At 41.0% G+C, this 144,179-nt stretch overlaps 1 protein-coding gene across 1 annotated transcript; it reads left to right on the forward strand.

The window, feature by feature from the left end:
* Nucleotides 1-20,409: 20,409 nt before the first annotated feature.
* On the forward strand, nt 20,410-103,343 carry LOC121314021 (vasoactive intestinal polypeptide receptor-like). Its single transcript, XM_041246781.1, has 13 exons — nt 20,410-20,932; nt 26,841-26,943; nt 29,658-29,765; nt 52,245-52,348; nt 54,808-54,905; nt 56,445-56,577; nt 73,396-73,549; nt 73,831-73,891; nt 82,703-82,769; nt 92,164-92,255; nt 93,756-93,885; nt 97,499-97,540; nt 102,720-103,343. Exons 1-13 carry the CDS (start codon nt 20,876-20,878, stop codon nt 102,906-102,908), a joined length of 1,338 nt encoding a protein of 445 aa, XP_041102715.1. The 5' UTR covers nt 20,410-20,875; the 3' UTR covers nt 102,909-103,343.
* Nucleotides 103,344-144,179: the final 40,836 nt, after the last annotated feature.

Here is a 144,179-nt window from a genome sequence, read left to right on the forward strand (position 1 = left end):
CCTTCAAGAAGCTGCTTGATGAGATTTTGGGATCAATAAGCTACTAACAACCAAACGAGCAAGATGGGCCGAATGGCCTCCTCTCGTTTGTAAACTTTCTTATGTTCTTATGTTCTTATGTAAGTAAATCTAAACCAAACACCCTGCTTTACTATTTACAGTATTTCTGCCAGTCAAGCAGTGGGCGTGCTCTTCATTTCCTGTTCATGTTAACAAGCATCTGATTTGCTGGTCCCATCCTACCAGCGAGTCAGTTTTGAAAATGCTTTGTAAGTACGCCCCTCTGTGTATTTTTTTTTTTTGAAAGACGCTATTAAAAATAAATATAATTATTATTATTATTATTATTATTATTATTATTATTATTATTATTATTATTAATTATTATTCGTGTATCGATGTAAACAAAAAAAGCGTGATGTCTTGAATCCAGAGCAGGGCGACAGGCCTGTAAATATACATTGAAGAAAACTGACTGTATATAGTTTGTGCTTCTTTGGAGTTTCAAAATGAACTGTTATATAATGAATATTTAACAATATTTAATAACATTAAAATAAAAACACATAAACGATCAGTGATGTTAAAGTCAATTCTGGAGAAACAATCAGCTCGACCTGTAGTGGGTCTGCATGCTGTGGAAAGAAAATCAATTTTATTATTTATATTATTATTATTATTATTATTATTATTATTATTATTATTATTATTATTATTATTATGTTTTAGGCAGTGATTTCCACATTGTGTGTTTCAGATATAGTGAAGTTTGGTACAGTAATAACAAGATGCAATGCGTGATGCTCAGCTATTACTGAATAAAAAAAGGTTTTTCATAAACGCATGTCAAGTTTATCTAGATTACATTCCACAGTACTGTAATGCGTTTGGAATAAGTATTTTAGTAACACTCCTGTAGTATGTTCAGCTTGCTTTAGGCTTGTTGCAAATGTTGTTGTTTTTTTTTGTCCTCTACAATCATCGATATTTATCTGAACAATTTTATTTTGTGTGCCCAATTAATTGATTGCTATTTTGAGGCTTGACTGATAGCCCTAATATAGATATATATATATACACACACACACACACACACACACACACACACACACACACACACACACACACACACACACATGCACAGCAGACGCTCGTTAGTAGCAAAGTAACGCTGCCCTTTGCTATGTTGCTGTTAAGCGACGGTTGCTGTTATGGGGAGAGACGCCTGAACAAAGGCAGTCTGCTTTTTCTGATACTTAAAACAGTACAGGCTACATTCTATACAAATATATCTGTAACTAAGTCACTTTCAAAAACATAAAAAATAAAAAATCAAACTCGTCCCCTACCAGTACATTTATTTTATTTTACTTTTTTAAATGTTACATGTTTACAGATAAAATATTATTGTCATTATGAAGGAAACAATGTCATGTGATTAGTCATGGCTGATGTCATTACCAATTTCATGTATGACGTCATACCTGATGTGATGCATAGGCATAAAGGGGTGAGTTAAGATTATATACAGATACAGGGTTTACAAAAAGAATAACGTTTCACCGCTGCAGCCAGCCACTCATGTCTGCCCCACCCCCCCAACATGTCCCAGGTTTAGGCGTCAGAAAGTTGGTAGCTTTATGCAGTGGGGAATTTAACACCAGCACTACTTCCCATCAGCCTGGATCCAGGCTGTGTTTTCAGGACTGTGTCAGATCTTTGGCTTCTGGCACCACCCAGCCTTGGATGCCCCCTGAAGCTGTCAGAGGCTCACCTCAAAAGAGGGCGGCTGCCACTGACCATAATGTTGTGATAAGTCAGTACATCTAATACAATCCTTATCTGAGCTGTTTCCCCGTTCATTGAAATCAGCTAATGAATGGCTTCAGTTGTTGGCTTTAAGTGTAAAATCGTTTTGATTACTCTACACAAACCAAACATTGGAGAAAAAATCCTCGAGCAGGTTCAGAAGCATTTAAACTAGAAAAGAAGGGGGGAGAAATCAACAAAAAAACAGAATGGAGACCGCACCAAAACAAGAACAACAACTCAGGTAAGACAACCATTAAATGTATTTATCGAAATGCTAGAAGTATCAGAAACAAAATTCTAGAACTTGAAGCTACTGCACTAACAGGTAATTATGATGTGATAGGTGTTACAGAAACTTGGTTGTCTGAGAGTGATGGGGACGAATATAATATTTGTGGGTATACACTGTATAGGAAAGACAGGCAGAACAGAAGAGGAGGAGGGGTGGTGCTATACATAAGAAACAGTCTTGAAGCCCAGGTGTTAAACCTGGAAAAGGAAAATAAAGCCGAATCAATATGGGTCAGAATAATGGACAAACATTCAAAGGCCATAATAATAGGAGCATGCTATAGACCGCCAGATTCAGACAGTGAGCAAAATAATCTGTTATACAATGACATTAGAAATGCTTGTAGCAAAGGAGAAGCCATACTAATGGGGGATTTCAACTTCCCCCATATAAAATGGGAAAACACAGTGGATAGCACGAAGAATGAAATTGAAATGGTGGAAATGACAAATGACTGCTTCCTAACACAATTTGTCAAGGCACCGACTAGAGGGGAGGCATGCCTTGATTAACGAAGACAGAATAACTAAAACAGAGGTCAGAGAACCACTGGAAAACTCAGACCACAACATGGTCTCATTTGAAGTGTTTTTTAAAACCCCAAAAGAAATGACTAAAGCTAAGGTTTACAATTTTAGAAAAGCAAACTATGAAGGTATGAAACAGAGACTAACAGAAGTAGACTGGAGTAAAATAGAGAAAACACCCACAGAAGAAGGATGGTTGTTCTTCAAAAATGTAGTACTAGAGGCGCAAAACAATTACATCCCTAAAGCAGACAAATCTAAATGTAAAACTAAATTGCCAAAATGGTTTAATAGATCAATTAAAAAAATATTCAGCGAAAAAAGGCACTTTATAGAGCATTAAAAAAGGACCAAAAAGAAAGTACGCAGAAAGAGTACACAGAACTGCAAACGCAAGTCAAAAAGGAAGTTAGAAAGGCCAAGAGAGAAATAGAAATGAACATTGCTAAGGGAGCTAAAACCAATTCCAAAATGTTTTTCCAATATTACAACAGCAAGCAAACACTCAAAGAGGAGATTAAATGTTTAAGAGATACAAATGGCAAAATGGTAGATGAAGAAAAAAAAATAGCAAATATATTAAATGATTACTTTTCACAAGTTTTTACAAAGGAAGATACTGACAACATGCTCCACATGTCATCCAGTTCCTATCCAGTTTTAAATAACTTTAGCATAACTGAGGCAGAAGTGTTAAAGGGACTAGGAGCTCTTAAAATAAACAAATCCCCTGGGCCGGATGAGATCCTCCCAGTAGTACTCAAAGAAATGAAAGAAGTAATTTACAAACCGCTAACCAAGATCATGCAGCAGTCTCTTGACACAGGGGTGGTACCGACAGACTGGAAAATTGCAAACGTAATACCGATCCACAAAAAGGGAAACAAAACTGAACCAGGTAACTACAGACCAGTAAGCCTGACTTCTATTATATGCAAACTTATGGAAACTATAATAAGATCCAAAATGGAAAATTACCTATATGGTAACAGGGTACTGGGAGACAGTCAACATGGTTTTAGGAAAGGGAGATCGTGCCTAACTAACTTGCTTGATTTTTTTGAGGATGCAACATCGATAATGGATAATTGCAAAGCATATGACATGGTTTATTTAGATTTCCAGAAAGCTTTTGACAAAGTCCCGCACAAAAGATTAATTCTCAAACTGAACGCAGTTGGAATTCAAGGAAACACATGTACATGGATTAGGGAGTGGTTAACATGTAGAAAACAGAAAGTACTGATTAGAGGAAAAACCTCAGAATGGAGTGTGGTAACCAGTGGTGTACCACAGGGATCAGTATTAGGTCCTCTGCCATTCCTAATCTACATTAATGATTTCGATTCTGGTATAGTAAGCAAACTTGTTAAATTTGCAGACAACACAAAAGTAGGAGGAGTGGCAAACACTGTTGTAGCAGCAAAGGTCATTCAAAATGATCTAGACAAGATTCAGAACTGGGCAGACACATGGCAAATGACATTTAATAAAGAAAAGTGTAAGGTACTGCACGCAGGAAATAAAAATGTACATTATAAATATCATATGGGAGATACTGAAATTGGAGAAGGAATCTATGAAAAAGACCTAGGAGTTTTTGTTGACTCAGAAATGTCTTCATCTAGACAATGTGGGGAAGCTATAAAAAAGGCTAACAAGATGCTCGGATACATTGTGAAAAGTGTTGAATTTAAATCAAGGGAAGTAATGTTAAAACTGTACAATGCACTAGTAAGACCTCATCTTTAATATTGTGTGCAGTTCTGGTCACCCCGCTATAAAAAAGATATTGCTGCTCTAGAGCGACCAGAATTATTCCGGGCTTAAAAGGCATGTCATATGCAGACAGGCTAAAAGAATTGAATCTGTTCAGTCTTGAACAAAGAAGACTATGTGGCGACCTAATTCAAGCATTCAAAATTCTAAAAGGTATTGACAGTGTTGACCCAAGGGACTTTTTCAGCCTGAAAAAAGAAACAAGGACCAGGGGTCACAAATGGATATTAGACGAAGGGGCATTCAGAACAGAAAATAGGAGGCACTTTTTTACACAGAGAATTGTGAGGGTCTGGAATCAACTCCCCAGTAATGTTGTTGAAGCTGACACCCTGGGATCCTTCAAGAAGCTGCTTGATGAGATTCTGGAATCAATAAGCTACTAACAACCAAACGAGCAAGATGGGCCGAATGGCCTCCTCTCGTTTGTAAACTTTCTTATGTTCTTATGTTCTTATGCAGGATCAATGATTCTGTAGCTGTCCAGTTAACACTAGAACCACCATTGTTATACTCATACCCAGAACCACCATGGTTATACTCATACCCAGAACCACCATGGTTACACTCATACCATGAACCGCCATGGTTATCCTCATACCTAGAACCACCATTGTTATACTCATACCCAGAACCTCTGGGGTTATACTTATACCTAGAACCGCCATGGTTATACTCATACCCAGAACCTCCACGGTTATACTCATACCCAGAACTGCCATGGTTATGCTCATACCCAGAACCGCCATGGTTATATTCATACCTAGAACCACCATGGTTATATTCATACCTAGAACCTCCGGGGTTATACTCATACCTACCTAACTTACCACTATAAGGCACTAAATGAAATACTATAATAAAATAAACATTTCAAAAGAAACTAGTGTGTAAACAGGTGCAGGTACAAAACTGTCAAAATGAAATTTGTTTTTTTTTTAAGTAACATAAAAAAAGAAAATAACTCAATTCCCATTATGTAATGTGAATGCATTTTTAGGGAAACAGACTTCAAAGTATCACCTAAGTATAATAATCTACACATATGTAATGCTTCTCAACTTTTCCTGTGCATTTATCACATTCTGCTCTTTCACATTGGGAACAGATATCAAAAGTTGTATTTTTTTAAATTTCCCAAATAGTGCCATCCTTCCCAGTGTCCTGAATGCCTGTTCATGCTGGTGATGTAGCTGGAGTCGCTGTCCTTGGTACTGCTGTGGGTGAAGCGGTTGGCATGGCTAGCATGGCTTCAGCTGCTGAAGGAGATGATACAGTCAAAGTGGCTGGCACTGCAGAGGTTAGCTCAGTGGGGGTAGAGATAACAATAGGCATGTATATAAAAAAATAGAATATTGTAGGTTATATTCAAAATAAAAACATGTATTGTAAACGGCAGCCAAAATGACTGATTTAACGGTTATAGGTGGGCAGGATTATAACGTCCTTATTTTCATGATCCTGCCTTTCAAACACCATCAGGGTATTTAATACATGTATTTAGGAAAAGTTGTAAACGGATAACAGCATAACTTTCAGACATGCAGAGTAATTTACATTTAAAAACCTCAAACCGTCAAAATGACTGCCATAATGGTTCCAGTGTTAAACTAAATCTGTTATCGTCTGACTGCTGTGTCAGACATGATGCACCTTTCAATAGACAATGTGACTCACAGTGCAACCCTGTGCTATTCAGAATTCAGACACAAATATAAGCCTAGTGGGTTACTGCTCTGCCAAAGGTTATTTCAGTAATTCAGGATAAACACCAATCACAAAATGTTTAGTATAAATGTTTATTGTGGAGAATGCAGGTGCCTAGTGTCGCAAATAACATTGAATCAGCTAGGCTGGTCAGTAAAACATTGAATCCTTTTGTATGGAGAATCTCAGTAGCTAAGGCTCATAGTTCATCAACTGATTCAGATTTAGTTGTATTGAGTTTGCCCACTAATGATGATAAACAAACTACAAGTTGGGTGCCTGCTGATATGAATAACAGTGAGTTTTGGCCCCCTACTGTATTCTGGATGAATAGCATACCTTCTAAAGTGTCTCTATGTAAACAGAAAGAAGTGTATAGTAACAATGTGTACAGATCCAGAACTATTGTACATGGTGCAGAAGTAACCCTGACACATAAATTAAAGCATAATCCTCTTGTTAATTGTGCATGTAATATGTGCCAAAGCAAGTCATCAGTGACTGGGCTCAGATTTTGTCTGGCATGCAGTCATTTGGCTTTCTCTCATTTAAATGTAAACCCAAAAAAGATATTAAGAGGATTGAATGCATGGGTTGTGAAAGGGTCACTTAGTAAAATGGGCTCATCTGGGAAAATTAAAATGTGAGGAAGGTGTCCCTACTAAGCGTGTACAAGTGTCTTGTAGGTATGAAGTCAAGCCCATGGCGACTCACACCTGTGATGCGAGACGATGGATTCGAGAGCCTATTATCATGTTCACTCAATAATTGTGAAAATGTGTTCTTTAGGTATAAAATGATGCAGTAAGAAACTGATATAATTTGATACATAGCCAGCTTTTGGGCAGTGGCCAGTTTTTAGGCGGTTTCTTATCAAGATGGGCTTAATTCCCAGAATTGAATGCTAAGTTTCTGCAGCACTCTTTTTAGCCTAAGAAAATGTTGTTAAATGTTGAAATAAGGTTTAATATGCTTGCTTTTTACTATAAACAATTTGTGCGTGTAAGACCATATGCTTAACACTGCCTATTATAACAATATACATGAAATTGTTTCTCGTCAAGATAAGTTCTCATTTAAAATAGTTAGTAATCGTGTTCTATAGGGAATAAACTGTCTAGTTTGACTCTGAGTTAAAAGATGTTGCAACATAAAGAGATGTTGTTTGAAATATAAAATAAGAAGCTTAAACAAATAATAAAAAGTAATTTTAAAAAGAATAGAAGATGAGTTTTAAGAAGGTAAAATTTTATAACTTGCTGTGAGTCTGTCTTAAAGTCGTGCCAGAAAGTGGAGGGATAGTTGGCATGAAGAGCGGAGTTCTCTTATCAAACAGCGTCAAGGTTAGAAAGTGTCTTCTCACCATAGAAACATTGGAATAAACCTTGATTATCGCTGGAAATTGGAAAGCTAAGTGCACAGCTAGCGAACCGGTTTTAGCTGGTTTGTGTGCCACTGAAAAAAATAGGAGGTCGTCCGCAGTTCAGCTGAATTCGTGCTGTCAGGAAACTCATAGGACAAAGACATTACAATCTTACACTTAAATAAAAACAAATAGATTATCCATGAAGAAGAAACTCATATAATAAAAACATAAGCTGGAAGTTCCCTATAATATCTGTTAAGCACACACCTGTAGAGAGAGAAGGAAAACTAGTTTGAATAATAGAATTGCATGAGGGAATATAGTATTAGACATTAATACATATAATCAATATAATCATAACTAATAGTGTTGTGTATATTTCAAACAACACATATATTCAAAATAATATTATTTTCTTTGTTTCACCTAACTTTTTAGATAGAGGAGGGGTCGAGAGATGAGCTGGTGAGATCATGATCGGATGTGTGGACCAGGTGTCATATCTTGAAAAATTGCTGACACAAGGCTCTAAATTTTTAAGCTGTTGTGTGTCAAAGAGATAAGAATTAGACTTGATAAAGATTCTCCATGTATTCCTATGCAGACGAATCCTATAAAAACTCACACTTTTCGCAATGAGGTACCACAATCCAGATCTTTGCTTGACAGGGTGAAATGGTCCATCACTTGCAGATCTCAACCAGACTGATTCCTTTGTACACGCTACTTTTCCTTATAATAGGAGGTAAGCATATTACTAACATTGTTATATTTTACATGTATTGGTTGTACTGCTATAAGGTTTTGAAACTATGTTTTGGTTTTAAGAGAGTGTTATATTGAATGAAACTGAAATGTAGAAGTGGGTGCTTGTAGACTGCATGTGTTGGAATTTGGAGGTCTGATCAACCTACCTTTCCAATATTAAAAGCATTTTAATAAAGCGAAAGAGCATTGCTCTGATTCGTAAAACTTAAAATGAATGAGTCTTGATTGTTTTTTTCTTGATTAAATATGGACTTACTTACAGCTCGTCCAGTGCTCGAACATAAACCACTAGGAGTTTATAACATCTCTGTCCTCCTAACGTCTCCCCTGAGTTAAGAGTGTGTGCAGAGTAAACAGAAAATAAATAAGACCGAATAAAAAGAGTACGTGAAAATCTGCGAAACGCAGCAGACGTGACACTAGACTAATTGATTAATTAACACCTCATTAGTCCATGCACATTCCATGCATTCCTCACACAAACTCATTTACTCACAGATCCACCCTGCAGACTCACTCACATCCACTCTAAACAACACCAAAAAACACACAAAGACAGGTTGCTTCCTATCAAACACCTCCCCCCCCCCCCATGTGCACAGCACAACATGGCCTAAACGACCACCTCCCCCGTAAACACCCCAAGTTTCTTTTCAAAGTCCGGGGGGGGGGAGAACAGAGGCTTCACTTGTCCCAACTCAGCAACATCCCCGGTGATGGCAGGCAGGCATCAACCCCAGGCGTTGCAGGCATGGCATCCCCGGGCGAGGCAGTTCTGGTGAACCCAGGCAAAGCAGCTCCAGCGACCCCAGGTGACGGCAGCAGTGGACCCTCGGGAGGCGACGGCAGCAGCGGACACTCGGGAGGGGAGACCCTGGCCAGTGAGGCAGCAGCGGGAGCTCCATTTCTCCCTTGTACCCTGTAACTGGTGACTCCACAGGTGATGCGGAGCTGCAGGCAGCCCCAGGCCATGCGGAGCAGCAGGCAACCCCAGGCCATGCGGAGCAGCAGGCAACCCCAGGCCATGCGGAGCAGCAGGCAACCCCAGGCCATGCGGAGCAGCAGGCAACCCCAGGCCATGCGGAGCAGGCATCCTTGGACGAAATGAGGCAGGCATCCCCGGGCGGCGATGTGAAGACATCCCTGGATGATGACAAACTCAGCTGCAGCTCATCTCCCTCGGGTGGTGGAGGTAGCTCCAGCTCATCTAGTGGTGGACGTGGGAGCAGCAAGCAGTCCTCCACGGTGGTAGAGGTGGAACCAGCAGGTATTCACCCTCTACTGGTGGAGTTGTCGGAGGCAGAGCCAGTTCCTGCTGCTCTCCTCCTGGTTGTGTAGTCTCCTGGTGATGAAAGGGGGAGCAGCGTGTAGTCTCCTGGCGATGAAGGTGGGAGCAGCGTGTAGTCTCTCCTTGTTGCAGGGTACTGGTGCAGCTCTCCCTCACTTGCAAGGGACTGGTGTGGCTCTCCCTCATTTGCAGGGGACTGTTGTGGCTCTCCCTCACTTGCAAGGGACTGGTGCGGCTCTCCTTCACTTGCAGGGGACTGGTGCGGTGGCGCCTATCTTTCTTGAGCTGGAGACAGTGGGGCTTCTCCCTCTTGCGCTGGAAACAGCAGAGATTCTCCTTCTTTCACTGGAGATAACAGGGCTTCTCCCTCCTCCTGGAGAGCAGGGCAGCTGACCACCCAGTGGCTTTGTTCCCCACAGGCACAGCACAGGTTCTCTGCCTCAAGAACGGCGAGTCAGGCTTCCCAGCTGCCCCCTGGTCATCCCTCCTTTCCAGGCTAGGGGCAGTTGCGAATGCAATGGCCCCTCTCCTCGCAGAACTAGCACCAATTTAAGGCTTCGAGAAGCTCTGCTCCTCTCCTCCTGGTGATGGGACCAGCAGGCACTCTTCCCCTTCCAGCTCTTGGGACGGCAGCGACAGCTCTTCCCCTTCCAGCTCTTGGGACGGCAGTGAAGGTTCTTCCCCTTCCGGCTCTGGAGATGGCAGCTCCACCCCCTCTGACTGGCAGGATGGTAGCTCCACACACTCCGGTACCTGGAATGATGGTATCTCTGCCATATCTTCAGCCAGGTAACAGAGCACCATGGCTGTTCTATCGTGAAGGGATGCTGGGTGGTGCTGTCTCTCACAGACCTCCCATTGCTCCCCATCTCAACGCCACAGTGTGTTGATAGCCAGTGGGAGGTTGCTTAAGAGGTCCTCCTTTGCATTCCATCAGCCAATTCCAGATTTCTCTGGACAAGGGTGAACCCAGTGCACTGGAGCTACCGGTGTTGCTGTTGAAGCCTGGGCCAGCGCATAGGGGCATCCTGCCCAGTTGTGCCCTTCCTCCTCGCAGCGACCACACCAGTCAGCCTTGGCCCCTCTAGATATGCCCGTCAGCGGTGGTCCTCCTTCCCGCACCAGGAGCAACATGGGAACAAGCTGGCTGGGTCCTCCAACTGTTGCTTCTGCAACTTCTGTTGCTGCTGCAGCTTCTGTTAAACAATAACTAATAAACAACAAACAAAAACACTGCTAACATACTCTCACTCTCACTCTCTCACTCTCACACTCACTCACTCACTCACTCACTCACTCACTCACTCACTCACTCACTCACTCACTCACTCTCTCTCACTCTCTCTCACTCTCACTCTATCACTCTCACTCTCACTCTCACTTACTCACTCTCACTCCCACTCTCACTCTCTCACTATATATCTCTCACTCTCCCACTCTCACTCTCACTCCCACTCTCACTCACTCACTCTCTCTCTCTCTCACTCTCACTCTCACTCTCACTCTCACTCACTCTCACTCTCACTCTCACTCTCACTCTCACTCTCACTCTCACTCACTCTCACTCACTCTCACTCCCACTCTCACTCCCACTCTCACTCTCTCACTATCTCTCTTTCTCACTCTCACTCTCCCACTCTCACTCTCTCTCCCACTCTCACTCACTCACTCTCACTCTCTCACTCTCACTCTCATTTTCACTCTCACTCTCACTCTCACTCACCGCTACCAAACAGGTCCTTTCACTCTCACAAACACTCACCAAATAGCACTCCCAGCCACTCTCCTTTTATACAGGTGACTAGACTAATTGATTAATTAACACCTCATTAGTCCAGGCACATTCCATGCACTCCTCACACAAGCTCAGATACATCCTGCAGACTCACTCACATCCACTCTAAACAACACCAAAAACACAGAAAAACAGACTGCACCCTGTCACAACCTCCCAGCCCCTCCCTCAAGTACATGAGAGGTAGAGACTCTTTGCTTTTTCTTAGCTTATTTCCCATGATCTATTCCAGGTAGAATAAACACGTCCAGCAATTGTATACTGTATGTCAGTCCTGTATACCTGTCACAGTCATGTTCCTCTTTACTGTATATACAGTCCATGTATTTCAAATGTTATATTATACAGTCTAAACACTGCCTGTGTCACTGATAAAGAGATACAGTGAGTGAAAGCAACAGTAATCTACTTTTGAACCCAGTAGGTTGAAGGAAGATAAGATATCCCTCTGCCACAGGCTGTTACACTGAACTGCATTTTTGGCTTATCAAACTGAACACACATAACAGATAATAAGTCACTGGATGCCTGACACTTGATATTTTCAGAGACATGAAGTAATCAAGGAAAGGGGCTGCTTGTGTGTTGTATCTACAGCTTATACAAGCTTTAAGGGATATAACTAGAGGTTTTCACAATTCTACCTAGGTCACGATACCTGACCCTCGGGTCGAGTCGGGTCTGATTTTGTTTACTCAGTAATACACAAACTGTCGAATACCATTAAAGAGGCTATCTTTGGTAGTAAAAATTGCTTATAATTCCTGTTCATTGGATTGGCTTCCCCCAGTAGCACATGACATGGTTGCAGAGCGCAGCAGCAGACACGTCATCCATATCAAAGGGGCTTCTTTAGATCATTCTTAAAAGTCGGAGTAATTGATTTGTTTAGAAGGACGTGAAAGAAAAACTTAAGAAAAATGAATTCCATCAACAAAAGTTCACAGAAAAATGCAAGTCTGCGGTGCCACTGTTCTCTACAAGCCTGCTTGCCAAAACAAGGTGTATGGCAAACATTATACCCTTCCTTGAAGCATTACAAAGAGCAGTTGTGTTTAATTTCCATTCTGTTTTCTTATTATGGCAACCATGGTATAAAAGCAGAAATAGAGGCTGTTTACACAATAACAGAAGGAACAATATAACCAGACTGTGGGGATATTGGCTGACAGAATGTTTGAATAAAAAAACAGTTTTGCTGTCAGGTTACTGACGAATGGTAATCCTAGTAAAATAGTATTCCACTGCAGGGGATTGCTTACCAGTTCTTAGAGGAATACAGGGCTCCATTACACTGTGTAACAATTTTTTTTTTTTTTTGTTCCTGGGTAGTAAGTGTTATTTCCTAATTGCTTATGCTTCAAAAGTATAGAAAATGGCTATTATTCCCCACAAACTTTGCTTTTGTGACCAGGACAGTGATATTTAAAAATATCACTATTTCCAATGGGAAAACGGGCAAATGTGTGTCTTTTCGTTCACATAAAGTCAGAAAAAAACAACATATGAATCCAAATTAACATGTATTTATACTAAAGTAATACAAAGGTGACTACAAAAGATTTAGAAGTGAGTAGTTTTTCGAGATTTACGATTATACTGTATTAACACCCAGGAACAAAAATTGTGTTACATAGTGTTATCCATGTGCCAGCCCCACAATTCCCTATTAACCTATCAAGTACCAAAACAAAATGATTTGAACAACTTAGAACACATGCTGTATTTATATAACTCCAAACTCCAAAATTATAAAGTAGCTTGTCCTGAAATGAGGACAATGGCATTGAATGGGTTAACCCTTTAAGGACTGAGCCTGTGATCATGTAAACACGGTCATACTGAAGTAGCTTTCTGAGCCTGTGATCATGTAAACACGATCATACTGAAGTAGCTTTCTGAGCCTGTGATCGTGTAAACACGATCATACTGAAGTATTTTTCGGAGCCTGTGATCATGTAAACACGATCATACTGAAGTATCTTTCTGAGCCTGTGATCATATAAACACGATCATACTGAAGTATCTTTCTGAGCCTGTGGTCATGTAAACACGATCATACTGAAGTAGCTTTCTGAGCCTGTGATCATATAAACACGATCATACTGAAGTATCTTTCTGAGCCTGTGATCATGTAAACACGATCATACTGAAGTATCTTTCTGAGCCTGTGATCATATAAACACGATCATACTGAAGTATCTTTCTGAGCCTGTGGTCATGTAAACACGATCATACTGAAGTAGCTTTCTGAGCCTGTGATCATGTAAACACGATCATACTGAAGTAGCTTTCTGAGCCTGTGATCATATAAACACGATCATACTGAAGTATCTTTCTGAGCCTGTGATCATGTAAACACGATCATACTGAAGTATCTTTCTGAGCCTGTGATCATATAAACACGATCATACTGAAGTATCTTTCTGAGCCTGTGGTCATGTAAACACGATCATACTGAAGTATCTTTCTGAGCCTGTGGTCATGTAAACACGATCATACTGAAGTAGCTTTCTGAGCCTGTGATCATGTAAACACGATCATACTGAAGTAGCTTTCTGAGCCCGTGATCTAAACCTCCATTTGTGACCCCTGGTCCTTGTTTCATCACTGAAAGGACTGCTTGGAGGACAGTGCAACAGATTGGTGTTAACTATGTGAGCACGTTGGACATGTCAGGCTGTGAGGGAGGAGCTGCCTGTCCCGAAGAGGGGACAGCCTGAGCATCCAGCACCCAGAATAGGGGAGCCCAACAGGGGGAAGCCTGCATGTCCAGAGCCCAAGAAAGGGAAGTACCAGACTCCAGTGACTGAGGGAATGCCGCACTAGTCTCCAGTGACCCAGGGAGAGGTGCACCAGTCTTCAGTGACTAGGGTGAGCTGCACCAGTCTTCAGTGACTGTGGGAAAGCTGCACCCATCTCCAGAGGGAGACTACCTGTTGCTCCCGTTTTCACCATTAGAGGGAGACTACCTGTTGCTGCTGCCTCCACCGCTAGAGGGAGGCTACATGCTGCTCCTACCTCTACATTCAGAGGGAGACTTTCTCGCTCCTGCCTCCACCCCTAAAGGGAGACTGCATGCTGCTCCCGCCTCCACCACAAGAGGGAGACTGCATGCTAATCCAGCCTCCACCTCCAGAGGGAGACTTTCTCGCTCCTGCCTCCACCCCTAGAGGGAGACTGCATGTCGCTCCCATCTCCACCACTAGAGGGAGACAACATGCTACTCCCACCTTTACCACTAGAGGGAGACTGCATGCTGCTCCCACGTCCTCCTGCAGGTTTGCTGCCACCTCCTTGGTCAGATCTTACCGAGGATCCGCTGCTGCCATCGCCTCCTGAGGGTCAGCTCCTGCCCAGCACGTCACCGCCCGATAATGCCTGCACGTCACCTCCCGTGAATCCCTGCACGTCACCTCCGGTGAATCCCTGCACGTCACCTCCCGTGAATGCCTGCACGTCACCTCCCGTGAATCCCTGCACGTCACCTCCCGTGAATCCCTGCACGTCACCTCCCGTGAATCCCTGCAGGTCACCTCCCGTGAATCCCTGCAGGTCACCTCCCGTGAATCCCTGCACGTCACCTCCCGTGAATCCCTGCACGTCACCTCCCGTGAATCCCTGCAGGTCACCTCCCGTGAATCCCTGCACGTCACCTCCCGTGAATCCCTGCACGTCACCTCCCGTGAATCCCTGCAGGTCACCTCCCGTGAATCCCTGCACGTCACCTCCCGTGAATCCCTGCAGGTCACCTCCCGTGAATCCCTGCACGTCACCTCCCGTGAATCCCTGCAGGTCACCTCCCGTGAATCCCTGTCACCTCCCGTGAATCCCTGCACGTCACCTCCCGTGAATCCCTGCAGGTCACCTCCCGTGAATCCCTGCAGGTCACCTCCCGTGAATCCCCGCAGGTCATCTCCTGTGAATTCCCGTACCTCCCGTAAATCCCTGCACGTCACCTCCCGTGAATCCCTGCAGGTCACCTCCCGTGAATCCCTGCACGTCACCTCCCGTGAATCCCTGCAGGTCACCTCCCGTGAATCCCTGCACGTCACCTCCCGTGAATCCCTGCAGGTCACCTCCCGTGAATCCCTGCACGTCACCTCCCGTGAATCCCTGCAGGTCACCTCCCGTGAATCCCTGCACGTCACCTCCCGTGAATCCCTGCACGTCACCTCCCGTGAATCCCTGCAGGTCACCTCCCGTGAATCCCTGCACGTCACCTCCCGTGAATCCCTGCACGTCACCTCCCGTGAATCCCTGCACGTCACCTCCCGTGAATCCCTGCAGGTTACCCCCCGTGAATCCCTGCACGTCACCTCCCGTGAATCCCTGCAGGTTACCCCCCGTGAATCCCTGCACGTCACCTCCCGTGAATCCCTGCAGGTCACCTCCCGTGAATCCCTGCACGTCACCTCCCGTGAATCCCTGCAGGTTACCCCCCGTGAATCCCTGCACGTCACCTCCCGTGAATCCCTGCAGGTCACCTCCCGTGAATTCCTGCACGTCACCTCCCGTGAATCCCTGCAGGTTACCCCCCGTGAATCCCTGCAGGTCACCTCCCGTGAATCCCTGCATGTCACCTCCCGTGAATCCCTGCAGGTTACCCCACGTGAATCCCTGCAGGTTACCCCACGTGAATCCCTGTAGGTTACCCCCCGTGAATCCCTGCACGTCACCTCCCGTGAATCCCTGCACGTCACCTCCCGTGAATCCCTGCAGGTCACCTCCCGTGAATCCCTGCACGTCACCTCCCGTGAATCCCTGCAGGTTACCCCCCGTGAATCCCTGCAGGTCACCTCCCGTGAATTCCTGCACGTCACCTCCCGTGAATCCCTGCAGGTTACCCCACGTGAATCCCTGCAGGTTACCCCACGTGAATCCCTGTAGGTTACCCCCCGTGAATCCCTGCACGTCACCTCCCGTGAATCCCTGCACGTCACCTCCCGTGAATCCCTGCAGGTCACCTCCCGTGAATCCCCGCAGGTCACCTCCCGTGAATCCCTGCACGTCACCTCCCGTGAATCCCTGCAGGTCACCTCCCGTGAATTCCTGCACGTCACCTCCCGTGAATCCTTGCAGGTTACCCCACGTGAATCCCTGCAGGTCACCTCTCGTGAATCCCTGCACGTCACCTCCCGTGAATCCCCGCAGGTCACCTCCCGTGAATCCCTGCACATCACCTCCCGTGAATCCCTGCACGTCACCTCCCGTGAATCCCTGCAGGTCACCTCCCGTGAATCCCTGCACGTCACCTCCCGTGAATCCCTGCACGTCACCTCCCGTGAATCTCTGCAGGTCAACTCCCGTGAATCCCCGCAGGTCACCTCCCGTGAATCCCCGCAGGTCACCTCCCGTGAATTCCCGCACGTCACCTCCCGTGAATCCCTGCACGTCACCTCCCTTGAATCCCTGCAGGTCACCTCCCGTGAATCCCTGCACGTCACCTCCCTTGAATCCCTGCAGGTCACCGCCCGTGAATCCCTGCACGTCATCACACAGGGATTTGTGTTCATCTGCAGCAGTTTCATTGCTGGAAATTCTGGGGCCAAAGCCCAAGAAGTGGGACCTGCCGACTGCAGAGAAGGAGGTGAGATCAGGAGACCACCTCCACTTGTAGCCATTTCAGTGGCGGAGTATGCAGTGCTGCCAACACTGCCAGAGTGTCCCACACTGAGGGCAGCATTACCGCTGCCCACGCCACCGCCACTTCCAGAGTGCACCGCACCAGTGTAAGATGTGCCATCCTGGTCATTGTCAGCATGCCGATGCCAGTGTGGTCATTGGGAGAGTACAATGGGGGCATATGTGGCAGAGCAAATGCCCTGACCGTAAATATTGTGATGTGTGTTTGGTGGTGAAAAACATGTGAGAATGTAGCTGCTCCTTAATTTAACAATTAGTGATAATTGGGAGCAGCCACATCATAAGAACATAAGAACATAAGAAAGTTTACAAACGAGAGGAGGCCATTCGGCCCATCTTGCTCGTTTGGTTGTTAGTAGCTTATTGATCCCAAAATCTCATCAAGCAGCTTCTTGAAGGATCCCAGGGTGTCAGCTTCAACAACATTACTGGGGAGTTGATTCCAGACCCTCACAATTCTCTGTGTAAAAAAGTGTCTCCTATTTTCTGTTCTGAATGCCCCTTTTTCTAAACTCCATTTGTGACCCCTGGTCCTTGTTTCTTTTTTCAGGCTGAAAAAGTCCCTTGCGTCGACACTGTCAATACCTTTTAGAATTTTGAATGCTTGAATTAGGTCGCCACGTAGTCTTCTTTGTTCAAGACTGAACAGATTCAATTCTTTTAGCCTGTCTGCATATGACATGCCTTTTAAGCCCGGAATAATTCTGGTCGCTCTTCTTTGCACTCTTTCTACAGCAGCAATATCTTTTTTATAGCGAGGTGACCAGAACTGCACACAATATTCAAGATGAGGTCTTACAAGTGCATTGTACAGTTTTAACATTAGTTCCCTTGATTTAAATTCAACACTTTTCACAATGTATCCGAGTATCTTGTTAGCCTTTTTTATAGCTTCCCCACATTGCCTAGATGAAGACATTTCTGAGTCAACAAAAACTCCTAGGTCTTTTTCATAGATTCCTTCTCCAATTTCAATATCTCCCATATGATATTTATAATGTACATTTTTATTTCCTGCGTGCAGTACCTTACACTTTTCTCTATTAAATGTCATTTGCCATGCATCTGCCCAGTTCTGAATCTTGTCTAGATCATTTTGAATGACCTTTGCTGCTGCAACAGTGTTTGCCACTCCTCCTACTTTTGTGTCGTCTGCAAATTTAACAAGTTTGCTTACTATACCAGAATCTAAATCATTAATGTAGATTAGGAATAGCAGAGGACCTAATACTGATCCCTGTGGTACACCGCTGGTTACCACACTCCATTCTGAGGTTTTTCCTCTAATCAGTACTTTCTGTTTTCTACATGTTAACCACTCCCTAATCCATGTACATGTGTTTCCTTGAATCCCAACTGCGTTCAGTTTGAGAATTAATCTTTTGTGCGGGACTTTGTCAAAAGCTTTCTGGAAATCTAAATAAACCATGTCATATGCTTTGCAATTATCCATTATCGATGTTGCATCCTCAAAAAAATCAAGCAAGTTAGTTAGGCACGATCTCCCTTTCCTAAAACCATGTTGACTGTCTCCCAGTACCCTGTTACCATATAGGTAATTTTCCATTTTGGCTCTTATTATAGTTTCCATAAGTTTGCATATAATAGAAGTCAGGCTTACTTCTATTATTACATCCTATAAAAAGAGAGCTCAGGGCTCAATTAGAAGAGACTACCAAGGAGCTGGATCCAGGGAGGAAAGGTACAGTGTTTGTGATCCACCTCTAAACAATAACTGTTGGGGTTTTGTTTAACCGAGAAACAGCTTAGACCTGCAATAGTTTAGTTAGCACTCCTGGAAAGTGTTAGGTTTTTGGTTTTGTTTATTTTACTTTTGGAGTTGAAAATAAACATACAGGTCTGCCGTGTTGAAAACCTACCTGTGCTTGTGTGCAGTACTGCTCCTTTCACACAAAAGACAAGTGAAGATGGTCCTGCATGTGACGAGCTCACCTTGGGTTTGTCACAATATGCTTACTGTTTATGTGCAGAAATTCAGGGTTAGACTCCTACAGAGAATAGTGCCCAACGGCGCTTGTTTTTATATGCGCAAGTGGTCTGGGACCTATGAGGCCCTGTGGCCAAGTGCCTGCCCCTGTGTGTATTTATGTGATCTGTGTTGCATGTGAGTGTTAATATTGGTGTATAGATATTGCTGCATGGTATATAAATGGATCTGTGTAGCACGAGAGATTAAAAATACATAGTTGTATTTAGGCACAGGGATTGCATTTAAAGTATGTAATAGTATGTGAACACGAGATTGCACAAATTAGTTTACGTGTTGGGATTCAAGTGAATAATTAGGAATTGAATCCTGGCACAACAGTATATAGAGATGCACGTTTCACTCACAGGGGGTTGTGTGTTCGATGAGTGGAGAATGGGTGTGGAGAGGAGGTAAAAAGGATTTAAAAAACTGAAATAACAAATGTTAAAATGTGCTGGCTTATAAACCAGCACAATGCTTGTTATTGTTTATCGTCTGTCTGTTTGTTTAGCGTTTGTCCGCTGTTTGTTAGTGTCTGTTTCGTTTAGTGTTAGTACGTTTTTGTTGGTCTGTTTATTTTGGCCTAAAGTGCCGTTTTTTAAACCTTCTATTTTGTTAATTTATTAAACTGTGCAACAGGGCAATTCACATTTCACCTCCTACTACTGTGATATGTCCCCATGTAATGCTTATTTAAATTATCTACTGTTTGTCTTCTGGTTCTGTGGAGGCTGTGGTATTATTTTGTAACATGGGTCAACATTTCAAATATATATAGGTCTGTATTTTTTATGTGCACATAAAGTAAAAATACAACTTTTTCTGTCTTTGTACACAGTAGAAACTTTGTTATTTAAAAAAAAAAAAACTAAAAATGTTGCATTGTCTACTGTAAAAGCAAGAACATACGTTGTGACAACCAACCTCATATCCTGTGACAACCAAGGTTGGGGCAGGTTGTCACAGGTGACCGGCGCATTTTCAACCATCTAAATATCATATTTGGAATAAAGTTATACCGAAATAATAATAATAAAAAAAAAAAATAATCAATTTGTAAAGTGAAGAGTTATTCTTCAATATAACGAGGAACAGAACCTCGCAGCATGTCACCAGATTGAGGAAAATAATAGAGTAAAAAGCGTGAAACCAGCCCGGTCTCCCCGATATACTTTAATTATACAAATTTTTCTTGAAGTAAAAAGAAAGGTTAGGAAAAATGACTACACAAACGGAAACCCGACACACTGACAAACAGAGCCCACTGTGCCTCCCTAGCCACGCTATGATAGAATAAGCGGGCTAGTTTTGCTAAATCAATTCGAAATCTAAAAGACTACGGCGTTGCATTATTTCCTATTAACTGACGCGCATGACAGTACAATCTCTTAAGATCACAAGCTCTTTAGAATATATGCGGTTACTTCTGTTGCTCGGGGTTGTCTCCCTCTAGGTGCATTAGCAGCGCGTGGCTACTGGAACTTCACCTGTGAACACCCGGTCCCACCCCACGGGCTCCTGGCAGGGTGTGGAGAGAACGCGTTCTCATTACAGTTACATGCCTTCAACTGGGACAAGCGCTCCAGTGTTTAGTGAGCCGAGTAGCCGGCTACCGGGAGCAGTGTCTGTGCAGTGAGAGGGGATTGAAGAAGGGAGCCTTCTGCGGAGGATTTACTGAACTTACTGAGACAGAGCGCAGTATCTTGATGACAGATTCGTGCTTTATTTTGTGACCAACTTCCTTGAAGAATGTGACTCATACCAAAACAAACACGAGAAGGTATTGGTTGTCAAATATATTGAACTGAGCTGCTGGTTTGTCCTTTTAAACTCAGTCTGGACGGGAAACCCAACTGTGCTGAAAACGACTGGAACAAAGAAGTATATTCTAAAAGCTGAAAGAAAATGGATACTTCACACATTGCGATCCTTGCACTAAGTCTACAGAACCTTCTTTCTTCTGTGAGTAGCTCCGTGTTTTCTGATTCCTATTTGAGTATCATAACTTCATCACGTAGCTTGATCGTTAGGTAATTTACGAACACTAATGTACATTTTGATATTTGGTAAATTGTCTGTTTTGTCTGATTGACAAGTTAATGAGCCGATAATTTGTATAAAGACGCTTTAGCTGTAATCAATAATCATGTTAATGTGACTAGAGTAATGCCAAGCCAAGTGTCATTTGTGTAACTGGAATACTATTATTACTGCTGCTGCTGCTAATAATAATAATAATAATAATAATAATAGTCGTAGTAGTAATACTGCTTGTCTTTGTGGCTGCAGGCAAGATTGCCTTGATGTTATATCAGTATAATCTGTCTTGCTAAAAGATACTGGGGCTTCTAGTAGAATTTATATTAGTAAAAAGAAAACCAAAAAAAATGCTGCTGCGAGGAGATTTTCTCTGAGTTCTAGTCACTCAAATGCAAATTCACTTTAACCAGTGATGAAGTTATTTTTGCATTCTGTGAGACCCGAAGAAACAAAACGTTGCTCGTGTCTCAAACAGAACTACCGCAGGATGACAAACTGCAACAAAGGCTGTGGTTTGTATAGGCAATTGAACAGTCTGGTGTTTTTTTTTTTTTATACCAAGATATGTACAACTGTAATAGCCTAGGTCAGAGCAGCAGTGTTACCTGTATACTACCGTAAGTGCGAGAGTATAAGCATTGACCTGTAGGGACAGGGTTTTAGTAAGTGCGAGAGTATATGCATTGACCTGTAGGGACAGGGTTTTAGTAAGTGCGAGAGTATATGCATTGACCTGTAGGGACAGGGTTTTAGTAAGTGTGAGAGTATATGCATTGACCTGTAGGGACAGAGTTTTAGTAAGTGCGAGAGTATATGCATTGACCTGTAGGGACAGGGTTTTAGTAAGTGCGAGAGTATATGCACTGACCTGTAGGGACAGGGTTTTAGTAAGTGCGAGAGTATATGCATTGACCTGTAGTGACAGGGTTTTAGTAAGTGCGAGAGTATATGCACTGACCTGTAGGGACAGGGTTTTAGTAAGTGCGAGAGTATATGCATTGACCTGTAGTGACAGAGTTTTAGTAAGTGCGAGAATATATGCATTGACCTGTAGGGACAGGGTTTTAGTAAGTGCGAGAGTATATGCATTGACCTGTAGGGACAGGATTTTAGTAAGTGTGAGAGTATATGCATTGACCTGTAGGGACAGGATTTTAGTAAGTGCGAGAGTATATGCATTGACCTGTAGGGACAGGGTTTTAGTAAGTGCGAGAGTATATGCATTGACCTGTAGGGACAGGGTTTTAGTAAGTGTGAGAGTATATGCATTGACCTGTGGGGACAGGGTTTTAGTAAGTGCGAGAGTATATGCATTGACCTGTAGGGACAGGGTTTTAGTAAGTGTGAGAGTATATGCATTGACCTGTAGGGACAGGGTTTTAGTAAGTGCGAGAGTATATGCATTGACCTGTAGGGACAGGGTTTTAGTAAGTGTGAGAGTATATGCATTGACCTGTGGGGACAGGGTTTTAGTAAGTGTGAGAGTATATGCATTGACCTGTAGGGACAGGGTTTTAGTAAGTGCGAGAGTATATGCATTGACCTGTAGGGACATGGTTTTAGTAAGTGTGAGAGTATATGCACTGACCTGTAGGGACAGGGTTTTAGTAAGTGTTATGTAAGGACTGTTATCTAGCCTACTACTTTAGTAAGTGCGAGAGTATATGCATTGACCTGTAGGGACATGGTTTTAGTAAGTGTGAGAGTATATGCATTGACCTGTAGGGACAGGGTTTTATTAAGTGCGAGAGTATATGCATTGACCTGTAGGGACAGGGTTTTAGTAAGTGCGAGAGTATATGCATTGACCTGTAGGGACAGGGTTTTAGTAAGTGTGAGAGTATATGCATTGACCTGTGGGGACAGGGTTTTAGTAAGTGTGAGAGTATATGCATTGACCTGTAGGGACAGGGTTTTAGTAAGTGCGAGAGTATATGCATTGACCTGTAGGGACATGGTTTTAGTAAGTGTGAGTGTATATGCACTGACCTGTAGGGACAGGGTTTTAGTAAGTGTTATGTAAGGACTGTTATCTAGCCTCCAATGCTGTATTTAAGAGTTTTACACGCACATCTGCACTTATTCGAATGCTTTATATTCTTTAGGAATTTAAATGTAACCATAGTTCAGGTATGTTAAAATTAATGTAGATTATTATTTTGTGGCTCAGGGCTGACACATCTATAATTGAACAACTATTTTTATGATTTAAACAGTGTTAGTAGTCAGATCCCTGCTGTTTGAAATCAATAAGCTGTGCTGAAACCTCACTTGTATGGTATTCTTTTCATCAGTTTAGCAGCATAGCGTTTTGAAATGAAAGTGTTTACTGCTCTGAATACAGGAATGCAGTATGAATTGTAGTACCTTGAGCACTGTCTGGAGCACTCATTGCAACAGGTGTGTGTTTCTCGTGATCCACACCTACGAAACCAGCCTCTTTATAAGTCAAGGACATTCCTGAAACAATTTTCTATAAATGTTGTACAGGATCTGCCAACACAGGGATTGTTATGTAATTGAACATTCTAAAACTATCATCCTGTTTCTGCAAAAACAACTAAGCTTGTTGGAGGTTAAACACTTTAACGCTGCAGTGTTCCAAATTACCTAAAAAGAAAAAAAAGGAAATGACTGTTTGGTCCACAATCATTGTCTGTAAATTCTCTGTAACACAAAAGTATACACAGAATGACCTAAAATGAAAGACATGTCAATTTCAGCACACAGTTGACATCTAAAGCATTCTGCATTCATGTCTGCTATTAGACTTCCTGTCAGTGTTCATGGTGTGATGCTACTATAGCCTTGAAGCTGCACCTCTCAACACAAACCATAGGGTTTCCAAGTAGATGGGACAGTATACATTGCATTGCAATACCTATTTTAGAATTCTGAATGCTTGAATTGGATCGCTGCGTAGCCTTCTAGAATAGATTCAGTTCTTTTAGCCTCTGAATATGACATGCCTTTTAAACCCAGGTCGCTCATCTTTGTACTCTTTCTAGAGCAGCAATATCCTTTTTGTAGCGTGGTGACCAGAACTGAGCACAATATTCTAGATGAGGTCTTACTAATGCATTGTAAAGTTTTAACATTTCTTCCCTTGATTTAAATTCAACACTTTCAACCGTATATCTGCATATGGCATCTTGTTGACCTTTTTATAGCTTCCCCAGATTGTCTAGATGAAGACATTAATAAATCAACATCAAGTCCTAGGTCTTTTTCATAGATTCCTTCTTCAATTTCAGTATCTCCCATTTGGTATTTATAATGCACATTTTTATTTCCTGCGTGCAGTACCTTACACTTTTCTCTATTAAATGTCATTTGCTATGTGTCTGCCCAGTTCTGAATTCTGTCTATATCATTTTGAATGACCTTTGCTGCAGCAACAGTGTTTGCCACTCCTCCTATTTTTGTGTCATCTGCAAATTTAACACGTTTGTTTGCTTACTATACCTTGCTGAAACCATGCTGACTTAAAGATCCGCGGTTGTCTGTTCTTGACTTTTCCTAAATACATATATTAAATATCCTGACAGTGTTTGAAAGTCAGAATCACAAAAATAAGTTATAAGCACTTCTACCTAGAATTGCCAAAAGTAGTCATTCTGACGGCTTGTTACAATATATGTTTCTATTGTCAATATAACCTAATATATGTTATTTTCTATATGTGTACAAGACAGTTTCTTATCTCTGCCTCTGAGTTTACAGCAGTAGGTGTTTGAATAAAATATTGCTCTTGAAGTCTAGATATGTTACCCAAATCTCTATTGTAATCCTATCAGTTCCTTGGAGAACTGCCGTCTGGCTGTCTACATGAGCATACACAGTCTGCTGTCTTATAATATTACTATTAAATAATTTTTTGAGAAATCTTTATTTTTGCATTTTGATTTTAGAGCAACTACAGATATATTTGCATTGGCAGCAGGAATTTGGAACAACTTTATTGAAAACAGCATTGCCTGTTTCAAGCTAAACATAAAACAATACATGGCCAAACAGCAGTTTCTGACAAAAGCACGGTGTCACTGGACACAATACACGTCAAACAAACCTGTCAAATTTGGGATCAAATTTTGCCTGGCAGCGGACCATAGCCCTACCTGTGCAAAGATGAAACTCGCCCAGCTGGTCAGAGACTGGGTGGCAATGTGATACTTAGGCTGATGTAACCGTGCTTAGGAAAAGGGATGAATGTTGGCAATGGCATTTTTATTTCACTGTAATTAGCAAAACAGTTGAAGGAAAAAAAAACAGACTGGTTGGGAACAGTAAACAAAGCGAGAAGAGAGTTTCCACCGTCTGCGCAAAACTTAGTACTCTGTGAAAGCAATCACCAGTGTCCAGTTGCTGTATTTTACAATGGACTGGGCATGGCAGCCACCAATTCCTTCATTTTGTACGATGAATGTGCCGGGGAAAATATCATCTTCTGATGCTAGCCATGGAGCTTTGGCAGAAACATTCGATCAGAAAGCTGCAAAGCGGCAGGGAAACGCAGCTCAACCTGGATACAGTGCTCTAATATGGAGGCTACTTTGAAGTATGTTTCCCTGAATGTGCATTCCCTTTACACAATGTGAACAGAGTTATTTTCTTTTTTATATGATTTCAATTTTACAGTTCTGTATGTAGGCCTACATATAACCAGTTTACAGCTGGTTATACTATTTTCTTTTGAAATGTTTATTTTATTATAGTTTTCATTTTTTTATGTACTGCATTACATACGCTAATTTAAAAAACAAAGCCTTTTATGTTTTGATAGTTTGCATTTCATTTTCATATTGAAGTTGTTTTAAAATGTACATGTCAAAATGACTACTGCTGCCGGTTCTTGGTAGTAGCATAAACCCAGCGGTTCTAGTGTTAATACTTCTGCCTCTTATGATAAAGTTATAAAAACTTTTTAAAATTTGGTTTTAGGCACCTTGGCAATGTTCATTTCTATCTCTCTCTTGGCCTTTTAACTTTTTCAAGTACTCTTTCTGTGTACTTTTGTTCTTTGTCCCTCATAAACACTCTGTAAAGTGCCTTTTTCCTCAGAAAAAAAAAATATATATATATATATATATATATATATATATATATATATATATATATATATATATATATATATATAAACTGTTAAACCATTTTGGCCATTTTGTTTTAGATTTTGATTTGTCTACTTTTGGGCTGTAATTGTTTTGCGCCTCTAGTACTACATTTTTGAAAAATAGACATCCTTTCCCTGTGGCTGCCTTCTCTTTTTTACTCCAATCTACTTCTGTTAATCTCTGTTTCATTCCTTCATAGTTTGCCCTTTTAAAATTGTAAACCTTAGTTAGCCATTACTGTTTGGGTTTTAAAAAGCACTTCAAATGAGACCATGTTGTGGTCTGACTTTGCCAGTGGTTCTCTGACCTCTGTTTTAGTTATTCTGTCATTGTTATTTGAAAAGACTAAATCAAGGCATGCCCCCACCCCCACCCCCCCAGTTGGTGCCTTGACAAATTACATTTGGAAGCAGCAGTCATTTGTCACTTCTACCATTTCAATTTTGGCTGTCATGCTCCACACCGGATTTTCCCATTTTCTATGGTTTCTCCTCTGCTACACGTAGATCAGTGTGGTTATTGCACAGCCATTGCTATTGAAATTAAATACTTGTTTTTACTTTTACACAAAAGCATAGCCTCTTATGATTTGTTGCCATGTATCCATTTCCTTTTACAAACACACTACATCATAGCTACAGTGTGACCTGTACCTGTTAAAGAAGCACACTACAAGTCATAGCTAACAGTGTGATCTTGTGTACCTGTTCCTAAAGGTGCTGACCTTACCCCCTGAGTGTACCATCATGCTGGAAATTGAGAGGGAACGAGAGGACTGTGTGAGAAATGTGGAATCTGAAAACATTTCCACTGTTTACGGTAAGGATGCTACTGGACTGTCAGACCACTCCAGAGCTCAGTGTACTGCAGATCCACTGGCACAGATTAATACAGCATGACTGCACTGTGGATCCACTGGCACAGATTAATGCAGCACGACTGCACTGCAGATCCACTGGCATATTTCATGCAGCTTTAGATTTTTGTTTTTAGTTCAGTTCCAGATTAATGTAGTTGTTTTAACTTAAACTATGATTTGATTCAGTGCACAGGAAGAAAGTTTTAAATCTGCACCTTACTACCTGCAACAAGAACACTTCTATAAACTGAAGAAATCTAATTTCAAATCTGGAGTGCACTGGACCTTCGTTTGTATACCCTGCCTACAATCATGGTTGGCCCATTGTTATTGTTATTGTGACATTAAAGATGTCAAAAACTAGATCAATAAGGGCTCCTGAGTGGCGCATCCGCTAAAGTAGCTCCACATGGAGTGCAGGATGCACCCTGTAGCCTGGATGTCACAGATTCGAGTCCAGGCTATTCCACTGCTGACCGGGGGTGAGAACAGTTCAGGTCAGCCAGGGTGTCTTCGACTCACCATGCACCAGTGACCCTGGTAGTCTGGCTGGATGCCTGCAGGGTTGCCTGTAAGCTGCCCAGAGCTGCATTGAGCGGTGAGCTGATCCTAAAAATAATGGCTATTCTAAATTGGGGAAAGATTTAAAAAAAAATTGGCGACTACTAAATTTTTTAAATGCAAAAAAAAGAAAAATAGATCTACATTGCTAAAATTCAAGCTGTTTTTTAACTAATTTTATTTGAAAGCAACGTAAACCTTTTGCACCTATTGTTTTTGCATCTTAACTACTAAAGTAGAAAATACATTTTTAGATTCTGCTGCAATTCAAGCAGAAAAGCAATAACATGCAGGAGACGAGTGCTCTGAATAAGCTAACAACTAGAAAATGTGTTGCAAGATTGATTTGCAATTCATAAAACACTTTGCTTTGTCTGTCTTGCCTTATCTGCACAGGAAAGATGTTGAATAAGAAGCCGCTTCTTTCAGTAAGCTGGTCCACTAATTGTAATGCGTTTGTATGTCTAGAGGAGGAAGAGGATCTTCTTGCATGACTCATCAGTTTGTTGAAAGTCTTTAAAGATGTGCACTGGACTACCCTGTAGAGGCTTTTTAAAATCACAAATACATTTTCTGTTAGAGATGTTGGCAACGTTTTTGCACTCCTTGAAATATGTATTTCTGATAAACATTAGATTTTTTATTTAAGTCAACTTTATTATTTTTTCGTTTTTTTTATTCAGGAACTCATACAGAAATAACAATACAGATACAAATATATATATAAAAGAGAACAAATGAGATCCCCATTTTCTTTTCTTTACCCCCTCCCTCCCGGGTGGCTATCTCCCTCCCTCCCGTTACCCCCTACAAGGACCCCAGAGATCTCAGTCAATCCGGATTTAAAAACAGCTTAAGAAGATCAGCTATACCTTTCCAGGCATTAATCGTCTATTCCCTGGCACCATGGATCCGATCGGTGGAGAGCTCTAAGTAAATGATATTAAGGAATGTTAGAACCCATTGGCACCAGGGAAGGGAGTGTGGCGGCTGCCAACGCAGAACACCCATCTTCTTCACTGCAGTGAGGCCAGCCAACAAAATGCATTTCTGCTGTGGAGAAGTGAAGAAATGAATCATTGCTCAATAAAAGAACCACAGCGGTGTGAGGAACTACCCTCCAAATATAGATGAACAAGTAGAGGAAACACGCTCCCAGAATAAAGCTCCGGCTGGGCATTCCCAAACCATGCGTGGAAAAGTGCCGAAGGAGCCCTGGGGGCATAGAGAACAGTAGGGGCGAGCCTCATAAGAAAACGTCTTCGAGGGGTTAGGTCTGTCCTATGAAGAAAGTTAAAGTGAATCATCTGGTGATTAGGGTTCCTAGAAGCCAAGCCTAAATGATTCCAGATAGTATCCCAGTTAACCTCAATCTCTAAGGGAGCTAGGCTTCCATTCCAAATCGTACTAGCTGCTAAGGGTTTATAGGAGGCTTTTAAAAGATATATACATAGAAAGAAGAAACCAGCCCTTGTTCAACATATCATGAAGTGGATGTACTGGTAATGTAGTCCCCCAGGGAACCCCGTAGGCACGCATAAGTCAACATTATTATTATTAATAATTCTAATTTTGCATATTACTTTCTTACTTCTACCTCTATTTATTTGAAGCAAGTATCTTTCCTTTTTCTAATTACTGTATAATTTGCAGATGTTTCCTTGAGCCATAGTCAGCACTGATGAAGCTACCAGCTCTTTCTCTCTCAAAGTATTTTAAATCATTTACATCATTACTTACAACATATCTTTGTGCTTCAGCTGGCAATGTTGAGTGAATGTGGTTCCTTCAAGCTGACCTCCTAATATCCTGCTTCACAACAACAGATACAAATTGTAGAGTAATTTCAGTTTCGTCAGAAACGTTAAAGATAGGTGCCGGGCAACAACAAATTGGCTTTAAGTCAGTAAAATTGAATTGTATTATACATACTGTATATCTGTACAGTAATCAGCATTGTAATTAAATAGCAATTGGGGTTAGCTGGTGTCATAGATGCTATAAGGCTCAATCCGTCACTCACTTCCCTGCGTATGTGTCCCGTTATCACCTATAGTTCAAAGAGACCTCAAAGCAGGTTCATTGAATGATATGCTGTGCTCTGTTTCTGTAGGCTGCAGAGGAATGTGGGATAACATTACCTGCTGGCCCTCAGCCCAGGTTGGGGAGATGGTTCTGAGGCAATGTCCAACATACTTCAGCTTTTTCTCAGATATGCACGGTAAGTGTCAATGGTTTAGCACTGAAGTGGGTCAGTCATACAACATTACCCTGGGTGAAGTGTGTCAGTCATATACAACATTACCCTGGGTGAAGTGTGTCAGTTATATACAACATTACCCTGGGTGAAGTGTGTCAGTCATATACAACATTACCCTGGGTGAAGTGTGTCAGTCATACAACATTACCCTGGGTGAAGTGTGTCAGTCATATACAACATTACCCTGGGTGAAGTGTGTCAGTCATATACAACATTACCCTGGGTGAAGTGTGTCAGTCATATACAACATTACCCTGGGTGAAGTGTGTCAGTCATATACAACATTACCCTGGGTGAAGTGTGTCAGTCATACAACATTACCCTGGGTGAAGTGTGTCAGTCATATACAACATTACCCTGTGCTTGGATCGATCCGCAAGTTTCAAGTACTCTGAGTACTGGTGCATGTTTTTAACACACTAGGCGAAAAAATAGGATGATTAAAACATTTTCAATTTTTTTTTCTCTCCATGGTTCTCATGATAACAATTAATTGAGCCCACAAATAAACTTCAATTGTTTTGTTTTGTTTTTAAATACATTTAAAAGCTACTTACTTATCAATCAATAAAAACGTATTTATCCAGATGAGTCGACTGAGAACAAATTCCCATTCACAACGACGAGCCGGTAAGAGGCTCGCACCCTCACAGCAGACGGCATCAAACACGAGAAATAGGGAGTTTAAAAACACGGCATCAATCAGACACGTAAAACCACGTCAGTCAGCAATAAGGCGACCCTATGGCTGAAAGTAACCTCAATAAGAACCGTTCTGATTTGAATTTGTGTTGAAAATCATTCCAGGCATTGGCTGCTGCAATCTGAAATGAGTGACGACCCAAAACTGTTGCTCCCCTGCATGGGAACAAGCAGTTTACTAGTATTTTTATAGGTCCAGTAGCACTTGAATAACAATTTGCTAAACTACATTGCAGAGGGTAAACAGCAACACTGAACAATGTTTTCAGATTTATTATTCTAACGTTTAATTCCACAATCGCTAATCGGGATACTGTTTTATTGCCAAATTGACTACATTTCTTGCTTTATTGTATTTTAAAACACATCATAACAAATGCAAGATAATTCCTTATTGCCTTATATTTGACTGAATTGCTCCTGTAAGTTAACCCCGCTAGACTGACTGTATTAAGTGCATTTTGAGTACTTTTCTGTGAAAGGCTCAGTAACTAAGCTGTGTATTACCTGGTCTAGAACGAGAATGTGTAATCATTGTTCCGCTTAATTTCTGATCTTGTATAAGGTAACCTATAGTATGTTAACATACTCAATTGAAATCTAATCTGTGATATATTATAGTATTGTAGGGTAGCTTTCACAGCGTATGCATTGTAAAGGACACTGTCACTGTCCAAAGGTAGCAGCTAGTTATGTAATTTAACATTACAGGATCAATCAGTGCTTAATATGCAAACATTATGATTATGGAACTGGCTTTTGTTAGCGCTACCTTTTTGAATAATAGGCTACAGTCTGCGTGCTGTGAATGTCATGCAGTGGGTTATATTTCATTATTATACCTGGTTTTACTAGCACACATTTCTTCATCATTTTACTACTCTATTTAGGGGTCTACCTAATTCGCGTTATCGTTGATTTCGCGGAAATTGTGAAACAAGTATGGAGAGAAAAAAAGAAACATTGTTTAAGTAAACTACTGCACAATGCAAGAGATGCAAACACAACAAACAAAAAACATCCACAAGTAACATTTACAAAGAAAATTCAGTGCGTCTGTGACCTGTACTGCACAGCAGGGGGTGGGACAAAGTTAGTAATGCATTTTTTTTTTATCTAGGCTGCTAAAATCTATTTTTCAGCATTGGAGGTAAAATAGTAGAAATGGACGACAGAGTAAAAAAAGCAAAGTATATTTCATCTGATCGTGTCAAGATATTTCCCAAAGAAACTGTACATGCAGGTGGAGGTAATTGTTTTGCATGTCTTAATGTGTCTTTGGAGAAAATATAATCGATCGCTATTTAGCTTTTGAATCACACATTAAACAAAAGGCTACTACAGAGGCTGCTGAACAGAACGTAAAATAAACAGCTTTCAGAAACCAAACCGGAAAGTCAGCGCAGACAAAAAGTATTCCTGTCGGCAAGTTAAATCAGAACTACAGCGATCTAACACAGCCACCTCGCTTCAACCTGCTGCTTGCTTTTTTGCAGTTGAAATTTTAGACCCGAATAGCTACGTTTTCTTTGTCTTGACTCTGTAGTAATATAATAAATTATTGGATGGGACACATGACATGACAACGAACGTGCTTCATATATTGCCTTTATTAAAGTATGCCAGATGCACTTGGGTAAACAAGTTTTTTGGCTCTTTCTAGTCAATTTCAACATCTGTATAACTTGGCAAAGCATTGCTTTTAAATTCATACCAATTTAGTGGAAGCAGAATATGCAGTCTCAATGTATGGGCAAGTCAACTGCAGGGGGGTGCTGCATGATGGCCTTTAACAAATGCCAGCACTCTGTTTTAGTAAGGAAGCAAGTACCACTATATTTAGGCTTTATAATGTTCTGAAATACTGTCTACTTGGGTTTAGTTAATGTTTAAACAGATCCACGAAATCTTAATTTTATTCCTCAACCTACCTGTGAAAAATATGTAAATTTACCGTGATTTAAGTAGACCCATAAATCTATTAGGCATCTATTAAAAAGTATAACGGGTGTAGTTTCAGTTGTTATATGCATTTATATGATATGCAGTTTCTCTGTAGACTGACAATCTGCAATCAATAATTTCTTATTGCCTTCTTATATTTGACTGAATTGCTCCTGTAAGTAGGCTATTTAAACAAAGGGTTATGAACCTAAAACAAGCAGAATAAAAAAGTAAAATAATGTTCCCCTGGGTAATACCCAAGCTCCCAAGGTGTATTGAGCTGATTGGTCTGAAGGAAGCTCCTTGCTGTTCCATATTCATTTCTTCAGCTTGTGCCCATGCGTAGATAATGATTTTACCAGACAAAGGCACCTAAACTTCCCCACTACTTGTCCTACTTTTTTTTATATAAACATGGAGTTTCTCCCTCACCTGAAGTGTGTGGCTAAATCTATTCACCCCCCTACCCAGGGATATCTGTTAATCCAGCCCTGAGTCTATTCACAGTGTACCCAGGGATCTTTATTAATCCAGCCCTAAGTCTATTCACATCGGACCCAGGGATCTCTGTTAATCCAGCCCTGAGTCTATTCACAGTGGACCCAGGGATCTTTATTAATCCAGCCCTGAGTCTATTCACAGTGGACCCAGGGATCTCTGTTAATCCAGCCCTGAGTCTATTCACATCGGACCCAGGGATCTTTATTAATCCAACCCTGAGTCTATTCACAGTGGACCCAGGGATCTCTGTTAATCCAGCCATGAGTCTATTCACAGTGGACCCAGGGATCTCTGTTAATCCAGCCCTGAGTCTATTCACAGTGGACCCAGGGATCTCTGTTAATCCAGCCCTGAGTCTATTCACAGTGGACCCAGGGGTCTCTGTTAATCCAGCCCTGAGTTTATTCACAGAGTACCCAAGGATCTCTGTTAATCCAGCCCTGAGTCTATTCACAGAGTACCCAGGGATCTATGTAAATCCAGCCCTGAGTTTGTTTCTTACAGAAAGGGATTTTCATGGCCGTAGTTTGGTTTTCAAGCATTAATAAAATGTGTTTTTGTAAAAGGTTTCTCTGCACAGTGTCTGTAGGCCTGTTTTCACAATGGCATTGTAAACACTTACCATTTAGAATTGTAATTTTAACATTTTTGTGCAGTATCAACTGTACTGTATTTATATAAAATTTGTTAATGCTGATCACTCTAAAAATAATGTATTACTAATGTAATGCAAGGAAAACAAAAAGCCAATGCAAATGTCTCTCTCCTCCACTCACAAAGTGGAAGGTCTGAGTTACTGGTAATTTACCGAGATCAATATTTACTGTGCTTTTACAATAGAGTAACACAACTTGTCTTGTCGAGGGACAGCAGCCATTTCATCCTTCAAACAGCCAGTCTCATAAGAACAGCTTTGTACTTTCAACAAGCGTTGTTACTATGACATCAGAGTTACACACAGTCCTGCATTAAAAGCACAGTATGGTAAACACCATTGAGTGTTAGCATTCCATTTGCCAATGTCAGCAGAGTAGAGTCAAGGGGCAGCTTTCATTACTTACATCTTGTGTCAACACTAGTCTATAGAGGCACCAGCTCCTTCTAATTAGCTTTGAGGATAGGTATGCTTTTTCTTCTGGGACATTAGTATCAAAGTGCAATAAGGTAATTTGTATTTCTTGTATCATTTAAAAAATAGATAGATTTCAATTGAATTCACTCTTAAGGCAAGTCAGTTAAATAATGAAGATAGTCTGGAGTAGAATTAATAAAGGGCTGTGCCTGTCTCAATAGGCAGGATTACTAAAGGGCTGTGCCTGTCTCAATAGGCAGGATTACTAAAGGGCTGTGCCTGTCTCAATAGGCAGGATTACTAAAGGGCTGTGCCTGTCTCAATAGGCAGGATTACTAAAGGGCTGTGCCTGTCTCAATAGGCAGGATTACTAAAGGGCTGTGCCTGTCTCAATAGGCAGGATTACTAAAGGGCTGTGCCTGTCTCAATAGGCAGGATTACTAAAGGGCTGTGCCTGTCTCCATAGGCAGGATTACTAAAGGGCTGTGCCTGTCTCCATAGGCAGGATTACTAAAGGGCTGTGCCTGTCTCAATAGGCAGGATTACTAAAGGGCTGTGTCTGTCTCCATAGGCAGGATTACTAAAGGGCTGTGCCTGTCTCAATAGGCAGGATTACTAAAGGGCTGTGCCTGTCTCCATAGGCAGGATTACTAAAGGGCTGTGCCTGTCTCCATAGGCAGGATTACTAAAGGGCTGTGCCTGTCTCAATAGGCAGGATTACTAAAGGGCTGTGTCTGTCTCCATAGGCAGGATTACTAAAGGGCTGTGCCTGTCTCAATAGGCAGGATTACTAAAGGGCTGTGCCTGTCTCCATAGGCAGGATTACTAAAGGGCTGTGCCTGTCTCCATAGGCAGGATTACTAAAGGGCTAAAGGTAGGATTATTAAATAATGCTTTGCGGCAACAGTTTTTGTTTGCAGTTCAACCTCAGATGAATATGTAGTTATGGGTGTTCCTCCATAAATTCACAAAAAGGGGAAGAAGATTTGCACTCAATGCATTTATGGGGCAAACAACGAAATACCTATTTTTCCCTAAAACCAGGGAACAATAGACTCCACACGTGTGCCACTAACCCATCCAGCTCATTCTGCGCCTCTATAGGAAAAGGAAACCCACCTATTCTATTAATGTGCAGGTGGTTTGTAATTGTGCACAGTTTAGCACTGCACCCCTGACTAACTTGAATAAACACAGGCAGTATACATTTGGCTTATAGGCTACTCGTGAATATGAATTAGTGGTATAATGCAAAATTTGATAGTCCCTTGAAATTCATATTAACGAGAATTGACTGTCCTCCTGTAACTAACTTGTCAATGCAGCACCATGATCTATTTTGTGTTAATTGTCCAGGCTGCCAATAATAATAATAATAATAATAATAATAATAAAATCAGTTAAAATCATTTAGTTTCAATTTAAAATAATCTTATTTTCAGTACACCAATGTGTGCAATGCAGCAGCATGATTTATTACTATTCCAGTAGCATACAGGCTAAGGTAAAAAGAAAGTGCGCTATGTGTTCATTTCACTATTGTACTGCACACTGTATAGGCGTACTGTAGAGATGTATATATTATTTCATAATGTAATGTGCAGCCTACCCAAAACACATTAGTTTTAATTCAGCACAATGATTTATACATTTAAAATACATTGAGCCCTATAATGTATATGTGCGTGTTTTTTTTGTTTTTTTTTAAACCCAATACCGCCTAATGTCAGACAAACATGTTCGGTTTAGCGAGGGGCTACTCCTGTATGATTATGAAAAGCTTTTTGATAGAAACACATGTTTTATTTAGGGGTGAAGGTGGGGGCCTCGCTATAGATTCGGCTTGGATTAAACTGCCTTTCATTTACTGTATATTGTAACCGTACTGACTGAAGGTCATTTGCCCCTGTAAATGAGAACAAGCACAGAGGAACTTGAAGTTTAGTGCTGACGCGCACTTTTAATAATTAAAAATAAACAAAAAAGAAAACAAAATGTAGGTCTTTTCAAGCACTAACTAAACAAACACAGGAACCTACTCTAATAAACCGGACAGCTAAGCTGTTTACAGGCTGAAAGACACACCGAAAAAGAACACACGGTACCTTTTTCATTTATATGACTGATTACACACACAGTCAGCCTCTTCACACAGCAGCCCTGAATGAATTAACTCTGTGGTTTCTATGCCCCAGAGAAACAAGTATAGGCAGCTGGCTCTAATTTACAACAATGGGGCCAACTGCCAAGACAATAAAAAAATTCAAAATTAACAATAGCGCACATTTTCCTGTGTGTTTGGCAAGAAGGATTTTAACCCCCTCCTTGCCATGTTACACACCACACACATTATATATATATATATATATATATATATATATATTATATATATATATATATATATGTGTGTGTGTGTGTGTGTGTAACACGGCAAGGAGGGGGTTAAAATCCTTCCTGCCAAAAACATGTGAGTAGGCACATACGTGTTAATTGTTTTATTGTTTAATTATTAGTTATCCCCTGCACCTGGTGTTTATTGTAAATTAGAGCCAGGTGCAGGGTATTATTTAATGTGTGACGTTTGTGTTAACAGGTAAACATCTTAGCTGTCCTGTTTATAGTTTACGTTACTGTGTGTGTTAGTGCTTGTCAGAGCTAGGTTTTTATTTTGTGTTTGTGTATTAAAAACTTCCATTTCCGTGTCCTGGGTCCTGCTTGAAAGGGGCAACGAACCATATGTAACAGCTTTTGCTACTCACAGTTCGTTACCCCTTTTAAACACCAACAAACAAACACAAAATAAACACCTGGCTCTCACAAGCACTAACTGACACACACAGTAACTTAAACTATAAACAGGACAGCTAAGATGTTTACCTGTTAACACAAACGTCACGCACACAAAGGTTTTTACACACTACCTTTCTCTTTCTTTACACTTGCATACACCTACAAGCGGGCTTTCCACCCACAGCAGCCCTGAACACCATGGCTGCTTTCTATAAATAATACCCTGCACCTGGCTCTTAATTACAATAAACACCAGGTGCAGGGGATAACTAATAATTAAACAATAAAACAATTAACACGTATGTGCCTACTCGCATGTTTTTGGCATATACACAACAATAAATGAAGACCGAAAATAATGCATGGTACAGATGACTGCTATAATAAGATTCTGGTACAGTAAGCAAGCTTGTTAAATTTAAATTGACACAAATAGGAGGAGTAGGAAAAAACTGTTGCAACAGCAAAGGTCATTCGAAATGATCGAGACACGATTTAGAACTGGGCAGACACATGGCAAATAACATTTAATAGAGAATATTGTAAGATACTGCACGCAAGCTACAAAAATGTACATTATAAATATCATATGGTACATCCTGAAATTGTAGAAGGAATCTATGAAAAAGACCTAGGAGTTTATGTTGACTCAGAAATGTCTTCATCTAGACAATGTGGGGAAGCTATAAAAAAGGCGATGCTCAGATATATTGTGAAAAGTGTTGAATTTAAATCAAGGGAAAGTAATGTTAAAACTGTACAATGCATTAGTAAGACCTCATCTTGAATGTTGTGTTTAGTTCTGGTCACCTCACTACAAAGAGGATATGCAGACAGGCTAAAATAACTGAATCTATTCAGTCTTGAACAAAGAAGACAATGCGGAGATTTGATTCAAGCATTCATTAATTCAAATTGACAATGTCAACCCAAGGGACCTTTTCAACCTGAAAAAAGAAACAAGAACTAGAGGTCACAAATGGAGATTAGACAAAGGGGAAATTAGGAGGCACTTTTTCACACAGAGAATTGTGAGAGTCTGGAACCAACTCCCCAGTAATGTTATTGAAGCTGACACCCTGGGATCCTTCAAGAAGCTGCTTGATGAGATTCTGGGATCCATAAGCTACGAACAACCAAGCGAGCAAAATGGTGCGAATGTTGCTGTTATGTTCTTATGACATTTACATTTAACAAAGACAATGTTATTCTGATACGTGCACCCTTGATATGTAGACATTATCCTTCGGGCAGCCTCTGCTGCAGCAGCCATAACTCGGCATCTGCTAATTATTTAAACAATGTACAATGCTAGAGATCTTGCTAAGAAGACACAACAGATATTTAAATTGGTACATTGCGGCTGCCTTCATTAAAATATTTTCTCTTAGTACATATGACAACATTTTCACTTTAAGTGTTACGATGAAAATGCAGTTTGCACTACAAACTATTCCAAATCATCATTGGCAAATTTTGTTTCTGAAAGAAAGAAAAAAAAACATTTGCATTTCTAAAAGGATGAATAAATGAAATGTCCGAGTTGTCGATTTCTTATTTGGGTGTGCTCTCACTGTCATGCTGATGACAATTTCTTAGAGGAAACCCTTTTGAGAATCTAGCCCAATGTGTACTTAGACGACAGTTTTCAGATCTCTGCGATTTGGTAACCACTGAATACTGTGCAATAAAGCATGTGAAAAGTGTAATGAAAGCAACATCAAACAAAGGAATCTAAAAGAATAAATTAGCCAACTGAATCTTGCAACAGGCCAGTTAAAAACACAACCCTCTGAAAACTGAAAGCATTGCGATTCATCAGAAAATGTTTTTTTAAAAGCCCACACAAGTGTGGTCTGTAACTTGCTGTGGCATTGCTTTCAATGATGTTTTAATATATACAATTTATTTGACCTGGCATCTGTTTTCTGTCTACATTGAAGTAGAATCTGCAAAATACTTTTAAAGATTTTTTTTTTCAGAATCAGTTCTGTCAAGATACAGAATTTAAATATATGACTTGCAGTGTAAAAAGAATATCAGTTTTGCTTATTGTGTATCATGACTGGTGTGGTTCTAGTCAAGAAGTCACTCAGAATCACTGTGCTGGTGCAGGAGAACAGCTGCAAAGCATTAAACATCTGATGGCCCAAATGTTTGTTTTTTTCCCTTTAATATTCCCTGAGACTTGAAGTCATGTTATTTGCTTCTGGAACATAATTCTCTTGAGAAAATAAAATATGGGACAGCTTATAACTGAGCAAAAACTTAGCTTTTTAAGGGTTAATGAGCGCACAGAACGATGCTAAAAAAATCCTCATTTAGGTCAACTGGATTCAAACAGTTAACATGTTTATATGAACTGCTGCAGTTAACACTTAGATCCTGGCTTTGCAAAATACTGTATGACCTTTGTAAATGAGAATGTACCTGATTCAATACAGAACAGAGTAATAGTATTGTAAAATATGTATGCTGTCCAGGAGAAATATCGCCATAAAGAACCTGCAACAGCCAGGGCAGTTATGTCAAATTACAGTTTTGTTTTTATACCTATGATTTTGCAGAAGAACAAGGAGAGGGAGTCCCGTGTGCACGAATCTCTCTATATATCAAGGATTCTATTACAGCACATAAATAAAGATTTCTGTCCAAATTAGAATCTCAATTGCTTGTAAAATACTTCAAGTATTATTCAACTACTTATTGTAGATGTGGAGTGTGTGTATTCTGTAGTCTAACAACATGTAAACACAACATTGATTCCACATGTTATAAATATATCAAGTAAAAGAGATAATGCAGTCTGTAATTGTTACTGCTTCCATTCTCAATTCATCTTAATCAGTGGTTTTGAGAGAGCTACAGGGTTCTGGTTGTCAATGGCTATGAGAGAGCTACAGGGCTCTGGTTATCAGTGGCTATGAGAGAGCTACAGGGCTCTGGTTGTCAATGGTTATGAGAGAGGTAGAGGGCTCTGGTTGTCAATGGTTATGAAAGAGGTAGAGGGCTCTGGTTATCAATGGTTATGAGAGCTAGGGGGCTCTGGTTATCCGTGGTTATGACAGAGCTACAGGGCTCTGGTTATCAATGGTTATGAGAGCTATGGGGCTCTGGTTATCAATGGTTATGAGAGAGGTAGAGGGCTCTGGTTATCAATGGTTATGAGAGAGGTAAAGGGCTCTGGTTGTTAATGGTTATGAGAGAGCTACAGGGCTCTGATTATCAGTGGTTATGAAAGAGCTACAGGGCTCTGGTTATCAATGGTTATGAGAGCTATGGGGCTCTGGTTATCAATGGTTATGAGAGAGGTAGAGGGCTCTGGTTATCAATGGTTATGAGAGAGCTACAGGGCTCTGATTGTCAATAGTTATGAGAGCTAGGGGGCTCTGGTTGTCAATGATTATAAGAAAGCTACAGGGCTCTTGTTATCCTGTTCTAAATAACATTGTCCTGCCCTGCTGATCTTTTCCAGAAAGCATTTAATGTTGTTTTCAATAGTGTGCTGTTCCTATACTTGCTCATACAATGCATGGGGTTCAGAAGGTGTTATGATGTGCAAGACAAATCCACATTCATCTACTTGCAATTATATCTGCTCTTCAAAAAAAAAAAGTCCAAAGCACTGGTAAAAAGAAAACAGTTCCCTAATACCCTGTAATTAAATGTTTAAACTCAAAGCTTCCAGCCCGTTTTATTTCTGCTACTTGCCACACTAATTCATTCAGATGATTTTTAATTGATCAATATTGCCAGCTTCCAAGAAAAAAAAACAAAAAAAACAGAAAGAACAGCGAGTCATTTCAGCTGTAATTTTACATTTGACAATCACAATAAACATTTTCCAGGAACTGCAGGTGGCCCATTGATTATAATGTGTTTTTACTATGTAAAAATCACTCTCTGTGTTTGTTAAATCTTAGCAAGGGAACTTTGCTGAGTTGTTAGAGCTCTTGAGAGCCTTCTCTGTATTATTTGTATATTGATAGACCACAAGCTATGGCTGAAGTGCGGAGTGCTTTTGTTTCTCTGAATCTGTACCATGCTGCCACTTACTGTACTGGCAAAGTGTTGGAGGGAGGATCCTGGGGGCAGCATAGCAAAGGCTGACCAGCTCCTTAGGATCAGCAGCTAAACTAGATCAAGTTTAGTGTGGATTGCATCAGCCTGCATATGTACTGTACAGTATTTTACAGCAGACAGTATGCATTGTGTAGAATGGTGAATTCCACTGAATTTTAAAAAACAGGTCATATTCGTTTAAGTCCTGTTAAAGTAAAGTGAATTCAATATAAAAGAACAAGGAGAACTGTGTAAATTAACTTTGTAAACAAGAGGAAAATGATGTGGTCTAGTTATATTTGCACTACACACACAGAACATGTATCTTTGAAATGTCTGTGATCCTTGTTCCAGTGATCAGTTTAACATGTTTCACTTGATCAGATCAGCTAAACTAACCGAAGTTAGTCTGCTTGAAGTGGACTAAACCAGTGCTCTGCTGCCATTGACCCAGTATGTTTTAGATAAGGTTGACTCATTTATAAGGATGTATTTTATTCACAGTTATCATGATGTTGGGATGTTATCAGTGTTTTTTTATTGCAGCAGTGGAGCTAGGTAAATGAAATACTGCTGAAGAAGAGGATGTTATCAGTGTTTGTTAATGCAGTAATGGGTATTGAAGCTTGGTAAATGAAATACTGCTGAAGAATGGGATGCTGTCAGTGTTTGTTAATGCAGTAATGTGTAGTGGAGCTTGGTAAATGAAATACTGCTGAAGAATGGGATGCTGTCAGTGTTTGTTAATGCAGTAATGTGTAGTGGAGCTTGGTAAATGAAATACTGCTGAGGAATGGGATGTTGTCAGTGTGTGTTAATGCAGTAATGGGTAGTGGAGCTTGGTAAATGAAATACTGCTGAGGAATGGGATGTTGTCAGTGTTTGTTAATGCAGTAATGGGTAGTGAAGCTTGGTAAATGAAATACTGCTGAAGAATGGGATGTTGTCAGTGTTTGTTAATGCAGTAATGGGTAGTGGAGCTTGGTAAATGAAATACTGCTGAAGAATGGGATGTTGTCAGTGTTTGTTAATGCAGTAATGGGTAGTGGAGCTTGGTAAATGAAATACTGCTGAAGAATGGGATGTTGTCAGTGTTTGTTAATGCAGTAATGGGTAGTGGAGCTTGGTAAATGAAATACTGCTGAAGAATGGGATGTTGTCAGTGTTTGTTAATGCAGTAATGGGTAGTGGAGCTTGGTAAATGAAATACTGCTGAAGAATGGGATGCTGTCAGTGTTTGTTAATGCAGTAATGGGTAGTGGAGCTTGGTAAATGAAATACTGCTGAAGAATGGGATGCTGTCAGTGTTTGTTAATGCAGTAATGGGTAGTGGAGCTTGGTAAATGAAATACTGCTGAGGAATGGGATGCTGTCAGTGTTTGTTAATGCAGTAATGGGTAGTGGAGCTTGGTAAATGAAATACTGTTGAGGAATGGGATGCTGTCAGTGTTTGTTAATGCAGTAATGGGTAGTAGAGCTTGGTAAATGAAATACTGTTGAGGAATGGGATGCTGTCAGTGTTTGTTAATGCAGTAAGTAGTGGAGCTTGGTAAATGAAATACTGTTGAGGAATGGGATGTTGTCAGTGTTTGTTAATGCAGTAATGGGTAGTGGAGCTTGGTAAATGAAATACTGTTGAGGAATGGGATGCTGTCAGTGTTTGTTAATGCAGTAGTGGAGCTTGGTAAATGAAATACTGTTGAGGAATGGGATGTTGTCAGTGTTTGTTAATGCAGTAATGGGTAGTGGAGCTTGGTAAATGAAATACTGCTGAAGAATGGGATGTTGTCAGTGTTTGTTAATGCAGTAATGGGTAGTGGAGCTTGGTAAATGAAATACTGCTGAAGAATGGGATGTTGTCAGTGTTTGTTAATGCAGTAATGGGTAGTGGAGCTTGGTAAATGAAATACTGCTGAAGAATGGGATGTTGTCAGTGTTTGTTAATGCAGTAATGGGTAGTGGAGCTTGGTAAATGAAATACTGCTGAAGAATGGGATGTTGTCAGTGTTTGTTAATGCAGTAATGGGTAGTGGAGCTTGGTAAATGAAATACTGCTGAAGAATGGGATGTTGTCAGTGTTTGTTAATGCAGTAATGGGTAGTGGAGCTTGGTAAATGAAATACTGCTGAGGAATGGGATGTTGTCAGTGTTTGTTAATGCAGTAATGGGTAGTGGAGCTTGGTAAATGAAATACTGCTGAAGAATGGGATGTTGTCAGTGTTTGTTAATGCAGTAATGGGTAGTGGAGCTTGGTAAATGAAATACTGCTGAAGAATGGGATGTTGTCAGTGTTTGTTAATGCAGTAATGGGTAGTGGAGCTTGGTAAATGAAATACTGCTGAAGAATGGGATGTTGTCAGTGTTTGTTAATGCAGTAATGGGTAGTGGAGCTTGGTAAATGAAATACTGCTGAAGAATGGGATGTTGTCAGTGTTTGTTAATGCAGTAATGGGTAGTGGAGCTTGGTAAATGAAATACTGCTGAAGAATGGGATGTTGTCAGTGTTTGTTAATGCAGTAATGGGTAGTGGAGCTTGGTAAATGAAATACTGCTGAAGAATGGGATGCTGTCAGTGTTTGTTAATGCAGTAATGGGTAGTGGAGCTTGGTAAATGAAATACTGCTGAAGAATGGGATGTTGTCAGTGTTTGTTAATGCAGTAATGGGTAGTGGAGCTTGGTAAATGAAATACTGCTGAAGAATGGGATGTTGTCAGTGTTTGTTAATGCAGTAATGGGTAGTGGAGCTTGGTAAATGAAATACTGCTGAAGAATGGGATGTTGTCAGTGTTTGTTAATGCAGTAATGGGTAGTGGAGCTTGGTAAATGAAATACTGCTGAAGAATGGGATGCTGTCAGTGTTTGTTAATGCAGTAATGGGTAGTGGAGCTTGGTAAATGAAATACTGCTGAAGAATGGGATGTTGTCAGTGTTTGTTAATGCAGTAATGGGTAGTGGAGCTTGGTAAATGAAATACTGCTGAAGAATGGGATGTTGTCAGTGTTTGTTAATGCAGTAATGGGTAGTGGAGCTTGGTAAATGAAATACTGCTGAAGAATGGGATGCTGTCAGTGTTTGTTAATGCAGTAATGGGTAGTGGAGCTTGGTAAATGAAATACTGCTGAAGAATGGGATGCTGTCAGTGTTTGTTAATGCAGTAATGGGTAGTGGAGCTTGGTAAATGAAATACTGCTGAGGAATGGGATGCTGTCAGTGTTTGTTAATGCAGTAATAGATAATGGAGCTTGGTAAATGAAATACTGCTGAAGAAGGGGATGTTATCAGTGTTTGTTAATGCAGTAGTGGAGCTTGGTAAATGAAATACTCTGCAATTCAGCCATGATCCAATTAGTGTTCCCTTTTGAAGCTGACAACTTGAGCAGTTCAGTTTATGAACGTTAATGTAATTTAACATGTTAACATGAGCTGCTGATATGAATTCTCTTATCTCTACTGATAGCTCTGTATGAGCTGCTGATATGAATTCTCTTATCTCCACTGATAGCTCTGTATGAGCCACTGATATGAATTATCTTATCTCTTCTGATAGTTCTGAATGAGCTGCTGATATGAATTCTCTTATCTCTTCTGATAGTTCTGAACTAGCTGCTGATATGAATTCTCTTATCTCTTCTGATAGTTCTGAATGAGCCGCTGATATGAATTCTCTAATCTCTTCTGATAGTTCTGAATGAGCCGCTGATATGAATTCTCTAATCTCTTCTGATAGTTCTGAATGAGCTGCTGATATGAATTCTCTTATCTCTTCTGATAGTTCTGAACTAGCTGCTGATATGAATTCTCTTATCTCCACTGATAGCTCTGTATGAGCCGCTGATATGAATTCTCTTATCTCTTCTGATAGTTCTGAATGAGCCGCTGATATGAATTCTCTAATCTCTTCTGATAGTTCTGAATGAGCTGCTGATATATCTATAAGGGATGAGCAAATATTGTGCCAAGAAGCAAGTTGACTTTATTAGGAGTTCACCATTAACCTGACAAAATAAACATTAAAACACTTTATGCTTATGTAACAGGGAGAGATCTGTACTGACTGCTGGCGTGTTCACGGGCTGCAGAAAGAGGGCGGCAGTCACCCAACAACCTCCTGTGAGTCATGGCAGTGACACGGGGAGGTGGGAAAGTGGGTGTGTGGACTTTCCCCCTCTCTGAATGGCTGAGAGACGGGTCTTGGGTGATTGTTGGTCCTATAAAATAACTCTCTGTTGTTTCCTCAGGTCTGCCCACTTAGACACGTTAAGAGTGCGGAAGCTTTGATTCGGGACCGGGAATCAGCCGGGAGAAAAATAAAGGTTCACAGCGAGACAGAGAGAGAGAGCGGGGAATCCTTGGGCAGACCCCGGCGTATTGTGAAAGAGCAGGCTAGATAGCCGATAGAATAGGACGGTGATCCGGGTCATGCGAGTAGCGGTGTGGCAGGCTGGCGAGTGGATAGAGGCCCAGAGACAGACTGCAGTTAAAAAAAAATAACTATTTTATTATAAATAAACACAAAATGAAAGGGCACAAGGGCCAAAACAAAGCAATTTAAACACAAAAAAGATAAAAAGCAAAATTTACAAAAATAACAATCTCCAGGCTGGGCAATGCCTTCACTGGATTCAAGCTTTCCAAACAACCAAAAAAAAACCAACCTGCTTCCTCAGCTCCCTCTCCCCAAATGAGAAGCAGAGGCCTCCTTTTATATCAGGTGGCTGGGCGCTGATTGATCGTTAATCAACCTAATCAACTAATCAACCCCAGCCACCTGAACATAATAAACCCAGGCAGGTAGGGGAAGTTAACCCCATCTCTGCCAATTTAAAGGGCAGAGCTTTGCTCTGCCACAAGCGGCGACCGGGATAACGCTGCCGAGTGCAGCACCTTTTATTTGTAGTTTTATTACTGTTTTATTTTCCCTTGTTCTTTTCGCCTTCTGTTTTCATTATTATTTCTTTGAGCACCTGCGAGTGCACTTGCTGTTCACGTACCAGCTGTGGTATTTCCGTGGTGCTGTCTATCATCGTTGATAGGCAGCCCACGGTCAACATTGCCGTCTGCCGGAAAAAAGCAAGAACTGTTTGAAAATAAAACTGGGCACCTGTGTGGTGTTTTCAAGTACACCTGTCTGTCTCCTAGTCAGTGAATTACCCACACCCCTTCCACACGTGGTGTTAGCAGTGGGATTCACTGGCATTGCCCCAAGCAGTGCGTCCACGGAAGGAGCAGACGAGCCATGGATGCCACATAGTTTGCTGCGATGATGGACCTCCTGCGCCAGATGCTCACCGCAGCAGTGCAGGGGGCGGCTAGACCCCACAAAAATGACGGCCGAGGATCGACCTGACACCTATTTAGAGGTGTTTGAGGCCATGGCGACCTCGGCTGGGTGGGATCCAGCCCAGTGGGCTAGTTACCTGCTTCCTCAGCTCACGGGGGAGGCGCAAGCAGCAGCGAGAACGCTGTCCCCGGATCGGATGATGGATTACCCCACGCTGAAAACCGTCATCCTTAATCGCGTGGGGGCCACACCGGAGGGGTATCGGAAGAAATTCCGAGAGGAGCAGTTTGCGGTAGGGGAGCACCAGCGAGCCATCGCCCACCGTCTGAAGGATTACGCCCTGGGTTGGTTGAACCCGGAGCTGAACACCAAAGCCAGGGTGGTGGAGTTGATCGTGGTGGAGCGCTTCCTGGAATGTCTAGCCCCGGAACCTCGGCTGTGGGTCCAGCGGCAGGCACCAGACACGCTGGACCGGGCGGTCGAACTTGCAGAGCGGTACCAGGCAGCGGAACCAACGCCCGCGAAACTAAACCTCAACTGGCCCCGGAAAGGGCGAAGGGACTGGGGGGAAGGGGTAGTCCAGGATTTGGTTTGGGGGTGTCGGCGGGAGCTCCCGGCCCGGGTACTGGGGCAGGGTGGGAATACCCAAGGGCTGCTGCAGTGTCGGACCGGGGTCTCGCGCGGACGCCTTATCGGCGGGCCCCTTTTATGGCTCCAGTGTTTCCCCCTCTTTTCAAAACTTCGGGGAGAGAAACCAGCCCACCGAGGTGTTGGACGTGCAGGGAGGTGGGCCACCTCTCCCGGGACTGCCCCGTGATGGAGTGTGACCTCAGCCGACCAGGTAGGCGCGTTCAATTACCTCAGTCACTTCAGCACACGGGTTTTGTTATTCCTGTGACAGTGGATGGTACAAAAACCCAGGCTCTCCTGGACTCAGGGTGTAGTCAGTCTCTGGTACAGGAGAGCCTAATCTCACCGGGGCATAAACGTATATTGGGACGGGTGTATATTAAATGTATTCATGGGGATGTCCGCTCCTATCCCAAGATAAATGTGTGTATGACTATTGGCCAGCAGGTGACGCAGGTGCAGGTAGGATTATGTCCTCGATTGCCGCTACCAGTAGTTCTGGGATGGGACTGTGAGCAGTTTAAAGATTGGTTGGCTGCTCTGACAGCCCCATCTTCTTTATTGGCTAAGAAAGAGGAAGTAATTGGAGAGATTTTTCCCTTTCGCGATCCAGAATGGTTTTGCCATAGATTTAAACCCCGTAAAACTAAACGGGAGCGTCGGATCGCTAAGAATGAGGGCTGGCAATGGAGGGAGTCGGAGAAGTTTCAGGTGGGGGCGGTTGGTGAAGAGTCCGGGGGGGAGGTCGCGGAGCCAGCGCAGGGGTCTGGCTCGGCTGCCTCTGCTCGGGACCGACCTGACCCCGAGTTGGAAGCCATGGGAGCTGATTTCTTAGCTCGCTCCCGTGACTTCCGACTCGAGCAAGGGCGTGACGACGTGCTGGGCAGGCTCTTTGACCAAGCAGCGGTGGTTAATGGTCGGGTGGTCGAGCCCAGACGCGCCGCCACGTACCCCCACTTTGAAATTGATCGAGACCTACTGTACCGTGTTGATAAATTACCCCAGACCGGTGAAGTGCGTCATCAGTTGCTCATTCCTCAGCCCTTTAAGGAGGATTTGTTGCAGCTGGCTCACGCTATTCCCCTGTCTGGTCATTTGGGAAGGGATAAAACTAAAGCAAGGCTTGTGTCACGGTTCTTCTGGCTGGGGCTGGATGGCGATGTTAAGCGGTTTTGTGAGCGTTGTGGGGAATGTCAGAAGGCCAGCCCTAGAGCCGTTCCACGAGCCCCTCTGGTGCCTTTGCCCCTAGTGGAAGCTCCGTTTGAGCGTATTGGGATGGACATAGTTGGGCCACTAGAAAGGAGTGCGGCAGGATACACCCACCTACTTGTCATTCTGGATTACGCTACGCGTTATCCAGAGGCAATTCCCCTCCGATCTATGTCCGCTAAGTCTGTTGCCAACGAGCTTGTGAAGGTTTTCTCCCGGGTGGGGATTCCCAAAGAGATACTAACCGATCAAGGCACCAATTTTATGTCCCGGCTAATCCGCGGAACATGTAAGCTTTTGGGAATTAAGACCATTAGGACCTTGATGTTTCATCCTCAGACCGATGGTTTGGTGGAACGCTTTAATAAGACCCTTAAGAACATGTTGCGCAGATTTATTCGTAGTGATGTGCGTTACTGGGACCAGCTGATTCCTCCTCTTCTCTTTGCGATCAGAGAGGTTCCCCAGGCTTCTACGGGGTTTTCACCATTCGAGCTGCTGTATGGGCGGAGACCCCGGGGCGTGCTCGATCTGGTCAGAGAGATGTGGGAGGAGCAGCAGGACAATTCGACCAATACAGTCCGGTATGTGTTGGACCTGCGCAAACGTCTTGAGTCTGTTGGGAAATGGGCGCATGACAATTTGCAGCAGGCGCAGCACAGACAGGAGACACAATATAACCGAGGAGCCCGGTTGCGCACATTTCAGCCGGGGGATAAGGTACTTCTCTTATTACCCAGTTCTGAGTCAAAACTCTTGGCTAAGTGGCAAGGACCCTTTGAGGTTACACGCCAGGTTGGGAGGGTGGACTATGATATCTGCCAGCCAGAGCGACGGACAGAGAAACACATTTACCATATCAATCTCTTAAAGCCTTGGTTACAACCAGAGGCGTTGTTAGTGGCGCATGCAGATGACGTCACGGACCTGGGACCTGATCTTTCTGTGTTGGCAAGAAAAGGATCGGTACAGATTGCTGAGAATCTGACACCAACGCAGAAATGTCAGGCTCGCGGTCTGGTGGCGGAGTTTCCTGACGTGTTCTCTTCAGTCCCGGGGCAGACTCGAGTAGCCCATCATCACATTGATATTGAGCCGGGGGCGCTAGTTCGCCAGAGGCCGTACCGTATACCTGAGCGTAAAAGACAGGTAATAAAAGCGGAAATTGACGAAATGCTGAGACTGGGGGTAATAGAAGAGTCCCAAAGTGACTGGAACAGTCCAATCGTTTTAGTTGATAAGCCAGACGGGTCAACTCGATTTTGCATTGATTTCAGACGAATCAATGAGAAATCGAAATTTGACGCTTATCCAATGCCCCGAGTAGATGAGTTGCTGGAGCGTCTAGGCACGGCTCATTTTATGACGACACTGGATTTAACGAAGGGGTACTGGCAGATACCCCTGACTCCGGAATCTAGAGAGAGGACGGCGTTTTCGACTCCCTTCGGGTTGTACCAATTCAGGACCATGCCCTTTGGGTTGCACGGAGCCCCCGCCACTTTCCAGCGGATGATGGATCGCATCTTGCGGCCCCATCAGCAGTACGCCGCTGCTTACATAGATGACGTGGTTATCCACAGTGAGGATTGGCCGAGTCATCTGTGTAAGGTAGCGGCGGTGCTGCAATCCTTGCGGGAGGCGGGGCTCACTGCTAACCCAAAGAAGTGTGCCATTGGGAAGAGCGAGTCGGAGTATTTGAGGTATCGAGTAGGGGGCGGCCAGATCAGACCGCTAGTTGCTAAGGTGAAAGCCTTGGCTGACTGGTCGGTTCCTACAACCAAAACCCAGGTGTGCTCTTTCTTGGGACTAGGGGGCTATTATAGAAAGTTCATCCCGAGTTTCGCTACGCTTGCTGCTCCCTTGACAGACCTCACCCGGAAGGCTGCCCCAAATACGGTTCAGTGGACGGAGTCGTGCCAGAGGGCCTTTCTCGCCTTGAAGCGGGGGCTGTGTAGTAAGCCAGTGCTATGCAGCCCGGATTTTGGTAAGAGGTTCACCCTGCAGACGGATGCGTCAGAGACAGGTCTCGGGGCAGTGTTGTCTCAGGAGGTTCAGGGAAGTGAGCACCTGGTCCTGTATATCAGCAGGAAGCTCCTTCCCCGCGAGAAAAATTATAGCACCATCGAGAAGGAGTGTCTCGCGGTAAAATGGGCAGTCGAGTCACTCCGGTACTACCTCCTGGGGCGACACTTCACCCTGGTTACAGATCATGCCCCCTTAGCATGGCTTCACCGGATGAAAGATAGCAACGCCAGAATCACACGGTGGTACTTGGCCTTGCAGCCCTATGCCTTCAGGGTAGTCCACCAAGCAGGAAAGCTGCATCTAAACGCAGACTTTTTCTCTCGGGAAGGCATGGGGGTGTAAGATTTTCGAATGAACCGGTGGTGTCATTCTGAGGGGAAGGATATGTAACAGGGAGAGATCTGTGCTGACTCTGCTGGCGTGTTCACGGGCTGCAGGAAGAGGGCGGCAGTCGCCCAACAACCGCCTGTGAGTCATGGCAGTGACACGGGGAGGTGGGAAAGTGGGTGTGTGGACTTTCCCCCTCTTTGAATGGCTGAGAGGCGGGTCTTGGGTGATTGTTAGTCCTATAAAATAACGCTCTGTTGTTTCTTCAGGTCTGCCCACTTAGACGCGTTAAGTGCGGAAGCTTTGATTCGGGACCGGGAATCAGCCGGGAGAAAAATAAAGGTTCACAGCGAGACAGAGAGAGAGAGCGGGGAATCCTTGGGCAGACCCCGGCATATTGTGAAAGAGCAGGCTAGATAGCCGATAGAATAGGACGGTGATCCGGGTCGTGCGGGTAGCGGCGACCGGGATAACGGTGCCGAGTGCAGCACCTTTTATTTGTAGTTTTATTACTGTTTTATTTTCCCTTGTTCTTTTCGCCTTCTGTTTTCATTATTATTTCTTTGAACACCTGCGAGTGCACTTGCTGTTCACGTACCAGCTGTGATATTTCCGTGGTGCTGTCTATCATCGTTGATAGGCAGCCCACGGTCAACAGTGCCCTCTGCCGGAAAAAAGCAAGAACTGTTTAAAAATAAAACTGGGCACCTGTGTGGTGTTTTCAAGTACACCTGTCTGTCTCCTAGTCAGTGAATTACCCACACCCCTTCCACAGCTTGTTTTTGCTTATGACCTCAAATATTGTACTAGATATTACATTGATTGCAAGTGTTCATCAAAAAATTTATATAAACTATTGTTTAAAGTCCTGACAAAAGAAGAAAGTTGTCTTTGTAGGAAGGGGTGCCACTGAAGTGGCCCCCTTGCTCTCATTGTTCTCCCTCTGAATAATCTGAATACTATGAAATATGAACTGCTATAAGATGTCTTTAAACCACAACCCCTCGCTTTTGCAATGGTAAAAGCTTTATGAAAGCATTTCTAACCCTTCCCAAGGTGTAGCTGTGTTATTTGGTTCTATTCCAGAGCCCCCAGTTTGTAAAAGCTTTTTTTTTCCGGGTCAATGATGTTTAATATGTCAAGTCAACAACTACATGGTCCAATCCATGACCTTTAAATAAACGCAACATACCTAACTCAAGTCATGTGACATGGGTCATCCTTTTTGCAGCTGAAGTAACTTCAGTATGTCCCATTCTTTATTAAACCAGCTATCAAGACAGAACTTTATTTCATTCTCTACCAGGACAATAATGTGAACGTTTTGTTTCACATGTGCATGTGATGTGACAATAGAAGTTTCTTCCCCTTCCTCGAAAGAGCATCTTATGCATTTGCCAGTGACGCGTACTGATATATTTGTATTCTATCTTATTGAAAAATGTGAACCTCTGAGAATACACAGGAAGAAGAAGAAAATAAGAGGAGGCCATTCAGCCCTTCTAGTACTGGAATCACAGTGCAAAAATAGCAGAATCAGTCAAACGATACAGCATCACACTGCTTATTACACAAGCATTCCACATAAATCTGAAAGGAAAAATGTCTTTACATCCTTACCTGGTATACTAAAGGCATAGAATATACAACACACTAATGATTTTCCTTTAAAATGTAGTTTATTTTGTAGTTCAATCACCCTAAAAAACTACAAAAAAACCTGTATGAACTGGCATTGATTTCCTTGGTGTGATAAAATGTAGTTGAAAAGCCTGCCAGCAAGCTTGCATGTGTTAATTATAAGAATGCAATGCATTTCAAGGCAGATGACAATGAGCTTCTCAAACCCTTGGATGTAGGAGATGTGTAAAGCTGTATATTGTTGCCTCATAGGTAACGTCACACGAAGCTGCACTAAGCAAGGCTGGGCTGGCATGCATCCTGTCTCCTATGCTGTGGCTTGTGGCTACGATGTCAACACGACTGCTATGGAAGAGGTTTGTAAACTTTTGTTATCTGTGTGGCTCTGCAGTGTATGACTGGAAAGGTCTCATCTACCCCCAATTACTAAGCAGGTTTTCAGCTGAATTCATGCTCTGTGGTTCCTAAATAACATACAGATGGAATGTTCAGATTGGAGCATGTCAGTAAAACATATCCCATAAAAGCAATTTCATATACAAATTGTGATCAGGAAAGGGCTTTTAGTTCTGCCATCACTTCATATGATGATATGTTGATGACGTTCAACTGGCAGTTTTACTAAAACCATGACATTTTATCATTTAGGAGCAGATTCTCAAACTGTTTACTCCAAATCATCACTAGCACATTTTTGGAGGATCCATACAGTTACAAATAGGAAACAAATTAAGACTACCTACTAGTGCCTAAATGAAACAGAGTTATTGGGTGCTTTTCTTTCTTTTCTTAGTAAAAAGAACCTAGACCTTATTGCAATTTGTCTCCAGTCCAGGGATGTAGTGTCCATACATTAAGAATCACATTTAAAAGAAGTGAAATGAACGTCAACTTTTAATTGCAGTGTATTACATTAGAATAAGAGAGTGTGTTCCCTGTTTTACACCGCATAACAAAAATGATAGCTAAAGCAAAAAAAAACAAAGTTTCTGAAAGCTGTAAAGCAGAGCCTCTTTTTTTCCATGGAAAGCAGAATGGTTCAGGCTGTGATAGGAACATGCTTGGAAAGGGAGTCGCTCTCTGGATGTGTAAAGAAGGCTTGAGAACAGCAGTCGAATGACAGGGAAGGTGATATCGTTAACATTTGTTTCTGGGGTCAGACTGCAATTGTAGATACTGTTGACTCTCAGGCACAAATTTATAAAGGGGAAAAACCGACTGCAAAAAAAACACGTAATGTGTGTGTTCAGTATGGCCACACTCACTGTCAAAATAACAACCTATTTTATAATACTGATTAAAGCACAATAAATAGCGGGTTTGGGTCAACCCTGCGTGTGTAGGCTACACATTCCAAAGAAAATGAAAGGCACACAAAGACCTCAGCCTGGTACTAGCCATGGTGATGAGGATGCTCTGAAGCGAAAACTGAAAGTTATCAATATGGAAGTGGAGATTTTGGTACAAGCAGTACTTGTAACACATGAAGATATGTTACAAGCTCGAAATACATCACCAGGACAAATGAATAAAATATGGAATGTGTGGTGACTTCTTTATAAACAAACGTACCACTTCAGAGCTTGTAGTAGGTTGCTTATACATTACGATGCATCATCCAGTTACTGTGCTTCTCATATTAGTTCGACTTGTTATTTCATAAAGAGTAATTCCAGATTTATAGACTTCTCAAACTTCAGAAACAATATGTTTTATTTACTGTGGAAGGGTGGTGTGTGATTCACTGACACACGGGAGACAGACAGGTGGAATTGAAACACCACACAGGTGCCCAGTTTTATTATTACCGACTCTTTGGTCAGTGATTTGTTTTATCCCGCAGGGGGCGCTGTTGTCCATGGCCTGACTATCAACGATGATAGACAGGACCACGGAAATACCAATACTGATACAGGAATCAACTGCGGGCACACTCGCAGGTGCTAAAAATAATAATGAAAACAGAAGGCGAAAGAAAAAGGGAAAATAAAACACGGTAATAAAACTGCAAATAAAAGGTGCTGCACTTGGCAGCTTTACCCCCGTCGTCGCTACCTGCACGACCAGGGTCACAGACACTCTACACTCTACACTCACGGCTCCCTCAGCCTACTATGCACAATACTTCGGGGTTCTGTCCAAGGTTTCCCCGCTACCACTATACCTCTCTGTGGTTTCATTTTGTTATCGCTCGTTCCTCCCAGGTTGCTTTCTTCCGGCCGTTCTTAGTCCTGGATTAGCTTAGATCCTGGATTTTAATTACTAAAATAACGGTGGAGGATGAGCCCACATTGTATATGAGACTTTTTCTTTTGTGTACTTTCTTTCGGTCCATCTTAAAATAATCAATATGAGGCCTGCAATTACCACCAGTTGGACAGAATTATTTAATAGACCTCATTTACAAAAGCCCCTCCCAATTTTAGCGGTTTCGTTGAGAAATGCCTCAGAATTACATCTGCATATACAGAATTACATATGCATCAAGGGCTAAAGCGCACAGACATTGCCCCTGCAAATCACGTGTTAATTGCGTGTTTATGCCATTGCGTGTGTTTTATAAATCCCATCCAAGGATTCAGAACCCTCAGTGCCCGTTTAACGGTCGTAAAACATGCGCAATCCTTTGTATAATATAAATGTATAAATCTGGGCCTCAGTGTATTACAAAGCAGTATATTTTTGCCATGACTGTGTCTTAGCTATCAGTTTTATGCTCATACGTCACACTGTGTACCATGTTAAACATGGAGGTGTTGTCCTGTTAATACATTCTTTAGTATTATTTACTATGTGCTGTGGTTCTTTTTCTCAGACCCAGTTCTTTGGGACAGTGAAGATTGGCTACACTGTTGGACATAGCTTGTCTCTAATTTCCCTGACTGTAGCCATGACCATTCTATGTGTATTCAGGTAAGGACTGTAGTCATGGTCACTGTGTGTATTCAGGTAAGGACTGTAGTCATGATCACTGTGTGTATTCAGGTAAGGATTGTAGTCATGGTCACTGTGCGTATTCAGGTAAGGACTGTAGTCATGGTCACTGTGTTTATTCAGGTAAGGACTGTAGTCATGGTCACTGTGTGTATTCAGGTAAGGATTGTAGTCTTGGTCACTGTGTGTATTCAGGTAAGGACTGTAGTCATGGTCATTGTGTTTATTCAGGTAAGGACTGTAGTCATGATGACTCTGTGTATTCAGGTAAGGACTGTAGTCTTGGTCACTGTGTGTATTCAGGTAAGGACTGTAGTCATGATGACTCTGTGTATTCAGGTAAGGACTGTAGTCATGATGACTCTGTGTATTCAGGTAAGGACTGTAGTCTTGGTCATTCTATGTGTATTCAGGTAAGGACTGTAGTCTTGGTCACTGTGTGTATTCAGGTAAGGACTGTAGTCATGATCACTGTGTGTATTCAGGTAAGGATTGTAGTCATGGTCACTGTGTGTATTCAGGTAAGGACTGTAGTCATGATGACTCTGTGTATTCAGGTAAGAACTGTAGTCATGGTCACTCTATGTGTATTCAGGTAAGGACTGTAGTCATGGTCACTGTGTTTATTCAGGTAAGGACTGTAGTCATGATGACTCTGTGTATTCAGGTAAGGACTGTAGTCTTGGTCACTGTGTGTATTCAGGTAAGGACTGTAGTCATGGTCACTGTGTTTATTCAGGTAAGGACTGTAGTCATGATGACTCTGTGTATTCAGGTAAGGACTGTAGTCTTGGTCACTGTGTGTATTCAGGTAAGGACTGTAGTCATGGTCACTGTGTTTATTCAGGTAAGGACTGTAGTCATGATGACTCTGTGTATTCAGGTAAGGACTGTAGTCTTGGTCACTGTGTGTATTCAGGTAAGGACTGTAGTCATGGTCACTGTGTTTATTCAGGTAAGGACTGTAGTCATGATGACTCTGTGTATTCAGGTAAGGACTGTAGTCTTGGTCATTCTATGTGTATTCAGGTAAGGACTGAGGAGCTGACAGCATTGTATTTTGTAATTTTCTTTACAGTGGATATTTGTTTGATCTGGTTCCTCTAAAAGTGTGGATCTCTCCTGAAGGCATACAGTGCTAATTGCACCAGATGCTTAAACCCTGTTTGAAATTCTAATTAAAAAAAGAATCCTTGAATAGTAAATGAGTCGGTAGCCGAGTACTCGAAGGCTCTGAGAAATCATCCGAGAATTGTAGCTGGGTTGTTTAAATGAGTACATTAACAATAAAGTGGTATGTAATACAGTTCGAGGACTTCAGGCTTGTGTACGAGAGTTATAGCGACACTGGTAATCTGTAAACATACCTCAGCTTTCAGCCCTGGTCCATTCATTTTTACTGTGCCCAAGCTCCCAGATACACAGAACTTCAGAGCCCCTTAACCTTTAATGACACAGCAGCATGTACTGTATGTTACAAAGCAAAGTCTCTCTAGTGCATCTCTTATTTCTTTTCAGGAAATTGCACTGCACAAGAAACTTCATACATATGCATCTGTTCATGTCCTTCATTCTGAGGGCTGTTGCTGTCTTTGTAAAGGATGTGGTTCTTTTTGAAAGTGGAGAATCTGATCACTGCTTTGTTGGTTCAGTAAGTGAATTTTATCAACCTTCCATTAAGAACTTTTTCAATGTTAAAAATAAAACAGCATACTGCATACATCAGACAGCAGCTCAAATCCTAGATTCCAGCCTATGCTTTATTGTTTCATTGTCTCAATTTATATGGCAATAATTATCACATTTTTATAATTAACTCATATTAATGTTTTAATAACCCTTAGTACAGTGTGTGTGACATTATTTTTGTTCCACTACACTGTAGATAAGAGCAGGTTGATTTATGTTTTTCACTCTGTTTTGAGCTGTTAATCACTGACGTTCATACAACCCTGGTCACATTGCATTCTGGGTATGTCTGCTATAGGCAAGCCCACCTCTTTGAGGAGAGGAAGCTGTTTCCCTTCCTCATCACTGTCCTCCCTCTTTGAGACTCTGCTAATTGTGCTGAATTTATCAGGCATGCTTTATTTCCAAGGATATTCTATATTGTTGTAGAATTTCATTTCTTAGCTATTACCATAGAATATCATATTGTCTAACTATTCCAGCAAAAGATGTCCTTTATCAACCACTCCGTGTCTTTTGGAAAGCTCAGTACGACCGCACCTTTTATATTACACATAATGTATTTTATATCGCAGGAAATGTATTTTATATCGCACGCAATGTATTTTATATCGCACGCAATGTATTTTATATCGCACACAATGTATTTTATATCGCACGCAATGTATTTTATATCACACGCAATGTATTGCTTCTGTTAGGTTGGGGTTTTCGTTGTTTTTTTTTTCAATTACACCTGGCTCCGTAGCTTACAAACCCTGAAACATTAATGAGTCAATTATGGGCTTAGTAATCAGATGGGCTTAGTCATCTGATTTGGATGATAGTTTGGTTCTTTGTGGCAAGCAGTGTTTAATGACTGCTTCTGCCAGTGTGCAGTATGCTACTGTAATTGCTTTGTGCCTCGTCACAGCATTCATCTACAGTCACAAGAAGAAAACAAAAAGGCTTGTAAAGTAACAATCTTACCTGAGACTGTTTAACCAGAACAGTACTGCGACTGCATTACTGCAAAGAAACAAAAAACTATGACTTCCAGGTTCCATGTTGACTGCCAGAGGCGTTTGTTTGCACAAATATCCCTCTTAAAAGAGTGGACAACCAAAAGTTGCATTAATTCTTCAGGCTGAGTGTAGCAAATGGTGGAGTGATTCCTTCATCAGCCCAGCTGAGACATGAATACTTACCTAAAGCTGCCGAGTATCACAAGCAGGAGATTATGGAATTGGTAAATTGGTTTCTTGTCAATGGTCACTGACGAGTCGACTGATGCCCAAGATCAATACGAGTTACACATTGTATTTGTTTTGCAATGCCTATATGGTGAACATGCATCTGACGTACTAGAACTGAAAGCTGTCCTTGCAGATACACTTTACCTACAGGCTGTTAATTACAACACCGTTTCATAAGCTATTGTAAAGTGCTTGATGATGTCAGAGCATTTATCTCTATATTTGATGTTTAAAATAATAATAAAAATCTGTACACATAATGTATGAAATAGTTCCGTGCACATTCCGCGAATACTGTACCCGTGACACTGCTGTGAATTGTAAAGAAAATGTCTGTGGTTTTCACAGGGCTTTAAGCCTAGCCATTGGGAAAGCAAAGGAAGTGCTGAGTGTCTGTATGTACCCGGGTTGTTTACTCTCCAGATTAAAGCTGGCCTGTAAATACACGTCGTCTGGGAAAGATAAGGAAGGAACATGACAACAAAAACAATTGTCAAACAATTAGAATTGGTGCAGCTGAACACAATCTGAAACCATCTCCCAGACCAGTAGCTTTCAGCCTTTTCATCTCCAGTGCCAGTATTTCCATCAGGGACCACCAGGTGTACTGGTAACCATGTGCAATCTTAAACTGCTGTTGTAAAACCGAGACCTACCCCATTACAACCAGATTTGTGTCTGTACTCGCTTGTTTGTTGCCTCATTCTGCTGAATGGTTAATCTATTCATGAACTCTGCATGTTTATATTTTTTAATATTTTGCAAGTGTTGTGTATTGAATTGGTGACCACACCTGTAATTGTGTAGAGTTGCAAAGTAATATGGAGACAGCATGCTGCTGCTGCCATGCTCAGTGTTAGTGATATCCTGATCTGACAGCATGTAACACAGACGCTCTAATGATTTACATACCCTTTATTAAATACACCACAGCAAGCACATTTAGTAAATGGTGTGTTTTTTTTTTGTTTACTGCAATCAAGTAAGCTGCAGTACACAGTACACTTCCTAATTACAGTCCCAAGTGTGTGTTCTGCTGTCACATTTTTTAAATGGTCAGTTTGAAAAATAAACTTTGTTTTCCCTGCAATAGCTGACCCTGCTTTAGTACAAAACTCACGCTACATACTGTTTTACATAATGGTAACGGTGATCATAAATTACTGTGCCTGCTTCTTTGGCTGAAGAGATATTATCAGCTCATCTGGAATCGTGTGCAATTAAGTCATACTTAAACTGCTGACTTTAAACAATGTAACTAAGTCTGTTATATCTGGGATGCAAGACACAACAGACGTGTTGACTCAAAACTTTATTGAGGCACTCTATGATTTGACTGGTGAAAGATAACAGTGGTTTATTGGAGTTTGCAATGATAACTTTTTTTAGCTTGGCATGGTAACCTTTTCACTTCCTTGTTTGTTTAATTATTGTACTTTTTGCTGCATTACAGCCCTTCATTAATTATTTTCTTTATTTTAAGTTTCCAGGGCATTTTGCTAATGGCACGTGTTCAAAACACAAACCTGAAGTGCATTTGTATTTGGTGGTTTTCTTGTTCTACGTTTTTGTTATCGTCCTTGTCGCCCTTCAGTTTATTAAAACGTGATATTCATTTTTTTATATACAGACCGACGACATGTCACATTCGTAAATATTGACACTTGCTTTTAAAGGGAGATGCAGCATTTTTGTGTCTATAACTCCTAAAAAACAGTTGTCAAAATGTTTTTTTTTTTTTGTTGTTGTTGTTGCACTTTTAACCCTTTTAGTCGCAGTCTGGAGCCCTGCATCATAAGTGATAATTTCTCTGTGATTCAGTGATACAAACAGATTGATAAATTACAATGGTGTGACTGAGGGAGCATTGTGTTCTGAGGAATCCTATTGTCATCAACTCCCCAGTAATGTTGTTGAAGCTGCCACCCTGGGATCCTTCAAGAAGCTGCTTGATGAGATTTTGGGATCAATAAGCTACTAACAACCAAACGAGCAAGATGGGCCGAATGGCCTCCTGTCATTTGTAAACTTTCTTATGTTCTTATGTTCTTATGTTAAAGTGCACTGCATTTGCCCAGAAGGGGAGAGTTGAGTTTTGCTGGTGTTGTTTGAAGAGGTGTGTCTTGAGGAGGCTCCGGAAGGTGGTCAGGGACTGGGCAGTCCTGACATCCATAGGAAGGTCGTTTCACAACTGTGAGGTGAGGGTGGAGACGGAGCGGGCTCTGGGGGCAAGGGAGCATAGAGGAGGTACAGCCAGTCCTCTAGTACAAGTGGAGCCCAGAGCTGAGGGTCTGGAGGTAGTTGGATGCAGTCTGGTCAAGGCATCGGTAGGCGAGAACAAGAGTCTTGAACTGGATCAGGAGCCAGTGGAGTGAGCATTGTAGTGGAGTAGGGTTGGAGAAGCAAGGCAGAGAGAACACCAGGCGAGCAGCAGAGTTCTGGATGAGCTGGAGTGGACAGGTGTCCAGGAGGAGATAGCAGACAGACTGGTAGAGATATGGGAGGGAAGGGGAGGAAGTGGGTGGGGTTGGAGAGATGGATATTCAAATCATCTAACAGGACAGTTGGGGTAGACAGAGAAGGGAGGGAGGAGAGGAGATAGTCAAGTTCATCGAGAAAGTGAGTGAGAGGGCCAAGGGATGGTACAATACAATTAGCAGGAGTTGAGAGGGTGAGGTTAGTTGGACAGCGTGAAATTCAAAAGTCTTAACAGAGAGTGAGGAGAAGTCAGAGGGGACAGAAACGAGTAAGGAGGGAGAGGAGAAGACCAGACCGCCTCCCTGTCCTAATGTTCTTATGAAACCATGGTTACAATATTAAACTTGCATTGAAGAGCATAGACAATAAAACCATGGTTACAATATTAAACTTGCATTGAAGAGCATAGACAATAAAACCATGGTTACAATATTAAACTTTCAGGAAACATTTGCAGACAGGGGGACGGTTAATGTGTTGTTCTTAGTAGTTTATAGTTTCACACCATTATATTATTTTACTCTTGTGTAATATTTGCCTTAAAACTGAAACCTGTTTATCCTTGTATTGGATATCCCAACAAATGTGCTTAAAAAGCTATTAAAAAGGTTTTTCAGTCTGCTTTTATGAATAAAGTTTGATATTCTGGAAACTGTTCTAAAAGAATCAAATACTAGGCAGTCATACTCATTCAAAAATACAGATTTAAAAACTCATTCAAGCTTTTGTGAATAAGTCCCCGTATATACCATGCGTATGAATTTAGGCAATATAACTATTAAATACATTACATTGCTGTATAATTGTTTTTATTAATCCTCATGGGTTTACAGTATTTAAAGATAGCTTTGTATTTTCTTGGCTTCTTTGTAATATCATTAACTAAACAAATGGTTATTTTATTGATTCTCAAAGCGATTATGTTAATGCAATATTTTTCTGTATCAAGTGAAGGTAGAAGGAGAATCTATATTGGCTTTTGACATTTCATACTGTGTTGGTTACAGAATAAGCAGAAAGCATTGATCTGTCATGCCAGTGTGGAGTCATCTGTCTGGATGTCTATACCTATTTCACAGCATGTGAGTCGATCGTCATATCGCAGTGTCGGAGAGAATCGTTAGTGGTTTAGATTCGGGAAGCTATTTTCCTCTGATTGCTAACTTTCCTTTTAGCCTAGGAGGGTTGAGTATTCAATTCCACATCTACTAGGTTTTATTCTCATTGAAGTGCTGGGGATGCAATAATCTACTGATGCAATGATCCACCTAATAATGTGTTTGTTTTAGTTATTGATTCATGGATTTGGAAGGTTGTTTTAAAGGTATATTTATTTTCCAGACACAGACCAATAATCTGCTCCAGAAACTCCAGGATATCCATTTTCCTGTTCCCTTCATTGAAGCGCGGATATTGGTCTGTGTGTCCGACACTGAACATGTTTTGTCCTTGTCACAAGCTCTTCCAGCTACACAGTGCACTCACTCTTCATGCAGAAGTTAATGCAGCAGGTAGAGATCCATTAGGACGGACAGAGGGAGCATAATGCCGCTGATGGGTTTGAACCTGGGCCAACATTTGGCAGTACAGAATAAAGTGTTTCTGTTTCTAAAGCTGTGGAGCACAAAAGCCACTTTTTCAGGAACAGTGGCTTGAAACCTAGTTTTAGGCAACTTTGCTGTATCAAACCCCAAGTCTCCCCTGGTGTGCTGTGCAGTGGCCTGAAACCTTGTCTTCCCTCAGCTTAACGTCTTAATGTCTTGCAGCCTAAAAGGTAGAAGCAACCTCTGTCATACTGTCCATCCTCACAGCCTGACTGCAGACAGTGGGTACATTTGAACTGGACATTTTGACTAAGAGTGGCTTGAGTATGATATTTCAGGCAGCTGGAGAGACTGTACTGGTGTTTACACAGTTCTGAGAAATTGCTCATGCATGTTTTTAGACAGGAAAGTTTTTGTAAAAGGAGACAGTGACAGTCTGAAGTGAAGCAGCTGTTGCTGGGTTGTTAAGTACGTTCCATGTTGATTCCAGCCTGGCTAGATCATTTCTAAAACTACATGGTGCTCTGAACACTCTGTCATGGAAACCTCTGCTGCTCCTTCCACTGCTCCTGCTTTCCTTGTGAACTCTCTTTGAAGAGTTGAGCACAGAGCAGAGGAGCAATGCAGTGATCTGTAATCTTGGGACAGCAGTTTATGAGACTGCTGTTCGTGTCATGCTTTATAAGAGAATGAAAGTACAAATCAAATGGTATGGGTACCAGTCCCTGGCTTTTCAGCATTGTGTACAGGACTGGCAGCCAAGAAATGTACAAACAGAATGTACTGTAGAAAAATACACAGTCACTGACACTTTCATTCATAAACAAGACATTTCAATTGGCAAAGATTATAGAAGGATGCACATGCATAAGCTGGGTGGATTTAACCTTCATGCTTTACCAACAGGACTTCCTTGACTAAGCCCCACAGTGAGAGGAATAGGTGGAGCCTTACTTGATTAACTTTATTACTGCCAGGCTGTTTTCTTCTTAATCATATTAACTATTAACAACATAGGAACACAACAAAAATACAGCTTGAATTTATTGATTTATTCAATATATATATCTATATAATATATATATATATATATATATATATATATATATATATATATATATATATATATATATATATATATATATAGCTCTGGAAAAAATTAAGAGACCACTGCAAAATTATCAGTTTCTCTGGTTTTACTATTTATAGGTACTGTATGTGTTTGGGTAAAATGAACATTTTTGTTTTATTCTATAAACTACTGACAACATTTCTCCCAAATTCAAAATAAAAATATTGTCATTTACAGCATTTATTTGCAGAAAATGACAACTGGTCAAAATAACAAAAAAGATGCAGTGTTGTCAGACCTCGATTAATGCAAAGAAAATAAGTTCAGATTCATTTTTAAACAACACAATACTAATGTTTTAACTTAGGAAGAGTTCAGAAATCAATATTTGGTGAAATAACCCTGATTTTCAAGCACAGCTTTCATGCGTCTTGGCATGCTCTCCACCAGTCTTTCACATTGATGTTGGGTGACTTTATGCCACTCCTGCTGCAAAAATTCAAGCAGCTCGGCTTTGTTTGATGGCTTGTGACCATCCATCTTCCTCTTGATCACATTCCAGAGGTTTTCAGTGGGGTTCAGGTCTGGAGATTGGGCTGGCCATGACAGGGTCTTGATCTGGTGGTCCTCCATCCACACCTTGATTGGCCTGGCTGTGTGGCATGGAGCATTGTCCTGCTGGAAAAACCAATCCTCAGAGTTGGGGAACATTGTCCGAGCAGAAGGAAACAAGTTTTCATCCAGGACAACCTTGTACTTGATTTGATTCATGCGCCCTTCACAAAGACAAATCTGCCCGATTCCAGCCTGAGATGAGTCCAATTTTCAGCTTTGCCCAACACCTGGTCATCTAATGGTTAGACGGAGACCTGGAGAGGCCTACAAGCCACAGTGTCTCGCACCCACTGTGAAATGTGGTAGAGGATCGGTGATGATCTGGGGATGCTTCAGCAAGGCTGGAATCAGGCAGCTTTGGCATGAATCAAGCCAAGTACAAGGTTGTCCTGGAAGAAAACTTGCTTCCTTCTGCTCGGACAATGTTCCCCAACTCTGAGGATTGGTTTTTCCAGCAGGACAATGCTCCATGCCACACAGCCAGGCCAATCAAGGTGTGGATGGAGGACCACCAGATCAAGACCCTGTCATGGCCAGCCCAATCTCCAGACCTGAACCCCACTGAAAACCTCTGGAATGTGATCAAGAGGAAGATGGATGGTCACAAGCCATCAAACAAAGCCGAGCTGCTTGAATTTTTGTGGCAGGAGTGGCATAAAGTCACCCAACATCAATGTGAAAGACTGGTGGAGAGCATGCCAAGACGCATGAAAGCTGTGCTTGAAAATCAGGGTTATTCCACCAAATATTGATTTCTGAACTCTTCCTAAGTTAAAACATTAGTATTGTGTTGTTTAAAAATGAATCTGAACTTATTTTCTTTGCATTAATCGAGGTCTGACAACACTGCATCTTTTTTGTTATTTTACCAGTTGTCATTTTCTGCAAATAAACGCTCTAAATGACAATATTTTTATTTTGAATTTGGGAGAAATGTTGTCAGTAGTTTATAGAATAAAACAAAAATGTTCATTTTACCCAAACAAATACCTATAAATATTAAAACCAGAGAAACTGATAATTTTGCAGTAGTCTCTTAATTTTTTCCAGAGCTGTGTATATATATACACACACACACACACACACACACACACACACACACACACACACACACACACACACACACACACACACACTGTATATAAAACAGCTGAATACTTCAGCTGATTAACTGTCCAAGACACTAAGAGCATGATATAAAGACAATGTTAAGAACCCTTCTCATTCACACTGATGATCTCTTCTGTATGTACAATGCATGTGCTTGTTAATGAATGTTTCTTGTCCTATGTACAGCAAGCGATCAGATTGAATAATAAAAAAAGATCATTATCTTTCCTTCATAGCTGCTTCCTGGATATTCTGTTGACCTGATTATTGCGAAAGGGATTTATATTGTTTAAACAACCCTTTCTCACAGTCCCAGAGCAGCTCCAGGACTGATATCATTGTAATTGTGATTGTATTGTGTGGCACTGTTTGATTTATGTTTGACATAACCGATTGCATATTTGTACTATGTGTGTGTGTGTGCTCGGATACATTGTGAAAAGTGTTGAATTTAAATCAAGGGAAGTAATGTTAAAACTGTACAATGCATTAGTAAGACCTCATCTTGAATATTGTGTTCAGTTCTGGTCACCTCGCTATAAAAAAGATATTGCTGTTCTGGAAAGAGTGCAAAGAAGGGTGACCAGAATTATTCCGGGTTTAAAAGGCATTTCATATGCAGACAGGCTAAAATAATTGAATTTCTTCAGTCTTGAACAAAGAAGACTACGCGGTGACCTAATTCAAGCATTCAAAATACGAAAAGGTATTGACAATGTCGACCCAAGGGACTTTTTTGACCTGAAAAAAGAAACAAGGACCAGGGGTCACAAATGGATATTAGACGAAGGGGCATTCAGAACAGAAAATAGGAGGCACTTTTTTACACAGAGAATTGTGAGGGTCTGGAATCAACTCCCCAGTAATGTTGTTGAAGCTGACACCCTGGGATCCTTCAAGAAGCTGCTTGATGAGATTTTTGGATCAACAAGCTACTAACAACCAAACGAGCAAGATGGGCTGAATGGCCTCCTCTCGTTTGTAACCTTTCTTATGTTCTTATGTTCTTGTGTGTGTGTGGGTGTGTGTGTGTGTGTGTGTGTGTGTATGTATATATATATATATATATATATATATACCACCATACCCAATATACATATATTAGATATATATATAATATTACATAGTGTATATATAACACACATAGTGTGTATATATTTATATTGTAAGAGGCCAGGGAGGAGATTAAAATCCTTCCCTGCCAAAACATATGAAAATCCAACTTGATTTAATTGTTTTATTGTTTAGTAATCCCCTACACCTGGTGTTAATTGGAAATTAGAGCCAGGTGCAGGGGATTTAAGAGAGGCAGCTAAACTGCTCATGGCTGCTGAGAGGTAGGAAGCAGAAGTTGTGCTCTGTTTCTGAGCAGTCAAGAGCAAGGTACGGTGTTTGTATTTGTGACAGGTAAACGGCTTAGCCGTCCTGTAAGGTAGTTAGATTCCCATGTGTTTAGTTAGTGCTCAAGAAGGAGCTAGGTGTTTATTTTGTGTTTTGTTTGTTTCCATTTGTGTTGATTAAAAGTGCGCGTCAGCGCCATAGAAATCCATTTCTGTTTCCTGGGTCTGCTTTTAAAGAGGCAACGAACCGTGAGAGTGTGAGGATCTTTCACTATATGGAGAGATATATGGATGGATGGGTGGCTGTAGCAGGACAGGGGACCTGAAATCTAAGAATGCTTGCTTTATGGCAGGGATGGGGTTAAAAAGCCTCCCTGCCAAACTAATTGTTTAATTCAATTGTTTTATTTATTGTTAATTATCATCTGGTCCTGGCAATTGATAATTAGAGCCAGGTGCAGGGTTTAAAAGGAGTGCAGCCAGTCTGTTCGGGGCTGCTGAGTAGAAGGACATGGAGAAGGAGTACTCTGTGTCCGAGCAGTCACGTTGTAAGTACTGTCCAATGTTTAGTTTGTAACTGTGTGTTTTGTTTTTACATCAGGTGAACAGCTTATCTGTCCTGTGAGTCAGTCAGAGACCTGCTGTGTGTGTAGTCAGTACTCGTGAGAGCTAGGGTTTGTTTGTTTATTTTTGTGTTTTGAATAAAAGTGTGTGTAAGTGCTGAAAAATCTAAGTTTTCCTCTCTGGGTCATGTTTTTAAAGGGGCACTAACCCAAAACTATGGCCAATCGTTTCACTATATATATATATATATATATATATATATATATATATATATATATATATATATATATATATATATATATATATATATATATATATAATATAATATTAATATATAAAGAAGAAAGTTTTGTCTGTCTGTTCCTTTATGCATTCAGAGCCAGTGCAACTGAACTTTGCATGGCCTCCTCTTTCATCCAGGGGAAGGTCGAGGGCTGTATTTGGATCCAAAATTTTGACCCCTGGAGTACTTTTATTTAGTAACCATGTATCTCAAATTAAAGAAACCCTCAAAACCAAAAAATAAATAAAAAAAGAACGAAAATGCAATAAAAATTTAAAATGGCAAAAAAAATTAAAGGGAAAGGGGTCTGAGCATATTGGTAACTTATAGGAAGCCATAAGGCTACCGTTCCTCAATTTGTCATGCATGAAAATGTTGACTTTCCCCAGGCAACGCTGTATGAGGAAAACATGAGCTTACTTAAGCTTTGAATATATATATATAATTATATATACAAAAAAATGGAAACACCTTGGTAAATGAGGGACACCAAGTATATTGAAAGCAAGGGTTTCCACACAGATGTGGCTCATGTGTTAATTAAGCAAAAACATCCCAGCATGCTTAGGATCGTGTATAAATATGCTGGACAGGCCTGGTTGCCTATAATTATGGCTAGCAAGGATGCAAAAGAAGACCTCAGTGACTTTGAAAGATTGTTGGGGTACACTTGGCAGGAGCTTCAGTAACCAAGACGGCTCAACCTTCTGATGTTTCACGAGCAACGGTGTCTAAGGTGATGTCGGCATGGAACTCCGAGGGAAAGACATCATCAGCAAAGGGCAACAGGTGGAAGCCCATATCCCAGGATCATGATATCCTTGCAATAATTCGAACTGCAAGGCAAAACAGGCGAGCAACTGCAGATCAATTGACTGCAAATTTCAACCTGGGGCGCGAGCAGCCAGTTTCATCAAAAACGGTCCGCAGAGAACTCCACAGAACGGGATACCATAGTCGGGTTACAGTGCACAAACTGCTCATCACACCTCGCAACGCACATTTGCGAGTCCAGTGGTGCAAAGAGCACAGGCACTGGACTACCAAGCAGTGGAGAAATGTGATATGGTCAGATGAATCATCCTTCACCATGTCCGTGACAAATGGACGAATGCACATGTGGCACCACCCTAAAGAACTCTACAGCCCTGAGTGCTTGGTTCCAACAGTGAAGGGTTCTGGTGGTGATTTTGTGGGGTGCATTTTCCTAGCATGGTTTGGGTGCACTCATTCCCTTAGAAGGCAAGGTCAATGAAAATCGCTACTTTATGGTACTGAGTGATCATCTTCACCCCATGTTGCAGCATTTCTTTCCTTCTGGGGGGGGGGGGTGTCTTCCAGGATGACAATGCCCCCATCCACATAGCATGTGTGGTCACCCAATAGTTTGATTAGCATGACACTGATGTTATCCATATGCCATGGCCTTCTCAGTCACCAGATCTGAACCCAATCGAGCATTTATGGGATATTCTTGAACGACGTCTGAGACAGCGTTTTCCTCCTCCATCAACCAGACATGAGTTGATTGACTTTGTCGTGGAAGAATGGTGCAGAAGTTCTCCTACCATCTGTACTCGGTGACTCTATGCCCGGCGCATACCGGCCCTCTGACCTGGTAACCACAAGACAAAAACAGGTGTTTTCCATTTTTTTGTCCACTACCTTGTGTGTGTGTGTGTATGTATATATATATATATATATATATATATATATATATATATATATATATATATATTCAAACACATACATCGTCAGTAATCTCAAATTTCCACAGCAGTACTGTATTCATGGTAATTTAATTTTAAAAAAGAAAGAGCTGTTTTTAAGTACCTGGGGCTAAGTTTCAAAGTCAATGTATTTGTCACGTGTCCCACAAAGAACCCATGGATGAATTGTTCTATTGTGAGTTTACAATGAAGAAGACTGGGACGTGAACAGGCCTGTTGATTCCTTAGCAATCTGTAAAAGTGCTGCAGGTTTCATCACTGGCCTTTTCTTGAAAGCTTTTACTTTGGCTTGTTTGCTGTGCTCAAATTTCAATAAACATTTTTACAGCAGCTCTCCATAAGATTAGTAAAGGTTTTAGAGAGACACCCTGCATTTTAACCACTAAAGGAATAGGGACTCTGCTGTTTTAAACAGTGCTCTTAATTCATTGTTCTCATTATCTTCAGCATAAGCCATTTTTATAAACACAGCTAAGTGCACAATGTGTCCAGAAACATAGGCATTAAATAGAGGCTGGATATTGAAGAGTACAGGGCTTCAGCTCTTGAAGTACAAGGAGGGGGCAGCCTCGCCGGAGCCTCGGTGATCTCGTCACTACAGCCTCGCCGGAGCCTCGGTGATCTCGTCACTACAGCCTCGCCGGAGCCTCGGTGATCTCGTCACTACAGCCTCGCCGGAGCCTCGGTGATCTCGTCACTACAGCCTCGCCGGAGCCTCGGTGATCTCGTCACTACAGCCTCGCCGGAGCCTCGGTGATCTCGTCACTACAGCCTCGCCGGAGCCTAGGTGATCTCGTCACTACAGCCTCGCCGCAGCCTCGGTGATCTCGTCACTACAGCCTCGCCGGAGCCTCGGTGATCTCGTCACTACAGCCTCGCCGGAGCCTCGGTGATCTCGTCACTACAGCCTCGCCGGAGCCTCAGTAGATCTCATTTGCTCAGCATTACTGAAGCCTCAGTAGAACTCATCTCTTTGATGCTGTCAAGACATTCACAATGTAATTTTTGTTTGAAATATTTGCAAAATAATTAAGGCAAAGATCATAGTAATCTTTATATAGCACCTTTCATAGTGGACCACCATCACAAAGCACTTTACAAGATACAAGACTAGGGTGTGTTAACTATGCATCAGCTGCAGAGTCACTTACAGCAATGTCTCACCTGAAAGGCAGACCACAAGGAGGTTAAGTGGCTTGTTCAGGGTCACACAATGAATCAGTGGCTGAACTGGGATTTGAACGGGGTACCTCCTGGTTACAAGCTTGTTTCTTTAACCACTGGACCACACAGCCTTCGAGTTGTGCTGTATAGTTCAACTGTATTAACTAGTTTAATTTATTAAATCATAAACTGCAATGCTGGGCAATACTGTAAATGTGTTTATTTATGATAAAACATTGAAATACAATTTGGGTAAAGGAACAGTATGATTAGGAATGTAATTATTGGGTGGACTCTCCTTTTAGAAACACAACATAGCTTCCAAAGAAAAGATGCGCTGCCAATGAACCTGTTTTTTGTTAATGTTTGAATAGTTTTTAATGCCCATTTGGTTGGAGCTGCTCCAGTTTTCTATTACCAAGACTTTCAGTGTACTACCAGCCCCCTACGCTCCTTTGTTTTACTTCATCCCCATTAGTTTGACTTCTACTCATCCTCTGACTCATCTGTGTTTATTTCAAGGAGTGATTTGCCACTGCCCCAACTCCCACAGCGATCAGTCTGCCGCAGGCTGCACACAGGATAGTTTGTTTGGATCTTTCTCTGCACGGCTCCTGAATTTAAGATATGAGTCTTAACAGTCAGAATTCTGTGTCTCATTTGATGTGTTCAAGATTAACGGCTCATTGGTTTTGCTCCTAGTTCTGAAACACCACGTGTTTGATAAGCTTAGAATAATAGTAATTTGTCTGCCTTTTCTGTTTTTTTAATTGAATGTCAATGTAATGACATGGGCACTAACGCAACCTTTCCTACTATTATATCAATGCATTATTTAGTCAGCGCTATTTCATATTAGCAGCTATGTGTAGACTGTGCAGCATCCTTCTGCAAGGGACAAGGGATGCAACCCAAGACCAAGTGGGCTGCTTCTTGTCTTTAAATGCGTTCTCTTCTGTGTGCAAAGGAGAGGAACATGGGTTAATGAGGCTCTGCTCAATCATAGTTTCTTTGTTTCATTTCTTAACCAGGATAAAAAAAAGAAAAAATACAATAATAAAACTGTAGACAGGTGGCCATGTCATGAAGTAATTATGCAATCCCTGTGCCTAAGTACAAATATATATTTTAAATCACTCGTGTTACACAGACCCATTTATATCCCGTGCACCAATACCTATACACCAACATTAACACACCACATGCAACACAACACATAACACACACATAGGCGGGGTGCACAGCCACAGGCTGCTGTTTATTTGATGCCTATGTGGCTAATGGAAGTGCTTTACAAGTAAGAGGTGTAGTGGATTGTTTTATATATTGCTAATACAGGTTATGCACATGCACAACTACTTCTGGCAAAACCAAGCTCCTTTTCATGCCTTGATAGTAAGAGAAATACCGGCTACTAACTTATCTCTTATTCTTGTTATTGTAAATCATCTTAGTAATTATTGCTCAGAATGTACTTTGGACAGTCTGTGAGACATGCAGGTGCCCTTCCCATATTTAGAGCTGTTTGTTAAGATCAGCTGTAGTCAAACTAAGTACAGTCCTACATACCTCATTACACAGTGCTACATACAGTGCTCCCCCTTTATAACGCTGTAGTCGGGAGTCATAGTTAAGAGACCGCACTATTTGTGTTCCGCCTTATAACGAGGCTGCTAGTGTCAGTGTAATGGCATTATAGGGCAAATGGAAGCCATGAACGTACCGCCTTATAACCTGTTCCACAGTATGAAGGGCCACCTTATAAAGGGGGATCACTGTGCCTCACAACACACTTTAATTCTCACTGCACAGTCCCATCCACCCTGAACAGGTTCATTCTCCCTGCACACTCCCATTTTCACTGCACACTCCCATTCACACTATACAGTCCTACAAACCTCACTGCACAGTCCTATTCACACTGCACACTCACATTCAAACTGAACACTCCCATTTAAACTGCACAGTCCCATTCACACTGCACAGTTCTACATACCTCACTGCACAGTCCTATTCACACTGCACACTCACATTCAAACTGAACACTCCCATTTACACTGCACAGTCCCATTCACACTGCACAGTCCTACATATCTCACTGCACACTCCCATTCACACTGCACAGTCCTACATACCTCACTGCACAGTTCCATTCACACTGCACACTCACATTCACACTGAACATTCCCAGTCACCCTGAACAGGTCCATTCTCACTGCACACTCCCATTCTCACTGCACAGTCCTACATACCTCACTGCACAGTTCCATTCACACTGCACAGTCCTATATACCTCACTGCACAGTCCCATTCACACTGCACAGTCCTACATACCTCACTGCACAGTTCCATTCACACTGCACACTCCCATTTACACTGCACAGTCCCATTCACACTGCACAGTCCTACATACCTCACTGCACAGTTCCATTCACACTGCACACTCACATTCACACTGTACAGTCCCATTCACCCTGAACAGGTCCATTCTCACTGCGCACTCCCATTCTCACTGCACAGTCCTACATACCTCACTGCACAGTCCTATTCACACTGCACACTCACATTCACACTGAACATTCCCAGTCACACTGCACAGTCCCATTCACACTGCGTAGTCCCATTCACACTGCACAGTCCCATTCACACTGCATAGTCCCATTCAAACTGCGTAGTCCCATTCTCACTACACAGTCCCAGTCACACTGCGCAGTCCCATTCATACTGCGTAGTCCCATTCTCACTACACAGTCCCAGTCACACTGCGCAGTCCCATTCATACTGCGTAGTCCCATTCTCACTACACAGTAGTCCCATTCACACTTCTTGTATCTCTCTTGTTTACACTTTATAATAAAACATTGTCAGCCAATAGGTAGAAGGTTTTTGTTTGGTACGCTGTGTCGCTGATATTACAGAAATTTGCAATATTTAATTTAGTCAGATACATCTTTGGTATTACAGTACATTGATAAAGACCTACTAATTAAACGTTGACCCTTTACACAATTGTGGTTTCCTTATGTCAGAGACACACATGGTAAGAGCAGTAAATTTGTAACTATCATAGACAAATATGAATAAATCATCAGCGTTTCGTGGTGTCAGGTAGGCATTGTCAGCTTAGCAACACCCTTTCAGCAAACAGATGTGGGAGAGTTTCAGGCATTTAAAGCTTTTCTTTTTTATAAAGACTACATTTGCTTTTCTTTTCCTTTCTGTGTACATGAAATCCATTCAAACAAGCACAGTCCGCTTGAGAGGGTTAGGAATGCATTCTTTTTTATGCTGTGTCCTGAAAAATATAAATTACAAAATATATGTAATAATATACAAAAAAAGGACCAACTGACTGTGATTTAATCAGTCTAGACCCATGTGCTCTTATTTGCTAGGATTTGCTGTAAAAGTCTTTTTGACAAATATAAATGTAGTGTGTGGTTGAATGGGGCTCGATGTGTGTTCAAGAGAGCCAGGTCGATCTGTGAATTAGTAGAAGGGGCTTGGCATGGACCTTACAATCTCACGGTCCCTGTTCTTAAGACCTAATCGAATGAAGCAGGAGGACTGCTTCTCCCCCCTGCAGGCTGTTTGGCAGGCCTGTCACATTCTGTTTCTTACTGTACATGTTCTGCTTGTCTTTAGATTGGCTGCAAAGCTGCCATTGTCTTCTTCCAGTACTGTATAATGGCCAACTTCTTCTGGCTCCTGGTGGAAGGCCTATACCTCCACACGTTACTGGTGGTCTCCTTCTTCTCTGAGAGGAAGTACTTTTGGTGGTACATAATGATTGGCTGGGGTAAGTTTATCTGTCATATAAGAAATCCTTCTAAGATCATTATGGAGCAGGAAATGTGTTTGTTGCAATCTCTTTAAAAGTACTTTGACGCCCTGGTGTTTAGACAGTACATGCCAATATACAGCAGTTTTGTAAATAACCTACAGTACAACTTGCTGCTTTCACAAACTGTATGGGAGTGTTCATAGTGTCCTGTGAATATAAACCCTGTATTTCAGCTGGGGCTGCTACAATGTTCTGGTTTTGCTTTTTTATTTGTTCACTCTCTTCTCTTCCTTTAGGAGGCCCATCAGTATTCATTACAGCTTGGAGCATCACTAGAGCTTATTATAATGATATTGGGTATGTCCAGAACTGCCAATCAATTATCTGTGTGTGTGTGTGTGTGTGTGTGTGTGTGTGTGTGTGTGTGTGTAGCTATCAACCAGTAACAATGTTGTAACACCATGATCTTCTACTTTCACTTTGATTCGTTACATTGTTGAGTGCTTACATAGCACATTTATAGGCAGCTCATTTTTGTAGCCATTGCTCCTTTCTGTGAAGGGCCATGGTGCTGGAGTAACATCAACATGCAGCAATAATGCTGCACATTTTGGGTGAATAGGAGCTGTGGCTTCTGAATTCGTGCCATTGGGGTGCTATCACAATAGCGTGTATTTCTGTGAAAATGTGCAGAACAGTTAACAACCTACTGCATTACCAACAAACCAGCAACGGCTATGCCATGGATTGAATAGCAGTGTAATGCCATGGATTGAATAGCAGTGCAATGCAATGCCATGGATTGAATAGTAGTGCAATGGCATGGATTGAATAGCAGTGCAATGCAATGCCATGGATTGAATAGCAGTGCAATGCAATGCCATGGATTGAATAGCAGTGCAGTGCCATGGATTGAATAGGAGTGCAATAGCATGGATTGAATAGCAGTGCAGTGCCATGGATTGAATAGCAGTGCAATGCAATGGATTGAATAGCAGTGCAATAGCATGGATTGAATAGCAGTGCAGTGCCATGGATTGAATAGCAGTGCAGTGCCATGGATTGAATAGCAGTGCAATGCCATGGATTGGATTGAAGTGCAGTGCAATGCCATGGATTGAATAGCAGTGCAGTGCCATGGATTGAATAGCAGTGCAATGCCATGGATTGAATAGCAGTGCAGTGCAATGCCATGGATTGAATAGCAGTGCAATGGCATGGATTGAATAGCAGTGCAATGGCATGGATTGAATAGCAGTGCAATGCAATGCCATGGATTGAATAGCAGTGCAATGCAATGCCATGGATTGAATAGCAGTGCAGTGCCATGGGTTGAATACCAGTGCAATGCCATGAATTGAATAGCAGTGCAGTGCCATGGATTGAATAGCAGTGCAATGCCATGGATTGAATAGCAGTGCAGTGCCATGGATTGAATAGCAGTGCAGTGCCATGCCATGGATTGAATAGCAGTGTAATGCCATGGATTGAATAGCAGTGCAATGCAATGCCATGGATTGAATAGCAGTGCAACGGCATGGATTGAATAGCAGTGCAATGCCATGGATTGAATAGCAGTGCAATGCAATGCCATGGATTGAATAGCAGTGCAGTGCCATGGATTGAATAGCAGTGCAATGCCATGGATTGAATAGCAGTGCAGTGCCATGGATTGAATAGCAGTGCAGTGCCATGGATTGAATAACAGTGTAATGGCATGGATTGAATAGCAGTGCAATGCCATGGATTGAATAGCAGTGCAATGGCATGGATTGAATAGCAGTGCAGTGCCATGGATTTGATAGCAGTGCAATGGCATGGATTGAATAGTGCAATGGAATGGATTGAATAGCAGTGCAATGTAATGCCATGGATTGAATAGCAGTGCAATGCAGTGCCATGGATTGAATAGCAGTGCAATGCCATGGATTGAATAGCAGTGCAGTGCCATGGATTGAATAGCAGTGCAGTGCCATGGATTGAATAGCAGTGCAGTGCCATGGATTGAATAGCAGTGTAGTGCCATGGATTGAATAGCAGTGCAGTGCAATGCCATGGATTGAATAGCAGTGCAGTGTAATGCCATGGATTGAATAGCAGTGCAATGCCATGGATTGAATAGCAGTGCAGTGTAATGCCATGGATTGAATAGCAGTGCAATGCCATGGATTGAATAGCAGTGCAGTGCCATGGATTGAATAGCAGTGCAATGCCATGGATTGAATAGCAGTGCAATGGCATGGATTGAATAGCAGTGCAGTGCCATGGATTGAATAGCAGTGCAATGCCATGGATTGAATAGCAGTGCAATGCAATGCATGGATTGAATAGCAGTGCAATGCCATGGATTGAATAGCAGTGCAATGCCATGGATTGAATAGCAGTGCAATGCCATGGATTGAATAGCAGTGTAATGGCATGGATTGAATAGCAGTGCAGTGCCATGGATTGAATAGCAGTGCAGTGCCATGGATTGAATAGCAGTGCAGTGCAATGCCATGGATTGAATAGCAGTGCAGTGCCATGGATTGAATAGCAGTGCAGTGCAATGCCATGGATTGAATAGCAGTGCAGTGTAATGCCATGGATTGAATAGCAGTGCAATGCCATGGATTGAATAGCAGTGCAGTGTAATGCCATGGATTGAATAGCAGTGCAATGCCATGGATTGAATAGCAGTGCAGTGCAATGCCATGGATTGAATAGCAGTGCAATGCCATGGATTGAATAGCAGTGCAGTGCCATGGATTGAATAGCAGTGCAATGCCATGGATTGAATAGCAGTGCAATGCCATGGATTGAATAGCAGTGCAGTGCCATGGATTGAATAGCAGTGCAGTGCCATGGATTGAATAGCAGTGCAGTGCAATGCCATGGATTGAATAGCAGTGCAGTGCCATGGATTGAATAGCAGTGCAGTGCAATGCCATGGATTGAATAGCAGTGCAGTGTAATGCCATGGATTGAATAGCAGTGCAATGCCATGGATTGAATAGCAGTGCAGTGTAATGCCATGGATTGAATAGCAGTGCAATGCCATGGATTGAATAGCAGTGCAATGCCATGGATTGAATAGCAGTGCAATGCCATGGATTGAATAGCAGTGCAGTGCAATGCCATGGATTGAATAGCAGTGCAATGCCATGGATTGAATAGCAGTGCAGTGCCATGGATTGAATAGCAGTGCAGTGCCATGGATTGAATAGCAGTGCAGTGCCATGGATTGAATAGCAGTGCAGTGCCATGGATTGAATAGCAGTGCAGTGCATTGGATAGCAGTGCAGTGCCATGGATTGAATAGCAGTGCAATGCCATGGATTGAATAGCAGTGCAATAGCATGGATTGAATAGCAGTGCAGTGCAATGCCATGGATTGAATAGCAGTGCAGTGCATGGATTGAATAGCATGGATTGAATAGCAGTGCAGTGCAATGCCATGGATTGAATAGCAGTGCAATGGCATGGATTGAATAACAGTGTAATGGCATGGATTGAATAGCAGTGCAGTGCCATGGATTGAATAGCAGTACAATGCCATGGATTGAATAGCAGTGCAATGCAATGGATTGAATAGCAGTGCAATAGCATGGATTGAATAGCAGTGCAGTGTCATGGATTGAATAGCAGTGCAATGGCATGGATTGAATAACAGTGTAATGGCATGGTTTGAATAGCGGTGCAGTGCCATGGATTGAATAGCAGTGCAGTGCAATGCCATGGATTGAATAGCAGTGCAATGGCATGGATTGAATAACAGTGTAATGGGATGGATTGAATAGCAGTGCAGTGCCATGGATTGAATAGCTGTGCAATGCCAAGGTTTGAATAGCAGTGCAATGGCATGGATTCAATAGTAGTGCAATGTAATGCCATGGATTGAATAGCAGTGCAATGCAATGCCATGGATTGAATAGCAGTGCAGTGCCATGGATTGAATAGCAGTGCAATGTCATGGATTGAATAGCAGTGCAGTGCAATGCCATGGATTGAATAGCAGTGCAATGGCATGGATTGAATAACAGTGTAATGGGATGGATTGAATAAGAACATAAGAACATAAGAAAGTTTACAAACGAGAGGAGGCCATTCGGCCCGTCTTGCTCGTTTGGTTGTTAGTAGCTTATTGATCCCAAAATCTCATCAAGCAGCTTCTTGAAGGATCCCAGGGTGTCAGCTTCAACAACATTACTGGGGAGTTGATTCCAGACCCTCACAATTCTCTGTGTAAAAAAGTGTCTCCTATTTTCTGTTCTGAATGCCCCTTTTTCTAAACTCCATTTGTGACCCCTGGTCCTTGTTTCTTTTTTCAGGCTGAAAAAGTCCCTTGGGTCGACACTGTCAATACCTTTTAGAATTTTGAATGCTTGAATTAGGTCGCCACGTAGTCTTCTTTGTTCAAGACTGAACAGATTCAATTCTTTTAGCCTGTCTGCATATGACATGCCTTTTAAGCCTGGAATAATTCTGGTCGCTCTTCTTTGCACTCTTTCTAGAGCAGCAATATCTTTTTTATAGCGAGGTGACCAGAACTGCACACAATATTCAAGATGAGGTCTTACAAGTGCATTGTACAGTTTTAACATTACTTCCCTTGATTTAAATTCAACACTTTTCACAATGTATCCGAGCATCTTGTTAGCCTTTTTTATAGCTTCCCCACATTGCCTAGATGAAGACATTTCTGAGTCAACAAAAACTCCTAGGTCTTTTTCATAGATTCCTTCTCCAATTTCAATATCTCCCATATGATATTTATAATGTACATTTTTATTTCCTGCGTGCAGTACCTTACACTTTTCTCTATTAAATGTCATTTGCCATGTGTCTGCCCAGTTCTGAATCTTGTCTAGATCATTTTGAATGACCTTTGCTGCTGCAACAGTGTTTGCCACTCCTCCTACTTTTGTGTCATCTGCAAATTTAACAAGTTTGCTTACTATACCAGAATCTAAATCATTAATGTAGATTAGGAATAGCAGAGGACCTAATACTGATCCCTGTGGTACACCGCTGGTTACCACACTCCATTCCGAGGTTTTTCCTCTAATCAGTACTTTCTGTTTTCTACATGTTAACCACTCCCTAATCCATGTACATGTGTTTCCTTGAATCCCAACTGCGTTCATTTTGAGAATTAATCTTTTGTGCGGGACTTTGTCGAAAGCTTTCTGGAAATCTAAATAAACCATGTCATATGCTTTGCAATTATCCATTATCCAATAGCGGTGCAGTGCCATGGATTGAATAGCAGTGCAGTGCCATGGATTGAATAGCAGTGCAATGCAATGCCATGGATTGAATAGCAGTGCAGTGCCATGGATTGAATAGCAGTGCAATAGCATGGATTGAATAGCAGTGCAGTGCCATGGATTGAATAGCAGTGCAATGGCATGGATTGAATAGCAGTGCAGTGGCATGGATTGAATAGCAGTGCAGTGGCATGGATTGAATAGCAGTGCAATGGCATGGATTGAATAGCAGTGCAGTGCCATGGATTGAATAGCAGTGCAATGCCATGGATTGAATAGCAGTGCAATGCCATGGATTGAATAGCAGTGCAATGCCATGGATTGAATAGCAGTGCAATGCCATGGATTGAATAGCAGTGCAGTGCCATGGATTGAATAGCAGTGCAATGCCATGGATTGAATAGCAGTGCAGTGCAATGCCATGGATTGAATAGCAGTGCAATGCCATGGATTGAATAGCAGTGCAGTGCCATGGATTGAATAGCAGAGCAGTGCAATGCCATGGATTGAATAGCAGTGCAGTGCCATGGATTGAATAGCAGTGCAGTGCAATGCCATGGATTGAATAGCAGTGCAATGGCATGGATTGAATGCCATGGATTGAATAGCAGTGCAATGCCATGGATTGAATAGCAGTGCAATGCCATGGATTGAATAGCAGTGCAATGGATGGATTGAATAGCAGTGCAATGCCATGGATTGAATAGCAGTGCAATGCCATGGATTGAATAGCAGTGCAGTGCCATGGATTGAATAGCAGTGCAATGCCATGGATTGAATAGCAGTGCAATGCAATGCCATGGATTGAATAGCAGTGCAATGCCATGGATTGAATAGCAGTGCAATGCCATGGATTGAATAGCAGTGCAATGCAATGCCATGGATTGAATAGCAGTGCAATGCCATGGATTGAATAGCAGTGCAATGCCATGGATTGAATAGCAGTGCAATGCCATGGATTGAATAGCAGTGCAATGCCATGGATTGAATAGCAGTGCAATGCCATGGATTGAATAGCAGTGCAGTGCCATGGATTGAATAGCAGTGCAATGCCATGGATTGAATAGCAGTGCAATGGCATGGATTGAATAGCAGTGCAGTGCCATGGATTGAATAGCAGTGCAGTGAATAGCAGTGCAGTGCCATGGATTGAATAGCAGTGCAATGCCATGGATTGAATAGCAGTGCAGTGCCATGGATTGAATAGCAGTGCAATGCCATGGATTGAATAGCAGTGCAATGCCATGGATTGAATAGCAGTGCAATGCCATGGATTGAATAGCAGTGCAATGAATAGCAGTGCAATGCCATGGATTGAATAGCAGTGCATGGATTGAATAGCAGTGCCATGGATTGAATAGCAGTGCAATGCCATGGATTGAATAGCAGTGCAGTGCATGGATTGAATAGCAGTGCAATGCCATGGATTGAATAGCAGTGCAGTGGCATGGATTGAATAGCAGTGCAGTGCCATGGATTGAATAGCAGTGCAATGCCATGGATTGAATAGCAGTGCAATGCCATGGATTGAATAGCAGTGCAATGCCATGGATTGAATAGCAGTGCAATGGCATGGATTGAATAGCAGTGCAATGGCATGGATTGAATGCAATGCAATGCCATGGATTGAATAGCAGTGCAATGCCATGGATTGAATAGCAGTGCAATGCATGGATTGAATAGCAGTGCAATGCCATGGATTGAATAGCAGTGCAGTGCCATGGATTGAATAGCAGTGGATGCCATGAATAGCAGTGCAGTGCAATGCCATGGATTGAATAGCAGTGCAATGCAATGCATGGATTGAATAGCAGTGCAATGCAATGCCATGGATTGAATAGCAGTGCAATGCCATGGATTGAATAGCAGTGCAATGCCATGGATTGAATAGCAGTGCAATGCCATGGATTGAATAGCAGTGCAATGCCATGGATTGAATAGCAGTGCAATGCCATGGATTGAATAGCAGTGCAATGCAATGCCATGGATTGAATAGCAGTGCAGTGCAATGCCATGGATTGAATAGCAGTGCAATGCCATGGATTGAATAGCAGTGCAATGGCATGGATTGAATAGCAGTGCAATGCCATGGATTGAATAGCAGTGCAGTGCATGGATTGAATAGCATGGATTGAATAGCAGTGCAATGCCATGGATTGAATAGCAGTGCAGTGCCATGGATTGAATAGCAGTGCAATGCCATGGATTGAATAGCAGTGCAGTGCCATGGATTGAATAGCAGTGCAGTGCCATGGATTGAATAGCAGTGCAATGCCATGGATTGAATAGCAGTGCAGTGCCATGGATTGAATAGCAGTGCAGTGCCATGGATTGAATAGCAGTGCAGTGCCATGGATTGAATAGCAGTGCAATGGCATGGATTGGCAGTTGCCATGGATTGAATAGCAGTGCAGTGCCATGGATTGAATAGCAGTGCAATGCCATGGATTGAATAGCAGTGCAGTGTAATGCCATGGATTGAATAGCAGTGCAGTGTAATGCCATGGATTGAATAGCAGTGCAATGCCATGGATTGAATAGCAGTGCAATGCAATGGATTGAATAGCAGTGCAATGCCATGGATTGAATAGCAGTGCAGTGTGCCATGGATTGAATAGCAGTGCAGTGCCATGGATTGAATAGCAGTGCAATGCCATGGATTGAATAGCAGTGCAGTGCAATGCCTTGGATTGAATAGCAGTGCAGTGTAATGCCATGGATTGAACAGCAGTGCAGTGCCATGGATTGAATAGCAGTGCAGTGCCATGGATTGAATAGCAGTGCAATGCCATGGATTGAATAGCAGTGCAATACAATACCATGGATTGAATAGCAGTGGAATGCACTACTGCACCTAACTGTGACCCCATTGGCATGTTACAAAATGACAATGTGTTACAAATTTTACAATGTGTGGTACACCCCAGTCTACTTGTGCTAACACTGTTGTATCATTATGGTGCTATCATTGCTGTTTTGTACAGAGCAATTACAGTGCTATGCTAATGTCTGGTGTTACAGTGCTATGCTGTTGTCACAGCATTGCATTGCTATGCTAATGTCTGGTGTTACAGTGCTATGCTGTTGTCACAGGATTGCATTGCTATGCTAATGTATGCTGTTACAGTGCTATGCTGTTGTCACAGGATTGCATTGCTATGCTAATGTCTGGTGTTACAGTGCTATGCTGTTGTCACAGGATTGCATTGCTATGCTAATGTCTGGTGTTACAGTGCTATGCTGTTGTCACAGGATTGCATTGCTATGCTAATGTCTGGTGTTACATTGCTATGCTGTTGTCACAGGATTGCATTGCTATGCTAATGTCTGGTGTTACCGTGCTATGCTGTTGTCACAGGATTGCATTGCTATGCTAATGTCTGGTGTTACAGTGCTATGCTAATCTCTGGTGTTACATTGCTATGCTGTTGTCACAGGATTGCATTGCTATGCTAATGTCTGGTGTTACAGTGCTATGCTGTTGTCACAGGATTGCATTTCTATGCTAATGTCTGGTGTTACAGTGCTATGCTGTTGTCACAGGATTGCATTGCTATGCTAATGTCTGGTGTTACAGTGCTATGCTGTTGTCATAGGATTGCATTGCTATGCTAATGTCTGGTGTTACAGTGCTATGGTGTTGTCACAGGATTGCATTGCTATGCTAATGTCTGGTGTTACAGTGCTATGCTAATTACCATTGAAATCGTTTGGTAAGAGGAACAGGCACACTTACTAACAAAATGAGGGTCTGTGTAGAAAGAGTTTATACATGGAGTCGAGTAACGAGGTAAAAACTGGCACACATGTGGAACCAATAATGCAAACAGCAAAACATACAAACCATTGTTTGCCATGTTAAGAAGAGTAACATGAATAGTTTGTGATTATCAGTGATGTTTTTGTTCTTGTTTAATAGTTGCTGGGACATTATTGAGGCTCCATACTGGTGGATCATAAAAGCACCGATTTTGGTTTCAATATTGGTAAGTTAACAGGACTCCAACATGCCTGTGATTTCAGTCTTTTCATGTCTTTTTCTCTAAAGATCACTTTCCCTAGAGCTTAATCACACAATAATCAGTAACACTGCCGTGTAGCACGCAGTCTTGTTTAGAACATCTGATGCCTCAGACTCTTCTGTGGGGTTCTATTTTTGTATTCTTAAAGCAGTCTTGTGTAATGCTAGCTCTATAAATTACCAGGTTAATTTTTCCCATGTACGGCACAACGATTGCTGGTTGCACATTGCATTCCACACTTCTATAAACCAATTTGACAAAAAACACACAAGCACAAAAGAGACAATTTGCCAATTAGACAAGACCAAGAAAAGTTGATTAAAGCAAAGTTGAAGAATTTGTCAAAAATGCTAAACCAGCAAGTTTGACAACAACAATTTTTTTCTGTCATACAACTCAAAATCTCCACTGCAGCAAAAACATGAAACTTGACGTGCAATATTGAGTATCCCCTAACCGTGCATGTATGCATATCCACATGTCCCCTCTCTGCTTAGATCTTACTTGTCAGGTAGAAAGCAATGTGTTCCAATGGGAGGTCATGGGCGTCCACACAATTCATTCCAGGGGGACAAAGGGTTTAAAACTAGCTGGGGTAACATGGGTTTATGTTGCATAATAATTACACTTCTAAGCCTCATTTACATTCACAACACAGACTTGAGCTGGTATAAGTCCAGAAGGCAGCAGAGATCTTTATCGTTTTCAGGTTGTGTTTACACTTGTGTATCTTTATTTAATTCAAGAGGTCAGACTGTGCTGCACAGGAAGGGGAATTAAAGAATACACGTTAGCTACCTTCTCCACTCGAATTTGATGGAATTATTTTAACCACACAGGAACATGTTGGAATAAAAGATGAACAAAGTAGTTAACAATACTTGAAACAATTATAAATATACTTTGTAAAGAAAACCACCCACAACCAAGCAGAACAGGAAGTGTAAACTATAGTACAAAAAATGCCACCTACTGACAAACTGCAGTAACGAAGTGCATGCTAAACACAGCGCTCCAACCTAAGTGAACTATTAAAACAAACTGCAGTAATGAAGTGCATGCTAAACACAGCACTCCAACCTAAGTGAACTATTAAAGCAAACTGCAGTAATGAAGTGCATGCTAAACACAGCGCTCCAACCTAAGTGAAATATTAAAGCAAACTGCAGTAATGAAGTGCATGCTAAACACAGCGCTCCAACCTAAGTGAACTATTAAAGCAAACTGCAGTAATGAAGTGCATGCTAAACACAGCGCTCCAACCTAAGTGAACTATTAAAGCAAACTGCAGTAATGAAGTGCATGCTAAACACAGCGCTCCAACCTAAGTGAACTATTAAAACAAACTGCAGTAATGAAGTGCATGCTAAACACAGCGCTCCAACCTAAGTGAACTATTAAAGCAAACTGTTGAAGCTGACACACTGGGATCCTTCAAGAAACTGCTTGATGAGATTTTGGGATCAATAAGCTACTAACAACCAAACCAGCAAGATGGGCCGAATGGCCTCCTCTCGTTTGTAAACTTTCTTATGTTCTTATGTTCTAACTATTAAAGCAAACTGCAGTAATGAAGTGCATGCTAAACACAGTGCTCCAACCTAAGTGAACTATTAAAGCAAACTGCAGTAACGAAGTGCATGCTAAACACAGTGCTCCAACCTAAGTGAACTATTAAAACAAACTGCAGTAATGAAGTGCATGCTAAACACTGCGCTCCAACCTAAGTGAACTATTAAAACAAACTGCAGTAATGAAGTGCATGCTAAACACAGTGCTCCAACCTAAGTGAACTATTAAAGCAAACTGCAGTAATGAAGTGCATGCTAAACACAGTGCTCCAACCTAAGTGAACTATTAAAGCAAAAAGGCAGCACAAACTTAAACACCATGATACTGTGATAGTCATCACACAGAGGTCATTGTGGCTGCAGAGCCAGAGCACCGACTGACATACCCAACAAAGAGGAGGTTAAATGTCTAAGAGACACAAATGGCAAAATCATAGACAAAGAAAAAAAAAATAGCAAATATATTAAATGCTACTTTTTACAAAGGTAGATACGGACAACATGCCCCACATGTCAACCTGTTCCTATCCAGTTTTAAATAACTTTAGCATAACCGAGGCAGAAATGTTAAAGGAAATAGGAGCTCTTAAAATAAACAAATCCCCTCGGCCAGATGAGATCCTCCCAATAGTACTCAAAGAAATGAAAGAAGTTATTTACATACCGCTAACCAAGATCATGCAACAGTCTCTTGACACAGGAGTGGTACCGATAGACTGGAAAATTGCAAACGTAATACCGGGAACTACAGACCAATAAGCCTGACTTCTATTATATGTAAACTTATGGAAACTATAATAATATCCAAAATGGAAAATTACCTATATGGTAACACTATCCTGGGAGACAGTCAGCATGGTTTAAGGAAAGGGAGATTGTGTATAGCTAACCTGCTTGATTTTTTCGAGGATACAACATCGACAATGGATAATTGCAAAGCATATCACATGGTTTATTTAGATTTCCAGAAAGCTTTCGACAAGTCCTGCAGAAAAGATTAATTCTCAAACTGTAGGTAAGGATTTAAGGAAATGCATGCACATGGATTAGGGAGTGGTTAACATGCAGAAAACAGAAAGTACTGATTAGAGGTGAAACCTCAGAATGGAGTGTGGTAACCAGTGGTGTACCACAGGGATCAGTATTAGGTCCTCTGCTATTCCTAATCTACATTAATGATTTAGATTCTGGTATAGTAAGCAAACTTTTTAAATGTGCAGATGATACAAAAATAGAAGGAGTGGCAACCACTGTTGCAGCAGCAAAGGTCATTCAAAATGATCTAGACAAGATTCAGAACTGGGCAGACACATAGCAAATGGCATTTAATAGAGAAAAGTGTAAGGTACTGCATGCAGGAAATAAAAATGTACATTATAAATATCATATGGGAGATACTGAAATTGAAGAAGGAATCTATAAAAAAGACCTGGGGGTTTATGTTGACTCAAAAATGTCTTCATCTAGACAATGTGGTGAAGCTATAAAAAAGGCCAAGAAGATGCTCGGATACATTGTGAAAAGTGTTGAATTTAAATTAAGGGAAGTAATGTTAAAACTGTACAATGCACTAGTAAGACCTCATCTAGAATATTGTGTTCAGTTCTGGTCACCTTGCCACAAAAAGGATATTGCTGCTCTAGAAAGAGTGCAAAAAAGAGTGACCAGAATTATTCCAGGTTTAAAAGGCATGTCATATGCAGACAAGCTAAAAGAATAGAATCTATTCAGAACAAAGAAGACTACGCGGTGGTCTGATTCAAGCATCCAAAATTCTAAAAGGTATTGACAATGTCGGTCCAAGGGACTTTTTCGACCAGAATAAAGAAACAAGGCCCAGGGGTTACAAATGGAGATTAGACAAAGGGGCATTCAGAACAGAAAATAGGAGGCACTTTTTTACACAGAGAATTGTGAGGGTCTGGAATCAACTCCCCAGTAATGTTGTTGAAGCTGACACCCTGGGATCCTTCAAGAAGCTGCTTGATGAGATTCTAGGATCAATAAGCTGCTAACAACCAAACGAGAAAGATGGGCAGAACGGTCTCCTCTCGCTTGTAAACTTTATGTTCTTAAGTCTCTAATTACTGTGTATTTACATAGTAACTACTTTGTAAATGCATGTGTACTTATACATAACTACAACGCTAATATGCATAGTAACAATGTACTTATTGTGTACATCGTTTTGCACATTATATGTAAATACACAGTTGTATCAGAGAAGAGTTTGGGTTAGGTTTATATCATGCAACAAAATGTACACATTAAGTACATTATAACTGTGTGTAATAGCATTATAACTGTGTGTAATAGCATTATAACTGTGTGTAATAGCATTGTAATTGTGTGTAATAGCATTGTAATTGTGTATAATAGCATTATAACTGTGTGTAATAGCATTGTAATTGTGTATAATAGCATTGTAATTGTGTATAAGTACACATGTAATTATTAAGTAGCTGCTATGTAAATACACAGTAATCAGTCACTTAATGTAAAGTGTTACCAGCATGCACTCTCTAAGTACATTGGGTACACCAGAGTGTAACCAGAACCTGTCCACTGAAACACAATTTCCCTAGCTGATGCTGGATCTACTATTAGATATACAAGTAATAATACTAAAATAAACTCAATTTAGGGTTACAATATTATCGCCTAATCAGTGTTATAAGGTATTTTTAGTGTACTAAATATTCTATTTTATAGATGAGCCTCAATAATTTTGTATTAATGAAAAGATTATTTAAGGTCTGGGTGGCTCTCCATTACATAAACATTCTTTAAAAGGTACTCTGTGAACTTGACAGACTAAATGGGTGTGATAAATGGTCTGTAATAGTAATCATAGTCGACAATGGAACAGGGCTAAACCGCAATATAAAAACTGTTTTTGAGCTAAAAACATATTGAGAGAGCTGAAATCCTGTAAACCAGAAGCTAAAAACTCTCACAAAATCATATATATATATATATATTTATATATACTTTAGGTTGTGATCCCTTGCCAGTTTTAAACTTTGTAATGTCTACGTGAATACTAATCTGCAGCTGCTTTTATATTACAGCAATCATTTTTGGTGGTAAGAAAGAACAACCAGCATCATATTGTACTTGAATTAAAGGCTGCAAGCCCTTGGGAATGGGTTTGCCATTTTGCACTGTCAGGAGGAATGTATCATTACTCTTATAAATGGGACATTTATCTGGTCCAGCCAGCTGGGTAAATGTCAAATGGGAGCCCTTCTCAAAAAAAAAATACTCAACACACACATTATATATATATATATATATATATATATATATATATATATATATATATATATATATATATATAATTATAAAACAGTTGTAGTTGAAAGTTTACATACCCCAGTGGAAATGTATAATCTCTAGAAATTTCTAAAAAAAAAACCAAATAATTTTAAGAAAAATCTTTTGTAGCAACAGTTATGCTTTTGTGGATGAAGAAAAAAAGTTACAAGAAATAGATGTCCACAATTATTTATTTAAGCAATTCTTTTTTTTTTTTGCAAAACTCAAAAAATGCATTGATGGTATTGTCTACAAGGTGATAGAAATTTCATTATGATAATGCAGAACCTAATTCTAGAAAAGTCTAGGAAATGTTGGATTGCAGGTAAACATTCTTAGAGCATATAAAAGGGTTAGGCATGTGATGATTGATGTCATTACCAATAAGTCAATATGGGAAAAAGTAAAGACTATCTGAACACCTTAGTCATAAAATTATTTATTGTCATAAAGCTGGAGAAGGATCTAAGATTTCCAACCATTTGAATATCCCAATTTCAACTATTGTTTATATTATCAAGAATTACAAGATTCATGGTGCTGTGACAATGCTTCCTTGGTCTGGAAGTTCTTTCTCCAAGAAGAAGTAGAAGAATTGTGAGGAAGGTTTCAAGATTAACTGCCAAAGATATAGAAAGTGAACTGGCTGCAGGTGGGACTGGGGTTTCCATTTCAACCACAGGCAGAGTATTGCATGGTGAAGGTCTCAATGGTCGCAGGCCAAGGGAAAAGCCACTCTTAGGAAAACGTCACAAGGACAATCGCTTAAAGAAAAGAAAAACAGCATTTGAATGATGGAAGGTCAAAGGTTTTGTGGAGTGATGAAATAAAAATCAAGTTATTTGGCCATGCTGATAGTCGTTATGTTTGGAGAAAGTCTGTTGAGGCGTACAAAGAAATAGCACCATACCTATTTTCAAGCATGGAGGTAGTAATATCATTCTATGGGGCTGTTTTTCCTCTAATGGCGCAGGAACTTTACTTCCAATACATGGTAAAATGGATTCCATAGCATACCAAAAGATAGTCACCAATCATCTGAAACCCTCCGCTACAAAACTTTGTTTAAAGCGCAACTGGACATTCCAACACAACAACGATCCAAAGCACACATCAAAATCTACTTCAGAATGTTAAAGAAGAATAAAATCAGGTTCTGGAATAGCCCAGTCAATGTCCCCATCTAAATCCGATTGAGAATCATCAATCAATCAATCTCAGTTTTATATAGTGCCTTTCATAGTGGACAATCATCACAAAATGTTTACATTGTGCAATAACAACATATTTTAAATACAGAGAAATGCATAATACAGGCTATACAGTAAAAAAAAAAAAAAAAAAAAAGCATAATACACGATAGGAGCATAATACATGAAATAGTGCATTAAATACAGTGGAAAGTGCATAGTACACGATAGGAGCATAATACATGAAATAGTGCATTAAATACAGTGGAAAGTGCATAATACACGATAGGAGCATAATACATGAAATAGTGCATTAAATACAGTGGAAAGTGCATAATACACGATAGGAGCATAATACATGAAATAGTGCATTAAATACAGTGGAAAGTGCATAATACACGATAGGAGCATAATACATGAAATAGTGCATTAAATACAGTGGAAAGTGCATAATACACGATAGGAGCATAATACATGAAATAGTGCATTAAATACAGTGGAAAGTGCATAATTTACGATAGGAGCATAATACATGAAATAGTGCATTAAATACAGTGGAAAGAGCAGAATACACAATAGGAGCATAATACATGAATTAGTGCATTAAATACAGTGGAAGGTAACATAATAAGTGAAATAATAACAGCAACACAGCAGCAAATAGCAGATACCAGGCTTAAAGAGCATGGAAAGCAAGAGAGAACAGGTTGGCTGAGTGAAAACATTCCCAGACCAGAAAGCTGACAGAGAGACACACAGGCAGGAACTGCAGGTGAAAGAGCGCTCTGGTGCCATTTTTGTTGAAACAAAAAGTAATAAAAATATTGTACACAAAACACTGCTCATAGAGCAAAATCAATATTTAAACAAAACAAATCTCACACACTAATCCCGTAGGTAAATATCGTGCTGGTCAGCCTGACACTAGTAGCAATTGCTCGCTTTCTTACTGTTTTACTTTCGCTTTAATTTCTTTGTCGTTGCCTCGCTCTCTCTTTCTCACACACACACACACATTCCTCCTCTTGAACAGACACACACACAAACATTCCTCCTCTTGAACACACACACACACACACACACACACACACACACACACACACACATTCCTCCTCTTGAACACACACACACACACACACACACACACACACACACGTTCCTCCTCTTGAACAGACACACACAAACACACACACAAACACACACACACACACGTTCCTCCTCTTGAACAGACACACACACACACGTTCCTCCTCTTGAACAGACACACAAACACACACACAAACACACACACACACACGTTCCTCCTCTTGAACAGACACATACAAACACATACACACACACACACACACACACACACACACACACACACACACACGAGAATAGCAGAGTGTATTCAGCAGAATTAGATTTAACTCAGCAGAATCTATTCAGTAGAATGACATTGAACTCAGCAGAGTCTATTCAATAGAATGACATTGAACTCAGCAGAGTCTATTCAATAGAATGACATTGAACTCAGCAGAATCTATTCAATAGAATGACTTTGAAGTCATGTGAATGTTTTCTTTTTAAAAATCACAAATGTTTCCTCTTTCAGTGTAGCCAAGGGTCCAGTTTGAATGATTCAGTCAATGCTCCCCACTGTTTAGATCAATGGAATGAATCCCATAGTAGAATAAAGTACTGGATTCAATGCAGGGCATTATGAAACATAAACAGATGCTGCTGATGATACAGACATACTAAAAGCAGGCCCTAGAAATACATCAGAGAAGCAACAGAAAAACATGTGTGGAACAACTGTCACATGAAGAAGTGCCTAATAATAATGGTGAACTGCCAAAGAAAGGCAACATGCAGTAAGATACTGTAACAACTGGAGGAATAATGAAGTAACTGTCAACCCCAAGAAAGACGTTCAGCTCCTCCTCTTCCTACGGGCACTACAGAAACACTAGAAAAGGAGCAGACCACTTTCAGAGAGGACAGAAAAGTGAAACCTATCCGAGCAAGGAAATGCTGGGAACAAAAGCCTGTGACAGATTTGTTTACATATAGATGTTGTGGACACTGAAAGGATATTTAGTTGCCTCCACTATCTGAAAGGCCGTTAACCAGATTGTGAATTAACCGGAAAATCACCTTGACCCAATAAAACATGTACTTATAAAGATAATTAGCAAAGCTACCAAGCTTCATAACTTCATAGCTTTTAAAGCATTCTAGTCATTTTTGCCTTGCAACGCATCCCTGTTATTCATATAGAGTGAGCCAAATAAAGTAATCAGGGTTAGGGTTAGGGTTAGGGTTACGGTTAGTGTTAGCTTCTTTGATGCACTGCAAGTTTCTTTCATTGCAGCAAGCCTCATTTTTTACATTGATATACTGTATATATATATATATATATATATACATATATAAGAGTCAACTTCCCATACACAGCGCCTATAGAAAGTCTACACCCCCTTGAACTTTTTTTCACATTTTGTTGTGTCATTGCTTCAGAATTTCATGCATTTAAATGAGAATTTTTTTTTCACTTATCTACACACCATACTCCACACTATTCAGGGGAAAAAATATATATATTAAAAATAGAGAACTGAAAGATAATAACTGGATAAGTCTCCACCCCCCTGAATTAATACTTGGTGTAAGTACCTTTGGCAGCAATTGCAGCTGTGAGTCTGTTGGGAGAGGTCTCTACCAACTTTGTACACCTAGATTTGGCAATATTTGACCATTCTTCTTCACAAAACTGATCAAGCTCTGTCAAGTTCCTTGGGGAACGTTAATGGACAGCAATCTTCAAGTCATGCCACAAATTTTTGATTGGATTTAGGTCAAGGCTCTGACTGGGCCACTCAAGGACATTTACCTTTTATTTTTAATTAATTTTTCTACGAATTTCTAGATTATTTTTTTCACTTGGAAGTTGTGGGGTAGGATGTGTAGATAAAAAAAAAAACAAACTATTTTAATGCATTTTAATTCCAGGCTATAAGGCAACAAAAGGTGAAAATTTTGAAAGGGGGGTGTAGACTTTCTATAGGCTATGTATATATATATATATATATATATATATATATATATATATATATATATATATATATATATATATATATATATATATATATATATATATATATATAACAAATATGGATTGGAGAGGAGGGCCATAGTGGAAAGTTATTATGTGTGTGTGTGTGCATATCTTTTAAAACATAAACTGTTGCATCCCTACATTAGCCCTTATTCCAGTTTTAATTTATTTTGCAGGCTAATTCTATTCTCTTAATCTGCATTATCCGCATACTGGTTCAAAAGCTGCACTCTCCGGATGTGGGGAGGAGCGAATCCAACCAGTATTTGTGAGTATAGAACTTAGAGCTTGTCTGTTATAATCCCTGTCTGTTTGACAAGTCTATTAGGAAATGTGCCATTTGCAGCAACATGCAATCCCTTTCCATCACCTCTTCAATCAATCAAGTGAAGAAATCCAGCATGCAAACCCTTTCCATCACCTCTTCATATATATATATATAAAAGCAATAGAGCCTGAAGAAGATTGTTTAATCCACTGGTAAGGCCCACCTTGTGTAGTTAAATGTCCCGAGCCGAAGCCCAGGCAGCTAACATAACAAGAGAGACCTGACCTGACGATAAATCCCTCTTATGAGGGTTCTGTTGATATTAGAAAATGGAATTGTTAAAATAATAACAATTACAGTTTTTCTGTTTGTTTTGTTGTGATTTTATGCAGCACTAGTTTTTGTTGCTAATGAATACAGTTTTCTTCATTATTCTATGAATAATGCAGTTTGCTCAGAGTTTCACATTCCTCTATGACAGGAGGGTCAGTTTTGTACCAGGGCTCACATGTACAGAGTTGCTCATTCCTCTATGACAGGAGGGTCAGTTTTGTACCAGGGCTCACATGTATAGAGTTCCTCATTCCTCTATGACAGGAGGGTCAGTTTTGTACCAGGGCTCACATGTATAGAGTTCCTCATTCCTCTATGACAGGAGGGTCAGTTTTGTACCAGGGCTCACATGTATAGAGTTCCTCATTCCTCTATGACAGGAGGGTCAGTTTTGTACCAGGGCTCACATGTACAGAGTTGCTCATTCCTCTATGACAGGAGGGTCAGTTTTGTACAAGGGCTCACATGTATAGAGTTCCTCATTCCTCTATGACAGGAGGGTCAGTTTTGTACCAGGGCTCACATGTATAGAGTTCCTCATTCCTCTATGACAGGAGGGTCAGTTTTGTACCAGGGCTCACATGTATAGAGTTCCTCATTCCTCTATGACAGGAGGGTCAGTTTTGTACCAGGGCTCACATGTATAGAGTTCCTCATTCCTCTATGACAGGAGGGTCAGTTTTGTACCAGGGCTCACATGTACAGAGTTGCTCATTCCTCTATGACAGGAGGGTCAGTCTTGTACCAGGGCTCACATGTATAGAGTTCCTCATTCCTCTATGACAGGAGGGTCAGTTTTGTACCAGGGCTCACATGTATAGAGTTCCTCATTCCTCTATGACAGGAGGGTCAGTTTTGTACCAGGGCTCACATGTATAGAGTTCCTCATTCCTCTATGTCAGGAGGGTCAGTTTTGTACCAGGGCTCACATGTATAGAGTTGCTCATTCCTCTATGACAAGAGGGTCATTCTTGTACCAGGGCTCACATGTATATGACAGCCTAGCTGATGGTGTGATGAGTTTAGAACATTCCATTTGCATCTGAATTCCAGCCACTCATTGTACTGTGAGGCTCTCATTTATAAATGCTTATCCACCTGGATTCCCACCTTTTGTAGTTCTAAGGAGTCTAACACCATTACTGTTTATGTGTGATTGTTCCACAGAAGGCTGGCAAAATCCACCTTGCTGCTGATTCCTCTCTTCGGTGCTCATTACATCATTTTTGCATTTGTTCCCGACCACTTTAGAGTGGATGTGAAGCTGATCTTCGAGCTTATTCTGGGTTCATTTCAGGTAAGCCAAGAAAACAAAAACTCACCCACAAGTACTTGGATAAATGTACTGTCAATATCCCTTTTCATGAGCCAAACAGTAGCATTTCATGTGAGTCTCTTTGAAAGGTCAAGTTGCTGCTTGATGAAGCAGCAGGGAAACGTCTGTGCCATATGTACTGTGTGAATTCTTCAGCCAAGTGGATGCCATTTCAGCATTGCACACAGAGTACTGTAGCCCCTTTGGGACCCTGCTGCTTTCAAAGTAAGACCAGGTTATCACACCAAGGCTCCAATCTGAAGAACAGGTGCAACGCACCTGGATCCCAGTCAGAGTTACTATCCATCCTCTTCACTTGGAATATCTAGAGTGATTGCTGGAGCAGTCAGGCCAGGTCAGTAATGTGCACAATAAGAGAGTAGCTGTGTGGATCCCAGTCTGAGTTAATATCCATCCTCTTCACTTGGAATATCTAGAGTGATTGCTAGAGCAGTCAGGCCAGGTCAGTAATGTGCACAATAAGAGAGTGGCTGTGTGGATCCCAGTCTGAGTTAATATCCATCCTCTTCACTTGGAATATCTAGAGTGATTGCTGGAGCAGTCAGGCCAGGTCAGTAATGTGCACAGTAAGAGAGTGGCTGTGTGGATCCCAGTTTGAGTTAATATCCATCCTCTTCACTTGGAATATCTAGAGTGATTGCTAGAGCAGTCAGGCCAGGTCAGTAATGTGCACAATAAGAGAGTGGCTGTGTGGATCCCAGTCTGAGTTAATATCCATCCTCTTCACTTGGAATATCTAGAGTGATTGCTAGAGCAGTCAGGCCAGGTCAGTAATGTGCACAGTAAGAGAGTGGCTGTGTGGATCCCAGTCTGAGTTAATATCCATCCTCTTCACTTGGAATATCTAGAGTGATTGCTAGAGCAGTCAGGCCAGGTCAGTAATGTGCACAATAAGAGAGTGGCTGTGTGGATCCCAGTCTGAGTTAATATCCATCCTCTTCACTTGGAATATCTAGAGTGATTGCTAGAGCAGTCAGGCCAGGTCAGTAATGTGCACAGTAAGAGAGTGGCTGTGTGGATCCCAGTCTGAGTTAATATCCATCCTCTTCACTTGGAATATCTAGAGTGATTGCTAGAGCAGTCAGGCCAGGTCAGTTATGTGCACAATAAGAGAGTGGCTGTGTGGATCCCAGTCTGAGTTAATATCCATCCTCTTCACTTGGACTATCTAGAGTGATTGCTGAAGCAGTCAGGCCAGGTCAGTAATGTGCACAATAAGAGAGTGGCTGTGTGGATCCCAGTCTGAGTTAATATCCATCCGCTTCACTTGAAATATCTAGAGTGATTGCTGGAGCAGTCAGGCCAGGTCAGTAATGTGCACAATAAGAGAGTGGCTGTGTGGATCCCAGTTTGAGTTAATATCCATCCTCTTCACTTGGACTATCTAGAGTGATTGCTGGAGCAGTCAGGCCAGGTCAGTAATGTGCACAATAAGAGAGTGGCTGTGTGGATCCCAGTTTGAGTTAATATCCATCCTCTTCACTTGGACTATCTAGAGTGATTGCTGAAGCAGTCAGGCCAGGTCAGTAATGTGCACAATAAGAGAGTGGCTGTGTGGATCCCAGTCTGAGTTAATATCCATCCTCTTCACTTGGACTATCTAGAGTGATTGCTGAAGCAGTCAGGCCAGGTCAGTAATGTGCACAATAAGAGAGTGGCTGTGTGGATCCCAGTTTGAGTTAATATCCATCCTCTTCACTTGGACTATCTAGAGTGATTGCTGAAGCAGTCAGGCCAGGTCAGTAATGTGCACAATAAGAGAGTGGCTGTGTGGATCCCAGTCTGAGTTAATATCCATCCTCTTCACTTGGACTATCTACAGTGATTGCTGAAGCAGTCAGGCCAGGTCAGTAATGTGCACAATAAGAGAGTGGCTGTGTGGATCCCAGTCTGAGTTAATATCCATCCTCTTCACTTGGACTATCTAGAGTGATTGCTGAAGCAGTCAGGCCAGGTCAGTAATGTGCACAATAAGAGGGTGGCTGCATATTTATGATGCTCCTGATTATGATTAATGGAGGTGAGGCTCCTTAACTACCATAGCAGTGACAGAGAACAGCCATGTGTATGAAGATAATAACTGGCAATTTTCAGATAAGAAAGCACTTTCAGAAAAGAAGAATACTTCAAGTGAATGAAGCAGGTTATTATTGTGCACTGCCTTTTTTCAAAGCTGTTTATAAATATCTATTTCTAATACTGCTCACTCATACAGTAACAGCTACACTCATTGTGCACCTCCTGCCTTCAGCCCCTGGGCAGTAAGAAAATGGCCATCTGCTTTGCTAGCTGCGAGTCCCTAAGCTCTTTATGAGGAAAAACAATCTTTAATGGTCTTTATACTGTCAATAGCAGCCTGATTTAAGAACATGACTTTAACCTTTTCAGAAATGGTCAGCATTTCATTTTTGTTTGTTTGTATGTTTTCTTCATTATGGGCTGTAGAAAAGGGGGCTTTATGTGGGAAAACTATCAGCGAATACATTCCAGAATAGTCTTATAAAACTGACATCTCTCAGCATGATGAATCCAAGCTGTTAGACACTCAGAACTAATCCCAGTGTTTCTTCTGTGTGTTTATTGACGAGCAGAGTAAATGTGTGATCTCTGTAATTCTGGATGATGTATAAGAATGATAAGTATAAGGCATGTATTCATCAGAATGACTAAATAATGGGATTTGAATAGCACATTTACAAACTGCTGAAAACCCACTTTTTATCATATAAAAAGCTGAACATTGTTTTTAGTTTATTTCATTACATTCGACAGTCAGAATTAATTAACCCTGTAATTTCCAAGCATTTTTTAAATGAGAAAAGCTACTCTACATAATTAGATTCTGTTTCTTGTACAAAATAAAACAAATCCCCTGTCTGGCAACACATGATGTAGTGCATAGGAAACATTCCGTGTGTGAGTCTGGATTTGATAATATAGAGGGGTGGCTCAGCATTGTGTCAGAATACTGTACTGCTAGCGGGGCATGAACACATAGCACATGTTAACCCTGTAATGCCTGTCAGTTTTATATCGAAAACTACAGAGAGACTGCATTGTTTTGTGTTGAGTAATGAAGATGTTTTATTCCATTTAATTAAAGCCAATTAATTAATACCAAACACATTTCTTAAAGGCAATTACTCTAAAAATATGAGTATCAGAACACCCCTATAAACATTTTGAGTTATTGGGTTGAAGTTTTTTATCATCCACGTTGTGTTTTCTTTATAGAGAAGAACTGGTAACTGTACCAGGGCCTTATTCCACTAAATGTATTTTCCCACGCTAGCTTTCACATGTTGTCTCCACTTCAGGTCACTCACAAAGAGTTTACCACTGGGTTTACCACTGGGTAAACTCTTTGTGAATGACCTGAAGTGGAGACAACATGTGAAAGCTAGCATGGTAAAATACATTTAGTGGAATAAGGCCCTGAGCAATGTTATTTGTTAAAGATGTATTTTTTAAGAATCTGAATACAGGATGTAAGAAAGTTGCCTCTAGGCAAGGGTCACTTTGCACCTTAGCCCTGAATTCTGGGGTCTAACACAATTCTTTTTTTGTTTTGCAGGGCTTCGTGGTGGCTGTCCTGTATTGTTTCCTTAATGGAGAGGTAAAGCTGGAAGTTTGAAAAGGGTTGTGTTTTCAGTTTGTTTTTTTAATGTCTTTTCTTGTTTTCCTTCCGTCTTCCTAGTAAGGGTTTCTGAATCTGTAGTTGCTGGTTTCTACTCATTACTTGTACAGTAGTTGTTCCAGAAGCCAAGAACGTTGGTGATTAATTTCCTTTCCTCAAAGCGCATTTTCAACTGGAGAGATTGTGAAAGACTGATCTGTGATAGATTACACTTGGAGGGATAGATTGCTCTGTGATAGATTACACCTTGAGTGATAGATTGCTCTGTAATAGACCACACTTAAGTGACAAAACAAACCAGCTTAATTTTAACATCGACCAAACAGGGCGGATGAACCTATATGCAGACTACGCTATAGCGCAGGGCCTGCAGCAGAACTGGGGCCTCCAGCAAAATTGGGGCCACGTAAGGTCAACGTTTTTGGGACATTTTACAAAATGTGCATGTGGGCGGCCAGGCCCACACACACAGGAAGAGACATTCCTTGTGCTAGACATTCCTTCTCGATTGCAGGTACCTGGACTGAGTCTCTCACACAAGCAGCTTCCTGTGTGTGTACAATACCAAATGCTACACGCCCTCTACCTCCTGGGAGAGAACATAAGAACATAAGAACATAAGAAAGGTTACAAACGAGAGGAGGCCATTCTGCCCATCTTGCTCATTGGTTGTTAGTAGCTTATTGATCCCAGAATCTCATCAAGCAGCTTCTTGAAGGATCCCAGGGTGTCAGCTTCAACAACATTACTGGGGAGTTGATTCCAGACCCTCATGATTCTCTGTGTAAAAAAGTGCCTCCTATTTTCTGAATGCCCCTCTGTCTAATTTCCATTTGTGACCCCTGGTCCTTGTTTCTTTTTTCAGGTTGAAAAAGTCCCTTGGGTCGACATTGTCAATACCTTTTCGTATTTTGAATGCTTGGATTAGGTCGCCGTGTAGTCTTCTTTGTTCAAGACTGAAGAAATTCAATTCTTTTAGCCTGTCTGCATATGACATGCCTTTTAAACCCGAAATAATTCTGGTCGCCCTTCTTTGCACTCTTTCTAGAGCAGCAATATCTTTTTTTTTATAGCGAGGTGACCAGAACTGAACACAATATTCAAGATGAGGTCTTACTAATGCATTGTACAGTTTTAATATTACTTCCCTTGATTTAAATTCAACACTTTTCATAATGTATCCAAGCATCTTGTTGATATTTTTTATAGCTTCCCCACATTGTCTAGATGAAGACATTTCTGAGTCAACAAAAACTCCTAGGTCTTTTTCATGGATTCCTTCTCCAATTTCAATATCTCCCATATGATATTTATAATGCACATTTTTATTTCCTGCAGAAACAGTGCCTTGCAAAAGTATTCAGACCCCTGACCAATTCTCTCATATTACCGAATTACAAATGGTACATTGAAATTTCGTTCTGTTTGGTATTTTATTTTAAAACACTGAAACTCAAAATCAATTATTGTAAGGTGACATTGGTTTTATGTTGGGAAATATTTTTAAGAAAAATAAAAAACTGAAATATCTTGCTTGCATAAGTATTCAACCCCTGTGCTGTGGAAGCTCCCAGTTTGCAGCAATGAAAGAAATTGCCCTAATGAGGACACAATTACCTTACCATTGGCCTCCACCTGTGAACCATTAAAGTTGCTGTCACATTTTCTGGACAAAAACCCCACTGTTGAAGGATCATTGGTAAGGCTGTGAATCTGAAGGAAAATGAAGACCAAAGAGCATTCTACAGAAGTTAGAGATAAAGTAATACAAATGCATAGATTAGGGAAAGGGTACAAAATAATATCCAAGTGTTTGGATATCCCAGTGAGCATAGTTGGATCAATAATCAGGAAGTTGAAGCTGCATCACACCACCCAGGCACTGCCAAGATAAGGCCATCCCTCAAAACTCAACGCTCAAACAAGGAGACTTGTGAGAGAAGCCACAGAGAGGCCAACAATCACTTTGAAGGAGCTACAGAGTTCAGTGGCTGGGAGTGAAGTAATGGTGCACCAGTCAACCATATCAAGAGCTCTGCATAACACTGGCCTGTATGGGAGGGTGGCAAGAAAGAAGCCGTTACTCAAAAAGTACCATCTGAAAGCACATCTGGAGTTTGCCAGAAAGCATGAGAGTGACCCAGCTGCGATGTGGGAAAAGGTTTTGTGGTCAGATGAGACCAAGATAGAGCTTTTTGGCCAAAACTCAAAGCGCTATGTGTGGCGCAAACCTAACACTGCCCATGCCTCAAGACACACCATCCCTACAGTGAAGTATGGTGGTGGCAGCATCATGCCTGGGGAATGCTTCTCATCATCAGGGACTGGGCATCTTGTTACAATTGAAGGAAGAATGGATAGAGAAAAATACAGGAAAATACTGCAAGAGAATCTGTTTAAGTCCACTAAAAAACTGAAGCTTGGAAGGAAATTCACCTTTCAGCAGGACAATGATCCCAAGCACAAGGCCAAAGCAACACTGGAGTGGCTCAAGAACAAAAAGGTGAATGTCCTACAGTGGCCCAGTCAAAGTCCTGATCTCAATCCCATTGAGAATCTGTGACACTATTTGAAAATTGCGGTCCACAAGTGTCGTCCAACCAACCTGAACAACCTGGAGCAAATCTGCCAAGAAGAATGGGCCAAAATCACTCCGACACTGTGTGCAAAGCTAGTACATACTTACCCCAAAAGACTTAAAGCTGTTATTGCAGCGAAAGGTGGCTCTACCAAATATTAATGTGTGGGGGTTGAATACTTATGCAAGCAAGATATTTCAGTTTTTTATTTTTCTTAAAAATATTTCCCAACATAAAACCAATGTCACCTTACAATAATTGATTTTGAGTTTAAGTGTTTTAAAATAAAATATCGAACAGAACGAAATTTCAATGTACCATTTGTAATTCAGTAATATGAGAGAATTGGTTAGGGGTCTGAATACTTTTGCAAGGCACTGGATGTCTCTAGCCCTACATCAGAGGCATCAGCCTGCAGGATAAAATGTAGGCGTCATGCTCAATTTACACATTCGTTTATTTCAGTTTTAGAGCCAATTTAAAAACCTGTCCAGTCTCAAATGTGCACAGTATGCCTCTTTACATTTTAGAAACTTTCTTTTTTAATTCGCGGGTTTGAGTTTTAAAAGAAAAGGCAGGTAAAGGTAAACGTGTAGAATGTGGGAGGCTGCCCTTCTACAGGTGGCAAAAAAGGTTTAAGTCCATAGCGTTTGTTTCTCTCCCTTTAATTTACTGTGCGGAAATTATGGAATTAGCCCGATACCACGATTTTTTTTTCAAAAAAATCACATTAAATAAACTGTACAGATCTGCTGTGTGCCTGTGTGTAATATTCGCCATGCACATAGTGCTGTGCAGTGATTATGTCATGTGTCTAGAGTATATGCAATCTAGGTGGGAAATTAAAATACTACACATTGTAAACAAGAAAATGATGCATCAGCTCCAATTTATTTTCACAAGCGCTGTTTATTTTACACGCGCTGTTTAATTATTTTTTTCAGAGTAAAACAGGTTTAAAAGGTACATCGTGGCAAAAAGACATCAGTACTGCATCTCCAGCCAAGCCCCCCCACCTTGTTCGCTGTATTTTTCACACACCTCTTTATAGGCGTGCATACTGATAAATCCTCTCCTGATCACTTGTTTTATCACCAAACTTTATTACTATAACATCTGAAAAAGCATGATATTCTTTGAGCGCTGGATGAGGAAGCAGCTATCTCCTTTGTTATGTGCCTGTGTTATCTGTATTGCTCAGATACACCCCTTTTTTCAGCATCATTCAGCTCATATCAGTCTCACTTGGCCTTTGAAAGGTTTCCTCGGCTTTTTCCGGAGAAAAAACGACTAGAGATCTGTGCTTTACATCTTTTTGATTGGAAAGTGAAAATTGTAATGTCGGACCTCAGAGGGTTAGAAATGTGTCTGCAGCAGTTTGCGCAAAGCAGTGTCCAGCAGGAGTTTTACACAGCGATGGAGGTAATCTCAATAAAGTCTTGCAACATTACTGTAGATCACTACCGAGAATCGGCTGTTGACAGGCATTTAGATTCAAGCATTCACTGAAAAAGAAAGGCGGAAAGCCAGAGCAGTACTGCGCCTGCTTAACTTGCAAAGAAACAAAAAACAGTAACTTCCATGTTCCAAGTGTCCACTGAAAACCGTGAAGCACAAAAACACATTACATTTTGACTTGGCAGAGATGTTTGTTTCCGCAAATATCCCTCTTGAAAAACTGGACAACTAAAAAGTAAACTAAATTCTTCAGACTGAGTGTAGCAAATGGTGGAGTGATTCCTTCATCAGCCCAGCTGAGACATGAATACTTACCTAAAGCTGCCGAGTATCACAAGCAGGAGATTATGGAATTGGTAAATTGGTTTCTTGTCAATGGTCACTGACGAGTCGACTGATGCCCAAGATCAATACGAGTTACACATTGTATTTGTTTTGCAAGGTCTAAATTGTGAACATGCATCTGACGTAGAACTGAACAATTTCCTTGTAGATACACTTTACCTTCAGGTTGTTAATTACAACATCATTTCACAAGCTATTGTGCATAGGGCCCCCAGAATATGGGTTAGCATCAGGCCCCCTCGTCTTTAAATCCAGCCCTGCAACCAAACATTAAAATATAGAGTGTGCCTCCATTTTAAATTCTGCAAATTCTGGTTTGGAAAGATGGGAGCTTCAGCCCTAACCACCTGTGTAAAATAATAGAAGAAATGGTCTTCAGAATGCATGTGGTTGATACAAGCCTGATGTGTTTATATATACTTTCCAAAGTCTACCCAGCTATTTCTACCATGCAATTTGAAAAAGTTGGAAGCTGAAATATTCTCGCTAATGATTCAATTACTGTGTTTTCTTTTTCATATAGATAGATAGATATTTGATGTTCATTTTACTCCCCTCCCCCAAATAGGCTTCTGCAGTAATGCCTATAGAACACTCAGTGCAGAAAAGGCTGTCCCCCAGTCTGCATGCAGTCTTCATCTGTTGCAATACTTGTTAATGTATCGACAAGGTGGCACCCTGCTGTAAAAGACCTCCATGTCTTGCACCAGGAATCAAGCATGCTCATCGATGACAGGTTTCAACTGCACTTACATGCCAGTTTATTTGCTTTTTAGGTTCAGGCAGAAATAAAGAGGAAATGGAGAAGGTGGCACCTGGAGAGGTTGTTAGGGACAGACACAAAGTATCACCATCCTACTATGGGAAGCAATGGAACCAACTTTACCACCCAGATCTCCATGCTTACGAAATGCAGCCCAAAGGCCAGAAGAGCATCAAGCCTCCAAGACTCCTCATTGGTGTAACGACAGCTCAGCCTCCACTCCTCTCTGGTGTAACACCAGCCCAGCCTCCACTCCTCACTGGTGTAACACAAGCCCAGCCTTCACTCCTCACTGGTGTAACACCAGCCCAGCCTCCACTCCTCACTGGTGTAACACCAGCCCAGCCTCCACTCCTCACTGGTGTAACACCAGCCCAGCCTTCACTCCTCACTGGTGTAACACCAGCCCAGCCTCCACTCCTCACTGGTGTAACACCAGCCCAGCCTCCACTCCTCTCTGGTGTAACACCAGCTCAGCCTCCAGTCCTCACTGGTGTAACACCAGCTCAGCCTCCACTCCTCTCTGGTGTAACACCAGCCCAGCCTCCACTCCTCACTGGTGTAACACCAGCCCAGCCTTCACTCCTCACTGGTGTAACACCAGCCCAGCCTCCACTCCTCTCTGGTGTAACACCAGCCCAGCAGCCTCCACTCCTCACTGGTGTAACACCAGCTCAGCCTCCAGTCCTCACTGGTGTAACACCAGCTCAGCCTCCACTGGTGTAACACCAGCCCAGCCTCCACTCCTCCTCCACTCCTCACTGGTGTAACACCAGCCCAGCCTCACTCCTCACTGGTGTAACACCAGCCCAGCCTCCAGCCTCCACTCCTCACTGGTGTAACACCAGCCCAGCCTCCACTCCTCACTGGTGTAACACCAGCTCAGCCTCCAGTCCTCACTGGTGTAACACCAGCTCAGCCTCCAGTCCTCTCTGGTGTAACACCAGCCCAGCCTCCAGTCCTCTCTGGTGTAACACCAGCCCAGCCTCCACTCCTCTCTGGTGTAACACCAGCCCAGCCTCCACTCCTCTCTGGTGTAACACCAGCCCAGCCTCCACTCCTCTCTGGTGTAACACCAGCCCAGCCTTGTTCTACACCTCACTTTGTTCTTCAGCAAGCTGGTGGTCTATTTCCTGGATTTGAGTTTGTATTACTGTGTATATGGAAATTATTTATTGTACTAACATGCGACATATTTATTAAAGCATGAATCAAGAAGCGGGGAAATGAAGTTTAACTGTAACAAAATGCCACATGTGTCAGTATGTGCTTTGCAATTCAGCAAATTCTGAAGTTTTCAAACATAAATGCCCTTTGCTGTACTATACGTAATGTTTTACAACAGTGTTTCAGAAAAATAAAGTTTGTGAGATTCGTTGTCTTATTAAATTATCCTGTGGAGACCAGATTTGACTTTCAGTTCCCATCAGGGAAATGTCAAAAGAAAATGCACAGTATCAGAAAAATGTACAGTAAATGTATAAAAAAATATATGAACTGTGACTCGCAGCTCTATTGCGTAGGAGTTGAATTGTCTGAATATCTATATTCCATGGTAATACAATCTAATTTAACAGACAGCACCATAAATATCTAGATACCTAGAAAAGGATCTGTAAGAACAACTTCTGCCCCTCCAGAAATATGCTTTCAGAGAAGGATTCTGACAGCTGTAAGGGATGCAAACCAAGAGCTTTATAGGGTGCAGTAACACAAATAATACAAAAGAAAGATACAGTTTTGTCACAATATTTGAAGCTGCACAAGTGAATCCTTCTTGGTGCAGCAAGTGCGGCATACAACAGTGAAGATATGGGATTGTAGCTGCATTATCACCCTTTAAACTGGCAAATGACCTTTAAAACAATGAATAATACTTGAAATATAACAGCTGTAACCAGGGCAAAACGAGTGCACCATGACAGCCGCCTCCCTCTCTAGTATACAGTATAAGCCTACACTTAGTCTGGAAACATCCATGTCTCCTTGTACACTTGATGTGCTGTCTTCTTACTGCTTCAGTACAACGTCTGCAATTGAAACCCAATAAACCAGCAAGTGCTGACATGTAGCACAGTGTATGAGACTGCAATAGCTGTTATTTATCATAGTGTCTGGGTTTACAATAGCTGTTATTTATCATAGTGTCTGGGATTACAATAGCTGTTATTTATCATAGTGTCTGGGATTACAATAGCTGTTATTTATCATAGTGTCTGGGATTACAATAGCTGTTATTTATCATAGTGTCTGGGATTACAATAGCTGTTATTTATCATAGTGTCTGGGATTACAATAGCTGTTATTTATCATAGTGTCTGGGATTACAATAGCTGTTATTTATCATAGTGTCTGGGATTACAGTAGCTGTTATTTATCATAGTGTCTGGGATTACAATAGCTGTTATTTATCATAGTGTCTGGGATTACAATAGCTGTTATTTATCATAGTGTCTGGGATTACAATAGCTGTTATTTATCATAGTGTCTGGGATTACAGTAGCTGTTATTTATCATAGTGTCTGGGATTACAATAGCTGTTATTTATCATAGTGTCTGGGATTACAATAGCTGTTATTTATCATAGTGTCTGGGATTACAATAGCTGTTATTTATCATAGTGTCTGGGATTACAATAGCTGTTATTTATTAGTGTCTTTACAATAGCTGTTATTTATCATAGTGTCTGGGATTACAATAGCTGTTATTTATCATAGTGTCTGGGATTACAATAGCTGTTATTTATCATAGTGTCTGGGATTACAATAGCTGTTATTTATCATAGTGTCTGGGATTACAATAGCTGTTATTTATCATAGTGTCTGGGATTACAATAGCTGTTATTTATCATAGTGTCTGGGATTACAATAGCTGTTATTTATCATAGTGTCTGGGATTACAGTAGCTGTTATTTATCATAGTGTCTGGGATTACAATAGCTGTTATTTATCATAGTGTCTGGGATTACAATAGCTGTTATTTATCATAGTGTCTGGGATTACAATAGCTGTTATTTATCATAGTGTCTGGGATTACAATAGCTGTTATTTATCATAGTGTCTGGGATTACAATAGCTGTTATTTATCATAGTGTCTGGGATTACAATAGCTGTTATTTATCATAGTGTCTGGGATTACAATAGCTGTTATTTATCATAGTGTCTGGGATTACAATAGCTGTTATTTATCATAGTGTCTGGGATTACAATAGCTGTTATTTATCATAGTGTCTGGGATTTACAATAGCTGTTATTTATCATAGTGTCTGGGATTATAGTAGCTATTATTTATCATAGTGTCTGGGATTACAATAGCTGTTATTTATCATAGTGTCTGGGATTACAATAGCTGTTATTTATCATAGTGTCTGGGATTACAATAGCTGTTATTTATCATAGTGTCTGGGATTACAATAGCTGTTATTTATCATAGTGTCTGGGATTACAATAGCTGTTATTTATCATAGTGTCTGGGATTACAATAGCTGTTATTTATCATAGTGTCTGGGTTTACAATAGCTGTTATTTATCATAGTGTCTGGGATTATAGTAGCTATTATTTATCATAGTGTCTGGGTTTACAATAGCTAGCTATTTATCATAGTGTCTGGGATTACAATAGCTGTTATTTATCATAGTGTCTGGGATTACAATAGTTGTTATTTATCATAGTGTCTGGGATTACAATAGCTGTTATTTATCATAGTGTCTGGGATTACAATAGCTGTTATTTATCATAGTGTCTGGGATTACAATAGCTGTTATTTATCATAGTGTCTGGGTTTACAATAGTTGTTATTTATCATAGTGTCTGGGATTACAATAGCTGTTATTTATCATAGTGTCTGGGATTACAATAGCTGTTATTTATCATAGTGTCTGGGATTACAATAGCTGTTATTTATCATAGTGTCTGGGATTACAATAGCTGTTATTTATCATAGTGTCTGGGATTACAATAGCTGTTATTTATCATAGTGTCTGGGATTACAATAGCTGTTATTTATCATAGTGTCTGGGATTACAATAGTTGTTATTTATCATAGTGTCTGGGATTACAATAGCTGTTATTTATCATAGTGTCTGGGATTACAATAGCTGTTATTTATCATAGTGTCTGGGATTACAATAGCTGTTATTTATCATAGTGTCTGGGATTACAATAGCTGTTATTTATCATAGTGTCTGGGATTACAATAGCTGTTATTTATCATAGTGTCTGGGATTACAATAGCTGTTATTTATCATAGTGTCTGGGATTACAATAGCTGTTATTTATCATAGTGCATGGGATTACAATAGCTGTTATTTATCACAGTGTCTGGGATTACAATAGTTGTTATTTATCATAGTGTCTGGGTTTACAATAGCTGTTATTTATCATAGTGTCTGGGATTACAGTAGCTGTTATTTATCATAGTGTCTGGGATTACAATAGTTGTTATTTATCATAGTGTCTGGGATTACAATAGCTGTTATTTATCATAGTGTCTGGGATTACAATAGCTGTTATTTATCATAGTGTCTGGGATTACAATAGCTGTTATTTATCATAGTGTCTGGGTTTACAATAGTTGTTATTTATCATAGTGTCTGGAATTACAATAGCTGTTATTTATCATAGTGTCTGGGATTACAATAGCTGTTATTTATCACAGTGTCTGGGATTACAATAGCTGTTATTTATCATAGTGTCTGGGATTACAATAGCTGTTATTTATCATAGTGTCTGGGATTACAATAGCTGTTATTTATCATAGTGTCTGGGATTACAATAGCTGTTATTTATCATAGTGTCTGGGTTTACAATAGTTGTTATTTATCATAGTGTCTGGGTTTACAATAGCTGTTATTTATCATAGTGTCTGGGATTACAATAGCTGTTATTTATCATAGTGTCTGGGATTACAATAGCTGTTATTTATCATAGTGTCTGGGATTACAATAGCTGTTATTTATCATAGTGTCTGGGATTACAATAGCTGTTATTTATCATAGTGTCTGGGATTACAATAGCTGTTATTTATCATAGTGTCTGGGATTACAATAGCTGTTATTTATCATAGTGTCTGGGATTACAATAGCTGTTATTTATCACAGTGTCTGGGATTACAATAGCTGTTATTTATCATAGTGTCTGGGATTACAATAGCTGTTATTTATCACAGTGTCTGGGATTACAATAGCTGTTATTTATCATAGTGTCTGGGATTACAATAGCTGTTATTTATCACAGTGTCTGGGATTACAATAGCTGTTATTTATCACAGTGTCTGGGATTACAATAGCTGTTATTTATCATAGTGCATGGTATTACAATAGCTGTTAATAGAGCGAGTGTAAAATAAATAGGCTGAACAAACTGACAGGCATTCAGGATAGGCAATGCTCAGTCTTTTATATGGTAACAGCATCCTGGGAGACAGTCAGCATGGTTTTAGGAAAGGGAGATCGTGTCTAACTAACCTGCTTGACTTTTTTGAGGATGCAACATCGACAATGGATAATTGCAAAGCATGTGACATAGTTTATTTAGATTTCCAGAAAGCTTTTGACAAAGTCCTGCATAAAAGATTAATTCCTAAACTGAACGCTGTAGGGATTCAAGGAAATGGATGCATATGGATTAGGGAGTGCTTAACATGCAGAAAACAGAAAGTACTGATTAGAGGAGAAACCTCAAAATGGAGTGAGGTAACCAGAGGAGTACCAAGGGGATCAATACTGTATTAGGTCCTCTGCTTTTCAAAATGGTCTAGACAGCATTCAGAACTGGGCAGGCACATGGCAAATGACATTTAGTGTAAGGTACTGCACGCAGGCAATACAAATGTGCATTATAAATATCATATGGGAAATACTGAAATTGAACAAGGAATCTATGAAAAAGACCTAGGAGTTTATGTTGACTCAGAAATGTCCTCATCTAGACAATGTGGGGAAGCTATAAAAAAAGTCCAAGATGCTAGTGAAAAATGTTGAATTTAAATCAAGGGAAGTAATGTCACCTTGCTACAGAAAGGATAGGGGCTCCCAAGTGGCGCATCCAGTAACGGCGTTCTGTGTGAGTGCAGGATGCACCCTGTAGCCTGGACGTCACCAGTTCAAGTCTGGGCTATTCCACAGCTGACCATGGATGGGAGTTCCCAGGAGGCAGCACTCAATTGGCTGAGTGTTGACAGGGGGGAGGGGTCTAGGTCAACCAGGGTGTCCTCAGCTCACCTCACACCAGCAACCCCTGTAGTCTGGCCAGGCGCCTGTGGGCTTGCCTATTAGCTGCCCAGGAGCTGCATTGTCCTCCTACACTGTAGCTCCTGGGCAGCTGCATGGTGAATCCACAGTGTGAAAAAAAGTGGTCAGCTGACAGCACACACTTCGGAGGACAGCGTGTGTTCATCTTCACTGCTCCCAAGTCAGCACATGGGTGGTAACAGTGAGCCAAGCAAACATAAATAATAAATGGCCATTTCAAATTGGGAGAAAATAAAAAATAATTGGCAATAACTAAATTTATTTAAAAAAAAGAAAAAAAAAGAAGAATGACCAGAATTATTCCAGTTTAAAAGGCATGCCATATGCAGACAGGCTAAAAGAATTGAATCTGTTCAGTCTTGAACAAAGAAGTCTATGCAGTGATCTGATTCAAGCATTCAAAAGGTATTGACAATGTCAACCCCAAGGGACTTTTTCAACCTGAAAAAAGAAACAAGGATCAGGTGTCACAAATGGAGATTAGATAAAGGGCCATTCAGAACAGAAACTAGGAGGCACTTTTTTACACAGAGAATTGTGAGGGTCTGGAATCAACTCCCCGTAATGTTGTTGAAGCTGACACCCTGGGATCCTTCAAGAAGCTGCTTGATGAGATTCTGGGATCAATAAGCTACTAACAATCAAACGAGCAAGATGGTCCGAATGGCCTCTCGTTTGTAAATTTTCTTCTGTTCTTATGTTCTTAAAATATGACAATTCGCCTCAGGGCTTGCTGCTCGGTTTGTGCATCTGGTATGTCATTTTGTATGATGGCTAAGTCACTGTTCATTGGTCACTTCTTGTCTTTGCTGTAAAACAAAATGTGAATTTGATGCTGTACCTCTCATCAAATGTAAAAAAAGAATGTTTTGATGATGTTTAAGCTAAATGTACTGTATGGTTAAGACATCAGCAACTGTCACACTGGTGTTGAAAAAACTTGCACTTGCTGCAATGGCACATTAACACTGTGTTAAGTGTTGTGTGTCGTGTGGGAATGGTTCAAGGTGTAAGTGTTGTGTGTCGTGTGGGAATGGTTCAAGGTGTAAGTGTTGTGTGTCGTGTGGGAATGGTTCAATGTGTAAGTGTTGTGTGTCTTGTGGGAATGGTTCAAGGTGTAAGTGTTGTGTGTCGTGTGGGAATGGTTCAAGGTGTAAGTGTTGTGTGTCGTGTGGGAATGGTTCAAGGTGTAAGTGTTGTGTGTCGTGTGGGAATGGTTCAAGGTGTAAGTGTTGTGTGTCGTGTGGGAATGGTTCAAGGTGTAAGTGTTGTGTGTCGTGGGAATGGTTCCAGGTGTAAGTGTTGTGTGTCGTGTGGGAATGGTTCAAGGTGTAAGTGTTGTGTGTCATGTGGGAATGGTTCAAAGTGTAAGTGTTGTGTGTTGTATGGGAATGGTTCCAGGTGTAAGTGTTGTGTGTCATGTGGGAATGGTTCAAGGTGTAAGTGTTGTGTGTCGTGTGGGAATGGTTCAAGGTGTAAGTGTTGTGTGTCGTGTGGGAATGGTTCAAGGTGTAAGTGTTGTGTGTCGTGTGGGAATGGTTCAAGGTGTAAGTGTTGTGTGTCGTGTGGGAATGGTTCAAGGTGTAAGTGTTGTGTGTCGTGTGGGAATGGTTCAAGGTGTAAGTGTTGTGTGTCGTGTGGGAATGGTTCAAGGTGTAAGTGTTGTGTGTCGTGTGGGAATGGTTCCAGGTGTAAGTGTTGTGTGTCGTGTGGGAATGGTTCAAAGTGTAAGTGTTGTGTGTTGTATGGGAATGGTTCCAGGTGTAAGTGTTGTGTGTCATTGGGAATGGTTCCAGGTGTAAGTGTTGTGTGTCGTGTGGGAATGGTTCAAGGTGTAAGTGTTGTGTGTTGTGTGGGAATGGTTCCAGGTGTAAGTGTTGTGTGTCATGTGGGAATGGTTCCAGGTGTAAGTGTTGTGTGTCGTGTGGGAATGGTTCAAGGTGTAAGTGTTGTGTGTCTTGGGAATGGTTCAATGTGTAAGTGTTGTGTGTCTTGGGAATGGTTCACGGTGTAAGTGTTGTGTGTCATTGGGAATGGTTCAATGTGTAAGTGTTGTGTGTCGTTTGGGAATGGTTCAAGGTGTAAGTGTTGTGTGTCTTGGGAATGGTTCAATGTGTAAGTGTTGTGTGTCTTGGGAATGGTTCACGGTGTAAGTGTTGTGTGTCATGTGGGAATGGTTCAATGTGTAAGTGTTGTGTGTCGTTTGGGAATGGTTCAAGGTGTAAGTGTTGTGTGTCTTGGGAATGGTTCAATGTGTAAGTGTTGTGTGTCTTGGGAATGGTTCCAGGTGTAAGTGTTGTGTGTCATGTGGGAATGGTTCAAAGTGTAAGTGTTGTGTGTCGTGTGGGAATGGTTCAAGGTGTAAGTGTTGTGTGTCGTGTGGGAATGGTTCAAGGTGTAAGTGTTGTGTGTCCTGTGGGAATGGTTCAAGGTGTAAGTGTTGTGTGTCCTGTGGGAATGGTTCAATGTGTAAGTGTTGTGTGTCGTGTGGGAATGGTTCAAGGTGTAAGTGTGATGTGTCGTGTGGGAATGGTTCACGGTGTAAGTGTTGTGTGTCATGTGGGAATGGTTCAAAGTGTAAGTGTTGTGTGTTGTATGGGAATGGTTCCAGGTGTAAGTGTTGTGTGTCATGTGGGAATGGTTCCAGGTGTAAGTTTTGTGTGTCGTGTGGGAATGGTTCAAGGTGTAAGTGTTGTGTGTCTTGGGAATGGTTCAATGTGTAAGTGTTGTGTGTCGTGTGGGAATGGTTCAAGGTGTAAGTGTTGTGTGTCGTGTGGGAATGGTTCAAGGTGTAAGTGTTGTGTGTCGTGTGGGAATGGTTCAAGGTGTAAGTGTTGTGTGTCTTGGGAATGGTTCAATGTGTAAGTGTTGTGTGTCTTGGGAATGGTTCACGGTGTAAGTGTTGTGTGTCATGTGGGAATGGTTCAAAGTGTAAGTGTTGTGTGTCGTGTGGGAATGGTTCAAGGTGTAAGTGTTGTGTGTCGTGTGGGAATGGTTCAAGGTGTAAGTGTTGTGTGTCGTGTGGGAATGGTTCAAGGTGTAAGTGTTGTGTGTCGTGTGGGAATGGTTCAAGGTGTAAGTGTTGTGTGTCGTGTGGGAATGGTTCAAGGTGTAAGTGTTGTGTGTCTTGGGAATGGTTCCAGGTGTAAGTGTTGTGTGTCGTGTGGGAATGGTTCAAGGTGTAAGTGTTGTGTGTCGTGTGGGAATGGTTCAAGATGTAAGTGTTTTCTCGTGTGGGAATGGTTCAAGGTGTAAGTGTTGTGTCTCGTGTGAGAATGGTTCAAGGTGTAAGTGTTGTGTCTCGTGTGAGAATGGTTCAAGGTGTAAGTGTTGTCTCTTGTGGGAATGGTTCAAGTTGTAAGTGTTGTCTTGTGTGGGAATGGTTCAAGGTGTAAGTGTTGTGTGTCATGATTGGAATGGTTCAAGGTGTAAGTGTTGTGTCGTGTGGGAATGGTTCCAGGTGTAAGTGTTTTGTGTAGTGGGAATGGTTCAAGTTTTGTAAAGCCTGTCACTTATAATGATAGTATGTATATTTGCAAACAAGGTCAAAAACAAAGTGATTTTAAAGCAGTGTCAGTAATACTCCTTTGATAGTGCTGAAGAATAAATAACTCTTTACAGTGTCGCAGTTCGCATGCAAAGACAATTGACACTCATCTGAACTCTACAATGTGGACCATCTCCGAAACTTTTCGCTCAACTCCGGTCCAGTGACTACCGGTGCTGAGCAACATCACACCTCTACACATTCGGCGCAAGGAAGCAGTGGTCAAAATCGTCAACAAGATCCAGGATAACCCGGTACTATCATTGCATGACTTTATCCTCCATCCACCAAAGGTGCGTCTGGAATCTAGACGTCCCGTTTGGCTGTCTCTTCCTGAGCCTGATTGGTCATCAACAATCCAGTGGCAAGAGGAATGGTTCCAGAGCGACAGTTGCAACCAATTCCTCATTGCTGAGCCAACAGACCGCCCGCCCGGCTTCGACCTGCCACACCAAGACTGGACTTTACTCAATCGCTATCGTACTGGTCACGGTCGGTGTGCAGCATGTCTTTATGACTGGGACCTCGTAGACAGCCCACTCTGCTCATGTGGGCAGAAACAGACAATGCTTCACGTTGTGGAGGACTGCCCGGACTGCCTGTTGATTCAGCTGTTGCTTGGCTGTGCAAGAACAGCACATGCTAAGAAGAGAAGAGAGTGTAATAAAGCATTGTGAAAGCATACTGTATACAGCATAGACATTGAAACACCTCAGAAAGGTATAGTGTAAACCATGGGAAAAGCAACATTGCTGTGCAGCTTCACTGTGGTAAACTTTTCTAAGGGAGGGAGCATATTCAAATTGTTTTCTGTGCCAGTACATGATGACTTTCACATGGAAAAATGTATCTAAATATTTAGTAATGCGAGAGGAAACCACTGTGTCTATATTCATTGTAAACTAAACTCTCCGTGTTTACTACTAAATGCATTTGGAAATCAAAATATTCTAACAATGGCTCAACCCATTCAAACTATCTTAAATACATTAAAGGTTTCTATAGTATTTTGTAGATGAACGTCTTTGTAATACAAGAATGTGTTTGCTTACATTTATACAAATTAACCCTTTGTATACAGCTTTGTTCATTAAAGGTCTAATCAAGAGAAGAAAATACACACCCCATTCTGTTATTATAGAAGTCTACTTGGAAAACGTGTTTTAAAGGACTTTATTAATGACATACTAGACATGAAAGTGTAAGAGAGACCAGTACAGTTACAATCCCAGGTGCCTCTGTAATGGGTAATGTTGTGTGATGCATCAATCTTATGTTCTATCCCCTGTCAGTGAGCCTGGCTCTTTTGCATCGTAGTTTAGAAGCTCTCTTGTGGTGTGTTGGGTCGCTGGCTCACTCTCATCCTCTCCTCTGTTGTACTCTCTTGTGGTATGTGGGGTCACTGGTTCACTCTCATCCTCTCCTCTGTTGCACTCTCTTGTGGTGTGTGGGGTCGCTGGTTCACTCTCATCCTCTCCTCTGTTGCACTCTCTTGTGGTGTGTGGGGTTGCTGGTTCACTCTCATCCTCTCCTCTGTTGAACTCTCTTGTGGTGTGTGGGGTCGCTGGTTCACTCTCATCCTCTCCTCTGTTGCACTCTCTTGTGGTGTGTGGGGTTGCTGGTTCACTCTCATCCTCTCCTCTGTTGCACTCTCTTGTGGTGTGTGGGGTTGCTGGTTCACTCTCATCCTCTCCTCTGTTGCACTCTCTTGTGGTGTGTGGTTGCATGGTTCACTCTCATCCTCTCCTCTGTTGCACTCTCTTGTGGTGTGTGGGGTTGCTGGTTCACTCTCATCCTCTCCTCTGTTGTACTCTCTTGTGGTGTGTGGGGTTGCTGGTTCACTCTCATCCTCTCCTCTGTTGCACTCTCTTGTGGTGTGTGGGGTTGCTGGTTCACTCTCATCCTCTCCTCTGTTGCACTCTCTTGTGGTGTGTGGGGTTGCTGGTTCACTCTCATCCTATCCTCTGTTGTACTCTCTTGTGGTGCCATGGGTCACTTTCACTCTCATCCTCTCCTCTGTTGCACTCTCTTGTGGTGTGTTGGGTTGCTGGTTCACTCTCATCCTCTCCTCTGTTGTACTCTCTTGTGGTGTGTGGGGTTGCTGGTTCACTCTCATCCTCTCCTCTGTTGTACTCTCTTGTGGTGCCATGGTTCACTCTCATCCTCTCCTCTGTTGCACTCTCTTGTGGTGTGTGGGGTTGCTGGTTCACTCTCATCCTCTCCTCTGTTGCACTCTCTTGTGGTGTGTGGGGTTGCTGGTTCACTCTCATCCTCTCCTCTGTTACACTCTCTTGTGGTGCACAGGGTCGCTGGTTCACTCTCATCCTCTCCTCTGTTGCACTCTCTTGTGGTGTATGGTTCACTCTCATCCTCTCCTCTGTTGTACTCTCTTGTGGTGTGTGGGGTTGCTGGTTCACTCTCATCCTCTCCTCTGTTGTACTCTCTTGTGGTGTGTGGGGTTGCTGGTTCACTCTCATCCTCTCCTCTGTTGCACTCTCTTGTGGTGTGTGGGGTTGCTGGTTCACTCTCATCCTCTCCTCTGTTGTACTCTCTTGTGGTGTGTTGGGTTGCTGGTTCACTCTCATCCTCTCCTCTGTTGCACTCTCTTGTGGTGTGTGGGGTTGCTGGTTCACTCTCATCCTCTCCTCTGTTGTACTCTCTTGTGGTGTGTGGGGTTGCACAGGGTCTGGTTCACTCTCATCCTCTCCTCTGTTGCACTCTCTTGTGGTGTGTGGGGTTGCTGGTTCACTCTCATCCTCTCCTCTGTTACACTCTCTTGTGGTGTGTTGGGTTGTTGGTTCACTCTCATCCTCTCCTCTGTTGCTCTCTTGTGGTGTGTGGGGTCGCTGGCTCACTCTCATCCTCTCCTCTGTTGTACTCTCTTGTGGTGTGTGGGGTCAGGGCTGGTTCACTCTCATCCTCTCCTCTGTTGCACTCTCTTGTGGTGTGTGGGGTTGCTGGTTCACTCTCATCCTCTCCTCTGTTGCACTCTCTTGTGGTGTGTGGGGTTGCTGGTTCACTCTCATCCTCTCCTCTGTTGCACTCTCTTGTGGTGTGCATCCAGGTTGCTGGTTCACTCTCATCCTCTCCTCTGTTGTACTCTCTTGTGGTGTGTGGGGTTGCTGGTTCACTCTCATCCTCTCCTCTGTTGCACTCTCTTGTGGTGTGTGGGGTTGCTGGTTCACTCTCATCCTCTCCTCTGTTGTACTCTCTTGTGGTGTGTGGGGTTGCTGGTTCACTCTCATCCTCTCCTCTGTTGTACTCTCTTGTGGTGTGTGGGGTTGCTGGTTCACTCTCATCCTCTCCTCTGTTGCACTCTCTTGTGGTGTGTGGGGTTGCTGGTCACTCTCATCCTCTCCTCTGTTGCACTCTCTTGTGGTGTGTGGGGTTGCTGGTTCACTCTCATCCTCTCCTCTGTTGCACTCTCTTGTGGTGTGTGGGGTTGCTGGTTCACTCTCATCCTCTCCTCTGTTGTACTCTCTTGTGGTGTGTGGGGTTGCTGGTTCACTCTCATCCTCTCCTCTGTTGTACTCTCTTGTGGTGTGTGGGGTTGCTGGTTCACTCTCATCCTCTCCTCTGTTGCACTCTCTTGTGGTGTGTTGGGTTGCTGGTTCACTCTCATCCTCTCCTCTGTTGCACTCTCTTGTGGTGTGTGGGGTTGCTGGTTCACTCTCATCCTCTCCTCTGTTGCACTCTCATCCTCTCTTGTGGTGTGTGTGGGGTTGCTGGTTCACTCTCATCCTATCCTCTGTTGTACTCTCTTGTGGTGCCATGGTTCACTCTCATCCTCTCCTCTGTTGCACTCTCTTGTGGTGTGTGGGGTTGCTGGTTCACTCTCATCCTCTCCTCTGTTGCACTCTCTTGTGGTGTGTGGGGTTGCTGGTTCACTCTCATCCTCTCCTCTGTTGTACTCTCTTGTGGTGGTGGGGTTGCTGGTTCACTCTCATCCTATCCTCTGTTGTACTCTCTTGTGGTGGCTGGTTCACTCTCATCCTCTCCTCTGTTGTACTCTCTTGTGGTGCCATGGTTCACTCTCATCCTCTCCTCTGTTGCACTCTCTTGTGGTGTGTGGGGTTGCTGGTTCACTCTCATCCTCTCTCTCATCCTCTCTGTTTGTGGTACTCTCTTGTGGTGTCTCCTCTGTTGTACTCTCTTGTGGTGTATTGGGATGGTTCACTCTCATTCTCTCCTCTGTTGCACTCTCTTGTGGTGCCATGGTTCACTCTCATCCTCTCCTCGGTTGCACTCTCTTGTGGTGCACAGGGTCGTTGGTTCACTCTCATCCTCTCCTCTGTTGCACTCTCTTATGGTGTGTGGGGTCGCTGGTTCACTGTAATCCTCTCCTCTTTTGCACTCTTTTGAGGTGTGGCACGATGTTGGTGATAAATAATCAAAAGTAATCAGCAAAGATCCTTTGTCCAATAAAGAACATTGTAAAATGCTCCCATGTCATTTCTTTAAACTTGCTGCACAATCATTTCTTAATTTCTGGCTTTTTCTGATTTATCTTAGAAGCATTTACAATTATGTGGTAACTTGGAAAGAAATCTACTAGTAGATTTTGTAAGAGCTTTATTGGAAAGGAGCACTTGAGAAGATGTTGCACACAGTCCAGAGTATAGCAGCACAACAGCTGGTTTAACAAGGTCCTCTGCAGATGCAGGTAATTATAACAAAGCCTATTAAGAAAAATGCAACAGTTATTATTAATTGTATAGTGAATATGTCTGAATTTAAACCCAAACCACTCTAATAAACTGAACTCTACAGTATATTTCAGTTGACTGTCTTATTTGAAGGTCTTCGCAGTGCCCTTGGCTCTGATAGCAGGCTCTGAGTAGAGTAGAGGTTTTCAACCCTGGTCCTCAAACACCTCCAGTGTTCAAAATTGTTCTTACCCTTTATAGGATGAATGGGACTTTAAAGATTACTAATCAGCTATGCTTCCTTCTGGTATTGTTACTAATCTGAACTCAGTTGCATCTATATTATGGTTTCAATTTCTTGATGTATTTCTGACATTTCTTGTGCTCATGTTTCTTGTACTCCTATGATTTTGTGCTTGTGTGTTTCTTATGACAGTAACAGGAACAATAAGAGATGAAAGCATAATGCGTTAGCAAAGCAACATGAATCAGAGATGAAAGTACAATGTATTAGCAAAGTAATAGGAATCAGAGATGAAAGCACAATGCATTAACAAAGTAACAGGAACAATAAGAGATGAAAGCACAATGAATTAACAAAGTAACAAGGACAGTAAGAGATGAAAGCACAATGCATGAAACAAAGCATTAACAAAGTAAGAACAATAAGAGATGAAAGCACAATGCATTAGCAAAGTAACAGGAAGCAAAGCGACAGTAGATGAAAGCACAGTGCATTAACAAAGTAACAGGGAAAAAAAGAAATGAAAGCACAATGCATTAAGAAAGAAACAGGAACAATCAAAGATGAAAGGAACAATAAGAGATGAAAGCACAATGCATTAGCAAAGTAATAGGAACAACAGGAACAATCAAAGATGAAAGCACAATGAATTAGCAAAGGAACAGGAACAATCAGAGATGAAAGCACAATGCATTAGCAAAGCGACAGGAACAATAAGAGATGAAAGCACACTGCAATAAGATAACAGGGACAATAAAACACAATGCATTAACAAAGTAACAGGGACAATAAGAGATGAAAGCACAATGCATTAAGAAATGAAAGCACAATGCATTAGCAAAGCAACAGGAACAATAAGAGATGAAAGCACAGTGCATTAACAAAGTAACAGGAACAATAAGAGATGAAAGCACAATGCATTAACAAAGTAACAGGAACAATCAGAGATGAAAGCACAATGCATTAGCAAAGGAAAACAAGAATCAGAGATGAAAGCACAATGCATTAGCAAAGCAACAGGAACAATAAGAGATGAAAGCACAATGCATTAACAAAGTAACAGGAACAATAAGAGATGAAAGCACAATGCATTAGCAAAGTAACAGGAAGAATCAGAGATGAAAGCACAATGCATTAGCAAAGTAACAGGAACAATAAGAGATGAAAGCACAATGCATTAGCAAAATAACAGGAACAATAAGAGATGAAAGCACAATGCATTAACAAAGTAACAGGAACAATAAGAGATGAAAGCACAATGCATTAGCAAAGCAACAGGAACAATAAGAGATGAAAGCACAATGCATTAGCAAAGTAACAGGAACAATAAGAGATGAAAGCACAATGCATTAGCAAAGCAACAGGAACAATAAGAGATGAAAGCACAGTGCATTAACAAAGTAACAGGAACAATAAGAGATGAAAGCACAATGCATCCACAAAGGAAAACAAGAATCAGAGATGAAAGCACAGTGCATTAGCAAAGTAACAGGAACAATAAGAGATGAAAGCACAATGCATTAACAAAGCAACAGGAACAATAAGAGATGAAAGCACAATGCATTAACAAAGTAACAGGAACAATAAGAGATGAAAGCACAATGCATTAACAAAGAAAGCACAGTGCATTAACAAAGTAATGAAAGCACAATGCATTAGCAAAGGAAAACAAGAATCAGAGATGAAAGCACAATGCATTAGCAAAGCAACTGGAACAATAAGAGATGAAAGCACAATGCATTAACAAAGCAACAGGAACAATAAGAGATGAAAGCACAGTGCATTAACAAAGTAACAGGAACAATAAGAGATGAAAGCACAATGCATTAACAAAGTAACAGGAACAATAAGAGATGAAAGCACAATGCATTAACAAAGTAACAACAACAATAAGAGATGAAAGCACAATGCATTAACAAAGTAACAGGAACAATAAGAGATGAAAGCACAATGCATTAACAAAGTAAAGGAACAATAAGAGATGAAAGCACAATGCATAGCAAAGGAAAACAAGAATCAGAGATGAAAGCACAATGCATTAGCAAAGTAACAACAATAAGAGATGAAAGCACAATGCATTAACAAAGTAACAGGAACAATAAGAGATGAAAGCACAATGCATTAACAAAGTAACAGGAATATGAATGAAAGCACAAGATGAAAGCACAATGCATTAACAAAGTAACAGGAACAATAAGAGATGAAAGCACAATGCATTAACAAAGTAACAACAATAAGAGATGAAAGCACAATGCATTAACAAAGTAACAGGAACAATAAGAGATGAAAACACAATGCATTAGCAAAGTAACAGGAACAATAAGAGATGAAAGCACAATGCATTAGCAAAGCAACAGGAACAATAAGAGATGAAAGCACAGTGCATTAACAAAGCAACAGGAACAATAAGAGATGAAAGCACAGTGCATTAGCAAAGTAACAGGAACAATAAGAGATGAAAGCACAATGCATTAACAAAGTAACAGGAACAATAAGAGATGAAAGCACAATGCATTAGCAAAGGAAAACAAGAATCAGAGATGAAAGCACAATGCATTAACAAAGTAACAGGAACAATAAGAGATGAAAGCACAATGCATTAACAAAGTAACAGGAACAATAAGAGATGAAAGCACAATGCATTAGCAAAGCAACAGGAACAATAAGAGATGAAAGCACAATGCATTAACAAAGTAACAGGAACAATAAGAGATGAAAGCACAATGCATTAGCAAAGACATGAAAGAAAACAAGAAGGGACAATAAGAGATGAAAGCACAATGCATTAACAAAGTAACAGGAACAATCAGAGATGAAAGCACAGTGCATTAGCAAAGTAACAGGAACAATAAGAGATGAAAGCACAATGCATTAACAAAGTAATAGGAACAATAAGAGATGAAAGCACAATGCATTAACAAAGCAACAGGAACAATAAGAGATGAAAGCACAGTGCATTAACAAAGTAACAGGGACAATAAGAGATGAAAGCACAGTGCATTAACAAAGATGAAAGCACAACAGCAAAGAAACAATAAGAGATGAAAGCACAATGCATTAACAAAGTAACAGGAACAATAAGAGATGAAAGCACAATGCATTAACAAAGTAACAGGAACAATAAGAGATGAAACACAATGCATTAACAAAGCAACAGGAACAATAAGAGATGAAAGCACAGTGCATTAACAAAGTAACAGGGACAATAAGAGATGAAAGCACAATGCATTAACAAAGTAACAGGAACAATAAGAGATGAAAGCACAATGCATTAGCAAAGTAACAGGAACAATAAGAGATGAAAGCACAATGCATTAACAAAGTAACAGGAACAATAAGAGATGAAAGCACAATGCATTAGCAAAGCAAAGTAACATGAACAATAAGAGATGAAAGCACAGTGCATTAACAAAGTAACAGGGACAATAAGAGATGAAAGCACAATGCATTAACAAAGTAACAGGAACAATAAGAGATGAAAGCACAATGCATTAGCAAAGTAACATGAAAGCACAATGCATTAGCAAATGAAAACAAGAATCAGAGATGAAAGCACAATAAGAGATGAAAGCACAATGCATTAACAAAGTAACAGTAACAATAAGAGATGAAAGCACAATGCATTAGCAAAGTAACAGGAATCAGAGATGAAAGCACAGTGCATTAACAAAGTAACAGGAACAATCAGAGATGAAAGCAGAATGCATTAACAATGTAACAGGAACAAAAGAGAGGAAACACAATGCATTAGCAAAGAAAACAAGGAAAGATGAAAGCACAATGCATTAGCAAAGTAACAGGAATCATAGATGAAAGCACAGTGCGAGAGATGAAAGCACACGCATTAACAAATTAACAGGAACAATAAGAGATGAAAGCACAATGCATTAACAAAGTAAGAAGAATCAGAGATGAAAGCACAGTGCATTAACAAAACAACAGGAACAATAAGAGATGAAAGCACAGTGCACTAGCAAAGTAACAGGAACAATCAGAGATGAAAGCAGAATGCATTAACAATGTAAAAGGAACAATAAGAGAGGAAACTCAATGCATTATCAAAGTAAAAGGAATCCGAGATGAAAGCACAGTGCATTAACAAAGTAACAGGGACAATAAGAGATGAAATCACAATGCATTAGCTTAGTAACAGTGACAATAAGAGATTCTTGCACAATGCATTATCAAAGTAACAGTTACAATAAGAGTTGAAAGCAATGAATACTTGAACTCACACCATAACCTTGATTACATATACAACCAAAGCATTTTATTCACCCCAGACACGGTTCTGCTAGGAGCGCAACTATCATCCCTATTCCTAAACATAACCATAGACTTCATTCCACAAAGAATGAAACTTTTGACCATAGCTGTACCTTAAGTACTCTTCTAGTGAACCAATATACAGATTCACTTTTATCAATGACCTGCAATGATGAAATGGGTTAAGCCATGGTACCTATATGAGCCACTATGGTCAGCAAATTCAGTCGGGAATAGACTCAGACTCTCTACTACAGGTTTGACAACAGCTGCTGCTCTCAAAAAAAGATGCTCCTAAAGATTATAGGATTGAATACTGCAGCTGCAGATATATATTCTCAATTGACCCATGATTGATTCTGACAATGTGTATAAGTTACAATACTGCAGCCGCAGATATATATTCTCAATTGACCGGTCATTGATTCTGACAATGTGTATAAGTTACAATACTGCAGCCGCAGATATATATTCTCAATTGACCGGTCATTGATTCTGACAATGTGTATAAGTTACAATACTGCAGCCGCAGATATATATTCTCAATTGACCGGTCATTGATTCTGACAATGTGTATAAGTTACAATACTGCAGCCGCAGATATATATTCTCAATTGACTGGTGATTGATTCTGACAATGTGTCTCCAATGCTTCAAGTGATATAAATTGCCAATCAGCAGTTTAAAAGCTTTCCTCCCTGAGCGAGGTGAATGTGTGTGTGTGTTTAAAAGCATTCCTTCTTGAGCGAGGTGAATGTGTGTGTGTGTTTAAAAGCTTTCCTCCCTGAGCGAGGTGAATGTGTGTGTGTTTAAAAGCTTTCCTCCCTGAGTGAGGTGAATGTTTGTGTGTGTTTAAATGCTTCCTCCCTGAGCGAGGTGAATGTTTGTGTGTGTTTAAAAGCTTTCCTCCCTGAGCGAGGTGAATGTGTGTGTGTTTAAAAGCTTTCCTCCCTGAGTGAGGTGAATGTGTGTGTGTGTTTAAATGCTTCCTCCCTGAGTGAGGTGAATGTATGTTTAAAAGCTTTCCTCCCTGAGCGAGGTGAATGTGTGTGTGTGTTTAAAAGCTTTCCTCCCTGAGCGAGGTGAATGTGTGTGTGTGTTTAAAAGCTTTCCTCCCTGAGCGAGGTGAATGTGTGTGTGTGTTTAAAAGCATTCCTTCTTGAGCGAGGTGAATGTGTGTGTGTGTTTTAAAGCTTCCTCCCTGAGCATGGTGAATTTGTGTTTCCAATCAAGGACGGGGTTTGTTTAATTGGGGGAGAATGGAATGACTCTCCACCCAGCAGCAGATGAGATAACATTACTGCATTCAGCATAAACATGTACTTCTCCAATCAGAGCTGCTCTTCAGTTGAATGGTAAGACGTTCATCTTTGAACTGTATGGTTTACGGTTTGCACCCAGCCTGTGCTGAGCTACCAATTCATTACAAGCTACTATAATTATAGTAAGAGAAATACTTTCCAATCACAAGATTCGATGCTGTGATAGACTTAAGAAGCGTAAGCTAAAGTTTTACTGACCAAACTATATGAAGAGTTATCAGCAACAGTCTGGAGGTGTGTGCATCTCGACCATACTTTATTTATCATTGATATTTATAAAGAGTGTTCAGTAAAAACAGAATCCAGTCTGGAGGTGTGTGCATCTCGACTATACTTTATTTATCATTGATATTTATAAAGAGTGTTCAGTAAAAACAGAATCCAGTCTGGAGGTGTGTGCATCTCGACTATACTTTATCATTGATATTTATAAAGAGTGTTCAGTAAAAACAGAATCCAGTCTGGAGGTGTGTGCATCTCGACTATACTTTATTTATCATTGATATTTATAAAGAGTGTTCAGTAAAAACAGAATCCAGTCTGGAGGTGTGTGCATCTCGACTATACTTTATTTATCATTGATATTTATAAAGAGTGTTCAGTAAAAACAGAATCCAGTCTGGAGGTGTGTTTAAAGTGAGCGACGGTGGGAGCGTCACGCACCAAAGCCAGGAGAGAGTTGCATTGCTCAGTCAGGTACAAACCTGTTTAGTTTCGTTTTTAGGTTGCTTCATTTCTTTCCCATCATCTTTTGCACGGCACAGTGCAGATGATATGACAAAGTTGTCTCTGTTAAATAATAACTGCTCATTTTTGGACATGTCTTTCAGAGGGAAAACCTGAGGGACTTCAACACAGACTACACTGTAAACCTGAGGGACTTTAACACAGACTACACTGTAAACCTGAGGGACTTCAATACAGGATATACTGTACTGTAAACCTGAGGGACTTCAACACAAACTATACTGTAAACCTGAAGGACTTCAACACAGGATATACTGTAAACCTGAAGGTCTTCAACACAGGATAAACTGAGGGTATCAATGCATTTGTCAAAAAGTAAAGAAAAAAATGAACACTTATTTTAGTTACTTTGCAACTGTACTGTTTGCATGTTATTCCTCATACCAGTACTGGCTTATTAATAAGTGATATGTGTAGTCACTATGCTGTTCTTAAGTGATATGTATAGTACATTGTAGCTGTGCATAATAACATTGTAGTTATGTGTAAGCACACATGTATTTACTATGTAACTACTATGTAAATACACAGTAATTAAAGACACCATGTAAAGTGTTACCAATATCCTCAGCCAGTGTGCTTACCAATGTATGCTACAGTATGTGTGAAATGGTCTCATGTGTCTGGAGTGATGTGCTGTGCTGTGCATTTTATAGTTGGCTTTTGTTAATGTCAGAATGTTTCCAGATTAGATTGAATGAAGCGTTATTACACCATAAGCCAAGCTTTTCAAAAAACATGTTGAGGCTAACCTGCCCTGCTGTAAGCCCTGTCCATATCTGCTAGGATCTCATATTTCCTCCTGGTCTCTTACATTCATTTGTATTGTCAAATACTAAACACTAGCTGGCAGCTGTAGAACAGCGTGTGGCAGAAATGATTGAAAAGCTTACAGGTACTATTGTGTCAGGAGATCTTCTTTTAAATGATGCCTTAAGGGAACAATTTCACACTGAACTAGTAAAGAGTCCATTTATATTAACTTTGACTGGACAGATGTTGATTTGACCTCATTAGAAAATAAATTAGAGTTATGGAAGAGACTTCATCCAAGTTAGAATAAATAGTGGGGAAATACTGTGCTTATATAAACAGGACCAAACCTAAAATACTGTGCTTGTATAAACAGGACCAAACCTAAAATACTGTGCTTGTATAAACAGGACCAAACCTAAAATACTGTGCTTGTATAAATAGGACCAAACCTAAAATATTGTGCTTCTATAAACAGGACAAACCTAAAATACTGTGCTTGTATAAACAGGACAAACCTAAAATACTGTGCTTGTATAAACAGGACCAAACCTAAAATATTGTGCTTCTATAAACAGCACCAAATCTAAAATATTGTGCTTCTATAAACAGGACAAACCTAAAATACTATGTTTGTATAAACAGGACCAAACTTAAAATACTGTGCTTGTATAAACATCACCTGGCCGCCGACCACAAGGCGTAGCGAGACCTGGACAGACCAGAGAACTAATTTAAGACACATAAGAACATACGAAAGTTTACAAACGAGAGGAGGCCATTCGGCCCATCTTAGTGGTTCACAATGTATCCGAGTATCTTGTTAGCCTTTTTTATAGCTTCCCCACATTGTCTAGATGAAGACATTTCTGAGTCAACAAAAACTCCTAGGTCTTTTTCATAGATTCCTTCTCCAATTTCAATATCTCCCATATGATATTTATAATGTACATTTTTATTTCCTGCGTGCAGTACCTTACACTTTTCTCTATTAAATGTCATTTGCCATGTGTCTGCCCAGTTCTGAATCTTGTCTAGATCATTTTGAATGACCTTTGCTGCTGCAACAGTGTTTGCCACTCCTCCTACTTTTGTGTCGTCTGCAAATTTAACAAGTTTGCTTACTATACCAGAATCTAAATCATTAATGTAGATTAGGAATAGCAGAGGACCTAATACTGATCCCTGTGGTACACCGCTGGTTACCACACTCCATTCTGAGGTTTTTCCTCTAATCAGTACTTTCTGTTTTCTACATGTTAACCACTCCCTAATCCATGTACATGTGTTTCCTTGAATCCCAACTGCGTTCAGTTTGAGAATTAATCTTTTGTGCGGGACTTTGTCAAAAGCTTTCTGGAAATCTAAATAAACCATGTCATATGCTTTGCAATTATCCATTATCGATGTTGCATCCTCAAAAAAATCAAGCAAGTTAGTTAGACACGATCTCCCTTTCCTAAAACCATGTTGACTGTCTCCCAGGATACTGTTACCATATAGGTAATTTTCCATTTTGGATCTTATTATAGTTTCCATAAGTTTGCATATAATAGAAGTCAGGCTTACTGGTCTGTAGTTACCTGGTTCAGTTTTGTTTCCCTTTTTGTGGATCGGTATTACGTTTGCAATTTTCCAGTCTGTCGGTACCACCCATGTGTCAAGAGACTGCTGCATGATCTTGTTTAGCGGTTTGTAAATTACTTCTTTCATTTCTTTGAGTACTACTGGGAGGATCTCATCCGGCCCAGGGGATTTGTTTATTTTAAGAGCTCCTAGTCCCTTTAACACTTCTGCCTCAGTTATGCTAAAGTTATTTAAAACTGGATAGGAAACTGGATGACATGTGGGGCATGTTGTCAGTATCTTCCTTTGTAAAAACTTGTGAAAAGTAATAATTTAATATATTTGCTATTTTTTTTTCTTCCTCTACGATTTTGCCATTTGTATCTCTTAAACATTTAATCTCCTCTTTGAATGTTCTCTTGCTGTTGTAATATTGGAAAAACACTTTGGAATTGGTTTTAGCCCCCTTAGCAATGTTCATTTCTATTTCTCTCTTGGCCTTTCTAACTTCCTTTTTGACTTGCATTTGCAGTTCTGTGTACTCTTTCTGTGTACTTTCTTTTTGGTCCTTTTTTAATGCTCTGTAAAGTGCCTTTTTTCGCTGAATATTTTTTTTTAATTGATCTATTAAACCATTTTGGCAATTTAGTTTTACATTTAGATTTGTCTACTTTAGGGATATAATTGTTTTGCGCCTCTAGTACTACATTTTTGAAGAACAACCATCCTTCTTCTGTGGGTGTTTTCTCTATTTTACTCCAATCTACTTCTGTTAGTCTCTGTTTCATACCTTCATAGTTTGCTTTTCTAAAATTGTAAACCTTAGCTTTAGTCTTTACTTTTGGGGATTTAAAAAACACTTCAAATGAGACCATGTTGTGGTCTGAGTTTGCCAGTGGTTCTCTGACCTCTGTTTTAGTTATTCTATCTTCGTTATTTGAAAAGACTAAATCAAGGCATGCCTCCCCTCTAGTGGGTGCCTTCACAAATTGTGTTAGGAAGCAGTCATTTGTCATTTCCACCATTTCTATTTCATCCTTCGTGCTACCCACCGGGTTTTCCCATTTTATTTGGGGGAAGTTGAAATCCCCCATTAGTATGGCTTCTCCTTTGCTACACACATTTCTAATGTCATTGTATAACAGATTATTGTGCTCACCGTCTGAATCTGGCGGTCTATAGCATGCTCCTATTATTATGCCTTTTGAATTTTTGTCTGTTATTCTGACCCATATTGATTCGGTTTTATTTTCTTTGTCCAGGTTTAACACCTGGGCTTCAAGACTGTTTCTTATGTATAGCGCTACCCCTCCTCCTCTTCTGTCCTGCCTGTCTTTCCTATACAGTGTATACCCACAAATATTATATTCGTCCCCATCACTCTCAGACAACCAAGTTTCTGTAACACCTATCACATCATAGTTACCTGTTAGTGCAGTAGCTTCAAGTTCTAGAATTTTGTTTCTGATACTTCTAGCATTTAGATAAATACATTTAATGGTTGTCTTACCTGAGTTGTTGTTCTTGTTTTGATGCGGTCTCCCTTCTGTTTTTTTGTTGATTTCTCCCCCCCTTCCTTTCTAGTTTAAATGCTTCCGAACCTGCTCGAGGATCTTTTCTCCAAAGCGTGATCCCAACTATTCCCAAAGCCGCTAGGGTTGCTAAGGGTTCGGCTTCACCTGGGGTTGCCAAGGGTCCTGCTTCACCTGGGGATGCATGTGTCTCCTTTACTTCCCCTAGGGTTGCTGCCGGGTCTGCTTCACCAGGGGTCTCTGAGTGCTCTGCTTCGCCTGGGGTCACTGAGCGCTCTGCTTCACCTGGGGTCGCTGAGGGCTCTGCTACGCCTGAGGTCGGTGAGGGCTCTGCTTCACCTGGGGTCGCTGAGTGCTCTGCTTCGCCTGGGGTCACTGAGGGCTCTGCTTCGCCTGGGCTGGCTAAGGGCTCTTCTTTGCCTGGGGTCACTGAGGGCTCTGCTATGCCTGGGGTCGCTGTGGGCTCTGCTTCACCTGGGGTCGCTGTCTGTTCTGTTTCGCCTGGGGTTGTTGAGGGCTCTGCTTCGCCTGGGATTGCTACCTGTTCTGCTTAGCCTGGGGTTGCTGCCGGCTCTTCTTCTCCTGGGCTCGCTGCTGGCTCTTCTTCGCCTGGGCTTGCTTGCCGTCTCTGCTTCACCTGGGGTCGCTGCTGGCTACAAAAAAGGGGGGAAGAGGTCAGGAGACCAGCTCCTCCTATTGCAGTGCAACTGGACGCCCACCAGAGGGTGCTGCTGGCCAGGAAGAGGGGGAAGGTCAGGAGACCAGTTCCCCCTGCTACAGTCCTCCTGGAGACCCGGAAGAAGGAGCTTCCAGCCAGGAAGACGTGGGGCGAGGAGGACCTCCCGCCATGGCCACCCCCAGGGACTATTCCAGACTTTGAGACTGAGGGGGGAGGTGGCTGTTGGTGTTATGTGTGCTTTGCACAAGGGAGGGGGGGATATGTAACAGGGTGAGCAGCCCTGTACAGTATTTATATTTAGAACAGGTTTTCCCCCTCCACCCTTGTGTGGTTTATTTTGTGTTTTGTATTCTGATTTATTTATTTTTGTTTATTATGTGTAAAAATGACGGCGAGAGCCTTGTTATTGTTTTTAAGGTGTGACCGTATGTTTTGTTTTTGTATTTGTTGCGTTGTGGATGGGAAGCTCATCCACATTAATTGAGAAACTTGTGCGGATTGTGGCCGAGGGGTAATAGAATAATTACTAGCTAGTTAAACCCCTCGGCCACGGTGTTTAAACCTGCAGTTCTCCCTGCTCTGGGGGGGTGTTCAGAGGAACGAGAGCGAGCAAGGAGCGAAGAATTTAAAAATAAGATATGGGGGGGCTCCTGAGTGGCGCATCCAGTAAAAGCGCTCCACGTGGAGTGCAGGATGTGCCCTATAGCCTGGGGATTGCAGGCTCGAGTCCAGGCTATGTCACAGCCGACCGTGACCGGGAGTTCCCAGGGGGCAGCGCACAATTGGCCCAGCGCTGCCCGGGTAGGGAGTGCCTAGGTCGGCAGGGGAATGTATGGATCACTGCGCATCAGCATCCCCTGCGGCTGATAGGGTGCCTGTGGCTCTGCAGTGGAGCTGCCAGTTCTGTGTTGTCCTCCGGCACTATTGGTCTGGTGGCCTCGATGTGGATCCACAGTGTGAAAAATGATGGATTGGCAGGAGCACGTTTCGGAGGATGCCTGCTCCAGCCTCCATTTCCCGAGTAATAATAATTGGGAAAACCAAACTGGGGAGAAAACGGGAGTAAAAAATTGGAGACGACTAAATTCATAAAAAAAAAAAAAAAGATCTAGGAACAGTGAAGGTGATCACCCAGCCTGACCTATATTTGTATTTTTTGTGTTCGAGACTTTGTTTTTGTTTATCCATTTATTTTGCTCTGTCAGCAGAGTTTTTGTTAAACTCTTTTATTTTTGTTTAATAAATGGCGCACAGAGCGTCCTTCTGCACTGCCGTCCTATCACACTCCCTCTTCTAACAGCCATGCCAATTCACTAATTCCAGTGATGGTGGCGTGTCTGTCCTTTACCTTCCTGAAAACCAGGCACTCAACTTTCTTCTGTCTTTTTTCTCTTCCACACTGTACTGTATCTCACTGTTTTTAAACTTGTTTACTGAACGGTGGAATATCTCAGCTTCTCAGGTATACATTTTCCTCACATCAGCAGAAAATTCCATCTTTTTAGCCATGTTGGTGCCTTCTTTTTTGGAATAAAGTTAGCTAAGGTTGGGTAATATACAAATGAGATATGGTTTTCAATTACAGTTAACAGCTAAATATGCTCTGCAGGCCTATTGCTTAAGAGCCAGTATCACACCCATACACATCATGACAATACCTTCATAATGTTAAATTATTATTTATGCTATTTTTAGATAGTTACAAAGCAACATTGTCCACCACAGTTTAAAGCTACGAGCAGCCTGAGAGCACCAGTATTGGAAGAAATATTAAGGAGCTCAATATTGTAAAGGCCTCTGACTGAATTATTTCTAATCGCGATACTGAAGCCAGAAAGTTACATTTGTACTCATCAGCAACTAAAATTTCAGCAGTGCAGAATAAAAGCACGAAAAAACAAGAAACAAACTGACAACTTGACATTTTCATTTTTTTAATGCAGAAATTTTCTGATAGCAATAAAAAGAGTTGATGATGAAATCAGTTATACCTCAGCAGAGGGTTGTGTTGATATGCTGTGGTTGAGGGCATTAGCATCTGCCAGACGCTAAAGCCCTCAACCACAGCATATAAAGACAATCCCCTGCTGAGGTATAAATGATTTCATCATCAACTGTTTTTATTTTTTTTAAAAAAGAAAAAAACAGAAGCCTGTTATTGATTCACACAGACTGGTGCAGTACAACAATGAATGTCAGTCCCAAGATGTTTCCGTTTCCATGGTTACATGGGTCAAGTCCCTTGTGTGCCTCAAGCATGCAATTCACTTTGTTGATAAGTGTGGGCTTCCAGGTTAAGTCATCCCAAATACGTTTTCTTTTGTGAAGAGCCCTAAGCGAAGCATTTAATTATTCATTTACATAAAAAATAAATGGCTGCCTTGCCAAGGCCATTTTAGATAACAAATGCAGTAGATAACAGCAGTTAAAAGAAAAATAAAACTTCTGAATTCCCGATGTACACTCTGGCCCCAATTTGGCATGGGTGAGGACTCATTTATATCGCCAGGTGTTCTTCTTTCAGCCGTTTCAACAAGAATGCTATCCTAGATTTGATACATGTGTTCTTCTGTGTCTGCTCTCAGACTTTCTGTATCGAATAATAAGATTGTTTTTATTTGTAATCAGTTGCATTTGATTTAGTTTTTATCCCAGTTGAAATTCCTCATAGATGGGTTATGCATTTGTTTGTATTGACAAACAGTGGTTTGCTAGCTTTTTGTTGGAACAAAAACATGTATTTCCCCACCTTATTTAAGACAGGTTGTTTATTCCAATTAAGTTATGTAAACTCTGGGGTATATTCTACTCACAGAAGTGTTGCGATTGTAATAGCTTGCATCCTTGTGCTGTGTTTATTTTGTGCTAAGTTTGACGTTGCAATATGAAAATCGCAATTTAAACTGTTACATAATGAATTGTTGAAATATTTTATCATTCATATAACGGTAACACTTCTTTTTGATCAAATGTTTTTTTTTTCTATTGGGGAGTACAGTAAACACAGTAACACTTCTGAGATTGCAAATGAATGTTGGAGAGGGATCACACAGTCCTGAGAAATCAGTAACACTTCTGAGATTGCAAATGAATGTTGGAGTGGGATCACACAGTCCTGAGAAATCAGTAACACTTCTGAGATTGCAAATGAATGTTGGAGAGGGATCACACAGTCCTGAGAAATCAGTAACACTTCTGAGATTGCAAATGAATGTTGGAGAGGGATCACACAGTCCTGAGAAATCAGTAACACTTCTGAGATTGCAAATGAATGTTGGAGAGGGATCACACAGTCCTGAGAAATCAGTAACACTTCTGAGATTGCAAATGAATGTTGGAGAGGGATCACACAGTCCTGAGAAATCAGTAACACTTCTGAGATTGCAAATGAATGTTGGAGTGGGATCACACAGTCCTGAGAAATCAGTAACACTTCTGAGATTGCAAATGAATGTTGGAGTGGGATCACACAGTCCTGAGAAATCAGTAACACTTCTGAGATTGCAAATGAATGTTGGAGAGGGATCACACAGTCCTGAGAAATCAGTAACACTTCTGAGATTGCAAATGAATGTTGGAGAGGGATCACACAGTCCTGAGAAATCAGTAACACTTCTGAGATTGCAAATGAATGTTGGAGAGGGATCACACAGTCCTGAGAAATCAGTAACACTTCTGAGATTGCAAATGAATGTTGGAGAGGGATCACACAGTCCTGAGAAATCAGTAACACTTCTGAGATTGCAAATGAATGTTGGAGTGGGATCACACAGTCCTGAGAAATCAGTAACACTTCTGAGATTGCAAATGAATGTTGGAGTGGGATCACACAGTCCTGAGAAATCAGTAACACTTCTGAGATTGCAAATGAATGTTGGAGTGGGATCACACAGTCCTGAGAAATCAGTAACACTTCTGAGATTGCAAATGAATGTTGGAGTGGGATCACACAGTCCTGAGAAATCAGTAACACTTCTGAGATTGCAAATGAATGTTGGAGAGGGATCACACAGTCCTGAGAAATCAGTAACACTTCTGAGATTGCAAATGAATGTTGGAGAGGGATCACACAGTCCTGAGAAATCAGTAACACTTCTGAGATTGCAAATGAATGTTGGAGAGGGATCACACAGTCCTGAGAAATCAGTAACACTTCTGAGATTGCAAATGAATGTTGGAGAGGGATCACACAGTCCTGAGAAATCAGTGTACTCAATTCACATGTTCCCTTTTCACACCACCTACATACAGTAATGCACAATCACCTTGCACTGAAACAACTTAATAACAGAAGAAAGTTTACAAACGAGAGGAGGCCATTTGTGCTCAGTTAGTAGCTTATTGATCCCAGAAAGCAGCATGCTGAAGGATCCCAGGGTGTCAGCTTCAACAACATTACTGGAGAGTTGGTTCCAGACTCCCACAATTCTCAATGTAAAAAAGTGCCTCCTATTTTTTAAATTGCTAAAATGAATCCTACAACCATCTCTCTGGATCCTGTTACAACATCTCTTATTGTTTCTAATTTTCCAGCCGTCAGTTTTGTGGTGGCCAAGATCGTTAATGTGTCTCTTAGCATAATAAAATTATGGTTGCAACAGAATTTCTTGCAGTTAAATTGCAATGAGACAGAGGTTATGATCCTTGGTTCTCCATGTCAGTTGAGTAATGTGGGGAGCTTCAGTTTGGTTATTGACAAGTTTGAAATTAGAGCGAGTTCTGTGTTATCTTTGATCCTCGTCTAATGTTCGAAGTGGATGTTCAAAATCTTACCAAGGTGTCCTTTTTTTCACCTGCGTAACACAGTCCACTTAAGACCTATTCTCTCTATATCTAATGAGGAGAGACTTGGCATGCTTTTTTCTCCTCTCCACTTGATTACTGCAATGCCTTACTTGCTGGTGCCTCAAAACATGCTCTTAATAGGCTACAGTGTGTTCAGAACTCGACTGCTCGAGTCCAAACTAGATCTAAATCTTTAAACATATAACACCTGTGTTATCATCCCTGCAATGGCTACCAGTTAAGTTCAGGATTGATTTTAAAATATTATTCTTAACATATAAGGCCTTGAATGGTTTGACACCAAGTTACATCCCAGATATGTTAATTGAATATACTCCTGTGCAAAACCTGTGATCTGCTGATGATGGGCTCTTCAGAGTCCCAAAAACCAGGCTATGAGAGATAGGGCTTTCTGTTGCTATGCACCTAAGCTATGGAATGCTCTTCCACAGATAATTAAGGATTCAGAGAATGTGGATATTTTTAAGACACCTAATTTTTTTTTTTAATTGGCATCTCAGTCTGTGTAAGGAACTGTCTTGTTATGAGTTTACACAGTGCTTGTGTTTAGTGTGTGTGTGTGTGTTTTGTATATAGCCTGCTTTTATTATTATGATTATGTATTATTATTCTTGGTTTGTAATGAACTTTGAGATTTGTCTCATGAATTGCACTATATGAAATAAAGAATATTATTATTATTATTATTATTATTATTATTATTATTATTATTATTATTATTATTATTATTATAGTATTAGTATTATTATTATTTCTGTCCTTTATCTAATCTCCATTTGTGACTCCTGGTCCTTGTTTCATTTTTAAGGTTGAAAAAGTCCCTTGGGTCGACATTGTCAATACCTTTCAGAATTTTGAATGCTTGAATCAGATCGCTGAGTAGTCTTCTTTGTTCAAGACTGAATAGATTCAATTCTTTTATTCTGTTTGCATATGACATGCCTTTTAAACCCGGAATAATTTTGGTCACTCTTTCTTTGCACTCTTTATAGAGCAGCAATATCTTTTTTGTAACGAGGTGACCAGAACTGAACACAGTATTCTAGATGAGCTTTTACTAATGCATTGTAAAGTTTTAACTTTACTTCACTTGAAATTCAACATTTTTCACTATGTATCCAAGCATTTTGTTGGCCTTTTTTATAGCTTCCCCACATTGTCTAGATGAAGACATTTCTGAGTCAACATAAATGTTGCATCCTCAAAAAAATCAGGCAGGTTAGTTAAACACGATCTCCCTTTCCTGAAATCATGCTGACTGGCTCCCAGGATACTGTTACCATATAGGGAATTTTCCATTTTGGATCCTATTATAGTTTCCATAAGTTTATATATAGTAGAAGTCAGGTTTATTGGTCTGGAGTTACCTGGTTCAGTTTTGTCTCCCTTTTTGTGGATCGGTATTATGTTTGCAATTTTCCAATCTGTGGTTAGTGGTTTGTAAATAACTTCTTTCATTTCTTTGAGTACTATTGGGAGGATCTCATCTGGCCCAGGAGATGTGTTTATTTTAAGAGCCGCTAGTTCCTTTAACACTTCTGCCTCTGTTATGCTAAAGTTATTTAAAACTGAATAGGAACTGGATGACATGTGGGGCATGTTGTCCATATCCTCCTTTGTAAAAACTTGTGAAAAGTAATCATTTAATATATTTGCTATTTTTTTCTCTTCCTTTATAAGAACATAAGAACATAAGAACATAAGAAAGTTTACAAACGAGAGGAGGCCATTCGGCCCATCTTGCTCGTTTGGTTGTTAGTAGCTTATTGATCCCAAAATCTCATCAAGCAGCTTCTTGAAGGATCCCAGGGTGTCAGCTTCAACAACATTACTGGGGAGTTGATTCCAGACCCTCACAATTCTCTGTGTAAAAAAGTGTCTCCTATTTTCTGTTCTGAATGCCCCTTTTTCTAAACTCCATTTGTGACCCCTGGTCCTTGTTTCTTTTTTCAGGCTGAAAAAGTCCCTTGGGTCGACACTGTCAATACCTTTTATAATTTTGAATGCTTGAATTAGGTCGCCACGTAGTCTTCTTTGTTCAAGACTGAATAGATTCAATTCTTTTAGCCTGTCTGCATATGACATGCCTTTTAAGCCCGAATAATTCTGGTCGCTCTTCTTTGCACTCTTTCTAGAGCAGCAATATCTTTTTTATAGCGAGGTGACCAGAACTGAACACAATATTCAAGATGAGGTCTTACTAGTGCATTGTACAGTTTTAACATTACTTCCCTTGATTTAAATTCAACACTTTTCACAATGTATCCGAGCATCTTGTTGGCCTTTTTTATAGCTTCCCCACATTGTCTAGATGAAGACATTTCTGAGTCAACAAAAACTCCTAGGTCTTTTTCATAGATGATGTTGCCATTTGCATCTCTTAGACATTTTATCTCCTTGTGACAGAGATCGAATGATGTTTGGTGTTAGATCTCCTTCCCGACCTGTGAGGGCACTAGAAAGAATGAACAGAGTACCTTTAAGCAAATGGCAAGACAATTTATTCCGTAGGGTAGGTGGAAGTCCACCATTTAGGAAGGGGGCGGAGCTGTGGCACCCAAGCTCACTGACCCGGACAGTAGACGACGTGGCATCTGAGGATTGGAGGAGCGGATGCACTGGTTAACCAAGGGGTCATGGGCGAGGGTATAAATAGGGGGGCATAATTTAAGTGATCTGTTCCTTTGCTTATGGTTACACCAAATTACCTAAAAGGAGCCCGTATTGTTCGTACCACCGTTCTGTCAGTCTGTGTACTAACACTGTGTGTCTTGCGTTGTTTGTCTTCTCACTAAGAATACTAAACACGATCTGGAGCTGCAGCCGCAGGCCAGCGTAAAACCCGGACATCACAACTCTCCTTTCAACTACAGGAACTGTCTTTGCACCACTAGCACTAGAATCACGCACTGTCGGAACTGTGTCTGTGTTTGTGTTTTGTGTGAGGGTGAGAAACGACGGGACTTTTGATTGCCAGTCAAACCCGTGGGATTTACAAACAGCAGTGATACACGCTGCTCTACCACTTCCATCATTGTTATTGTTTGCAGATTTTTCCATAAGGCTCTGGACATTATAATCATTAATAAACACCCTTGCACCTGTGAATCATTGTCTGTGTGATTAATCTGCTCTGCACTGCACTCACCTGCACGTATTCACCATTTTGGCACGCTCCTCTTTGAATGTTCTTTTGCTGTTAAAATACTGGAACAGAATTTTGCTCATTTCTCATTTCTACCTCTCTCTTGGTCTTTCTAACTTCCTTTCTGATTTGAGTTTGCAGTTCCGTGTACTCTTTCTGTGTACTTTTTTCTTGGTCCCTTTTAAACACTTTATAAAGTGTCTCTTTTTGCTGAATATTTTTTTATAATTGATCTATTAAACCATTTTGGCCATTTTTAAATTTAGATTTGCCTACTTTTGGGATATAATTATTTTGTGCTTCAGTATAAAAATAGCCATCCTTTTTTTGTGGATGTTTTCTCTAGTTTACTCCAATCTACTTATGTTAGTCTCTGTTTCATTACTTCATAGTTTGCCTTTTTAAAATTGTAAACCTTAGCTTTAGTCGTTACCTTTGGGGTTTTAAAAAGCACTTCAAATGAGACCATGTTGTGATCTGAGTTTGCCAATAGTTCTCTGACCATTGTTGTATTTATTCTGTCTTATTTGAAAAGACTAAATCAAAGTGTGCCACCCTCTAGTGGATGCACTGACACATTGCATAAGGAAGCAGTCATTTGTCATTTCTACCATTTCAATTTCATTTGTCGTGCTCCCCACCGTGTTTTCCCATTTTATACAGGGACGTGAAATATCGCTCATCTCCTGTACAGTTATTCAGAGAAATTGGATTCGTAACTAAATACACTATTGTGTTTCCCTTCTCTGGTGAAAAAAAAAAAATAGAGATAGAAAATTAAATTCTGAATATTATTTTTCTCAATAACAGTCAGCAAAATTCAGTGCTTACATGGCATATTAACACCCCGCCTCTGCTCATGAATGATTGGACAGCTGTCAGATCTTTCACTTTGCCATTGGCTACTCACTCACCTTCAATTTTCATGCAGAATACCATGAACAGCATTGCTTGCTTATGGTTGGACAGCTGCATAAAACATGAGATATTTGACTCTCCTACTGGTTAAACGTACAGTCGGTACCTGCACCTGGAGCAGACACAGTTTATGTCCCATCCTGCTAACTTATGATTGGGCTACCGCAGAGACAATGCAGATATTCAATTGGTTGATCGTATTGCAAAAGGCATTCAGAAAAAAAATAAAATAAATTGTCGCGTACATACAAGCACAGCATAAGCGAGCAGCACGATCAACAGACTGCTGTGGCGCTTTTGCTTGAAAATATGTTGAAAGCTTTCTTTATTTTCCAACGCTACGACTCGTCAGAAATGTGTTCATGACCCATAATTTAAAAACAGCTGCCACGGGCACGATGGCCTGGCCTCGCGGGCACGACTTTGAGGACCACTGGTCTATGGCATGTCCCTATTATTATGCCCTTTAAATTTTTGTCCATTATTCTGACCCATATTGATTCTGCGTTGTTTTTTTCTTCCAGATTTAACACCTGGGCTTCAAGACTATTTTTGATGTATAGCGCTACCCCTCCACCTTTTTTGTCCTGCCTGTCTTTCCTATACAGTGTATACCCACTAATATTATATTCATCCCCATCACTCTCAGATAAACAAGTTTCTGTAACACCTACCACATTATAGTTACTTGTCAGTGCAGTAGCTTCAAGTTCTAACATTTTTATTTTTGAAACTTCTAGTATTTAGATAAATACATTTAATGGCTATCTTACCTGAGTTATTGTCCTTGTTTTGATGTAGTCTCCCATCTGTTTTTTTTGTTGATTTCTCCCCCCTTCCTTTCTAGTTTAAATGCTTCTGAACCTCCTCAAGGATAGTCGTTGTTATAGAATGTGGTCCTATGTTCAAGGAAGGTGAAGCCTTTCTGTGAGCACCACTATTTCAGCCATGCATTTAGCTTATTTATTTCCATCTGTCCATATGGTCCTTTGCAAGGTGCTGGCAGTACCCAAAAAATACCACATTTTTTGTCTTGTCTCTTAATTTCCTTCCTAGCTCTCTGAATTTGTTTTGTAGGGATTTTGGTCTGTCTCTTCTAATTTGGTTTGTACCAATGTGGACAACTACTACCGGGTCGTCTCCTATTCGTTCTAGGAGCCGGTCCACCTTCTCAGTTATGTGCATGACAAAGGCTCCTGGAAGGCAGCACACTGTTGTAGCAAAATTTTGTCAAGATTCACCTGTGTAAAGCACCCCAGCTAATGCAAGGTCAGGATTTCATTGTCAATGATTAGGCTCTTTCTCTTTGCAATCTTCTAAAGGCAATATTTTGCAATATTTTTCACTTGCAGCAAATCAGCAAGACGTGCAGGACTCACCCAGGTCTTTACTGCAGAATGTTTGCCAATAAGAACACAGAATGTAACATTAAGATAAACATGGAATAAATTACTTTGTTACGCTATATGGATGAGACCAGACCATGTTTCACATCTTAACAGTGTTTACCGGTCTACATTGATCATTACTGTTTAAATGTAATATATGCCACTAGTATTAACAGAGATTGATCAGCTTGCCTAACCCCCAGGAGAGACAGCCTCAGATGCTATACCGATGATTCCGATGATCTGGAGGTATTGGGAGCTTCTCCGTCTGTTGCCTCTGTGCTTGATATTTATAGGCTTAGAGCATTCATGACTGCTGTTTGTTCCTGTTATCTTACTAATTATAATAGCAATTAGTTATTCAGCTATTACTCCATTCAAGTGCAACCAACCACCAACTACTCTCTTTCACAAGGTTACTGTAATTAATTATTTAGCATGGGTCTCCTTTCCCATACATTCCTGCATGTGCCTTATCACTCCACATGCTGAGCCTAATCACTATAATCATTAATATTTCCATACAGAAAGAAAAATAAAACAGCATTGTATTTGTAATATTTGTTATGAATTACACCGTGTAACAATTTTTTTTTTTTTGTTCCTGGGTAGTAAGTGTTATTTCCTAATTGCTTATGCCTCAAAAGCATAGAAAATGGCTATTATTCCCCACAAACTTTGCTTTTGTGACCAGGACAGTGATATTTCAAAATATCACTATTTCCAATGGGAAAATGGGCAATTGTGTCTTTTCGTTCACATAAAGTCAGAAAAAAACAACATATGAATCCAAATTAACATGTATTTATACTAAAGTAATACAAAAATGACTGCAAAAGATTTAGAAGTGAGTAGTTTTTCGAGATTTGCGATTATACTGTATTTACAGTATAAAAAACAAGAACAAAAATTGTGTTACTCAGTGTTATTCATATATTATTAAATAAATACATTAAAAAATGCAATATATAACAAATATATTCTTGGTCCAGCTATATATATATATAACTTTATTAAATTAAGCGATGATTTCTGACAGTTTCCTAATGAAGAACCCGATTCCGCTAAAGAAAACATACTTCACTCCAAAAGACTTTTATTTGCTCCTCGAAATCAAACATCTTACTCCACATTCCTGATGACTTGGCTGTAACCTTCTCTTCTCTCATCTTGCACGTCTTCCTTTAGCAAGGATTGAAGACAGATGAAGAAGTGTGGGGTACGGGGGGCATTTGTTGCCCAACTCAGATCCCTTGTTTACTTACAGTTTTTTACAGTTGCTTTGACACATTTTTCAAACCATACTTCCAAAGTGCAAACCTCCTAACATAAAAACAGAAACAGAGTTGTTAAATTCTGACCTTAGGACACATGTTTACATACAAAATGAAAAACTCTTAATCACCTACTCAAGTCTTTAAGTACTATTGTTTTTCCTAACAACCTATTTCAAATGCTAATTGATAATCTGGCAAAATACTTAATTATTTGAGCATCTGGCAAAAATCAGTGCTCATTGTTGCAAATGACCTCATTCAAGGAAGCTTAATTAATAATCATTACATCACTACATAAAAACTCTGAGGCAACAGCAGCAGTTTGGAGCAACTGGATGAAGTTACTGGACGTAGACGGGGATGTGGACGTGGTCAACAACGACGTGCGGCAGTCTTAAATGAAATTAGAGCAACAGTGATTGACCACGTCATAAACAGAGGTTTGACAAAGAAAGAAGCTGGTCGTGTTGTCCAACCAAATTTGAAGAGGTCTACTGACGGTTCAATTATCAGATCATTTCGGACTGAGAGTCAGTAAGTGTGCAATCTTGGAATGGCATGTACAGTATTACAGAAACAATGTTTCCATTACTGCAGTGTTGGATTGAAATTGCTGTTTTTCAGAACTGAAAGGAAAGGCGCCAGTGGTGGACGTGGCTGTATTCTTACTGCAGAGCAGGAGATGGCCATAGTGGACATGGTGCTGCAAAAAATGACATTCACCTAAAGGACATCCAGCAGAAAATCATTGCAGATGTAGAAATGTTTGAAAAGGTTGATGCCATAAGCACAATCACTATTGGACACATATTGAAAAGCCACCAAATAATTCTGAAACAGATTTATTTGGTGCCTTTTTAAAGAGATCAGAAGACAGTGAAAGCATTGCAAAGTGAATACGCTGAGGTAAGTGTACAGTAATTTTGCTAGTACTACAGTGATGATATGAGCAGTGAGATGCTTTGTGGCTGAGAATTGTGTGTTTTTGTTCATATTCTTCTGATATGTGGTCTATGTTCTATAGTACAGCAGGAGGGCTGTCAGCCTTGTTCTGTGAATTGTGAAATGACAGTAAATCCCATGAATGAATCTTGTTTTTCAGAGATGGATGGAGTTGGATGCAGGAGTCAACCACCATGAGTTCCTCTATGTTGATGAAGCAGGCTTCGATCTGCTCCAAACGTCAGCGCTGTGGTCGGAACGTTATTGGCCAGCATGCCACAGTCAATGTTCTGGGGCAGCAGGGCAGGAATATAACAATGTGTGCGGCCATATCACAAAATGGAGTTGTGGCACAAAATCCTGTGCCAGGGCAATACAATTCAGCCTATCTGCTGAATTTTTTGGATATTTGGCATAATCACCTCGTACATCTGAATGCTGGAGTTACATTTGTGGTAGTCTGGGACAATGTCAATCTCCATCATGCATTGGTAGCACAGGCGTGGTTTGCAGCACATCCAGACTTCAGCATGATGTTCCTGACACCATATTCTCTATTTCTCAACCATATAGAGGATTTTTTTCAGCCTAGATGTGGAAGGTGTATAACCTCCACCGTTACGAGCAAGCCGCCCTCGTCCAGGCCATGGAAGAGGCGTGTGGTGACATCACAGCACAGCAGTGCCAGGGCTGGATAAGGCACTCTGAGAGATCTTACCCACAGTGCCTGGCTAATGAGGGCTTAAGTGTGATGTGGATGACAATCTGTGGTCTCCTGCTGAAGAGAGAACAGATAATGGATGAAATGGGGTGGAATATCATACCAAATGCATATTGCATCTTATTCTGTATATTTACAATACTGTAAGTTATCATTTTGTTCACTGGGATTTAGATCATCTTTTTATTTTATTTAAACAAAAGATGCATGTTTTATGTTTGTTTATATTGATATTTTTTTGTGTTCAATAATATTATTTGTTAAGGATTATTTTATGTTATTATGCTCAAATGACTAAAATGAAAATATTGAATTATTTGAGGTTTTGGTGTTATGAATTGCTTCTGCATTATGTATTTATCGTATTTGACTCAAAGACTTTAATTCCACACTGTTTATAGGATTTTGATACTAGAGTGAGTAGTTTTGTGTTAAGAATTTTGCACTTTGAAATTGTGTTTCAAAAAATGTGTCAAAGCAATTGTAAAAAAATGTAATATTTTGGTATCCCTGAAATGCCTCCTTAATAGTATGATAATAATAAGAAAGTTTCTTGTCAGTGTTGTTTGCACCGGTCTTGACAGTCACCAATGCAGAAAACATTATAGCAAAACAGCTCTGGAGCTCATTCAACCCATCATAATGGCTCATCAAGGTAGCATTTGAATAACACTGATCTACAGTAATTCAAATATAGAGCAGTTATAAAGTCTGTAGGCAATGCTGCTGTGAAACAGATAAATCCTCACTGATCTGAAGAATGACATCTCTCAAGAGCTGTGTGTCCCGGTACAAAAGCATGACATCTCTCAAGAGCTGTGTGTCCCGGTACAAAAGCATGACATCTCTCAAGAGCTGTGTGTCCCGGTACAAAAGCATGACATCTCTCAAGAGCTGTGTGTCCCGGTACAAAAGCATGACATCTCTCAAGAGCTGTGTGTCCCGGTACAAAAGCATGACATCTCTCAAGAGCTGTGTGTCCCAGTACAAAAGCATGACATTTCTCAAGAGCTGTGTGTCTCAGTACAACAGGGTGGCATCTCTCAAGAGCTGTGTGTCCTGGTACAAAAGCATGACATCTCTCAAGAGCTGTGTGTCCCAGTACAAAAGCATGACATCTCTCCAGAGCTGTGTGTCCCAGTACAAAAGCATGACATCTCTCAAGAGCTGTGTGTCTCAGTACAACAGGGTGGCATCTCTCAAGAGGTGTGTGTCCCGGTACAAATTTGAATTGCTTTTTTTAATGTTGTCTTGATGATGGAACCTATCTTCTAGACATATGGTGTTCATATTAAACAGGAAATATAATTAAACATACAGATGTCAGCACCAGGACCCTCATGAGCCACAGCGGTGGTCATGTAATCTCATTGCATGTCATGTGGTGCCTCAGCCTGCAAGTTTCATTGCTCAACATTGCTTTTCTGTGCTAAAATAAATAGCAGGTGGTCATCTCACTAACCACCCTGTACTTAGTGGAAGTGTAGAAGGCAGCCTAAAGTATGAAGAAGGTAAGCATTATACACAACATCTCCCAAATGCCAGCAAGCAGCATATAAATAGCACACAGCTAATCAGATTAACACAGAGCAGGCACCTGTTACAGTAATGTAATGTTTGTAATCTGAGACTCTTTATGATCTCTGGTACACAGTGCTAGGGAGAAATGAACTAATGCCTGAAAGATCACTGAACTGCTTTAGCGTTTCTGAAGATCTGTTTTCCACAGCAGTATTTCAAAGGGAGGGACTTGGAGTATTTTTAGTTTGTTTAATAATTTTTTAAACTGGCAGTGTCTAATAAGTGTTATGAAAGATATGTAGTATATACTGTAGCTAAACCACTTTTTCATGTCATTCTGCCAAAACGATGGGGTTACCCTGAGTAATTGATTTAAACAGAATAGTTATGGACAGGTTAGAATCAAACCTGGTCAGAATTCTGAGCCGGATTTGGTCACCCCTGACAACAGTTTTGTTTTTTTCTTACGTTTGTTAAAACATTATAGATAATTAATGAAATCACAGACTAAATAGTTCATTACCTCTCCTAACCTGAACTTGTTTACTGGACTCTCCTTGACTGCTACACCATCTCCAAAGCTACATTCACAGACATATCCCTGCAGGCCAGTTAGAACAGCACAACATTAACCATCATTTTTACTAGAGATGAAAGGTAGTTTATCAACTCCTCATTATTTTCCAAAATTAAATGTTTCCAGACCTAACCAACAAGGGATATAGATGATAGAGAGCCACACACATTATTGTAGAAGGCTGAATATTTATTTCACTACATAGAGCGCTCCAGTAAGTTAGCTGTGTATGGTTCTGCAGGACCACACTACATGAGCACTTCAGTGAGTTAGCCTGTGTCCTTTTCCAATGAAGTCATTCTGGGTTCTAAATTAGCTTGAGATTGGCCTCTTTGTGCAATGTGACTGAGCCGTGGCCTTGTGCTTCACAATAATCCCTCATCCCTGTCCCTCATTGTGACTCCAGCGTGCAATCCTTTCCGACCAAGGATCTGATTTCCAATTGACCATTTGTCATGTTAGACCATTGACTGTGAAAGCAATTTGATTGTGCAGCATTATCCAAAACTGAAAGCACTCGATAATACATTTAATAGCCAAGTCAAAGGAAGAAAATTACTGTAACTTTTCCTTTTTTTAAACACTCTGTACAGCATGTTTACTAAACATGAAACTGCGTTTTTAC

Source organism: Polyodon spathula, chromosome 4 (assembly GCF_017654505.1).
Source record: "Polyodon spathula isolate WHYD16114869_AA chromosome 4, ASM1765450v1, whole genome shotgun sequence".
Lineage (NCBI taxonomy): Eukaryota > Metazoa > Chordata > Actinopteri > Acipenseriformes > Polyodontidae > Polyodon > Polyodon spathula.

What these genes read in the sequence shown, in the direction of transcription:
- LOC121314021 (XM_041246781.1), top strand. Translation starts at nt 20,876, where the DNA reads ATGGATACTTCACACATTGCGATCCTTGCACTAAGTCTACAGAACCTT. An exon ending in ACCATTCTATGTGTATTCAG is followed by an intron (nt 54,906 to 56,444) that starts GTAAGGACTGTA and finishes ATTTCTTTTCAG; the next exon opens with GAAATTGCACTGCACAAGAA. An exon ending in CGATTTTGGTTTCAATATTG is followed by an intron (nt 82,770 to 92,163) that starts GTAAGTTAACAG and finishes TTTATTTTGCAG; the next exon opens with GCTAATTCTATTCTCTTAAT.